Source organism: Lissotriton helveticus, chromosome 1_1 (assembly GCF_964261635.1).
Source record: "Lissotriton helveticus chromosome 1_1, aLisHel1.1, whole genome shotgun sequence".
NCBI classification, from domain to species: Eukaryota; Metazoa; Chordata; class Amphibia; order Caudata; family Salamandridae; genus Lissotriton; species Lissotriton helveticus.
The window spans coordinates 13,113,270-13,257,448 of NC_136057.1; the positions used below are offsets into that span (position 1 = coordinate 13,113,270).

Below are 144,179 nucleotides of genomic sequence, written 5' to 3' on the forward strand. Positions count from 1 at the left end.
TATATCTGTGTGGTGTCGTTTCATTTGGTATTCAAGGGGATTGTGTATGGTAAAACAGCTTGCTTCACATGCCTTTACAGAGTTTAGCCTAAGACTGCTTAGTCCATGCTACCCCTAGGATACCTTGTCTATAAGGTTGACTTACAACCATCACCATAAGGGTTGCTTGGCATGGTACAAGGTGATCACTAGAACTAGTGAGCATCATATACCAGGCCAACTTCTCACAGGGGAGGGGCAGGGTGGGGGGTTTAAATGTATGGATTATGGACTTTAACAGGTAAGTAAACATATAAATAAATAAAACTAATTTCATTGCGCGCACTGCATCGCATTTGGTGATGCAGTGCAGGCAACAAAATTAGTTTTATTTATTTATATGTTTACTTACCTGTAAAAGTCTGTAATCCATAAATTACTACCCCCCGCCCTGCCCTTCCCCATTTCACCACCTGGCCGGTACTCCCACTACCGGCCGCGGCTGGATATCACTATTATCTTTAACGGGCAGTCTCCACAAACAATCAGCCAGGGCTTTCTTCACTCCAGGAATATATTCCACCTTAAAATAAAAGTCCTGTAATTTGTATTGCCATCTGGCAATTCTGGGAGTTGCTTTCCCACAACCTTTGGTTGTAAACAATTCTACCAGTGGACGATGGTCCGTTCTAACTTTAAAAACAGTGCCATATACATATTTGCAAGAATATTCAGTGCCCCACCAGCATGCTAAAGTTTCTTTTTCAAGAGTGGAATATTTATTCTCAGCACCTCTTATTGGCTTGGATGCAAATGCAACGGTATCCTAATGTCTGTTTTGGTATTGTATGAGAACAGCACCAATACCAACATTGCTAGCTGCAGAAACAATGACTGTTTCACAAGCAGTATCAGAAGTAGCTGAAGCAGGTTGCTGAAGCTGTACATTTCTTTTTAAGATTGAACTAATGAGCACAGTTGTCATCCCATTCAAACATTTGGGGGCAGATTTATGTCGCCTGACGCATCTCTGCAAATCGGCAGAGATGCGTCAGGAAAGATACGGCACTCAAGTTCATCCCTGCGCCACCCATGATGCGCCGCATTTACAATGCGGCGCACCATGCCGCAGGAATGAACAGATGCGTGTCGCATCTAGGGCGTGAAGTTGGCGCAGTGCTGAAGTTGTGCTGCGTGCTGCACGCAACTCCAGCACTGTTCCAACTTGCCCTATCTCTAACGTGGTGCGTCAAGCCTTACGCCTGCTTCAAGCAGGCGCAGGGTTTTGACGCATCAGTGTTGGGAAAGTGACTCAGTGAAATCTTGTAGATTTCACTGAGTCATTTTTCAGGGGCGTTCCAGCGACGGAACGCCCCCCTCTGCGTGGAAACACCCACATGAAACCTGACGCAGGTTTCATGTGGCGCAGGGCCTTGCACCGTGACGCATCTCCATAGATGCGTCACGATGTAAGTATGTCGCAAGGTGGCGCAGGATTTACGCCGCCGCTGCATCACAGAAGTGACGCAACGGCGGCGCAAAAGTGCCGCAAGTCCGACATAAATCTGCCCCTTGGTTCTTTATCTCATGTGAACAGTTTTGTCAGCAAATACAGGAATACATTTTTCATTATATGCTGCCACTCCATGGAACGACCTAAGTTGATCCTTGCTTTGAGGTTCAGGAGCATCTACAATAGCTTCAATTAGATTTTGTTTAGGAGAAATGCCAATATTACTAATAGAAAGACCAAGGTACTCCACCAAGTCTACTCTAAATTTGCATTTTTCTCTAGTTAGGGTTAAACCATTGTCTTGAAGAATACATAAAACTTTCTGCAAGGTTTCAGTGTGTTCTCGAGTATTCAAACCAAAAACCAGTATGTCGTCTTGAAAATATAAAGCATTACTTATGTTCTTAAACAATTTGTGCATGACTCTCTGAAATACAGAAGATGTCAAAATTAGTCCAAAAGGCATCCTCTTACATCTAAACGCACCTTCGGATGTGATAAAAGAAGTGTACTGTTTGCTGTCATCATATAAAGCAATCTGATGATATGCATTTGATAAATCGAGGGTTGAAAACACAATCGCCCCCTTCAGTTTGATGAATATCTCCGCAATGTTAGGTAGGGGATGTCTATCCACCTGCACATTCTCATTAAGCATGGGCGCAAAATCCGTTCCGCTCGCAAATTTGCTGAAAATTCGCAAATCCGCGCGAAGCGGATTTTTTGCTTGGTCGCACTTGCCAACTAGAATACTATACAATTTTGTGGCGCGCAGCATTCACTTACCGTCATTCAGCGTTTGCAGAGTTGTTTTTCTCCATGTTTGCGTGTGCTGCGCCATTTTGGATCTTGCTGCGGGATCCCGCGGGAGTTTGTCGACGTCATCGCGGCTTGCCATCTTGCACAGCGAGAGTTTGGCAACGCGAGTACGTCATAAGGCCCATGATCACGCATCGCGGGAGTAAACACTTGTGAACACGTAGATGCGGCAGACAGCGATAATCTCGCAATTGCGAGATTGCAAAATTTTCAATTTCGCACAAGAAATCCACCAGCAGGCAGCATAAACCTTGAAAATTATGATTTTTATCAGAATAACTCCTCAGGTTGACATTTGCCTGCACTTTTTTTTTGCAAGGAGTCCATTTTGGGGGGGGGTGGGAGGAAGGAAGTGCCCCACAGTCTCCAACTTCATGTTCCTGTCCAGCAGGCTCCTCCCAGTGCTTTCTTCATGTGCTGGTCACTTTGATTTGGATCTTGACCTGGAAGGATTACTTTTTGTGGATGCTGCTGGATATTTGGACTTTTGCAAAACTGAAAGCACTAAGCAGGTGCAAAAGTTCAATCTTATCATTAGTAACCATTCCCTGTAGTGCTTCCTGAGGGGCCCCTTCAGAGTTCAGTTGCCTACTTGCAACTATTCTATGACCCTGCTCTGACCCTCACAGCAGGCTCAGAGAATAGCTACAAGTATACAACAAAGGTCCTGTTAAAAAAATTACACTGCAACAGAAAGCAATTACAGATAAGGAAGCAGGTGCCAGCCTGGAAGTTCAAATTCAGTGACACATTAATCAGCCCCTAATTCATTCATGTCAGTTGAGGCAGGGCAGGTGTGCTTTGCTCCCCATAATCTACAGTGATGAACTAGAGGGTGGCATGGGTGAGCCAGAGTGTGGCATGGGTGAGCCAGAGGGTGGCAGTGGTGAAACAGAGGGTGGCAGTGGTGAAACAGAGGGTGCTGTGATGAACCAGACGTAGAAACAACATGGTCACGACCGTTGCTACCCGACAAGTAAGTTCGCGTTTGCGAACTGGTAAAAAACCCTTGCAAAATGGCAGAAACACTTGCGAACACAAAAAAAAAAGGAATTCGCAAAATTCGCGAGAGTTCGCGGATTTTGAGGATTGCGAATCTGTAAATACTCAATTTCGCGGATTGCCAATTCGCAAAATCCGCCCATGCTAATTCTCATTCAAATTTCTCAAATCTGCACATAACCTAACTTTACCATTGGATTTGTGTACGACAACAACAGGAGAAAGCCATAAAGAAGATTCAATTTATTCTATAACTTCTAGTTGACACAATCTGTCTAATTCCTTCTTTACAGCATCTCTCAGTAGTAGCTGAATATTTCTGACTTTGTGAACCTTAGGAATGGCCCTGTGTTTTAAAATGATCTTACGCACAAAGTTTTTTCATAAACCTAACTGAGAAGAAAATACTTTAGGAAACCTTTTTTCCCATTCAGTTGCCGGACTGCTTTCAACTTGAGAAATCAAATCTGAATAGCCCAACACCTGATCAGGATGATTAGGGTTTAATGTGATCATGAGATCTATTTGCTGTAGCCAGCCTAAAAGACAAGATCCCTCTTAGGCTACATATACCTTTGCGTTAATGCTTTTACCTTTAAAACTAATAGTTGAGGAGAAAATCGCCAAAACTTCAATAGGCATTTTGCCATACCCCACTAACTTGATGTTAGGAGGAGACAACTGTTCATTAGGAAATTCTTATAGCCATGTGTCTCCAATCAAAGTGTGTCTTGCCCCAGAATCTGACATAATTCTTACTTCCTTGTTGCCTATAAGTACTGCACAAAATGGGGCATCTTTACTAATGTCAATTTCATAAACAGTTAACATATATTCAGCATCATCTGAGTCACCGTTAACTTCTTTAACATAAACACAGATTTTGCATTCTTAAACTGTGTTCCTTTGTTTCTAAACCTGTTTCTGTTTCTGCACAGCCTGGCGTAATGTCCCTTAGACTTACAATACCTGCATACTTGACTGATTGCAGGACATTTTTGGGCATTAGCTAGATGACCAGGAATGCCACATTTGAAACACACATATTTTTTTTTCAGGATTTTGGCCTGCAGGATTTGATTTGTTCAAGAATTTGTTGTCGTTGCTTACATCAGAAGTGTCTTTCTTTACTACTTGAATCTCTGCAGTATTCTTTTTTTTTCTAAAAGTTCTTTCATGCCTAATTGCATGTCTTCAAAACAATGAGCAATATCTAACGCTTTGGGAAGCGTTAAGTCGTCGGCAGATAATAATTTTTCTTGTATCTTGCCATCGGGTACTTTATGTACCTTTAGATCGTGTACCATTTGATCATGGAAAGTATGTGTGTATGTATGTATGTATACTTGTAAAGCGCACTATCACCTTTCAGGCATCCTGGCGCTGTATACCGCTGTGGAACGCTTCCTGGCTTTCCCTGTGGGATACCCTCTACTGGGCACCCCCAAGGTGAAGCCAGGCATCCTAGTGCTTTCGAGGCCGTTGTGGAGATTAAGCAAGCTATTGCCCAGAGTTGCAGAGTGGGACCCATGATTAGAGTAGGCACCGAGGCGAGAATTATCGAGTCCGTGGACATTGAGGCCCAGACCCAGCCACGTCGGGAATTGAACCCTGGTCCCGGGCCATACCTCTGCCGCAGGGACTACCGCTCTAATCGGTGAGCCACAATTCTCCACTAGATAGTAAAATAATTACACTTGGCAGCTATAATTCTCTAGTCGTCCACAAAAATGTCTGTAGGTTCAGTAGGTAATTGTCCTCTGCTTAGAAACTTGTGCCTAGCTACAACTTCATTTACTTTTTTATGTATAACTTAGAAAGGTGTTTGATGGCGTTGTCAAATACATCAATGTCATCATCACTAGAGCCGTTTGGTAGGTATGGCAGGTAAATGACTTAAAATGCACCTTCCTTCATTGCCTAAACAGTTTTTTAATATAGCTATTATACTGTTTCCATTCCAATGCAGGTTCTCCTGGCATAGCCAAAAATGGGGGGGGGAGCACCAATGCCTTCCATTAATGTATCGGTGAGTTACAGCTGTGAACAGTTTGATTAACTCAATTATACATCGAATTTGAAGCTGTGTGTGCCAGGAAGTTGCAGCCTTTTAGAGGATTGTTAGACAAATAGTATATGAAGTTGTGTGTGTCAGCAATTTGCAAAGATGACTGACACACTTGAATTACATTCCTCATTAAATTAACTGTGTGTAACTTGAAGCTGAATGTCAGCGAGGTGCAGACTTTAAGCTGATTAGTAGATTAATAATAGATGCAGCTGTGCATGTTAGCGAATTATAAAGTTGACTGATACACCTTAACTGCTTTCCTTGTTGACATAGTATTCCTCAACATTAAAGAACGCATGACATCTTTTCATTATATGTTGCGAACTGAGTATATGATTATGACAACCTCGGGAGCTAGCGTTAATGAGGCTTCTGAGAGAGTGCTAGGCAATGCCTCCTATGACGTGCCTTTCAATGCTTAGCCACATCTAGCTCGAAGAAAAGATGTTGTGGTGCGTGTACGTCACAATAAAATGGTGATTCAGGAAATGCTGCTCTACTGTACGTGAGTTGGTGCGCCCCAGTCTTTTAAACAATGCAAGCACAAGCATGTTGAGAGAGAGAGAGAGATGCAGCACGCGCAATTACAAGAAGCGCGAGGCACAGCAGCTGAACAGGGAAAAAAGCTTTAAAATACATGAAATATCACTACAGCTTGCCTCGAGGATGGGTTTTCACGGTCGCCTAAATCTAAACCACTGCGAAAATAGAGACAAGTTACGGTTTTGAAAATCTATTTCTGGCAGTCAATGGACTCACAATCTGCATGACACATGGCTCCAGGCTTTTCCAAATTCCAGGTTCGTCTTTCACTCATAGCCAGTGTAACGTCCTCTTATACAGATGACAGAATCCAGATGTATCACCGTAAGTTTATTAAGCAGGAGAGAAATATAAATTAGCTGCTACATCAAGACTGGGCCGACCGTCCTTGAGTGGAATCTGGCGCACACATTCTGTACTCCAGATTCCACCCGAGAACAGCAGGATACCACACACCACCACTCTATGGCCCAACTTTGTTTCTCCATTCTAAAAGTGGATAAGGTACATACAGATAGAGAGATGCCTAAATATTTATCTCAGCGTGATATGTTTTGGATATGTTTGCTGAACACTGTCACGCTTAAAGGTCTGAATAACAAGCTGGAATTGTCTTGCTTTTTGTGATGCTTTCACGACATCGTCTCATATATTTCCTGCTCCCTCTTGTTATGCCTAATGTTACTGGAATGAGAAAGTAATGTTCTTGTGTATTTTTTCATGTCACACTCTGCCATATTCATTTACCATTATTATTTTTGCTGTTGTGCCCAGGGACACGTACTCTGTAATGTACTCCGTTCCATGCATACTGTTTTTATTTTGATGTTTGGATGATATATTATATGCTTCACCTACCAGTATTTTAACTGTATTCACAACACTATGTTGCTGTATATTTATTGCACATTCAATTTAGCAGGCATTATTTCAGTTCATGATTCTTTGTTTTGCATTACTGTTTTTCTCCCACATGAAGTGCATTGTTTCACTCATTGTATTTACGTAATATTAGCATTTTGGTCGAAGTATATCTTTCATATTCATTCACTATCCCAACACGATCCCCGTTTCTTTCTTTCTTTCTCCTTTTCATTTTTTAACATTGGTGGCACAGTTTCTATCGGGAAACTTATAGCACTTTTGAAATTTCACTTTTTGCACATTGTACTGTTTATTTAATGAGCATTTTTTTAGGTCTTACATTCTAATTGAAATGGAGTTTATGTACGTATACGTGCAATCATAAGCCCTTGTGATGGCGTAGCTCTTTCGGAATGAGCACCGCAATACGCTTTCCCTTTCACCACTTGGATTCAGCATTGTAGTCTGCTATTGTGTTTAAGGCTTGGTGAGTTGAGGCACCTTGTGCCCTCTGTCTGTTTTTATTAGGTAATTGGTTTACCTTTATGTTTCGTAATGGCTTGTTGTTTTTCACCCACACCTCCAGTATTGCCTTACTCCTCAGGACAACGTCGATGTGGATTGAGCTTGTTACTATTATACTTGGTGTCCGTTTATTTGCTTTCATGTTGGCAAGTTATTTTTATTTTTTCACTATAGGTGAACCTGTGAGCATGATGCACCTCTTGTACATTTCACACCTATGCGTTTTCACCTTTCAGCACCAGTTTATCATGTAATCGTCTGCTACCTGATGCCTCATTGTGGTTCGTTACGTGTTACAGGTATAACTTTTTCTAGACCTCATGTAGTAGGCCGAGGTGGCACCCACAGGCGTGTTCTGTTCCTGTACCTCTTTTTGCATGTTTTTTTATCATCACACTGCACTTCGGTCTTTTGAGCTTCCACGTAGGAATGTTGTTTTTTTGTATTTGCTATGAGTCTCTACATCTTGCTACTTTTCCTCACATTGGGATACCTACCATTGGTCATTCATCTGCTATGCTCTGTGCATTTATCATCCTTTACTTTCTTGACTTTCCTCTCATTCTTTTATTATTATTCAAATGTCAGTTAATTTGAAGTACAAACTTTGAGTGCTGCACCATGTTATATTTTTCCTGTTGGCACTGCACCTCACGGATATGCATCTGATTGTTGTTTATGAACTGTTACTTCTAAATTATACTCATTGAGTCACTTTATTTGTAGATTCCCCTAATGAAGGGCAGCATTTGTGCCCGAAATGCATTGGGATTTATATATTATCTGTTGGATCTGCATGTGTGCTGTTTAACAAATCTGAAAGAAACAAATCCCTTCTGGATCCTCATCTACTTGTTTTTCAATTAAAGACTCCTTGTAATCTACTTTTTCAGTTTCTTCAGAGAACGTTTTTTCATCACATTGATTGTTTGTATAAGCTACATTTTGTTTATCTAACTGATGGTAATAATAATAATAATAATAATCCACATTTGTATAGCGCACAATCACCCGTTAGGGTCTCTAGGCGCTGGTGGCCGTCGGGAAGATTAAGCAAGCTATTGCCCAGAGTCGCATGGTGCTGGGCTAACCTGCCGCCGGAGAGCCGGGGATCGAACCCTGATCCCCAGATTCCAGTGTCAGTCGCCCTGGCCGCGGCGCCACACCTCTCCCACTAATGTGATCACTATGATGTTAAATTGGTAGAACACTCTTTTGAGAGTCGTCTGTTAGTACATTCACGGTCTAAGACTCACGTCCTTGTTAATTTTATACTTTTTGTGAGGGGGTCGGCTGAACCCCCTCTCTGGATGCACTCCACACTGATTATTGTATAATAATTCTGAATCAGTCGATTCTTTTGTACTAATTTGAGTGCAATATTGGCTGTTGGCTTTCCCTTGTTTCTAGCAGTGGCATTTTCAAAATTGTAATTTAAATTCCACTCCACCATAAATTGGAACTTTTGAATAGAATTCTAAAGACACTAAACATGAATGGGTGACCTACTCCCATTTGGAAATTACAACTTATTAAATATAATAAGGTAAATCCAATGTTATCCTATGGGAGAGGAAGGTCTTGCAGTAGTGAAAAAACTAATTTAAGGGTTGAAGTTTAACATTCTCCTGATACCCACCTTGTACATGCTGATACTCTCCCTGATACACTCCCATACATGCTCTATGACACTCCTCCTGATACTCCCCTTAATACTCTGCCAGAAACTACCTCAGGGCATGCCCCCTGATGCCAGTTCCCATAGACTTCTCTTGATGCCCGTCCAGGTGCTTTGCTCCTGACACTAAAATCGAACCTCTTTTTGATATCCCTTCTCTAATACCGCTTGTTGACACTCCCTCTGTTGCCCCCTTCTACTTAGCATCTCCCAGTTTCTATCACTGACATCCTTCCCAGGTGCTTTGCCCCAATGCTCTCCCAGATTTTCTCCATAAAATTCCTGTTGATACTTGCCTAATACTCCCCCTGATACTCTCCCTGGTGTCTTGCCTCTGATGCTCTGTTGATACTCTCCCAGATACCCCCCTTGGACCTTTCCCTGATACTCTCCCTATTACCCCCTAATACTCTTCAAACACTCCCCCGTTGCCCCTCATGACACTTCCCCTAGGTGCTCCATGCTTCATCTTCTCCACTCTCACTGATACTTATATAAAATTCCCTGGATACCATCCTTAAGGCTCCAGCAGATACTCCCCTAACACTCCCCCGACACTCTCCCCGGTGCCCAGCTTCTGACACTACCAGTAACCCCTCAGGTACTTTCCTTTATACATCATCCTGTGACCACAGCTAGGACACCATTAGACTGAAGACTAAGACGTGTAGAAAACGGAAAAAAGCAAGACAGCAGGCCTTTTCCATCTATACCACCTGGATCTGGAACAACATCCCCATATCCATCAGGATTTTGTCACTGCTGCTCCAATTTAAGAAAGAGTTAAAGACTCTCCTCTTTAAAGAACTCTACATCACAGCGCATTAACTGTGCAACTCAGCTTTGTCTTCTATTAATCACCAACCTTTTGTTTGCCTTTGACCATGTACAGCGCTCCGCAACCTTTTGGATAGGTTTGCGCTATAGAATGCACCCAGATGTTGAAAATCTTTATTATTGCAGGAGAAACTCATTGAGTTCCAACTCATAAATGAAACCCTACATCAGGATATTCCAAACATAGGTAGTGGGTGAGGCTTCACTTCCTGCCGGGAAAAGTAACTGTGGGTTAAAAGTTCAAGTGCCCAACCAGGGCCTCACTGTCATGTCAATCTTAGACCCAACAATAGTTTTTTCCAGAGCACAGAGCTAGAGTGAAAAAGGCCTTTCCTCTAAAAGATGGTCTTTTACATGGAGGTTCCTGCAAGAACTGCATCACAGAACATACCAGAGGGCGAGGGGGCGGGGAGTGAAACCTAATTTTCTTTTTATAAACTCTGGGACATCGCCTTAGATGCATTTGTGAATATTTCTCCTTGCATTTTAGGCTTGTTGTCGAGATTACCAGACTAAACATTCTCTGGGTAGCATCAGCTTCAGTTTAAAGGGGCATATTACCAAGACGGAGCTGTAAAATTATCGCGCTTTTGCAGCCATTTTCAGCTGAAAAGCGGCGATAATTTTATCGCCTTATCAGCAAAGACACGCTATCGCATGTTTTGCTGATTTAGCACCCCTTACAACAATGCCAGGCTTTGCATCTCAAAGTGAGCGTTCAGTGCCAAAATACCTGGAGAAATGTCGCTAAACAACATTTCTCCAATTATCAAGCTGCACGAAAACAAGCAGAGCGTTAAGCAAAGTAGCGCCAACCACAGTTAATGATACTTTCCTAACGCCTGCTTGTAACCTGACTTAGCCATGTAATCCAATGGGAGGTGGATTACATGGCTAAGATCACACTGCCCTATCAGCAAGGTTTCGCTGGTTGCAGTGTGATTATCGCTGGATTTCCAGCAATAATCACACTGTTTTTCAGCTAACACATGGATTCCTATCGCTTGGAGGATAAGCGTTGCTGATAGTACGCTATCTCCACAACAGAATCCAGCGTTAGCCTGCGATAATGATCCTCGCGCTAAAATAATTATCCCAGGACCTTGCTGATATGCCCCAAAATTTTTGGACCCAAAAGACAGAATCAGTTTCTCCAGGGGCAGCAGGTGGATGTGAAAGGAAGGGTCATTGGAATCCAGTATTTATGAAGTAAGAATCCACACAACCCAAGTCTTGATATCCCAGTTCTTGGACCAGCCTGGTTAATACCTCTCTTCTGAAGCCTGGGTCATCTTACAAGTTTCATGCACAACTTTGCTTCCTTTAATCCTGGCTCATCTTTTGCTATGCCATATTTCCTACCCATCCCTCTTCTGTGGACCACTCTACGGGATCAGGAAAATAAACTCAAAATCCTCTTCATCCTTGGCTCACAAGTTTACACAATCGTTCTACTTCTCTCTCATTTTGGCACTCCTACTGTTTATCCCTCTCCCTGCTAAGGCTTCATTGATGGTTGCAGCATTGAGACACTCAATGGCTGCCCTACGCTGACAGCACTAACGGAAAACTCACCTCCAGGGTGGCAGAGAAGGAGTAAGTCATCGCAGAATCAGTTTTTTTAGTCCACAGCTAGCGTAGTCTCTTCCGTCATCAGTCAGTCAGCGGTCTGTAGCTTACCGAACGTGGGTTGCGTTTTGGATATCTCCAGGTATACTTTACTGTGAAGATTTGGTTGTATAATTGGGGTACCTCTTGCCAATGATGCATACATTTTCCCTACCACAAGTAGATCAAGTTACATTTTTCAGTCCTAAAGAATTGCCCAGATCGATAGCAACACTTGAGGCAAGAAACATGGTGACCTACACTCACCCATATGTTATGAGCTGGATATAACCATTACTTCCACATTGAGTAATCCATTGCCTTTTAATCATAACAGGAGAGCCCTCCTATTAAATTTTATTTTGTATCTCTTAGCTATTTTTTAAACCACAGATTCACATCACACCAATCTCCACCTAGAGAAACTCTACCCTACAGCTCACATTGACATCTTATGCTCAAAAGACCTCCTCAAGGGGCCCATAGGTCATTGCAGCACCTGCCCAATGAGGAGCTGCCTGATGGTGAAGCATGACACCCACCCGGGTGTGTGAGGGCTCTTGCTTCTGAGATGAGATTCCTTGATCTGTTGCCTCAATTTCTGTGACCTAGATCCTCCCATCTCCTCTACCCCCAGGAACTGCGCACCTTTTTTGTATTACATAGCCTTGTATGGAGCCCGCATGCTGGACCTTTAAGTGCTCCTCGTCCCCCTCTATGTTCGAAACTTTCAAATGAGGCTGGACCTACGTGGGGAGGATTCCAGTGGCTGTGATTTCTGTTTCAGGAGGGCTCACAATGTATATGAAACCAGGAGGCCTTGGAAGAAGAAAGGAAAGCCAAGGTTGTGGTTTGGTCAGATGTGGTGATCATGTCACCAGGCACTGCACCCTGGGAACATGTTGGGTTCTTCACCCTGGGGTCCTCTGCCCACCTCACAAGAGCGAACATCAATCTTGCAGCAGGGGCACCAGAGCCATTAGATGTGAAGAGCTCAATCCACCCAAGTAACGGTTGTATCTTAGTGCCCAGTTAGCGAGCCACACTCATTCAAGATTAGTAGGTGTTTACTGGGCTTCAAAGGGACACTTACACCCACCTGCCACATTGTCACTCTTACATCTACTGTCGTACCTGCAGATCTTCACAATTACCATTTATGATGGCAGAATTGAACAAATCCCAATCTTGTGGCCAGGGAACTGGAACGTAAAGATTGCACATTGAGGTTTGACAGTTTAGAACACACATCATGGGTGAATAAAGCGCCTTGTTTATTTTTATGTTAAGTGTTACTCAAGAACAAGGCCCTGAGGGTTCCTCCCTCCCTGTCCCTGGCGACTGTGCTTCCACCTCTTCAAACTGGCACGATTGGTTGCTCCACATTTTTACATCATTTCACGCACAAGGGCTTGTCACCAGAAGGGTTGGGGGCTTTACAGATGAAGGCAAGATTACTGTCACACCTGACGTCCCCCCACAGTCCTGGGCCTACGAGAGAAGAAACAAAAACATTTAGTCTCTGTATTGTACTCATTCCAAACATGTAATGATCAGCTCAGAAGTAAATCATGTGCACCTCACATCTACTTCCAGATCTTTTGACCGGGTGTGAGTGTTTGATTGGTTCAGATGCTCCGTCCATCACCACCCCCTTTTGTACCGCTTTGGCCGCCATAAGTGTGGCAGGGTATGCTCAGACGTGAGTCCCTTGCTCACTTTGCCACTGGATTCAAGAAAGCCTGGCTGAAGACGGCTGTAATGCCAGAAACCGGTCCTCGGAAGCTTGTTTCCGGTCCAGGGAAGGCATGGCTTGGCAGTTCGGGCTGGGCTGTTCCCATGAGGCCCAGGGTCAGACTGATTTGCATATAGCCATGTCTGAACTGGGGTGGCAGAGTGGACTAAAGAACGGTGATGGATCAAACCCAGATCTTTTGACTGGGTGTGAGTGTTTGATTGGTTCAGATGCTCCGTCCATCACCACCCCCTTTTGTACCGCTCTAGAAACTCTGGCACATAGCGAAAGAACGAGGAACAGCAGCCATGCTTTTCAGAAAATACCTATTGACTATGGGTCAAGTGCCACAAATGTCCATGAATATTTTAAATAAAAGCAGAAATGTATTCACAAAATGGGTGTGAAGTACTGAACTGCTTTTGTGAGAAAAAAATTAAAGACTCACAGGAAAGGGCCTTTGAATGTGGGAGGAAAATACCTACTTTTATAGTTGGAGCATACACAGTGTTCCCGATCCCCTGCGTTGTTTGGCTCTTCCGGGTGCCAGCTCTTGTAGTCCATGAGAGTTCCATCTGTCCACACAAAGCGCTTCTTCTGCAAGAAAGAAAGCCATTGCTGTCAAGGAGCTATAACTTCTGGCCTCACTGCTCACCTCATTTGTGGATCTTAGCATCTGGACCCTCTGCTCAGAGCCCATCCTACCATCTGACCCTGGGAAGGAGGTTCGGCTTCTGAAAGGGTGTGTTTGACCACCGGTGTTTACCCCAGGAGTGGAGATCTGAGGTATGCAACTCAATGGAGCTTTGGGGGGATTGTTATGTCAATGCTGAGGACATCATTGGGAACATCAGCTAAAGATGGCATTTGACCCTTTTAAATATAGACCATAAACCAGTGCTAGGAATGGAAAAATTAAAGTGAAGGTACCCCATGCCAGAGTATCTACTTGCTTTTTGAAAGTTTCTTATTCATTTAAGATTGACATTGTATTTACAAGTTACAATAGAATATAAAACCCTAGCTCTTGCATCTTATAGGCAGTATGTGGATGGGGTTCAGCCCCCCTCCCCTACCTCTTGGTGGGCCTCAGCTCTCTCCACTTGCACTGACTGGTACAGGCCCCGCTCCTTGTTGGGCCTCATCTCACCCCCCTTCCATTGATGGGAAGCGGCCGCCACCACCTCTTGTTGAGCTTCGGCTCACCCTAATTATGTGGATGGGGTGAAGCCCCCTGTCCTCCTGTCTCTTGTTGGACCTCAGCTCCCCCAACTTTCATTGATGGGGTGAAGCCCCCCACCTCTTGTTGGGACTCAACTTACCCCACTTCCATTGATGGGGAACAGCTCCCCTACCTCATTCTGGGCCTCAGCACACAACATTTGTATTGATGGGGTACAACGCCCCCACCTCTTCTTGGGCCTCAGCTCACCTCGCTTAAGCTTATGGGGTGCAGCCCCTCTGCCTCTTGTGGCCCTTCAGCTCACCACACCTCACTTGCATTAATGGGGTCCAGCCTCCCCCAACCCGTCTCTTGTTGGGGTTCAGTTTTCTTCACTTGCACAGATGGGGTACAGTCTCCTCCCCCTTCTGGTTGGGACTCAGCTCACCCCACTTCCACTGACAGGTGCAGGCTGCCAGTGCTGTAAAATCGTGGCAGAGATTTTTGCACCCACTTTTTGCAACAGGCTTCAACATGGGACAGTTGGGCTGCCGTGGGCTTTGTCCAGGCAAGACAATTGGGACTTCCTGTCAATTTGTAGATCAGTAAAACAGAACGATATTTGATGTCTCAATGGCTCCTAAGGCCTCTAGACCTGGGTTCCACTGCACCCGATGCACTACTGATAGTTAGTCCCCCTGACCTGACTCTAAGCAATCATGTCACATTTTAATTTGTTTGGAGGTAAGTGATAAGTGGTTGGGAAACTTTCCTTTTCAATATCATGTTTCTACCCCAACTCTCAAAACCATGCCCTATTTGTAAGTTTTGCCCCTGGCATCCTTTTAGGACCATGTAAAGGAGCACACTACCTTGTAAAGGTCCGATGCCCCCATCCAGTAGGCACTATGAACGCCTGAGAGCGAGAAGGCGAAGGTCTTCAGGAACTCCATGGCCTCTTTACTGTGTGCAGACGCCAGGTGTGATCCTAGGGCGAGGAGTTGGCAGAACACCTGAAATTCAAAGAGGACAGGGTGAGTGTTGACTGAGCATCAGAGGGCTTGTCAAGGGCACATTCCTGAACTGGTCACCAGGACTCCTGTGTGCTTTTTTGTGTAATGTCCCAGGACTCCTCCCCCTGAACACTCCTAATGGGGCTAGCGCTGGTTCCACACTCATGATTTCATAGCCCCATCACTGCACACCAAGTAAGAAGAGGAGATTGTGTATCTGCACTAGGGTGACCAACTGACATGGAGGCAAATTCTGGGTAGAACTGTAAAGAATTCAGAACAAAGGGTCAAAATACAGGAGAAAGGGACAGTATTCTGGACAAAAACTCAGGATAAGGGTAAGTTTTACAGACACATCAAAGGAGAAGCCCTACCCGGCTATTTTATCAGTGCATATATTTACTATTTTCTACATAGTAAACATTCACTATGGTCTTTATGTGACTGCCTCTAGGTATGCTACATTCAGGTGGCACAATATGTCCTTGTTCAATAGTAACTTTATGACCTTGAGCACGGTGTCAAGTACATCACCCCTCTCCAGAATTACCTAAACTTTCTTGAAGAAATGCAACAGCAAAGTTGCAAACTTTGATTATGTTTCTAAACATTTTAAAACTATGGCGATCAGTTTGGGAAACGTTAAGGTAAGTGCCTCACCTCAACCTCCAGTAAAGTGAAACCTAAATCAAATTAATGTGGCCGAACAGATGGTGTGGTCGACAGTCTTACACCTAATGTCAGGATGTGAGATACCCACAGTTTGTCTGTAGTCTGACAGCACTAGAGTGTGCGTCTGGGATTCTACATTTAGCTCAGAAATGGAGGCCCAGAATAGCAGACAAAGAGAACTAAAGAGCAAGATGAAATCAAAATTAGATGGACCCGCCATGAGTATCGGAAAGTATTGTGTACCCGGGGATTTATCTCAGTAGAGAAGAGAGAAACAGAAGAGGCACTGTCAAGTGGTTGAACAAGCAGCACCCACCCTGGCAAACTCCCCTAATGCACGTTGCTGTTGATTGTATTTAAGAAGGGAGAGCAGGGGGCAGACCCCTTGGAAGGTTGTGCTGGGCAATCACCCACTCTGTCCATGTCTTTAACTGACTCTACAGTCAAGCTGAGGCCAAGCCGGTGATCTGGCACATCCTTACGTGCCACCGTACATGCAGAATCTTCAAAATATTTGGGATGTAAATTACACAAGTAAAATATAAGAACATGATAAAGATTGCACATTATAGGAAGTGTTTCTTTAACTTATGGTAGTGTTTTCACTTTTCTGTACAATTAGACCCCAGATTGAGAGGGAAATGAGTCACCTTCCAATACCTAGCTCTGTTTGCTTTTTGAACTTCTCTTTCACATTAGGCAATGAGCCACTTGGCACTGGTGGAGATGGTGGTGCTACCCCAATTATTGTTTTATTTTGAAAACCTTCACCTGCTCATCCCTTGTTTCTTTTTCAGAAACTTCAACACATACCACATCTGATTTGGGGACCAGAGAGCCACCAGGTAGTTGTTACCACTCTAAAGCGACCAGTGACTGCTGGTGGATAAGCCCTTCTGGACTTCGAATGCTAATATGTAGCTGCACAGCTCCTTTGGTGTCAGCCCGCCCCCTGCATGAGATGGGGTTGACCCGTGTAGACTTTAAGAAGAGCTTAGCACACTGCACATTGCTTCCTACTGACCATTCTACCAAATGCCACCAGGGGTTATCCTGCACAGCCTCTGCACGATGTGGGCTGGGCTAAAATATTTAAAAATCCCCATAAAGTATCCCACGGCTCCTGTGTTAAGTACATTCAATTTAATAATTGGAAATTAGCCTAACTTACACCTACCAGAATCAACAAAATATGCCAGAGAGTCACAGCAGCATGTCCTCATTGTCTTTAATTTGGTCCAAATTTGTTTCACATTCTTCGTTCTTGCCCCATACTGCGTTCACACTAGAATTGAGGTCTGGAGGTGCTGTTGACCGCAATAGGCGTGTACTAACAAATTCCCAAGAAGCCGTCCTATTGTGTGTATTCCTCCGCCTGAAGTTTGAGAAACCCTTCATCAAGTCCCTCGGCTTGGCTCTTCAGCTAGAAAAACGCAATATTACACTGCTCCTCTTAAGGCCTTGAGTGTATGTTGTAGATTGTTAAAACATATATATTCTTGCATAACGCAAAGAATTAGAAAGATAAACTGAGTGCTGTAAAAGGTTCCCACAGCTAACTTTTGGGTTATAAATGTTGGCATTCTGATTATTAGAGATCGCCACAGATTCAGACATATGTAAGAGGAGCTATAGTCATAGACAATGAACACGCGCAGAGATCTTCACATAGATAGGAAAGGCCATGTATGCAACATATTCCACCATCTGAACTGATACAGTGATCCCTGGATGCATAACACTTGGTCAGTCTTAAACGGACCATCCGTGAAGGATGTCATAATTGATCTCAAAATCCCAGCCAAGGTCATCAAATATTCTTCGAAGCCCATCTTGCTGGCCTCTGTTAGCGATGCAGGACTGGGCAAAGAGAACAGTATGTTTTTCCATACTACATGGTCCCTTTAAGAGAAGAGGATGGTGGAGTCCTGAGGTGATGCTTACGTAGTGATGGAGGCCTGCATCAGAACTCAATGTGGTGAAATTCTTGAGTACATTGCCAGGGGATTTTAGGCTTTTAGTTGCAGGGGATGTGAACTGTCAATTTGAGCCATTTTTTGGAAGTAGCGAAGGTGCCCTTTTGGGAGAGGATGACTACTGGGCGATTCCCCAATGCCAGTCCCCACGCCCCAAGGTGTGGTCCCCCTTGGCTACTCAGATTACAGCCCTGGTAGTACATGAGCCCCCTCGCAGACATCGCACGCCAGCACAACCTCAACATCATCTCCTACGCCGACGACACCCAGCTGATCCTCTCCCTCACCAACGACCCCGCCACCGCCAGAGCCAACCTTCACGAAGGGATGAAAGAGGTAGCTGAATGGATGAAGACCAGTCGCCTGAAACTGAAACTGAAACTGAACTCGGACAAGACGGAAGTCCTCATCCTGGGATCCTCACCCTCCGCCTGGGACGACTCCTGGTGGCCCCCCGCCCTAGGCAGCGCACCCCAACCAACAGACCACGCACGCAACCTGGGCTTCATCCTGGACTCCTCCCTCTCCATGACCAGACAAGTCAACGCCGTCTCCTCGTCGTGCTTCAACATCCTGCGCATGCTACGTAAGATCTTCCGGTGGATCCCCACCGAGACCAGGAAGACGGTCACCCAGGCCCTCGTCCCCAGCCGTCTGGACTACGGCAACTCCCTCTACGCCGGAACCGCCGCCAAACTCCAGAAGAGACTCCAGCGGATCCAGAACGCCTCAGCACGACTCATCCTGGACATCCCCCGTCGCAGCCACATCTCCGGACACCTGAGAGACCTGCACTGGCTCCCGGTCAACAAGAGAATCACCTTCCGTCTCCTCACCCACGCACACAAAGCCCTACACAACCAAGGCCCAGGATACCTCAACAGCTGCCTCAACTTCTACGCTCCCAAACGCCAGCTTCGATCGACCGGCCACGCCCTCGCCACCGTCCCCCGCATCCGAAGAGCCACCACAGGGGGACAGTCCTTTTCCTACCTCGCCGCCAAGACATGGAACTCCCTCCCGACCCACCTCCGCCTGACCCAGGACCACCTCGCCTTCAGGAAACAACTCAAGACCTGGCTGTTCGAGCAGTAGCGGACCCCCCTCCCCTAGCGCCTTGAGACCCTCTGGGTGAGTAGTGCGCTATATAAATGCCCTGATTGATTGATTGATTGGTATTAAACAACTCCCTTAGGGCTTGTAATGGACGCTCAGCGTCCGATAGCCCGTCAGTGTGTACCTACAACAAAAAGGGGCAAGAGTCCTGAATCGACTACATCATGGTGGAAACCCGGATGTGGTCGAAGGTCATTGATTTCAGGGTAGTCGAGAGAGCTGACAGTGACCACAACGCGTTACGCCTGGAGTTGGTATATCCAGGGCAACAAGAAGTAGACTCAGCTAACACAGGAGAAGATGATCAGGGTACTGATTTGACCCTATCCAACAACAGGCGCAGGGTAAAATGGGGTAGAATAGTAGGTTCACAAGAGAACCTAGCTAAAGTTTATAATATAGTTCTACCATGACTCCTGGAGGTCGAAACCCTAATCTCCCAAGATTCTCACAGGGACATCAATGAAGAACTTAGCTTAATTCATTCAGAATTGGCCAACCACCTGGCTGAAGTTTTCTACCCTCAGACACCCACAAGAAGGCACAGACAACCTGCTTCTTCCTGGTATAACTCAGCATGCAGGAAGGCAAAGTGCAATCTTGTTACAGCAATCAAGGCAGGACACAGTAAAATGGTGATCCGAGATTGTAGATTGAAGTACAAAGAGGTAATGGGGTATGCAAAAAAAAGAATGGGATATGGAAAGGTGGTTGGACTTAAAGTTAGCCCTGGACACAAAAGATGCGCGCAGATTTTGGTCGCTTGTTAATCATGGTTCGGGTGAACCAAAATCTGCTATAGAACCGAATATTGCAGCATCAGCATGGGAGGCCCACTTTAAAGGTCTATATGGGGGGGAAGCTGTGTTATCTAGTTTGCCCAACCTACAAGTCTCAGAAGATCAGCAGGAGCCCCTGGAGTTCACCTTGGGGGAGGTGATAAGTGCAATATGCAAACAATCAGCGGGAAAGGCCCGGGGGCTTGATAAATTACCGGGGGATCTCTTTAGACATCAACCTGAAATCTGGGGCCCCTATCTCCTTGTGGTATTTAACGCCATCTCGAGAGGCATGGAAGTTCCTAGTACTTGGCTGGGGGCAGGGATAGTCCCGATATTTAAGAAGGGGTCACCTCTGCTCCCAGTCAACTACAGGCCAATTAGCTTGAAAGACGTACAACAAATAATATTTGCGAGACTGGTCCTGGACCAATTGCTGACTTGGATGGAGGAACACGATGTATTGAGCCCCTTCCAGGCGGGATTCAGAAGGAATACGTCCACCATGGACCAAATTTTCAGACTGATCCTATTGTACTGGAAGACGGTAAAGGTAGAGGGTGGCAGCCTCTACATGGTCTTCGTGGACCTTCGGTCCGCGTTTGACCTAGTTCCTAGGGGGAAATTGTGGGCTGTCCTTCATGATCTGGGCCTTCCACATCAGATTCTAGCACTGCTCATGAGATTACATGAGGGGAACTTTGCCCAGGTCCGTTGTGGCAAGAACGGTATGCTGTCACCAAGGTTCCCCGTTGACAGGGGGGTGAGACAGGGCTGTGTCTTAGCACCGACCCTGTTCTGCCTTTATGTCAACGTGGTAATCTCACATCTGGACAGCGTCCCCAACAATGACGCCCCAAGGCTGGCTGGTAGGAGGGTGCCGGCGATTATGTTCGCGGACGACACCCTCCTACTATCCAAATCCCCCATGGGAATCCAGAGGATACTGAATGGCTTTGGGGACTTTTGTCGCAGTAGAGGCCTTGAGATTAACGCCGACAAGACAAAATTCATGATTTTTAACCCGCCAGTGTCGACTCGCACTTGAGCGATGTATGCCTGGAAAGGGTCACGACTTTTTAGTACCTGGGTGTTACACTTCATGAAAATTTGTCATGGGGACCGCAAAAGGCGAAATCCCATATGAAACTTTCACAGCTGTCGGGTGCCATCTCAAAGGTTTCCAACTCTTCAAGCTTTAGGCCAGTGAGTCCTGCCCTGGAGATTTATAAGACGCAAGCAAGGGCAGCTGCTCTATATGGAGGTGAGTTGTGGGGCCACTGTGCTGCCCCGGAAATCACAAAAGTTGAGTCTAAATTTGTAAGGCGATTATTATCGCTTTCCCAGAGTACCCCACTAACACCACTGAGGTTAGACTTGGGACTGACGCCCATTGCAGACGAGTTAACAGTAAAACCTCTAAGGTTCTGGCACAGACTATGGACCACTCCAGATCTCATAAATTACAGGGATGAACTCAAACAGATCCTGAGCCTCAACTGGGTGGGCAAAATTCCCTGGCTCGCGTTCATCAAGCGTGAACTTTTAAGTTTAGGACTACAGCCCATGTGGGTAGAGCCAGACTGGGCTTGTGGCAGGATTTCACGGAAAATGTTCACTAAAATCTACAAAGGGCAAAAGCTAGAACTTTTATCTACGGCCCCTAATGCAGGCCTCCTCACCAATTCCTTCTTTGAATTCAAAAATTCTTATTATTTCGAGGACTTCATGGATGTTGTCTTCCCGATTTTAGCTCGGAAACTTTTTATCCAATGGCGACATGGCACTTTACCCCTTAAGGCCGTCACATCCAAGTGGACGGCCTCCTCTAATAAGTCTTGCCCGGGCTGCAGCTGGGACTTTGAAGATGCACTCCATGTTCTCTTCTTTTGTCCAGCATACACAAAACCAAGAAAATATTGGCTGATACCATTGTGCAGAAACCTGGGTTTTAAACATTGCTTGGATGCTTTTAGAATTTTTAAAACCAGTACACTGAACCCTATTGTTTTTGCACTTTCTAAATTTCTGCTAGCTATGTGGTGTAAGAGACGTACATTAATAGAAATTGATTGCTAGCCTTAAAGCTTTTAAACAAGTGTGCTGAATTTGATGCCATTTTTAATTAATTTTAATGTGGCATAGTTGAGTGGGTATTTTTGCCTGTATGAAAATATTGTCATGTGTATATAAATGAATTTAAAATGTTACCTGCCCTCCCTTCCCCCTTTCTTCCCTTTTTTCTTTTATTGTGTACTCTTTTATGGCCAAATTGGCCAAAATAAAGAATTTTTTCAATTTGAATTTGAAAAGTGACATTCCTCCATTGAAAGAGCAACGCACCTGCACTTTAATTCAACAACACCTGTAATGGACACCATTTACTCCTCAGGGAACTCAGGTAACCCGGCATTCGACCATCACAAAGGCTGTTTTGCAAGATTACTCTCAGGTGTTGTAACCCTACAGACCTCGCCACTAGGAGCTAATGAAGGAAAGCTCGATTAAGCAAAAAGCAGGTGTGTGCGGGGGTTAGGCAAAGTGGATGATGACTGTTTCTCTATCATGCACTGACGCCGTATTCTTTAAAATAATAACACCCTACACAAAAAACTCCTGAAAGGTCTGTTACCTACGGCATTCTGTCTGCCCCTCCATCCACCATGCAGCACAGGAGACTCCCTCCCTTCAGCTGGAGAATCACAATTTTGGAAATAAACTTTTGTATTTTAGTGGAGAGGCTAAAATTACAGACACGTTGTATTGTATAGTAATTCCATCATAAAGAGTCAAAGCACTTTTTTGACGAGTACCACACTACTGCGGAACCCATAAATGATTAGTGGTGAATTAGTATAGCAAAAATATAACAGTCATTTGAGTGGTGGATATGTAAGTCAGTCAATTATTTGCTTTGAGAAGGATAGTGGAGGAATAGTAGAGGGAAAAAAGTTTTCATTTATATAGGGCTTGCCACCTCTGATTAGTTGAGGTGCACGCTACTCCAGATCCCATAAAGGATTAGTGGTGAATTAGTATAGTGAAATCTGAAAGTAATTTGAGTGGTGAATTTGATAGTCGGTTATTTGGATTGAGAAGGATAGCAAAGGGATGGAAGCTGGGAAAAAGTTTCATTAATGTAGCTCTTGCTACCTGTTAGATATGGGGTTCTCTAGTTGACACAGGTAGGTACCTTTGACAAAATGGGGACCCTGGCATCTAGTCAGGGTAAGGGAGTAAACTCCTAAAATAACCCCAGCTAACCCTCTTGGTATCTTGGCACAAGCAGGCAGGCTTATCTCAGAGGCAGTGTGTAAAGCATTTGTGAAAACATACAGTAATCAAGTTGTGGAAAAGTAAATTTTGCCATGTTATATGTGCCTACGTGTTCCCCATGTTATGTCATATGTGCATGATCGATATGCATGTATTCCCCTCTGATCGATTAAAGACGCAATTACAGTTGTGTCCATCTCTAGTATGTCAGTTTCCAGTCCTCGTGAATACAACGAATATCAGGCCTATGTAAAGCTACGTTGCCATGTTTTTCAGTGTGCACGTTAATTCACTGAATTATCCCCGTTTCTAGGCCTCAAAAGGGCCCGGACTCAGATTCAGCTCCTGTTTCCTGAACCCTCTCCGAGGAGCGATACAGCCCCCACCTGTATCCCTGACCCTTAGCTTACTTTCATGCCTCGCAGTGCCCGGCTCGGCCTGGCTCTGCCTGCCAGTCTGCCAAGAGTATGTTATGTTTCTAGTTATCAGTCCAGCCCTCCTTCTCTGCATTCCTAAGCTACTGAATCGCATCAATAGTTTCCGTCATGGTCTAGCCTTTATGTCTCCATGTAAGAGAAATACTGTATTAATATTCATAGAATATTCCTCGCACACACACTACATGTAGAATTATGCATGCACCAGTCTTAGTGTCTGTTAGCCTTTGCCCTGATAACTTTTGGATTCTATCAACATGTTCTCTAAACACGAGATACTAGATAGGCTTTAGGTACATGTCGCTCTGACACTCCAGACTTTCGTCTCCTCTTCTAGCGCAGAAGTCATAGCCCCCCAGTTCTCCCTAGTAACACGTCATTGCCAGTTTGCGCGCACCACTAGGTTAAAGGTCCCAGCTGCTCAGGTAGCCCCCTCCATGTTTCCGCCCCATTTATGACATATTCTGTTACGTTTGCATCACATGTCTATGTATACGCCCTGTACACACCTCTTGTTACACCCACTTTATGCCTTATCTTTCGCGACTGCTACAAACTCCGCCTACTGCTACGCCTACTGTACTGAATACAATGTATTTGTTTAACTATAAATATTGTGCACTGTTATTAAAGTTTGCTAGCCATTCCCAGATCCTGCCCCGGCAGCTGCCGGGCCCTGCCATCCCATTCCCATGCAGGCTGTCCTGTTCCAGTCCTTTTATGCCTGATTAAAGCCTGTACACTCTAGCTACCTCGTATCTTGACTCTTATTTATTGAGCTATCTGTTTATATTGTATCCAGTCAAAAATAGAACCGGTAATTAATTATTTATTTACCACATAATGGCGCCCGAACAGGGTCTTGCCCTTTCCCCACGCGCCGGAGAAGCCACGCAGGCCCCCTGATCCTCTGCAGCCGTGACGGAACCATACAGTGCACGTGCAGATATTTCTGCTTCAAGTATCCCTCAGGCCCACGGAGGAGACGGAGGTTGCGGTCCAGCGTCCAGACGAGGCGGTGGAGGAACGCGGCGAGTCCCGACCAGAGCCCAAGCCGAGAGTCCAAGGTCTGAGGTATCCGGAGGCCCACCTGTAACTGAAGTCCGAAGTTCGTAGTCCGTCGTCGTAGCAGTCCAGTCCAGTCCGAGGCCTTCCGTTCTTGCTGCCCGGTGAGTACCGTTGCTGGGGTAGTATCTAGACAGGGTCAATTGATTTGTCTCTGGTCCGTGGGTTTGGGTACACAGATCCAACACGAAGTGTTCACCTAGGTGGATGCGGGTCCTGACGTGTCTCTTTATGAGACCGGTAAGTTTTGTACTGTTTTAGCAGTGCATCTAGTCAGTCCAGTAAGTTCTGTTCTCGAGAAATTCATGTGTTCTGTTCTCAGTATTTCAGGTAGTATTCTGTCCGAACTGTTATTTTAAATGTTATTTCATGTGTTTTCAATGTCGTGGTATGAGTGATTTGTTTTCTTAAAGTTATTATTGTGTTTATCGTGTATTGTACTGTGTCCAGACTCTAGCCTAGTTATGCCTCTGTTCTCGAAGTTACGTCAGTTAAAAACTAGAAAAGGTCTGCTCGAGGAAGCAGTTCCTGTCCCGCTTAGGGACAGTCCAGGTCATTTTATGTATCATAAACATGGCATAAGTGCCATATTATATCTAGATTTATGGGTAGAGTACACCAAGGAATTAGAAGAGAAATATAGATGGCCTGTATCAGGTACATGGGATGCCGAGTGCATCATGCGAGTAGAAGAAGCATTATGGAAAAAGAAATCCAGACAGTCCCAGAAAGATGCCATCGAGTTATGGCGCAAAGAATCTCACAAAAGAACCGAAAAAGAAATCAGAAAGTCAGAATTAAGTAGAGAATCCTCAGAAAGAGCCCAAGAAAGGGAATTAATCGAAATAGGTGAACGAGTAAAAGCCGAACAGTCAGACAGACAGAGAAATGCCCTCATTAAGGGTATGTATCCTCTTCTTGCTGAGGGCTTGCCGAAAGCAACCCCGGAAGCACCATGTAATTTTCCGCCGCCATTAGTTCCGATTAAGCTACGTCACAAACCGACCGCAGCTGATATTTTTCTCTCGTCCTATTTGGACGACACAGTCCCAGAATATGCAAATCCTGCTCCGCCAGCTCCTGTAAATAATGTAATTCCTGTTCCTCCAGCCACCGGGGCACCTGTTACAGCACCTGTTACGGTACCCCCGGTCCAGCCCATAGTACAAGTTCCCGCTACATCGGTCACTCTGCCAGCACGAAGAGTATCAGTCGACGATTCCAGTTTAGGGGCCGCGGGGGAGGTCCTCCTGGTACCCCGCCGCCACACAAACGTGTAACGTTAGTCGAGTTACATGAACGTGCGTTACAGCGTACGCCCAAATATCAGTCCGTTGCAGATATCAAGCGAGCTCTTACCGAATGCCGTTATGATCCAGTCCCAGGCGATGATAATATGGTTATATATTCATTGCGCGTAAGACGGGTGACCGAGTATTTGGACACCCTACCGAATATGAAAGAAGATCTAGACAGAATATATCGTTTCATCCGTACAGGAGTAGATCCAGAAAGTATTGGCGAGGCCATGTCTCAAAGAAAAGTCGAGATCCAGCTCATGCTTTTAAAGTTTCTAATTAATTGTTTGATAAGAGAACAAGATTATCCGGATAAAGATCCGGAAGAAATGAAAGTCCTGACCAGGTGGAGTGACCACATAGCCGAGGGAAGACACAAGACACAGAACTGTATAGACAGTATGTACAAGAAAATCCGTAGGGAAATAATAAAGTTTCACGAGAAACGCAAAGCAGCACAAGTAAGCGAGAAAGAAAACGACTCTTCTACTGAAGAGGTAGACGACGAGAATCCTTCCAGAATAGCGTATGTAGGTAGAATTAGACTTCCCGACCGACATTCACGCCTAGAACACAAGAAAGTTTTTCCTCCTCCAGCACCAGAACAAGGTTCTCTTGAACAAGTATTTCAAGCTACCGATCACATTCTGAAATCACGAATCGGTTATAGTGAACTTAGTACCATGCATGAACAAGAACTAGCCCGATCAGCAGTCCGATGGGTTACTGATTCTACCACTTTTCCAAACGAAATAGTGGCACAAATGTTTCTGAAACTGCCCCCAGCCGAGCAGCGACTGGTGGGTATGTATATGATCCAGCACCTCATCACACTGTATGAGGGACAACATTCTGATCCAGGTCCGTTACATGATGTCCTGAACGAGTTACTCCAGTATAAATGGAAAGGTTTAGGTACTGATTTAATTAGTGTCATTCTAGAACAGCGCCACAAATATAGAACGTTTCTGAATCCGCATTTTGTTCACGTCTCACCTCCAGAAAGTAAACCATTCTACATAGATAGACAGCATCCGTTACGAGAAGTACACCCAGTTAGGACAGCGGGTGGTGAAATGCAACGAGTATTTGTTTACACTCCTATCACAAAGATGGAACTCTTAGAGATGAAAAAATTAATTCCCTGTCACGACAAAGATCCAGCAGGGTTCCATCGAGAATTAAAAGACATGCTCAGAATGGGAGAATACACGTATCCAGATATCATTAAAATGTTAAAGGTCCTGTTGCCTGCGGGGGTATATGAAAAACTCAAGGAAAAAGAATGGGAGGTGGGAGAGAAAAAGATAGATTGGACAGCTCTAGAAGCTGAAGATAATTCCCGAGTACCAGGTACCGGTCTTGGGGACAAATGTAAAGAATTGCCCGAGTTATTGATACAAGTTTTGCCAAGATTACTAGCCACGAAAAAGGAAGATTGGGATGCAATCTCAGCTTGTAAACAGAAACAGGATGAAGACACTAGTGATTTTTATTCTAGATTCGAGAAATGTTTTATCATTAACAGTGGTTTGAAGACAGGTAGCGAGTCTTACCCTCATCTTTTTGTTACTAAACTAGTCGAGAATTCAAGCCCACAAGTTAAAAATCGAGTTTTGAAAGTCGAAAGTACTTGGCAAGCTAATACCCCGTCACAAATGCTCCAGATGCTCCAGTATCACCAGAATAGAATCAGGGAAGAGCAAGAACACGAAAGGAAACGTATGAAAGATACGAAAATGAAAGTATTAGTTGCACAATCTGTTCCACAAGACAGTCAGAAGAGGGGTCCGAATCAAGCCAGTCATCCTGCAGCTCCCGTTAAAGGGACATGCAATTATTGTAAACAGCCAGGTCATTTTATAAACGAGTGTGCAGTTCTGAAACACAACATAGCCACTGGTAAGACTAAAGAAAGACCACGTCCGCCTAGACAAGAACAAGTTTCACAGACTTCACCGTCATCACAGAATGCACAACAGACAGTTCCAGCATCGCAGCCCATCGCTGCAACACAGCATGTTACACAGCAGATGTACCAGTATGCCCAGACAGAGTATCCAGAGTATCAACAGTATTCATGAAACAGCCTAGAGAGGGAGGTAGGCTTGCCTCTCATCGAGATACCTGTAGATCAAGAGGGTCCCTATGTACACAGTCAAGTATTAGGGAAAGACAGAAAGTTTCTGATTGATACAGGGGCAAGTAGGACTACTATCAGTCATGACGAGGTTCCAGGGGCTCCGCTCTCAGGCTCTAAAAATGTTTCCCTTGGATTTTCAGGAAAGCCTATTATTAACGAAATTTCAAAGCCAGTTTCCCTAGAAGTTGGTCCATTGTCCCGAACTACTGATTTGTTACTTACGAAATCATGTCCAGAAAATTTGTTAGGCATTAAAACATTGAAAGAATTAGGTGCAGTTATTTGCTGTTCCCCAGAAGGAATCCGATTGTTTTTAAGGGACTTTAAAGGTCACTATGTATTACGTGATTTTGATCCAAGATTGTCAAATGTACCGCAGCATTTATGGGCGCAAGGTCCAACTGATGTAGGTTTTATGCAAATCACACCCCATTGTGTGACTCTCAAGCGAGGTATAGTTTTGCCACGAATCAGACAGTACAGATTGCCACCTGAGGCTGTAACAGCCTTATCCAAAATTATTGACGAGCTTATTGCTCAAGGAGTGGTCGTAGAAACTGACTCCAATGTATGTAATTCTCCTATCATTCCAGTCATGAAACGTACTGATCCAAATGCACCTCCAGTATATCGATTAGTGATTGACCTTCGAGAACTTAATAAATGTATCATACCTCAGTATCCAGTAGTCCCAGATATTTCATCCCTATTAACAGCCATTGATTCCGAAGCTACATTTTTTACTGTAATCGACCTCAAGAATGCATTTTTCAGTGTTCCCATTCATCCAGACAGCCAGTACCTTTTCGGTTTTTGTTTAAATGGAAGGAGCTATAAATTCACACGAGCTCCTCAAGGTTTCACAGAAAGTCCTAGTATTTACAGTCAAGCACTTAAAAGACAACTAGACAATATTCACATGCCAGCTGACACTGCCCTGCTCCAGTATGTCGATGATCTACTGATCACAGCCCGTTCTGAACGTGACTGCGAGCGTGCGTCACTTACGGTTCTGTATTTCCTAGCCGAGATGGGGCACAAGGTGTCCCCTTCGAAGCTCCAGTTCTGTGTCCAGCAAGTGATCTACTTAGGCCACTTACTGTCCAAGTGGGGTAGGCAGTTGACACCAGACCGTATCCAGTTAATAGCGAGTCTTCCACAGCCCAAGACACAGAAGGAGGTACGTGCTTTTATTGGCCTCACTTCTTATTGCAGACAATGGATTCCTCAGTATGCATTTCTAGCAAAGCCACTGATACAGTTAATGACACAGGAGGCAGCCGTATCGACTGTCCTCCCTTGGACATCTGAACATACGCTTAGTTTTAATGAATTAAAGAAAGCCTTATGCCAAGCACTTGTTCTAGCTACACCGAACTACAGTAAGCCTTTTACACTTTTTGTCACAGAACGTGATGGTACTGCATTATCTGTTCTCACACAAGATCAAGCAGGACAGTACAAGCCTTGTGCTTATTTTTCGAGCACATTAGATCCAGTAGCCCAGGCTTTGCCTGCGTGCCTCAAGTCAGTTGCAGCCACAGCTCTAGCTATCAGACAAAGTGATTCCATAGTATTAGGACACTCCCTGACAGTACAAGTTCCACATTCCGTGGAAGTTCTTTTAAACCGAACACAGACTCAGCACTTGACAATTGCACGTTTAACAGGTTATGAACTGACACTGTTCCAGCCACACATAGAAATCAGACGCTGCAACGTTTTAAATCCTGCTACACTGTTACCGTCAGTTACTTCAAATCCTGCCACACATGACTGCGTGGAAGTAGTTAACACTATGACTAAGCCAAGACAAGACCTGACAGACATTGCATTACCTAATCCCGACCTGACACTTTATGTGGACGGTTCATGTATGAGAACTAGTACAGGAGAACTAGTAGCCGCGTATGCAGTGACTACTGACACAGAAGTTATTGAAACACATCGTATTGACATCCTGTCTGCTCAAGCAGCAGAGCTAGTTGCTCTGACCCAAGCCTGCATACGTGCCAAGAACCTGAAAGTAAACATATATACAGATTCACGTTACGCATTCGGAGTTGTACACGACTTCGGAGTGCTCTGGCAGGAGAGAGGTTTCATGACTTCTCATGGAACCAAGATTCAGCATGGTCTCCTCATTCAAGCTCTGTTAGATGCAATACATTTACCGACATCTATCGCTATTATGAAGTGCAAGGCACATACGAAAGTTACTGACATCATTTCCCAAGGTAATGATCTAGCAGATCGAACAGCCAAGCTTACAGCTCAGACACCAGACATTCCAGTTAACAAGACACAGACATCCATTCCAGAACAGACTACATGTATGACAGTTAAGGACCCTACACAAGATGTCATAGACATACAGTTACATGCTACTCCCGAAGAAATCAAGAAATGGTCCGAACAAGGAGGGGTCCAGACAGATCAGGGATGGGTGACGAAGGGAAAAGCCACATGGTTTCTCCCCGACTCTATGGTTCAAGTCATTATCAATACCGCACATAGTCCAGCACATTTAGGAGAAAAAGCCATGTTAGACAGTATTCAGAACCTTTGGTTTAACAAGCATTTACGAGCTGCAGCCAAGCAGAAAGTCCGTACCTGTATGATATGTTGTCAATTCAATCCAGGTAAAAGTGTCCCGGTGGAACAAGGTGGATTCCAACCTCCTGACCACCCTTTTGAAGTCCTCCAGATGGATTATATTCAGATGGAGCGATGTCGAGGGTTCAAGTATGTCCTTGTAGTTGTATGCGCTTTGTCCAGGTGGACAGAAGCATATCCAGTTTCAGATTACACAGCAGCGACCACTGCCAAGCAGTTGGTTCGTGAATTCTTTCCCCGTTATGGACTCCCTAGGGTCATATATTCTGATAACGGCCAGCCATTCTCCTCTGAGCTCATGAAACATGTTTCCCTCTTGTTAGGGTACCAGTGGAAGTTCCATTGTGTACGCCATCCTGAAGCAGCCGGTCTCGTAGAGAGACATAATCAAACCCTGAAAATCCGTATCGCCAAGACATGTAAAGAGAAAGGTGTAGACTGGCTAGTTGCCCTGCCAGTTGCTTTATTCTTTATGCGCATGGTCGCACATTCCAGGTCAGGTTTGTCCCCGTATGAGGTCGTATTCGGCCGCCCCCCAAATATGTGGGGTACACCTAGACCTCGCAGTATTACAGATGTTTCCAGTAATATGCTGACAGATTACCTAGCTTCCTTGATGTCTGCCCTACACTCTTGTCGTTCACAGGTTGCCGCTGCATTTCCAGACAATACTGAAGTGAAACCGCATGAGGTCATCCCAGGTGACCTAGTACTGGTCAGGAACTTTGATCGTTCAAGTCCGCTGGAGCCTCGCTGGAAGGAGCCGAAACTAGTCCTTCTGACCACCCGCACGGCCGTGAAGTTGGAAGGCCGCAAGGGTTGGGTCCATCTGTCGCATATCAAGAAATTCCATGGACTCCGTGATAAAACTTTTGCCAAGAACATTTCTAAAGACTGTTCCATTTCTAAGGACTGCCTAAAAATTGACTCTGAACTCAAGCCTCCCCTGTTAGAGGAAACTCCGCAACAGGAGTATAAAAAGAAACTCCGGTCTAGTAAAATAAGTCAGCCAGTTTAATTGTCTAAGTCCCTCTCGGGTGAAACGGTTAGACAGGTATCTGACATGTATGAGATAGACCCCCATAGTGAGAGAGTTAGTCAAAACTCTATAAGATGTATCGTTTTTCTATGTTTTCTATTGTTTCTAAGTTTGATGGTTACCTGCACAAGTTATGCATTGCATTTATGTTTTCCAATTTCTCATGTAAATATGTTTTCTAATGCTACAGTAGAGCACACATTTAGTGATCTGCCTCCTCACGAGTTATCCTATCGTCTTGCTATGCGTAATAACACATTCATCAGAATGTTACACTATTCACACCAGACCAGCAATGCCACTAATTGTTGGGTGTGTGGTCGACTCCCCCCTTTCCAGACACCGAAGGGAGTTCTGCCACTCTTTCCTTATCCGTTTTCACATAATGGTTCGTGTGGAGCATGGTCCACGTTAACGTCATCTTCGAATGATATGTCCCTTCTGAATAGAACATGTTTTCCAGACAAGCAAGGTCTCTCCCATAGAACAGGGTTAGATCTAGAAAATGAAGTTTATAATTTAGGTAATTATTCTTCGAATTTTATGGTATTAAATATTCAGTCTGATACTACTCCAGACTTACCTGCTATTTCAGTACTACCAGTCAAAGGCGAATTATGTGTCAGAAAGAATGGTTCCGCACATGTAGGACATAGTGATTGTACTACTACTGTCAAGTATAGTGACAGTGGGAAATCTATTTTTAAAGCTTCACGTCATTCTTATTTTGTTTGTGGTCAGACCGCATATGTTCGTCTGCCCCTCGATTGGGATGGAACATGTTACATTGCCTTCCTACTGCCACCAGTTTTTCTAGCCCCATCTGATTATCATAGAAACACACATCTAGTACACATTAGACATAGAAGGGAGATCGAGTCCCCAATTGTCGATCAAACTGAAACTACTCTCGAACAATATCAAGATTTCAATAAAGGTTTCTTCTTCTTTATAGGACCTATCCAGAATAGTAAGTTAATACGTAGACTAACCAGAACCCTTGAAGCAGTAGTGAATGAGACTACTTCTGCTCTAGGTAATTTAACCGAAGAGCAATCTGCTATGAGATTTGTCGTGCTCCAAAATCGTCTTGTTCTTGACGTCATACTGGCCGATAGAGGAGGAGCATGTAGAGTCATCGGATCTAGTTGCTGCATTTTCATTCCTAATAACGCGCCGTCTGTTTATTCAGCTATAACCAGACTTCACAAAATTGCCCATCAGTTACACCAGAATCCAGGCACCTGGACATGGTCCAGTTGGCTCTGGAGTATTATATCTGCCTGGGGATGGAAAGTATTGTCATTTCTAGGTATTGCAGTAACGATCATATTCAGTTGCTGCCTCTGTATACAATGTGGCCCTGCGATTTGCGGCATGTGTGCTACCTCTTGTATTCCTAGTCCTAAGTCCCGTTCCAAAGCAATTTGAGACGAGCAAATGATGCTATATGAAATAATAGATGGTATCATGAATATTGATGTTTCCTGATGGAAACGTAGGGCACAAGGAGGGAATATGGAAAAGTAAATTTTGCCATGTTATATGTGCCTACGTGTTCCCCATGTTATGTCATATGTGCATGATCGATATGCATGTATTCCCCTCTGATCGATTAAAGACGCAATTACAGTTGTGTCCATCTCTAGTATGTCAGTTTCCAGTCCTCGTGAATACAACGAATATCAGGCCTATGTAAAGCTACGTTGCCACGTTTTTCAGTGTGCACGTTAATTCACTGAATTATCCCCGTTTCTAGGCCTCAAAAGGGCCCGGACTCAGATTCAGCTCCTGTTTCCTGAACCCTCTCCGAGGAGCGATACAGCCCCCACCTGTATCCCTGACCCTTAGCTTACTTTCATGCCTCGCAGTGCCCGGCTCGGCCTGGCTCTGCCTGCCAGTCTGCCAAGAGTATGTTATGTTTCTAGTTATCAGTCCAGCCCTCCTTCTCTGCATTCCTAAGCTACTGAATCGCATCAATAGTTTCCGTCATGGTCTAGCCTTTATGTCTCCATGTAAGAGAAATACTGTATTAATATTCATAGAATATTCCTCGCACACACACTACATGTAGAATTATGCATGCACCAGTCTTAGTGTCTGTTAGCCTTTGCCCTGATAACTTTTGGATTCTATCAACATGTTCTCTAAACACGAGATACTAGATAGGCTTTAGGTACATGTCGCTCTGACACTCCAGACTTTCGTCTCCTCTTCTAGCGCAGAAGTCATAGCCCCCCAGTTCTCCCTAGTAACACGTCATTGCCAGTTTGCGCGCACCACTAGGTTAAAGGTCCCAGCTGCTCAGGTAGCCCCCTCCATGTTTCCGCCCCATTTATGACATATTCTGTTACGTTTGCATCACATGTCTATGTATACGCCCTGTACACACCTCTTGTTACACCCACTTTATGCCTTATCTTTCGCGACTGCTACAAACTCCGCCTACTGCTACGCCTACTGTACTGAATACAATGTATTTGTTTAACTATAAATATTGTGCACTGTTATTAAAGTTTGCTAGCCATTCCCAGATCCTGCCCCGGCAGCTGCCGGGCCCTGCCATCCCATTCCCATGCAGGCTGTCCTGTTCCAGTCCTTTTATGCCTGATTAAAGCCTGTACACTCTAGCTACCTCGTATCTTGACTCTTATTTATTGAGCTATCTGTTTATATTGTATCCAGTCAAAAATAGAACCGGTAATTAATTATTTATTTACCACAAAGTGACAAAACTACAGATCGACACCACACAAGTTGTATATTAAAAAATAAGTATCTTTTACATAGATTTAACACAAGACCATAAACAACAAAAATCCACAATACTGTACTTAAAATGGTAGAATTAGATTAGTTCTCATAAGATGGTAAATGCAACACTTTGAGTTCAATGTACCTAAAGATTCGTAATGCAAAACAATGAATGGGTTGGAAGGAAGGTGATGGATTGAAGATTTGGTGCAAAGAAACAAAGATGGTGCTTTACTCTTGATGTGACACACTTCCCGGTGATGCGGCGGCACCTGCTGCGATGTCGATCCTCTTCTCTGGTGGTGTGACATGCTTCACACGATGCGAGCCACGACAGACTCTACAACACACTTCCCAGTGATGCGGCGGCATCTACTGCGACGTCGATCCTATCTCCTGGCGATGCGAGTTGCTTCCACAAAGATGCGAGCTGCGACAGGCCCTGTGACACTCTTCCAGGTGATGCGGCGGTGTATGCTGTGACTTTGATCCTCTACTCCGCCGATGAGCTGCGACAGGCCCTGCAACACACTTCCCAGAGATGCAGCAGCATCTGATGCAGCGTCGATCCTCGTCTCTGGCGATGAGCCGCAACAGGCCCTGCAACACACTTTCCAGTGATGCAGCAGCATGTGCTGCGAAGTCGATCCTCTCCCCTGGCGATATGAGGCGCATCAGTGGCCCTGCGATGCCTCAATGATTCTTCTGCGACACGCTTCTTGGTGATGCAGCAGCGTCTGCTGCGACATCGATCCTCTTCTCCGGCGATGCAAGGCGATTCGTGTTGTGAAGCTGCAGGGGCAGTTCGGCGACCTGCTTCCTGTTCTTGAGTCGCGCTTCCAGCTTCTTGCGACACGCAGTTCCTCTGAAAGTCCAGCACAACTGCAGGCACTTTCAAAGAACTCTTGTGGAGCTGGTGGGTGAAGTCTGTTGTCCCTGAGACTTCAGCAGTAGGCAAGCTCTTTTCCCAAGCCCTTGGAGATCCTTACAAGTTGAAATGAAGTACACAAGGTTCCTCTCTCCTTTCTTTGGCAGTTAGGTAACCACTGCAGGCCAATCTCCCAAGCAGCACTTCAGCTTAGGGATAGGCTCTGCTCAGTATCCCTGGTTCCACACCTCAACAAAGGTTTCTTCTTATTGTCCAAAGTGATCTAAAGTTCTGGGGTTTGGGTCCCCTCTTTTGTACACAGTGTCTATTTGTTCTCTGAAGGCACAGAGGCCTTTGCCTAATCTAAACCAGTTCTGGTCAGTCCTGGAGCACTCTGTTTACATGACTCCTTCTTTTCTTTCACCGTGCAGGGCAGGGACATCAGACGCACCACAGGAGGTGGAGCTAGCACTGTGGGGGGAAGGCACAGCCCTATTCAGGTCTGAGTGCAACTCCTCCCCCATCTACATGTAGATCTCTCTATTCAGCCCTGTGCTGACTCACCCTGTCTCCTGGAATCCCCCAGCCCCTATCACTCAAACTCCAGACAAGGAATACAGAACCTAGCAGAGGCAGGCTTGGATAGTTAGACAAGAAAATACCTACATTCTAAAAGGGGTATTTTCAAACACAGAATGTTAAAACCGACTTCACTAAAAGACGTATTTTATAATTCTGAGTACAGGCATTCTAAACTCGAATTTCTACCTAGTTCTCTGAGTCAGTTAGGATTATATATTTTATGTTAGGATGAAATAATCTATCTGCCCAGTCTGGCCCATGGGGAATAGGTAGCCTTGAAGTAGCGAAAAACAAAAATGTCTGTAATTCACTATTAGGGCATGCCACACACATCAGGGCTTGTCCTACCCTATACTTACAATGCACCCAGCCCATGGGCCTACAATAGGGGTGTCCGACATGAAGAAAAGGGAAGGTTTAGGTACTGGCAAGTGGGTGCACTTGCTCAGTCAGCATGGCAGTACCAGACTGCACACCAGCTCTGCAATGGCAGACCTGAGACACACGTTTACCAGCTGCTTCTGTGGGTGGCACAACCAGTGCAGCAAGCTCATTAGCAGCATTTGGTTTACAAGCCCAGGGCACAATCAGTGGACTGTACTAGGGGCTGGCCAGTAAACCAATTCAGCCAATCATGGAATCACTAATCCATATGTCAATTTACAATGGGGAGAGCATATGCACTTTAGCACTGAACAGCAGTGGTAAAGTGAACAGAGTCATAGAACAGCAAACAACAGGTCAGAAGAAATACAGGAGGTAGACAAAAAGTTCAGGGATGACCCTGCAAAAAGAGCCAAGTCCAACACTACCCCTGAAAAAGTGCTGACGCGCTTTTCAGCGAGTAGCGTGCTATTCTGGAATCCATCAAGGATTGGTGCTGAATTAATATGGTGCAAATATGAAAGTAATTTGAGTGGTGGGCATGCTAGTCTGTTATTTGGATTGAGAAATATAGTGGAGGGAGAGAAGAAGGGAAAAGGTTTGCATTTATATAGTGCTTGCTACCTCTGATGAGGTGTTTAAGTGCTTCTTCAGTGAGTAGCAGTGAGTAGCACACTACCCTGGAACCCATAATGGATTAGTTGTGAATTAGTATAGTGAAATATGAAAGTAATATGAGTGGTGTATATGTTAGTTATTTGGATTGAGAATGATAGTGGAGGGATAGAGGGAAAAAGGTTTGCATTTATAGAGCGCTTGCTACCTCGAATGAGGTGTTGAAACGCCTTATCGGCGAGTAGCACAACAATCCAGAACCCATAAAGGATAAGTGGTGAATTAGTATAGAGAAATATGAAAGTAATTTGAGTGGTAGACATATTAGTCTGTCATTTGGATTAAAAAGGATAGTGGAGGGATTTAAGGGGGAATTAGGTTTGCATTCATATAGCGCTTGTTACCCCTGATGGAATGTTTAGGCGCTTTTTTGGTGAGAAGCACGCTACTAGGATTAGTAGGTGAATTAGTATAATGAAATATGAAAGTAATTAGAGTGGTGGATATGTATTCAGTTATTTGGATTGAAAAGAACAGTGGAGGAATTTAAGAGGGAAGGATTTATATATATTTTGTGGGTGCTCATTGCAGTAGGAGGAAGCTTGGGGTGATTAAAAAGGAGGGGTAAAAGTCAGAGGGAAGGCTTTAGTAAGGCTTGTTTTGAAGGATTGGAATAATTAAAGAGTTATGAGATGATGGAAGGAGAGGTAGAGCGGGGAAGATTCTAGAAAATGTTATTTTGGGGATCACAGTAGTGGTATGGGGTTTGGGATGAATAAGAGAGTGGAGGTACAGGATGTATTGATAGAGGTATAGGGTGGGCAATAGGGTAGTGCAGTGTAAAGAGTATTAGATTGAGGTTTGAGATGAGCCAGAGAGTGGAGGTAGAGGAAATATTGAGAGTGGTATAGGGTGTGAAATGTGGTAATGCATTGGATAAGCTAAATTAGAAGAAAAGTAAATCATTTATTGATCCTTAATTTAGGGAGGTAGAATATGTAGATTGAAAATGCATTCAATAAACTCCGTCTTTCAAATATTGTTTTACTTTAAATTAATGTAATTGATTTTTTTGTTTTGTTTGTAATGCAATAGTGAAGTAATGGTAAATAAATAGTTTTGATAAATGATATTTCACTTTTATACATGTTAAAAACATGGAATAATGTAACCTTCAGTAATATGTACATTTGTTAAGCAGAATTAACTGAAGTCTTTATTTTTATAAACATAAATATTATACACATTAAAAGCTCTAATTATTTGTTCTAACTCTTCTAGCTAGAAGAGAACTCTGTATTAAGTGGATTCTCCCTATTCCTCCCCTAGACCATAAACGGTAAAATTCGATTCCTAGATTTGCAAAAATGGATAGAGCAATTCACTTTAACAAGAGAATAACATTCTGGAGTATCTGGGATAACTGGGTCAAAAATTATCGTCCTCCTTAAATCTTCCTATTTCTGTTGCCTAAATAGTCTCATAATATATGTATTTTCGATGCATTTAACTATGTATATTCTTTTTGTTTAAATATCCTCTCTCTATTTGTTATTCTTTGGTTTTATTAATCCACTGATTAAGCATCAGTACATACAGAATTCTTTCACATAACTAGTGTCTTCACCAAGATGTATTGGCGATACTAGTTTGAAAATCAAATAAGAACCTGTAACTAAAAAGGAGGAAAAGAGCCAACGCTATACAGAAGAGGACCCCGTGATGGTTTCCATCCCCTCCCAAGTGGAGAGTCTGGGTTTCATCTTGGCTGGAAAGTGAGAATACACATAGCTATCTCTTCTTTCTCCATTTATATACTGATCAAACATATTAGGATAAAAAAATGAGTATACATGTTTCTATAAAGCAATACACATACATAGGCACATATCTATAGTACAAGTACATGTGTATACACAGAAAGATATGCTGTATATTTCTATCTGTTTGTGAATGGTGGTCATGAGGGGAAGAGCCAATTCTTGAGTAGTTTTCTGAAGATAAGATGGTTATCCGTGGATCATATGTTGGAAGGTAAAGGGTTTTATAGTTTGGCTGCTTGAATAGAGAAGGATGTGCCAGCCGTGGGTATTTTATTGTACTTTGGGATTTTGAGGTGAAGTGCCACTCTACGGCGGAGGTTCCTTTGTCAAATGGGTTTCATTATTTTATTCCTGATGAAGAGCGGTTCCTGTTTCATGTATCACTTTGTGGTTGATGCAGAGCAGCATGAACGTGGATATTCAGGCAACCCGTAACCAATGCAGGGCTTTCAAGGCAGGGCACAAGTGGTCTTACAGCTTTATAAGTAAGAGTAGTCTCGCAGCCGAGTTCTGAATCGGTTGTAGTCTTTTCATGGTCGTTAAAGGTGATCCATGGTAGAGGATAATTGGCGTAATCAAGTTTGGACAGAACAAGAGAGATGGTGGCCTGCATCTTGTCTGGAAATCCCAAATGGGGGTAGATTTGTCTCAGAGTTTTTATAGTAACAAAGCTTGATCTTGCTAGTTTGTCCTCTAGGGCCTTTATTGATAGCTTGGAGTCCATGGTCATTCTGAGATTTTTTACACATTTCGATACTTTAAGCCATGTTGGCATATCATCAGGCCAAGCGAAGAGCGGGTCATCATTTTTATAATCGCTACACATGAGTATTTCCATTTTGGAAGCATTCAATTTGAGATGGCTCTACGTCATCCATTGATCCACGGCTCAGAGACAACTGGAAATAGGCGACTTTCCAATGTCTTTGGGGCATTTCAGTTAAAGGAGTATTTGCATGTCATCTGCATATTATAGCACATGAGGTGAAATTGATTGATCAGTGCTGTTAATGATTTTATGTAGAAGTTGAAAAGTATGGACGAGATGATAGAGCCTTGAGGGACCACTGCTTTTGTGAAGTATGGTTTGGATGAGAAAGTGTTGTTATGGATGTCATTAGTTCTGTTGTGAAGGTGGGGTGTGATCCAGTCGGGTGCAGACCCCTCTATGCCGGCTTCGTTGAGTGTTTGTATCAGACTGTCATGGCCAACAGTGTCAAAGGTGGCTGACGGGGCCAAGAGAAGTAGCGCAGCAACCCCGTTGTGGTCAACTGTGTTCTTCATGTCATCCCAGATGGCAAGGATGGCAGATTAGAGTGCCTCTTTCTGGACTGAATCTCATTTGGAAGTCTAAAAGTATGGTTTTAACTTCAATGAATTGTGATATCTGGGCCTCTTTCTATCAATTTGGCCAGGAAAGTTTGTTGGAAGAATTTTTTTGAAGGCTTGCGGTGGGCATGATTCAGAAGGGCTGCCGGCAGGCCTGCTTGATTTGACCAGGCCCATATAAATTCATTGTGTGAATTTGTTTGCAGGAACAAAGAGGCTGGGTTAGAGTATTCTTGGATTGTTGTTCTGGAAACGGGTCAGAGCTGGTGCTTTGTCTTTGTTTTAAGTATGAGTCCAATATGTCTTTTTTGGCCGTGTAACTATTTGCCAGTTTATCTGTGGAATCTTGAGTAATGGGATGAGTTCCTTCTAGGCAATTTGGTTTACAAAATTCATTGAGAAGTTTATAGAATTCTTTATTTGCACATTTAGCATTTTGAATTCTTAGCTTTTTTGATAGCTGACTTGTATAATCTGTTAATTTTCTGTAGGCAAAGTTGGTCTTGATTGGTGTTTGTTTTTAGCCAGGCACGTTGCAGCTTTCTAATTTGTTGTTTTAGCTCCTTTATCTCTGGATTTCTCCATAGTACTTGTTTTCTTTGGTTCTGTTGTGTCATTTCTAGTGCTTTTAGGATATCAAAAACTTCTTGTAGTCACTCATATTGTATACTAACCAAATCTATTGTGTCTGTACTGGATGTTAGTTGTTCTTTTAAGTGTTCAAAATTGAATTAGTCCATAGTTAATAGCTGGATGCACGTACGGTCAGTGGCGGCTCCCTCATTGAGGCAATGGGGCACTGCGAGGTATGCTGTATTCAGGTAGGGACATAAAGCCCCGCCCACTCTCTGCTCATATTTTTCATTGGATTGTGTCATTATCCACTGTAAACTGTGACTGTTCATTGGTCTAAAGGCTTCATAGTCCCTTTTTAGTACCCCCGTGCCTGATTTTGTATCCTCCCATGCCAAAACCCCCTGTTAAGTGGGTTGTTACTCAGTAGGCTTTAATTACTGCCTCCGAGCACTATTTTATCAAATACGTATTGGCAATGCTATAGGTCTTGCATTTGGTGGAGTTTAAGCTATTATCATAGTAAATGACAATGCCATTTATTTATGTGTTTTAAAAACAACACATAAATAAAACACATTGGGCCATATGTAGGAAGCTTAATACCGGTCGGTAGAGCCGAAAATCGGTAAATTTCCCGTTACCGACCGGTATTTTGCTTTTTCTACTGTAGGTGGCTGGATTTAAGGATTCAGTAAATTACCCTAATCTAATGAATCGGTAAATTACTGAAGCCTTAAAATAACGAATTATTAAATTACCAAATCCTTAAATACTATGTAGGGAGCACTCAAGTGAGTCCATTTTTGATTTAAGCATTTGTTATTTACCACCAACTACAAGTTGGTGGTAAATATCGAATACCTTTAAAAAAGCAATTTTGTGCTCTTTTAAAAGTGCCATGCCGCAGACATACATGCCACATGTGCACACATGCATGATTCAGGGGTGCAACAGGGTGTCAATGTCACACCCTGCCACCCTTGAATATGTTCCCCCCTATTACCGATTCAGTATTTACCGAATCAGTAATAGTGAATGACTCCCCATTCATTCCTATGGGCCTGAGGCCCAAAGGAATGAATGGGAAGGTATTCCTTACCAAATCGGTAATAACGAAAATTACCGAATCAGTAAAAATTACCGATTTTTTACGTACATACTATTTACCGATTCATAAATACCGAATCGGTACAATTCGTTATTTAGGAATCAGTAAATAGAAATTATCTACATATGGCCCATTGTCATTTACAAAGTCAATAGCTAAACCTCTCACAAATGAGAGATCTATTACATTGTAAATGCTTGCTCCTGCCAGCAGCTGGGGGGTGGGGCATGGATTGGGAGACTTGAAAAGAAGTGTGTCTTGCTTATGTAGAAGTTTTGGAAGGCGATGATTGTGGACCTGGAGAAGTGTGGCTCACTGGTTAGAAGAGGCAGACCCGGACGCTGAGATCAGACCCGGGACCAGGGTTCAATTCCCGACGCGGCAGGGTCTTGAGCCCAAAATGTCCACGGACTCGGTAATTCTCGCTCCGGTGCCTACTCGAATCACAGGTTCACACTCTGCAACTCTGGGCAATAGCTTGCTTAATCTCCACTACGGCCCCCTGCGGCGGGATGCCTGGCTTTCACCTTGGGGATACCCAGTAGGAGCTATCTCACAGGGAAAAACCAGGACGGGTTTCCAATGGAAAGCGCTTTGAGACCTGGCGGTGATATTGCGCTATATAAAAACCCATCCATCCATCCACCTGAAAGAAAGGACAGTTAGTAACCTTTACAGATAATCTGCATACTTTACTACTTGTTGTATGTGGTATCCTGTTTCTCCCCTGCGTCTGGCATTGTAAAGAACCCACTGTTTCCCTTTCATTGCATGTGCTGTGGAACATTCCCTGCCAAAGCTCCAGGAGAATGTATAGGTTTCAAAGAAGAGGGGGCTAGGGAGAGAGCTGCAGCTGGAGGAATCACATTGAAGTGTGTGACCCATCTTCAAGTCAAGTCAAGTCAAGTCAAAAGATTTATATAGCGCGCTACATACCCAGAGGGTCTCAAGGCGCTTGTAGAAGGGTGGGGAGTTACTTGTCGAATATCCACGTTTTGAGTTGCTTTCTGAATGCTAGGTGGTTCTGAGTAAGGCGAAGGTGAGTGGGAAGTGAGTTCCAAGTTTTAGCTGCTAGGTAAGAGAAGGATCTACCTCCCATGGTGGTTTTGTTGATGCGAGGTACAGTGGCAAGGGCTTGGTTGGAGGATCGTAGCTGGCGGGAGGGGGTGTAGAAGGATAGTCGTGTGTTGAGGCATTCGGGTCCGATTTCGTAGAGTGCTTTGTGTGCGTGGGTTAGGAGCCGGAAAGTGATCCTCTTATTGACGGGGAGCCAGTGGAGGTTTTTCAGGTGATCAGAGATGTGTTCTTTACGCGGGATGTCTAATATGAGCCTGGCTGAGGCGTTCTGGATGCGTTGTAGTTTTTTCTGGAGTTTTGCGGTGGTGCCGGCGTAGAGGGTGTTTCCGTAGTCCAGTCGGCTCGTGACCAGGGCGTGGGTGACTGTTTTTCTAGTTTCGGTAGGGATCCAGCGAAATGTTTTTTTGAGCATGCGAAGAATGTTGAAGCAAGATGAAGAAACGGCGTTGACTTGTCTGTTCATCGAGAGTGAGGAATCCAGGATGACGCCCAGGTTCCGTGCGTGGTCCGTCGGGATGGGTGCTTTTCCAAGGGCCTCTGGCCACCAAGAGTCGTCCCAGGCGGAGGGGGAGGTACCTAAGATGAGGACTTCTGTTTTGTCTGAGTTCAGTTTCAGACGGCTGTGCTTCATCCATTCGGCTACTTCTTTCATTCCTTCGTGTAGGTTGGTTTTGGCCGTGTTAGGGTCTTTGGTGAGTGATAGGATCAGTTGAGTGTCGTCGGCATAGGAGATGATGTTGTGGTTGTGTTGGCGTGCGATGGCCGTGAGGGGGCTCATGTAAACGTTGAAGAGGGTGGGACTGAGTGAGGACCCTTGAGGTACGCCGCAGATGACTTCAGTGGCCTCTGACTTGAATGGTGGAAGGCGGACTCTCTGGGTTCTTCCGGAAAGGAACGAGGTGATCCATTCCAGTGCTTTTCCTTGGATTCCGATGTTTTTGAGGCGCTGTAGAAGGGTGCTATGGCAGACTGTGTCGAAGGCAGCGGAGAAGTCGAGGAGGATGAGGGCGACTGTGTCTCCATTGTCCAGTAGAGTTCGAATGTCGTCTGTTGCTGCGATGAGGGCGGTTTCGGTGCTGTGCTTGGCTCGGAAGCCGGACTGTGAGGAGTCGAGGGATTTGTTGGTTTCGAGGAATGTGGCGAGCTGGTTGTTGACAGCTTTCTCTATGACTTTGGCCGGGAATGGAAGGAGTGAGATAGGGCGATAGTTTTTGAGTTCGGTGGGGTCAGCTGTGGGTTTCTTCAGGAGGGCGCTGAGTTCGGCATGTTTCCAGCTTTCCGGGAAGGTTGCGGAGTTGAGGGAGCAGTTGATGACGTCTCGGAGGTGCGGTGCAATAATGGAGTCTGCTTTGTTAAAGATGTGGTGAGGGCAAGGGTCTGTGGGGGATCCTGAGTGGATAGAGTTCATCAGACGGACGGTGTCCTCAGTGGAGATTGGCTTCCAGTCATTGAGGATGTTCAGGGGGGGTGGGGGTTCTGCAGGGGATTGGGTGGGTTGGTCTTCAGGTTGGTTGTCGAAGCTGTTGTGGATGTCTGCAATTTTGTTGTGGAAGAATGAGGCTAGGGAGTCGCAGAGGGCTTGGGAGGGGGTGATGTCGTTGGAGTTGGCTGAGGGGTTGGTAAATTCCTTAACGATGTTGAATAATTCCTTGCTGTTGTGGGCGTTGTTATCTAGACGGTCCTTGAAGGCTGCTTTCTTGGCATTTCGGATTAGTTGGTGGTGTATGCGGGTGGCGTTTTTGAAGGTGTCCTTGGTGCTGGTGGTTGGGTCTTTTTTCCAGGCCTTCTCCAGGGAGCGACAGAGTTTCTTGAATTTCTTGAGATCATCGTTGAACCAGGAGGCCTTCTTGCTGCCTAGTTTGATTTGTCGTTTTTTCAGTGGTGCTAGGGTGTCGGCGCTATTGGATAACCATTGGGTGAGGTTGGTGGCTGCTTGGTCTGGGTTTGAGGAGTGGGCGGGGGGCTTTTGAAGAAGCGATGAGGAGATCTGGTCGATGGTGATTTTGTTCCAGTTTCTTTGCAGAGTGGGTTGGGGGTGGTTGTTGGGTGTGGGCTTGTTGTAGGTGAAGTGAACGCTGCTGTGGTCAGTCCAAAGGAGAGCTGTGGTGTGGCTGAAGGAAACATGCTTGCTGGAGGTGAAGATAGGGTCGAGTGTGTGACCTGCGAAGTGGGTGGGGGTAGTGACAAGTTGTTTAAGTCCGAGGTTTGCGAGGTTGTCCAAAAGGGTGGTGGTGTTGCGGTCGTTGTTCTTTTCGAGGTGGAAGTTGAGGTCTCCCAAAAGGATGTAGTCCTCGGAGGGGAGCGCGTGTGGAGTGATGAAGTCCGTGATGTCTTCACTAAATTGTGCGCGGGGTCCTGGTGGCCTGTAAAGTAGGGTGCCTCTGAGTGTGGTCTTGGGGTCGATGTGGATCTGGAAGTGAAGGTGTTCAGAGTTGGCGAGATTGACGTCTGAGCTGGTTGAGATGCGGATGGATTTCTTATGGACGATAGCGATGCCTCCTCCTGTGTGGCCGGTACGGTCTTTGCGAATGATCTTATAGCCTTCCGGGATGGCAATGGTGATGTCTGGGGCTGAAGAGGCATTCATCCATGTTTCTGTTAGGAAGGCGACGTCCGGAGAGATGGTGTCGAGTAGATTCCAGAGGTCAATGGCGTGTCTGTGGACCGAGCGGGTGTTGAGCAGGATGCATTGAAGGTGGTTGGGATCGGATATCTGTTGTGTGTTCGTAGATGAAGAGTTGTTCTTGGTGCCGTCGAACTTGCAGGAGTAGCAGGAAAAGGGTCCGTGGGTGTGTCCAGGAGCGGTTTGGACGCAGATGGGGGAGCGGCCAGGGTTAAGGGCTAGGAGGGTGGTGGTATCGTAAGTAATGCGGGAGGGGTGGGCATTACGAGGATCAGGGGCTCTGGCGCTGGGCGCGGTCCCGGCACGGACGGGCGTAGACGGGCTTACCTTTGGCGCACCTTCGGCGCGACTGGGGCGCGAACGCTGCGCGTGGACGCTGCGCGTGAAAGCTTCTGTCATATATAGATAGTGGAGGGGGGCGGAGCGTGGGAGGGGCTGCTGGGAGGCGGGGAGGAGACACGGTCCACGAGTGACCAAACCCAAAATGGACGGGCGGAAACGAAACAGGGACTCCAATCAGAGCGTCAATAAAGTAAATAAATACACATTCAATGCAGCGCAATATACAATGAGATGCTTCACATAGAAAAACGATACCAGGCGCTATGTTCCCCTCTAGGCACTCAGGGAATGCAGGCTACGTCGGAGCGCGATCACCCAGGCAGGCAAAGGGTGTTAGGAGCAGCAGCTGGGGCAGGCAGTCGTCAGAACCAGCAAACGGAGCAGGAGGAGTGGAGCAATCAGCCAGGAGATCGTGGCTGGGAGCGTGGGGGAGCGACCACAATGGAGCTAGTCCAGGTGGTCACAGAGGGGTTTGGGCAGGGTCGGGCTGCTTTGCTTGTGGGTGGGAGGGGCTGCTGGGAGGCGGGGAGTGGGGAGAAGACACGGTCCACGAGTGACCAAACCCAAAATGGACGGGCGGAAACGAAACAGGGACTCCAATCAGAGCGTCAATAAAGTAAATAAATACACATTCAATGCAGCGCAATATACAATGAGATGCTTCACATAGAAAAACAATACCAGGCGCTATGTTCCCCTCTAGGCACTCAGGGAATGCAGGCTACGTCGGAGCGCGATCACCCAGGCAGGCAAAGGGTGTTAGGAGCAGCAGCTGGGGCAGGCAGTCGTCAGAACCAGCAAACGGAGCAGGAGGAGTGGAGCAATCAGCCAGGAGATCGTGGCTGGGAGCGTGGGGGAGCGACCACAATGGAGCTAGTCCAGGTGGTCACAGAGGGGTTTGGGCAGGGTCGGCTGCTTTGCTTGTGGGTGGGAGGGGCTGCTGGGAGGCGGGGAGCGGGGAGAAGACACGGTCCACGAGTGACCAAACCCAAAATGGACGGGCGGAAACGAAACAGGGACTCCAATCAGAGCGTCAATAAAGTAAATAAATACACATTCAATGCAGCGCAATATACAATGAGATGCTTCACATAGAAAAACAATACCAGGCGCTATGTTCCCCTCTAGGCACTCAGGGAATGCAGGCTACGTCGGAGCGCGATCACCCAGGCAGGCAAAGGGTGTTAGGAGCAGCAGCTGGGGCAGGCAGTCGTCAGAACCAGCAAACGGAGCAGGAGGAGTGGAGCAATCAGCCAGGAGATCGTGGCTGGGAGCGTGGGGGAGCGACCACAATGGAGCTAGTCCAGGTGGTCACCAAATAAATGGAGCTAGTCCAGGTGGTCTTCAAATAAAGAGGTTTCCTTTGTACTTCATCGGTGTTTGGTGCAGCTTTAAATTCTACATCCACTATTGACATCAGATCTTCCTGAGGGAAATGGATTAGTTGGTATACTCAAGAATGGTGTGACGCCCTATATTGTTTCCAAATCTACATGCAATGTTTGACAAATCACAAAATATTATCACTTTCTCTACTTCACACTTAATCCTCCCCTTGTCTTCCTTCTTCCTCTATTTACCCTTTAAATAGGGAAAGACAATTAAGATTCCACACTGCTCTATCGCCTACACAAACAGCATTTTAAACACTGCCACAACTTTCACCACCTGAAACTGCCTCTACGTCATTACTAACCAATGGCGTAAATCCATTCTCCCGATTTATTTTTCAAACTCTCCAACTTACCTATTCTAAAATGTTGGTCTGTGTGTATTTCCATATGCATAAGGCAAACTACTGAGCTGTTTATTAGGGTGGGAACTCATGAAAGCAGTTACCCCGCAGAAGGCTCACACCACAGAGACTAGACATGCGCCGAAACATTGCTCCATACCTCAGCTTCTCCCCAAGTCATCTGGACACTGAAATATCGATAACAGTAATCTTTTCGCAGCTGCCAGTCGTTCTTCTTCCTCACGCGCTGAACTCCATCAGGGGGATTTTTGTTGTTCGCGGTGTTTCTCAAGGGTCCGGGGGTCACTCCAGAGTCCACTAGGGAGACAAGCAATGGAAGAAAATTTAAAGCTGATTCTAATTATATGAACATCTTGTGGTCACAATATATGATGGAAATAGAACAATTGAATGGACTTTGCCACATTTATATATAAACAGCATAAATAAGTATTATGAATGTTGCTAAGGGAAGCAGTGTTTTATATTTTCATAGTCTGGGGGAGGGGGCAGCAGTACAGATAAAAAAATAATATTAATAGGTTCTACTCCTTTCAGTTGCATCATTGTTCTCTATGAACAGTACAAGCAGTGCAAAAATACAGTAGGAAGGCTCGTCTACTGTGCTTCAGGGCTGTACTTGTATTAAAACACTCCTATGCACTACCAGGTGGAAGAGCAAGAGTCTTTTTAGTAAGTATACACTGATGTTGACTTAGTAAAAAAACTTGTCTGGGTCCATATAGTAGTTGCTACACTTTTAAGGCACATATTACACTGTCAATATAAGGTAAATAAAAGCGGTGTTTGTGAAATATTTCCAAGGCATCATTGCATTCAGAGCTCATGTGTTGCTGAGCCTACAGCGCTGAAGGATTATGTGCAGGCTTCGGGGAGCTCTTGTTCAGCCTTCTGAATGCCTGCAGTGCTGAAGGCTTCAGTCTGCCGGCTGTACTGAGGCCTCCTTTCCATTTATGACAGTAGGGGTGTCTTGTCTACCCAGCAATGCTGAGGGCTCTTCTCTTCCCAGCAATGCTGAGGGCTCTTCTCTTCCCAGCAATGCTGAGGGCTCTTGTCTTCCCAGCAATGCTGAGGGCTCTTGTCTTCCCAGCAATGCTGAGGGCTCTTCTCTTCCCAGCAATGCTGAGGGGTCTTGTCGACCCTACAATGCAGAGGGCTCTTGTCTCCCCTGCAATGCTGAGGGCTCTTCTCTTCCCAGAAATGCTGAGGGCTCTTGTCTACCCTGCAATGCTGAGGGCTCTTGTCTTCCCAGCAATGCTGAGGGCTCTTGTCGACCCTACAATGCTGAGGGCTCTTGTCTACCCTGCAGTGCCGAGGGCTCTTGTCTACCCTGCAATGCTGAGGGCTCTTGTCTACCCTGCAATGCACATCGGGGTAGTCGTATTTTAGAAACACCAGTTGAGTACTTTAAGTCTTTGTTATTTAGGGGGGGGGCTAGAGGGCGCATACGCGGAATGGCTGCCTAACCAAGCAGCTCCCGCTCCTTGGCACTTTATCCTGTAATTATCCTTTACCACAGGTGAGAAAAACAGTAATTTCACTCACCATTAGGTGCGGCAGGTCGCCCTCTCCACTCGACCAGAGGCTTGGGCTGCAGATGGCATCGGTGCTGGCGTAAGCGCCGCCTGAATATTGACCGACGACACTCTCGGAGGATACGAGCTAAGAAGGTCGGCTGTGCTGGACTACGCGGGACCGGGGCTTGCCGCGGGGTGGAGGGCCCGGATCGCGGTTGCGATCTCTGAATCCATGCGGCTCCTGCCCGGAATCTTGTGCCTGGCGTGCGATGCGGACACTGTCGCCGTCTACTCGCCCTCGACTGCGGGATTGACCCGTTCGTGCACGGCCCGGGAGGCGTTCTGACCATCAAGGAGGTGCTGGGACTGCCGCTGGGGCTCCTGCCGTCACCGCGTGGTGTCGGAAAATTGCTGCACCTAACTCGGAGCTGTAAGAGGTGAGCGGCGCCCCGTCCCTGGCGGAAATCGCTACCCTTACTATCGCCTGCAGGCGGTGGGAGGCCGGGTGTGGACGTGTCTCCCCGAGATCCCGGCTGCGGCTGCTTCCTCTGCCGATCTTAGGCCTGCATGCACCCTGGCCTTCCGCATACGTGGTGGCCCCTGGACTCCTGGGGCTTCACTGCCTGCCCTACGCCCACTGCTGTGGCTTGCTAGAACTGGGATTGACTCCCGTAGGGGCTGCACTGTTGATGTGTCACATGCGACTGCAGAGCTAGCTACTGGTCAGTTCCTATCCCACGAACTCGTGTGCTCTACCCTTGTTTCCACGCGGTGGTGCTGACTTCGGACCCGCTCTTATACAGTGTGGCTATAGGCACACCACCACTGCTCATGATTATTGTTGCCTATCTTCTGTGAGAGTCTTGGCGGCGCGGAGAGCGACTGGTGACCTGTGTCCCCCCATGGAGCGGCTCTCGGTTGCTGGAGGTGCTGCATCAGACATCGGTTGGCACTGAGTACACAGGCGGAGGGCTACCTGCACGAGGGTGTGTCCACTGTTGAGGCCATACTATCCCTCGGTCGAGACTCGGCTACGCAGCGGCAGTGGAACACGAGGTGGCGGAGAGACCGCGACTGGACGCCAGCATGGTGCGCCCCGAGCACCGTCAAACGAAACTGAGCTTCGACGGCGCCAAAAAAGGCACGAAATCAGTGCCTGCTGATCCTGGATCGAGCGATGCCAACTCGAAAGAAGTCCCCTCTCCCACTAAAGAACTTGACCTACACAGTCTGTTCCAAGAGATGAGGCAAGGATTCGCCACAGTGGTGGAAAAGGTAGACAGCGTGACCTCTAGACTTGCCGCCCCGGTCCACAAGGTAGACCGTCATGAGGAACGGATAATGGCTACGGAGCAGCGCATCTCTGATAATGACGATATCACCTCGTCCCACACCACGCAACTGGCCCGAATGGACAACCTGCTCAGAGTCATAGCGTCCAAGAATGAGGATTTGGAGGCCCGTAGCCGACGCAACAACATACGCGTCACGGGCATTCCGGAATCCACAGACACGGGCAGAATGGAACTCTATGTTGAGAAGCTCCTCAAAAGCTCGATAGGAGAGGATGCATTTTCGCCTCAATTTATCATCGAGAGGGTGCACCGATCATTAGCGCCTGTTCCCAAGCCAGGACTGCCGCCTAGACCAATCATTGCTAAACTATTGAATTATCATGATCGCGACACCGCGCTGAGGGCGGCCCGGACCCAGCGCACCCTGCAATACAATGGTGTTACTTTCTCCATATATCCGGACTTCACCCCCCTGGTGCAGGAAGAGAGACGCAAGTTCATCCCTGTGAAGAAGAAACTGCGGGAAGCTCAATTGGACTATGCCTTACTCTACCCGGCGAAGCTGCGGATCACACATCCGGGTAAACAGCGCTTCTTTACAAATCCTCAAAAAGTGGAAGATTTCCTAAAAACGATCCATAAGGCCCGAAGGGGAGAATGCACCATTGGGGCAGACCTGGAGGACGATGACCCATCCTTGGCTGCGGATGAACACTGATCACTTGAACTCACTGGAATTCCTGTGACTTTGCATTGCTACTCTCTCGTCCGTGCTTCGGGGGTGCGAGAGGCGGTGTACCTACACGGCAGACCTGCGCTGAATCATCTCTCCTGTGGTAATGTACTCCAAGGACCACTTTCCTGGCCCTGGCCTCCACCAAGGGCGGTACAGGTTCGGAGGCCATTGACGGGTGTAGTGGCTGTGCAACCTTGATGTTGTTTTCCTTTCGGGTGTCCCCCATACAAAATGTTATGTTGTTGAAGTTGAGGGGAGGGGGGTTGGAGGGAGGAGATGAGGGTGGGAACTGATGGCTGCTGGCATGTTTGGGATGCTGTAGTGGGAGGGGGGCCGGGTCGTGTTGGGGAGGTAGGATATACACGTGGAATGTTTGCTCGAGACACTCAATGCTATATTATACTGATTCGTATGAATGGCCCGGTCATTGCAGCTTTACGACTGACAGGGGGGGATGCCTCAAAACTCCATTATCTATGGCGGTCTTAGGGACTGATGCTCAATTAAAATGCATAAACAAAACAAAAACAACTGCCAGTGCTGAGAACCTATTTTTTAGGATTTCAATCTGAAACGGAAGTGGTTATTATGAATGTAACAAACAACCTGCTTTATAAGTTGCAACTGAGTTTTTTAATAATTCTTTTTCAGTGCTTCAATGTTTAGACCATATACTTCTTTTGTGCATGGAAATACAAAAATGCCAATCAATCATACTCCATTCAAACAAACAAACATACTATGATCTCGGTGTCAATGTCCCTTTCAACATGTCATATAGAAAATATTTCTTGTTGTAATACAATATGCGATTCTTTTGTAGTCAGCAAAGTCGTAAATGAAATTTGGAGAAGAAATAGTCTCTCAATTTTTACAAAAGCTCTGTTTAGAAATAGATGCTTAAATGACCCGAGGTCAGGTTGGTCTACGCGTTTCAAACCCCGTGAGTAACCGGGGTTCTCCTCAGGACCAAAATTGTCACTTGCCTTGTGAGCCAGGGCTCCCCTTATCACTGAGGTTGGAGTGCCACTTGGAAATGCCATTGAATGGACGAGGGAGAAGCATCCAGCCTCCTTGAGTGAAGCACACCAAACCGAGGACCCGCCACACCCAAATATCGAAATTTACCGCCGGCAAGAGGGTCGCCACTACAGACTAAAGGAGACTGAGCCCCCTGCAGCAACAGCGGCCCCGCCGCGCATTTCCACCCACAATTAAGTCTAATATGTTCGATAGAGACCTAGTCGACCTAAGTCCAACGTCACATCAATAGGATATATTATTCCAATGCACAGAGCCTATTGGGAATATAGGAACTACACTACATGGCGCCCAGTGTTTGGTAAGGCACTAATTTAATGCTAGATACTGGAGTAACTCAGTCATGCTTTTCACAGAGACCCCTTTTTCCCGTAACATACTCCAATAGACATCTGGAGTGGGTTAAAGGATAAAATATCCGCCATAACTGAGTAGGACGAAAATCCTATGTATTAGTTTTCGGTTTGATTCAATGTTGAAGGATACAGTGTTCCAAAATATTGTGCACCTTATCTTTGTTTCCTTGAAACTCTCTCTGTAAACTTTCAGTTAACGAAATGAGTGATCCCGAGAATGGTGGAGATGCAGTAAATGCAAACCAACCAGGTTTAGACGTTACAGGTTTGCAAGAAACTGATGCGGATGCTATAATCATCCCGGAAAACATTTGGAAAACCATTACTATGAAGCTCATAACAAATGGCCTATAATCAAGAGGTGGTAGGGTTATTTTTCTCATAGAGGTACATGAATATTGGCAGACAGAGGTATTCTAATTCATGGATTGTCTTCCCTGAAGCAAATCCAAGAGCAAATGTGTTTCACTTCAACAAAGAAGAGGAAACTCCAACGGAATACACTCCTTTCGAGGATATTGAAATTCCATTAACATACCAAGAGCATGCGCTCTGGTTTAAAGACGCCCTACAACATCAAAATCACATTACCAGGCTCGGTCCACTAGGTAGACCAGGAGCAACATGGCTGGTACTAGCCAGCTATACACCACATTCTGCCATTGAAGAAATGTTAGGTCCAGAACTATTAGTTCAACTAAAACTATTAATCAAAATACATAGACAATTGGTCCAATATGTCATGCGGACTCTAACAGCCCAAAATGCTATCAAGATTCCACAGCAAACCCCTTACCAGGGGAACACAAATAAAATTATACCACAGACTATACAATCAGTCATTGGTAAATTCACTGCAAAACGGGAACAAATTCCATTCTGGTTAGCTCAAAAGATTACTCAAATAGAGGCAGTATTTTCAGATAGTACACCGCATGAGAAACACAGAATTTTAACAATCAGTTTGCCAATGGGGATCACACCACACCTGGAGGACTGTGACCCTTGGGGTACAGTCTTTGCTGCAATCTACACAAAAACTCATGGTGTTCTGTCTATGGCAGTAATACCAGACGTCCTGAAACAAATTCAAAATGAATACGAGGCAGAGCCTGCTTTAAATCTGGGTATGCAATTACTTAAAGATTTCAAACAGGTCTCAGCTATAATATTTGCTAATATTAAAGGTGAAAATTGCAAAAAACACAGTTGATGGACAGAATGTAGAACAATGTCATACATTCATCCCAGTACAAGGATCTGGGCCTAAATCCATCGTTTTTTGCACTCCATACCACCCTGGGTTAGACACTGGCTATATGCAAATCAGCTCTGACCCTGTGACTCATGGGAAGAGTCCAGTCCGAACTACCAAGCCATGTCTTTCCCAGACCGGAATCAAGCATCCAAGGACCGGTTTCTGGCTATCAGACTTCATCAGCCTGGATAGCTTGACTCCAGTGGTGTGGAGAGCCTGGGACTCACGTCTGAGCATACCCAGCCCACTCGGGGTGAAAATTGCAAAAAACACAGTTGATGGACAGAATGTAGAACAATGTCATACATTCACCCCAGTACAAGGATCTGGGCCTAAATCCATCGTTTTTTGCACTCCACACCACCCTGGGTTAGACACTGGCTATATGCAAATCAGCTCTGACCCTGTGCCTCATGGGAACAGTCCAGTCCGAACTACCAAGCCATGTCTTTCCCAGACCAGAATCAAGCATCCAAGGGCCGGTTTCTGGCTATCAGCCTTCATCAGCCTGGATAGCTTGACTCCAGTGGTGTGGAGAGCCTGGGACTCACGTCTGAGCATACCCAGCCCACTCGGGGTGAAAATTGCAAAAAACACAGTTGATGGACAGAATGTAGAACAATGTCATACATTCACCCCGGTACAAGGATCTGGGCCTAAATCCATCGTTTTTTGCACTCCACACCACACCACCCTGGGTTAGACACTGGCTATATGCAAATCAGCTCTGACCCTGTGCCTCATGGGAACAGTCCAGTCCGAACTACCAAGCCATGTCTTTCCCAGACCGGAATCAAGCATCCAAGGACCGGTTTCTGGCTATCAGCCTTCATCAGCCTGGATAGCTTGACTCCAGTGGTGTGGAGAGCCTGGGACTCACGTCTGAGCATACCCAACCCACTCGGGGTGAAAATTGCAAAAAACACAGTTGATGGACAGAATGTAGAACAATGTCATACATTCACCCCAGTACAAGGATCTGGGCCTAAATCCATCGTTTTTTGCACTCCACACCACCCTGGGTTAGACACTGGCTATATGCAAATCAGCTCTGACCCTGTGCCTCATGGGAACAGTCCAGTCCGAACTACCAAGCCATGTCTTTCCCAGACCGGAATCAAGCATCCAAGGACCGGTTTCTGGCTATCAGCCTTCATCAGCCTGGATAGCTTGACTCCAGTGGTGTGGAGAGCCTGGGACTGACGTCTGAGCATACCCAGCCCACTCGGGGTGAAAATTGCAAAAAACACAGTTGATGGACAGAATGTAGAACAATGTCGTACATTCACCCCAGTACAAGGATCTGGGCCTAAATCCATCGTTTTTTGCACTCCACACCACCCTGGGTTAGACACTGGCTATATGCAAATCATCTCTGACCCTGTGCCTCATGGGAACAGTCCAGTCCGAACTACCATGCCATGTCTTTCCCAGACCGGAATCAAGCATCCAAGGGCCGGTTTCTGGCTATCAGCCTTCATCAGCCTGGATAGCTTGACTCCAGTGGTGTGGAGAGCCTGGGACTCACGTCTGAGCATACCCAGCCCACTCGGGGTGAAAATTGCAAAAAACACAGTTGATGGACAGAATGTAGAACAATGTCATACATTCACCCAAGTACAAGGTTCTGGGCCTAAATCCATAGTTTTTTGCACTACACACCACCCTGGGTTAGACACTGGCTATATGCAAATCAGCTCTGACCCTGTGCCTCATGGGAACAGTCCAGTCCGAACTACCAAGCCATGTCTTTCCCAGACCGGAATCAAGCATCCAAGGACCGGTTTCTGGCTATCAGCCTTCATCAGCCTGGATAGCTTGACTCCAGTGGTGTGGAGAGCCTGGAACTCACGTCTGAGCATACCCAGCCCACTCGGGGTGAAAATTGCAAAAAACACAGTTGATGGACAGAATGTAGAACAATGTCATACATTCACCCCAGTACAAGGATCTGGGCCTAAATCCATCGTTTTTTGCACTCCACACCACCCTGGGTTAGACACTGGCTATATGCAAATCAGCTCTGACCCTGTGCCTCATGGGAACAGTCCAGTCCGAACTACCAAGCCATGTCTTTCCCAGACCGGAATCAAGCATCCAAGGACCGGTTTCTGGCTATCAGCCTTCATCAGCCTGGATATCTTGACTCCAGTGGTGTGGAGAGCCTGGGACTCACGTCTGAGCATACCCAGCCCACTCGGGGTGAAAATTGCAAAAAACACAGTTGATGGACAGAATGTAGAACAATGTCATACATTCACCCCAGTACAAGGATCTGGGCCTAAATCCATCGTTTTTTGCACTCCACACCACCCTGGGTTAGACACTGGCTATATGCAAATCAGCTCTGACCCTGTGCCTCATGGGAACAGTCCAGTCCGAACTACCAAGCCATGTCTTTCCCAGACCGGAATCAAGCATCCAAGGACCGGTTTCTGGCTATCAGCCTTCATCAGCCTGGATAGCTTGACTCCAGTGGTGTGGAGAGCCTGGGACTCACGTCTGAGCATACCCAACCCACTCGGGGTGAAAATTGCAAAAAACACAGTTGATGGACAGAATGTAGAACAATGTCATACATTCACCCCAGTACAAGGATCTGGGCCTAAATCCATCGTTTTTTGCACTCCACACCACCCTGGGTTAGACACTGGCTATATGCAAATCAGCTCTGACCCTGTGCCTCATGGGAACAGTCCAGTCCGAACTACCAAGCCATGTCTTTCCCAGACCGGAATCAAGCATCCAAGGGCCGGTTTCTGGCTATCAGCCTTCATCAGCCTGGATAGCTTGACTCCAGTGGTGTGGAGAGCCTGGGACTCACGTCTGAGCATACCCAGTCCACTCGGGGTGAAAATTGCAAAAAACACAGTTGATGGACAGAATGTAGAACAATGTCATACATTCACCCCAGTACAAGGTTCTGGGCCTAAATCCATAGTTTTTTGCACTACACACCACTCTGGGTTAGACACTGGCTATATGCAAATCAGCTCTGACCCTGTGCCTCATGGGAACAGTCCAGTCCGAACTACCAAGCCATGTCTTTCCCAGACCGGAATCAAGCATCCAAGGACCGGTTTCTGGCTATCAGCCTTCATCAGCCTGGATAGCTTGACTCCAGTGGTGTGGAGAGCCTGGGACTCACGTCTGAGCATACCCAGCCCACTCGGGGTGAAAATTGCAAAAAACACAGTTGATGGACAGAATGTAGAACAATGTCATACATTCACCCCAGTACAAGGATCTGGGCCTAAATCCATCGTTTTTTGCACTCCACACCACCCTGGGTTAGACACTGGCTATATGCAAATCAGCTCTGACCCTGTGCCTCATGGGAACAGTCCAGTCCGAACTACCAAGCCATGTCTTTCCCAGACCGGAATCAAGCATCCAAGGACCGGTTTCTGGCTATCAGCCTTCATCAGCCTGGATAGCTTGACTCCAGTGGTGTGGAGAGCCTGGGACTCACGTCTGAGCATACCCAGCCCACTCGGGGTGAAAATTGCAAAAAACACAGTTGATGGACAGAATGTAGAACAATGTCATACATTCACCCCAGTACAAGGATCTGGGCCTAAATCCATCGTTTTTTGCACTCCACACCACCCTGGGTTAGACACTGGCTATATGCAAATCAGCTCTGACCCTGTGCCTCATGGGAACAGTCCAGTCCGAACTACCAAGCCATGTCTTTCCCAGACTGGAATCAAGCATCCAAGGACCGGTTTCTGGCTATCAGCCTTCATCAGCCTGGATAGCTTGACTCCAGTGGTGTGGAGAGCCTGGGACTCACGTCTGAGCATACCCAGCCCACTCGGGGTGAAAATTGCAAAAAACACAGTTGATGGACAGAATGTAGAACAATGTCATACATTCACCCCAGTACAAGGATCTGGGCCTAAATCCATCGTTTTTTGCACTCCACACCACCCTGGGTTAGACACTGGCTATATGCAAATCAGCTCTGACCCTGTGCCTCATGGGAACAGTCCAGTCCGAACTACCAAGCCATGTCTTTCCCAGACCGGAATCAAGCATCCAAGGACCGGTTTCTGGCTATCAGCCTTCAACAGCCTGGATAGCTTGACTCCAGTGGTGTGGAGAGCCTGGGACTCACGTCTGAGCATAGCCAGCCCACTCGGGGTGAAAACTGCAAAAAACACAGTTGATGGACAGAATGTAGAACAATGTCGTACATTCACCCCAGTACAAGGATCTGGGCCTAAATCCATCGTTTTTTGCACTCCACACCACCCTGGGTTAGACACTGGCTAAATGCAAATCAGCTCTGACCCTGTGCCTCATGGGAACAGTCTAGTCCGAACTACCAAGCCATGTCTTTCCCAGACCTGAATCAAGCATCCAAGGGCCGGTTTCTAGCTATCAGCCTTCATCAGCCTGGATAGCTTGACTCCAGTGGTGTGGAGAGCCTGGGACTCACGTCTGAGCATACCCAGCGCACTCGGGGTGAAAATTGCAAAAAACACAGTTGATGGACAGAATGTAGAACAATGTCATACATTCACCCCAGTACAAGGATCTGGGTCTAAATCCATCGTTTTTTGCACTCCACACCACCCTGGGTTAGACACTGGCTATATGCAAATCAGCTCTGACCCTGTGCCTCATGGGAACAGTCCAGCCGAACTACCAAGCCATGTCTTTCCCAGACCGGAATCAAGCATCCAAGGACCGGTTTCTGGCTATCAGCCTTCATCAGCCTGGATAGCTTGACTCCAGTGGTGTCCATCACCACCCCCTTTTGTACCAATATTAAAGGTGAAGCAACATCCATGGCGATCCACCAAAAATTAAAAGAACTTGATGTAACTGAGCAACCATATGAACTGGCCAGAATAATAGACAAATCCTATGAAGAACTAGGTAGAGATAGTTTGGGTGGGAAACCAGTTAAGCCCCAACTAACAGAAAGTCCTGAAAAGGTCTTTATTAAAAACACTCTCACTACTCCTAAAAAGAAGTGGGAAAATACTAGACAGACACTTCCTAAAGAGAAGCGTTCTCAATCCAGAGGTAGGTCTCCTCAAAAGGAGTCCTCTGAAAAGAGGTATAACCTCAGGAATAGGGATAATTTGAGAAAACCTGATAGATATCAAGATACTGATACACGTTCCTCTTGTACCTCTCAGACTTCCTCACAGAAATCGGAAAGAAGAGGACGGTCAGAGCACACGGAAGAACGTGTGAAGTCCAAAGACGTTCAACATGTTCCGAAAAATAAGAAAACCCATTCCTCCAAGAAGAAGGTAGCAGGTCTAAAAAGTCAGACATGCCGAGGATCTTGAGGACACAATTTAAGAACGGGGAGTGGGCCCTGACAATGCTGGACAGCGCAGCAGCAGTTACCATAGCTCACGAGATCTTGAAGGATCATCTGGAGACTGTGGACTTGAATGAGTACATTCAAGTTGAAACAGCTGATACCAGGGTTAGTGTACCCCAGAAGTTATATGAAGTAACACTCCAGATGGAGGGGGACATAACTAGGAAAATAAGAGCACTCTTTTGGGACAAGCTCTCTAAGGGTTATGACATTCTTCTAGCTGAAAAAGACTGTCCACCAAAATGTGTCAGGGAGTGCCCACATGGTGAAGACATCATTATGCCATCCTTCTCTAATCATATTCCAATTCACTTAAAATACACCTATGCCAGAAAATGGGCAGTAACCCAGGCTCTAGCATTATATAACAATCATGTAGGATGGGATGAGGATTCCTCTCACCATAAACTCCAGTTAAAAAATCAACCAACTGCTCAGATGCAGTATCCAGTTAAGCAAGAAGCTAAAAAACAGGTCAGGGAGATCTTAGATCAACTTGAATACTAGGTGGTGATTGAAACATGCACCTCGTCCATGAAAAATCCGTTGTTTCCTGACTCCAAACCAGACAATACATATCGTCTAGTTAAGGACTACAGACATTTAAACTCTTGTTGGAAAATTCATAATGCACACAGTGCAGCATTAATGAATAACATTGTGCGTAAAAAATATAAAACAACATTAGATATTTAAAACGGTTTCTTCTGTCAGAATATCGCACCTGAAAGCAGGTACGTGACCGCTTTCTCAATTATGTGGACACAATGTCACTTCTGTCATCTCCGCCAGGGATTCAAGAATTGTCCAGAGTTATGTTCAGCCAGAGTAACAGAGTTACTACAAATGTATGATGATGAGGTATTATCTTTTTCGATGACATCTATCTAACAGACGATGACTTGAACAGGCACTTGAACAGAGTGAACACCTTAATACTTGGTTTTGCATCTGAAGGGTACAAATTCAACTTTAAAAAATAAAGAATTGCCCACCTCAACGTCCTTTTCTTAGGATACAAACTTTCAAGTGAAGGCAAAAACCTGGCAGCAAAATGTTTAGAGAAATGTGCACTGCTCCAACCTCCAAAAACACGGTTCAAACTGCAGTAGCAAAGGAGAGACCTCTCGCACAGGGAAAACGCATAATGGTTGTTACTCCTGTATGTGCCCTAGATGCAGTGACAAAAGCAAGCATTCCTAATGCAAAGGCTTTATATTCGAGATGGATATAATGGGTTAACTCTCTTGCTGCAACAGATGTTGAATACGTGTTTGACCCCTACTTGAAAAAACAAGAATTTTTACAATACGAACAAGAATGTCCTCTGCCCACTGAGATTCTGCCTCTAGAATAGTAATAATGTATGATTTATACAGACGGTTCAGCAGAGCCCGCAATTGGGGGTAAACAAGCTTATAGTGCTGTTTGAGCGATTGTCAAAGGTTGCTGGCGCGAAGGTAAATTTAGACATATGGTCACAAAAACTCAATCCATGGAGATTGTACAGCTCAGCGAGCTGAACTACACACTTTCAAAATGGCGCTGGAAAATACCGATCGCGAATTCCCCACACTCATAGTGTGCGATTCGTATTACTGCATTCAATATTACAATGAATACTTGAAGAACTGGATTCAAAACAGTTTCAAAGATGCAAAAGGTGGCACAATCAAGCACAAGTTGCATTGGGAAGAAGTAGTTCTATTACAGAAAGAACTACAAAAGACTCACGTGATCCATACACTGAGTCATCAGTGTGATGGCGTTCATGTTGCAGGAAATTCTTTGGCTGATGAAGCCACGAAGGCAGCTGTGCAAACGGCTTCCGTAACTGCAATCACTCGTTTAAAAATGAAAATAGACAGTGAAATAATACTGGCTGTCAATACTTCAAGCAAAGGCAGCGGTGCAGCGTTACTCAAATACTCATATATAATAGAAAAGAACAATGTTCCATTTGCTCGAATCCCTGGAGTGGGGGATAGGGTACTTCCAAACATGGAACATAGATTAGGACTAATCTTAGCAGCACATGAAGGGCTTGCCCCTGCAAATGCAGTTGTTTCAGCCACAGTGTCATTATTAAAATAAAGATACTGGTGGTCACGCATGAGGAAACAGACCAGAAACTATGTTTTGGAATGTGAAATCTGCCAAAAGATGAAGGTTTCAACCGTGAAATGCCCGGCGCAGACACCCCTTCTAATTTCAGATAAACCATTAGCATGTGTTTACCTGGACCACTGTGGTCCCGTACAAAGGGATGGCAACTATAAATATATCATGGTTGCAGTGGATTCATGCTCAAAATTCATTTGGATGTGGCATCAGCGCTCGGCTGACGCCCAAACTGTTATAAAAGATTTGCGAGTCTATATCAGCACATACGCACTCTGCACGCTACATTCTGACCAGGGTCCTGCGTTTAGCTCTCGATCTTACAAAGAACCCATGGTCAATCTGGGCGTTGCATTGTGGCACTCAAGTCCATTCCATCCTGAGGGAAATTCTGTAGTGGAAAGACAAAACAGGGACATAAAGCAATCTATAAAGCTAGGGTATTAGGCTCGGTGACGGGTGGGTCAAACGTAGTTTAAACAAACTGCCAAGATAAGAAGGAATTTGAAGGAATAGGAAGGAATTTGGGCCTTCATACAGAAAACCAGTACCTGTGCTAGCAATCCATGGATCAAGAACAGTGTTACTGCCGCCCCTTGCTGGAAGAAAGGAGAACCGGTTTGTATCAATCGAACTGGTAAAACTACACCATGTGACTGATAATAAGTAGTAGGCCCAGTGGACTCCAAAGATGAAGCAGATGACCAATCTTGCTGCTATCCAAGAGGTTCAAACTGAGAGACTCATCATCTTTGAAGAATCTGCAGTAAGAAAAGAAGGACTAAGCAACAAAGCAATGGAACTTGTGCCTCTTGAAACACAAAAACCAGTTCAAGACACTCCTGTCTACAATGTTATAGCCTCGGACTATACTAATATGACAAGGGACCAACAAACTCCAGCGATTTCGAGTAATCCGGATGCAATACCAACAACTGACAGAACTGCCTTTGGCTATTTTATCAACTTTTAATCTTTTTCTGAGGATCCCAGTGAACCCGAAACAGCAAATAAAACTTTCAAAGACCAAGTAACAGAACTTTTTCAGCAACTAGAAAAGACTCATCTGGTTTCACCATGGGTTGAATTTTGGATTGTGTTAGGCGTACTTTTTCTCCTACTTTGGCTCATTCTTGTATTAAGTTTGGTAAAACTGATAGATGGGAAATATAGCAAAATGGACACAGCAAGTAAGAACATCAACTTGCCCCTGAAGCCACACAAATCATCTCATCGTCAACAAAGAGACCTGTCATCAGTGAACATCACGGCCGTTCCTATCAATTAATCATTCAATCAATCATTTCATTTGTAAAGTGCGCTACCTACCCGTGAGGGTCTCAAGGGGCTGGTGGGGGGGCTGCTACTGATCAAAAAGCCAGGTCTTGTGAAGTCTTCTGAAGGCCAGCAGGTCCTGGGTTTGTCGTAGGCCTGTAGGGAGAGTGTTCCAGGTGTTGGAGGCGAGGTCGGAGAAGGATATGCTGCCGGCGGTGGTTTTCCGGATGCGAGGGACTGTGGCCAGGGAGAGGTTGGTAGAGCGGAGGCTGTGGGTGTAGAAGCTGAGTCGGTCGTTGAGGTATGTTGGTTCGTCGTTGTGTAGAGCTTTGTGTGCATTGATGAGGAGTTTGAAGGTGATCCTGTTGTTGACGGGGAGCCAATGCAGGCCTCTCAGGTGTGGTGTGATGAGGCCCCGTCGGGGATATCAAGGATCAGTTGTGCCGAGGTGTTCTGGATGCGTTGCAGCCGTCTCAGGAGCTTGGTTGTTGTTCCTGCGTAGAGGGCGTTCCCGTAATCCAATCTGCTGGTGACGAGGGCCTGGGGGACTGTTGTCCTCATGTCGGAGGGGATCCATTTGAAGATCCTGTGGAGCATTCGGAGGGTGTTGAAGCTGGAAGCGGAGACGGCGTTGACTTGCTTGGTCATGGAGAGGGTGGAGTCGAGGGTGACCCCTAGATTGCGTGCATGGTCGGTGGGTTCTGGGGCTGTTCCTAGCGATGTTGGCCACCAGGAGTCGTCCCAGGCAGAGTGGGTGGGGCCGAGGATGAGGACCTCCTTCTTGTCAAAATTCTGCTTCAGTCTGCTGTCCTTCATCCATTCGGCGACAGCCTTCATTCCTCGGTGGAGGTTGGTTTTGGCGGTGTGGGGGTCTTCGGTGAGGGATATGATCAGCTGGGTGTCATCGGCGTAGGAGATGATGTTGAGGCTATGTTGTCATGCGACGTGGGCGAGTGGTGCCATGTAGATATTGAACAGTGTCAGAATGAGGGATGATCCCTGTGGAACGCCGCAGATGATCACGGTGGTCTTGGAGCAGAAGGGTTCTTCCAGAGAGGAAGGATGTGGTCCAGGCCAGGGCCTTCTCTTGGATTCCGGCGTCTTGGAGGCATGCTGTTAGGGTGCGGTGGCAGAATGTGTCGAAGGCTGCTGATGGGTCCAGAGGGATGATGGCGGCTGTTTCTCCTTTGTCCATAAGGACCCTGATGGCGGCGATGGTGGCGACGAGGGTGGTCTCGGTGCTGTGGTTGCTGCGGAAACCGGACTGGGATGGGTCCAGGATGTTGTTGTCTTCGAGGTAGCGGGTCAGCTGTCTGTTGAAGATCTTCTCCTTGACTTTCGCCGGGAAGGGGAGCAGGAAGTACTTGAGGTCGCTGGGGTCTGCCTTGGGTTTCTTCAGAAGGCATTGATCTAGGTGTGTTTCCAGCTCTCTGGGAAACTTGCTGTCTTGAAGGAGATGTTGATTGTTTTCCGGAGATGGAGTGCGATGGCTGTGCTGGCGTTGTTGAAAAAGTGGTGAGGACATGGGTCAGATGGGGATCCGGAGTGGATGGAGTTCATGGTCTTGATGGTGTCTTTGTTGCTGACGTTGGACCAGGCAGTCAGGCGACTGGTGAGGGTGTTGGTCGCAGGAGGATGGTCTCGGTGGTGAATGTGGGGGTGGCGGAGTCGAAGCTGTCATGAATGTCGGTAATCTTTCAGTGAAAGAAGGTGTCCAGTGAGTCGCACAGTTACGGTGGAATGTCGTTGGTGTTGGAGGTGGGGTTGGAGAGTTCTTTCACGATGTTGAAGAGCTCTTTGCTGTTGTGTGCATTGCTGTCTAGGTGGTCCTTGAAGGCGGTCCTCTTGGGGGTCCTGATGAGTTGGTGGTGTCTGCGGGTGGCGTTCTTGTGGACAGTGTAGCTGTCTGGTGTTCGGTCGCGGAGCCAGCTCCTCTCCAGCTTCCGACAGGTGCGCTTGGAGGTCCGCAGGTCTTCGGTGAACCATGCGGCTTTCTTGTTGGTTTGATTGGTGGTGAAGGTCTTGAGCGGGGCGACGGTGTCGGCGCATACCTGGTGGTATAGCATGGGAGAGAACTGATTATGACATTTATGGTCCTGCCAAGCTGTTGAACATTCCACTTCAATTTAAGGTTTCCTTGAGTGACTTTGTTTCACCCAGCACATTTTCTGATGATTGGGACTTTGACACTGTTAATAATATGATGTCAGATTCAGAGATGTCTGCAAAATTTACAAACCATGAATATTTAGAAGGTTCATCAGATTATGAACAAATGTATTGTTACAATCACTATGGTCATCAATACTTGCACAAATCTACAAACACTAGAAATGTGTATACTTATAATCAATGGTAACATTGTCCAACGCCAACAAAGGGTAGCTCAAAAACATTTAATGAAAAATTTCCATACTTCTCAGGTTTTAATACCACAAATCCGGAAACATTTTATTTAAAAAATGTTAATAAGACAGGAATGAAAAGTATGTCCAGCTGGCCTCGTTAGTTTCGACTTCTGGAGTGACAACATAGAAAGAAAAACTGTCTGGGTCTCAAAAGACTGGCAAGTACATGGAATAGAAGCTTTATTTCGAGCCTGTATTATTCCTGAACAAATAATGTTTTTGAATGTCACTGTTCAACAAACATCCTGTCTTGGCCTAGCCAAGATAAAATATTTAAACAAACCGTCCATACCTGTACCTACAGCTGATAGTAAAAACACTTCAGAGGGAGGGGTCGATGTAACATCGATTTTACTCAAAAACAGAACTGATCCTGATTAGAAAAATGGTTAATCTGGCCCACAGATAAGAATAACTGTCACAACAGATTCCTGAACAAGACACAAGGGTTTACAGTAACTGGCCAGCCCCAAGATATGTCCAGAGACAACATCCAGGGATAGTAACAACATACAGTGTAGGAAAACTATGCTTCGAATGGCTACAAAAATCTACACTTACAGAGGTTAAACAACACTTAACTTTACTTAAAGATGACGTTGATTTGAGAGACTTTGTTACTAGGGCCTCATAAACCACTTCATAAACATTTCAGATACGCTGGTATTTATGCTGCTTATAATGAAGCATGGAAAGTCACGCAAATGGAAACTGTAGAACGAATACGAGAAATTGATTGTATTAATTTAGAGAAAACTCTCTCTGTAGTTGATAATGGGTTAACAACTCTGTCATCCAGAGTTTATTCTTCGGACAGCATTGTATCCTCTGGCATAGACATAAAGGAACAGGACTTGCTCATGTTACAACATGGACAGTCTCAAACGCGTTCTATAATGCTGCTAGGCTGGACGTTACAAAATCTTCATTCAGGCTATGTGCCTTGGCGTCTAATCTACACCACGTCATTGTTTACTGGTTTAACCTTACAGATAAATAAATCTCTTTGGCACAAAGGGGAGCAGACTATACAGTGCTGAGCATAGAAAAACTGAAAAGATTGCCATTGACTGTTTCTGAGAAACCAGCCATAAAATGGATAATACATGGCACCATTACCTTGCCAGTGATGATTTTCCAGTTTCAGTATTGCTTGAAACACATACCTGCAGGCCTGTATGAAAGGTTGGTTAAGAATACATAAAGTCAACCTGGGATTTACCATACACACACAAATGTTGGGGTGGGGGAAAAGAAGTATTTCTTAGTGGTACATAATGTATGTAACAGCGCACTAAGCAGTACACTTTTATGTCAGGGTATTAATTTATATGGAGCCTGTGATGGTTCTTCAACCAACTTATCTGCCACCTGCACGGTTCCCCGGCAGCAGTGGTAGATTCAATGTTTAGGCAGCTTTGCAATGGGAGCTACATAATGTTGAATGATCACGGCTGTTGTGGAATGATGCCAGGAATTGCCTAACTCGTAAATGTGTCAGCCAGGGTCACTTGTTGTATGCAAGTATTTTTTCCTAAAGCTAAGACAGACGGGGAGTCGCCGTTGTGGCCTTCACTGAACATCTCTTCTATTCAGTCCAGTCTCTTCTATTCAGTTCAGTCCACAGGCACGCCATTGACCTATGGAATCTACTTGACACCACCTCCCCGGACGTCGCCTTCCTAACGGAAACATGGATGAACGCTTCCTCCGCCCCTGACATCGCCATTGCTATCCCTGAGGACTATAAGATCACACGCAAGGACCGCACCGACCATACAGGAGGCGGAATCGCCATCGTCCATAAGAAATCAATCCGCATCTCAACCAGCTCTGACGCCAACCTCGCTAACTCCGAACACCTTCACTTCCAGATCCACATCGACCCCAAGACCACACTCAGAGGCACCCTCCTCTACAGACCACCAGGACCCCGCGCAAAATTCAGTGAAGACATCACGGACTTCATCACCCCACACGCGCTCCCCTCCAAAGACTACATCCTTCTGGGGGACCTCAACTTCCACCTTGAAAAGACCAACGACCACAACACCGCCACCCTCTTGGACAACCTAGCCAACCTCGGACTTAAACAACTGGTCACTTCCCCCACCCACATCGCAGGTCACACACTGGACCCCATCCTCACCTCCAGCAACCATGTCTCCTTCAGCCACACTACGGATCTCCTCTGGACTGACCACATCTGCGTTCACTTCACCTACAACAAGCCGAAACCCATCATCCACCTCCAACCAACTCTACAAAGAAACTGGAACAAAATCACCACGGAGCAGATCTCCACATCGCTCCTTCAAACCTCCCCAGCCCTCTCTTCTAACGCCAACGAAGCCGCCTCTAACCTCACCCTTTGGTTATCCAACACCGCCGACACCTTAGCACCACTGAAAATACGTCAACACAAACTTGGCAGCAAGAAGTCCTCATGGTTCAACGATGACCTCAAGAAGTCCAAGAAACTGTGCCGCTCCCTTGAAAAGGCCTGGAAAAAAGACCCATCCACCAGCAGCAAGGACGCCTTCAAAAGCGCCATCCGTACTCACCATCAACTGATCCGAAAAGCCAAGAAAACAGCATTCAAGGATCGACTTGACAACAACGCCCACAACAGCAAGGAACTTTTCAACATCGTCAAGGAATTTTCCAACCCATCAGCCAACTCGAACGACATCACCCCCTCTCAAACCCTCTGCGATTCCCTAGCCTCTTTTTTCCACAACAAGATTGCGGACATCCACAACAGCTTTGATAACCAACCCGGAAGCCAACCCACCCTACCATCAGATGACCATCCTTCCCCCGTTAACACCCTTAACGCCTGGAACCCAATCTCCACTGAGGACACCATCCGCCTGATGAATTCCATCCACTCTGGATCCCCCACAGACCCATGCCCTCACCACATCTTCAACAAAGCAGACTCCGTCATAGCTCCGCACCTCCGAGACGTCATCAACTGCTCCTTCAACTCCGCTACCTTCCCAGAAGACTGGAAACACGCTGAACTCACCGCCCTTCTGAAAAAACCAACAGCAGACCCCACCGAACTCAAAAACTACCGCCCCATCTCGCTTCTTCCTTTCCCGGCCAAAGTCATCGAGAAAGCTATCAACAACCAGCTCGCCGCCTTCCTCGAAGCCAACAATTCACTCGACCCCTCACAATCTGGCTTCCGAGCCAAACACAGCACTGAGACCGCCCTCATCGCAGCAACAGACGACATTCGAACTCTACTGGACAATGGAGACACAGTCGCCCTCATCCTCCTCGACCTCTCCGCAGCCTTCGACACAGTCTGCCACAGCACCCTTTTACAACGCCTCAGAAACATCGGAATCCAAGGAAAGGCACTGGAATGGATCACCTCGTTCCTCACCGGAAGAACCCAGAGAGTCCGCCTCCCACCATTCAAGTCCGAGGCCTCTGAAATCATCTGCGGCGTACCACAAGGATCCTCACTCAGTCCCACCCTCTTCAACGTATACATGAGCCCCCTCGCAGCCATCGCCCGCCAACACAACCTCAACATCATCTCTTACGCGGATGACACGCAGCTGATCCTATCTCTCACCAAGGACCCCAGCACCGCCAAAACTAACCTTCACGAAGGAATGAAAGAAGTCGCCGAATGGATGAAACAAAGCCGTCTGAAACTGAACTCAGACAAAACAGAAGTCCTCATCTTGGGTACATCCCCCTCTGCATGGGACAACTCCTGGTGGCCGGAAGCCCTCGGAAAAGCACCCACCCCGACTGACCACGCACGGAACCTAGGTGTCATCCTGGACTCCTCACTCTCAATGAACAGACAAGTCAACGCCGTATCCTCTTCCTGCTTCAACATTCTTCGCATGCTCAGAAAAACATTTCGCTGGATCCCCACCGAAACAAGGAAAACAGTCACCCACGCTCTAGTCACGAGCCGTCTGGACTACGGAAACACCCTCTACGCAGGTACCACCGCTAAACTCCAGAAGAAACTACAACGAATCCAAAACGCCTCAGCCAGGCTCATATTAGACATCCCACGCAACGAACACATCTCTGGTCACCTTAAAAACCTCCACTGGCTACCCGTCAATAAGAGGATTACGTTCCGACTGCTCACCCACGCACACAAATCACTCTACGACATCGGACCAAATTGCCTCAACTCTCGACTGTCCTTCTACACCCCCTCCCGCCAACTTCGCTCTTCCAGCCAAGCCTTCGCCACTGTACCTCGCATCAACAAGACCACCATGGGAGGCAGATCCTTCTCATACCTGGCTGCCAAAACATGGAACTCACTCCCCTCTTACCTTCGCCTCACCCAGAATCACCTAGCGTTCCGAAAGCAGCTTAAAACGTGGATATTTGACAAATAATCCTCCTCCCCTTCCTAAGCGCCTTGAAACCCTCTGGGTATGTAGTGCGCTATATAAATTTTATGACTTGACTTGACTTGACATTCAAATTGATACTTTAAGCAGAATGAAAGCCATTCTTTTACAAAAAACTGTGCCACTGACATTGTCTAAATAGACGTATGATCTGCAAGTTGCAAGGTCCTCTGCAGAGATACATGCCCTTTTATCCACAAACTGTCCAACACATTTTGTAGAAATGTTAGGTTGTATCTTGGTCTTTGATACCAGTGGTATTGTACATGTATTTAAGTCAGTTTTTTTCGGGACTGTTTGCACCTTTTGAACTTCGCACTCTCGGTGTTTGGCGGACTGCCTCTCATTTTGGGACTTGCAGCAGGAATATTATTTTTGCTACTTCTGCTTTGATATGGCAAGCCAATCCACTAACAAAGCCCAGATCACCATGGAGAATACCCTTCTGGCAATGAGGTGTCGTGAACACATAATCCAAATTTTGGGCTTTGCTCGTTTAAGAGATCTGAATACCACATGGTTTCTATCATTCAGACCAATCTGGCAAGATTGCATCCTACCTGTTCTACAATGCCTGCTATGTGGAGAAGAAAGTGTGCTAGACATTTGTCTAACACTTCCATCAGCACTGCCAACGGACGTTGACGCTTTGCTTGGTTCGGTAATGGTTAATGAATTGTGTTGTCTCCAGCGGCTACCAATCCTGATGACGGCATTCATGGAGGTCTCACCAGAACAACCAGATAACAGTGAGATACGTGGACCAACAGGCACACAGATACAATCTACTACGAACATTGCTACTGATGCTGACTGTGATGCTTCTCATCTGTGTACAATTGATCTGCTTAACGAGGTAGTCCAACTTTCACCTACAGTAGTAGACAAATTCTTTTCAAACTTAGAAGATTTGATGTTTTCTCCAAACAATGACACTGACGTTTGAAATTGGGACACAGCGTTCTGATGAACTCTGAATTCGACCTTCGTTTTTCAAAACAAAAAATCTGACTTTGGAACTCTATTTTTCTACGGTTTGACTTTTTTCCAAAATTGAATTTTTTTTTGGTACAAAGTAGTCTGCTTAAAGTAGAACTATCCTTAGAGAACAAGAATTCTTTGAACACTTCCAAGTGACAATATTTGACCTCGTTCACAACCAAAACAGTTTATATATTCTGTCATGGAATGGTCTCAACCTTTCTTCTGTATTTCAGAGCCATTTCATAAATGTTATTTAATGACTCATTCTGATAAGCATTTTTCCAATGTCACACTACATGCTTTTGAATGAAAATATTGTTTTTTTAAAATGCATAGAGCACTAATGCTCATTTTCATGTACAACCATTTCGAATGCATTTTATGTATTTTGGGTGGGATTGTAAACACATGCTTTAGTATTTAGTAATATAGACCATAATAAAGTGGAGTGGGTGTTCTATAGCGTTTTCGGACCCTAGTGTAATTTACTGATCCATGCCCTAATATAGGTATAATTCACCTTGCCCTTATATAGGCATAGAAATCATAACCATATTTAGACATAACCCATCCAGTCCAAATACAGCCATGGCTACTTCCACTAGTTCCAAAAAGCCACAATGATTTCTTGAAAAACTCGGCTTCAGCAGTCAGGGACATCCCCTTTCTTGAATATTGATTTGTCCTACAAATCATGGCGTTTTCAAAGAACTACCATTCCCTTGGGGTTCTTTGGGGACATTACTATGTCTGACTTTATGTCAAACCAGGTGTTATGGTGGTCCAACCACTCACCTGAAATCCAGGCAGTTGGCAGGGGCGATTGTGAAGACTGATCCCTAACCCTTCCAGACTATATTCCACTCTCACTGATGATTACAGTGGTTCTGGCAGATACTCTGAAGGGGAAAGGGTTTTGGGATAACGAACAACACAAAAAGAAAAAGAGAAAAAACACCGCAACTTCACTTCTGGACCAGCCGGGTTCTTATATATCAAGTTGCTTAAGGGTGTCTGAGCTGAAAAGAAACAAGCTTCCTATTAAACCTGTAATGAACTCAGTTAGCATATATTATTGAACTAAAAATAGCAATTAACCTTCTGTACGAAAAGCAAACTCTCTAGGATGATGTATCTTTTTCTTTGAGTGTCTTTTAGAGATGTTATTCTAGAAATCTTTTTCTAGACCACATTGGAAGCTTAGGAAGGAAACAGACAGAATGTCATAAGAGCAACAATGCTTTCAAAAGGTCATTCATATAATCATTCAAATACTTCTCTCACCTTTTTTATCTCAAACACCGGGAAATTCCACTGAGAAGGTTAACACTGCATTTTTCTTCTTAGCAGAAGGACCGAAAAGTTATTCACTACAGAAAAGGAAGCACTTAACTAGCTAATGAATCACCATAGTGAACTTTCTTCAATTAGGCCCAAACTGAGTAGAATAGGTAGTCTAATGAAACATTTTCGTATAATTCAATAAACACCATGAATTCTATGAAAGGCACAGCAAAAATATAATGTCTCTTTTTAAATCAAGCACAGTAAAATATAGTGTCTCTTCTTACTTAAACACTGCCAAACTTAGGGGTCGATTATGATCTTGGACGGACTTGAGTCCGTCCGCGACCCATGAGGAGGAGGGAACGTCCGCAAGGGCTGCGGCGTTCCCTCGGAGCAGATTAGGATGTGACCGCCAGGGTGGCCAGCGGTTTTTCCGCATCCTCCGGGCCGGCGGTGACTTTCGCCGGCCCGGAGGATGCGGAAAAACCGCAATCATAAACGGCCCCATAGTGTCTAAAATCAAACACTGTCTAATATCGTGTCTCTATTACCCAACTACTATGAGCCCAGAGTTCAATTAAATAAATGTTTAACTAGAGTCTTTTTAGCGCTGAACAATTACAGAGGAAGAACTCGATAAATCAAAGCCATCAAATGTCATTTAAAAGTCATCAATGTCAATGAAGCTAAGCGCTGAAAAGCAAACAGGAAATGCTTTAAGAAATACTGGTCCATGAATGTTTAGAAACCCGGGAACTCGGGACTTAGCTCTCTGTTGCTTGTTCTGAGGTCGCGTTGGAGCTGGCTCTGAAATCCAGGGCCATATGTATCAAGCAACTTCGCATTCGCAATGGCCGAAATTCTGCGAATTTCGGCCTTTGCAAATGCGAATTTGCTAAATGGAATGTATTAAGCAAAATGTGGTTCATAATAAGGAATCGCAAAATTTGCGATTCCTTATTTTGCGATTGCATTTAAGTAATCGCAAAATTTGCGATTCCTTAAATGCAATGTATGATGCAAAAAAAATTGCTAATTGTCCCTAAGGAATCGCAAATTACCACCAACTTCAAGTTGCTAATCGCAATTAAGGAATTTTAAGGAATCGCTAAAAAATAGCGATTTTCTACATACATACCATTTTGCGATTTCTAAATAGCGATTCCTTAAAAATCGCTATTAAGAAATCGCATAAGGGTATGTTGATACATATGGCCCGCAGTGTCCTCGAGAAGCTTCCTACTTCCCTTGTTGCCTGACGGAGTTACGTCCTCCCACGGGGACAATAGGAACGAAGTCAAGCACAAGGAAATGTACATGCGGTTATTTATAGCTGCGGTAGGGTGTTGCTGAGAGCTGTCTCAATCAGCTGAGAGACACGCTTTCTCGGCTGGCGTCTTTATTGCATATTATATTCCAGCACGTGCAGGAATTAGGAGCAGAGGAATACCTGCATAGAGCGCCATAACACATTTAAATAAAAGCTAAGGAAAGAACATCAGAGTAAAACAATAATAAAATGTGCAATTTAAGCGTATGCAAGATTGGCCTCATATTTAAACGTTTCACCTTATTAGCATTTCGTGGAAGACTAACATGGTTTACAGATTTTAATTGTGTAGAAAAGCAAAAAACACAATTAGAGGAGCCAGCTGCATGCTGATTCCTGACACCAGGCACCTTCAAGGTATAACTATGCCCACACTTGCCCTAGCAAACACACGGTGGATTGAAGCAGTTTGACTATCTACTTCCCCGATGCAGCTTGCTACAGCAAGGGCCGAAGAAGCCGTCTCTCCAGCTAACGCACTGACAGAGAGGCTAACTTTCTCTCGCTGAGAATCCAGCTCCAGTGTTTCAAAGCTCCCCTTGCGTGTTGTTGGGAAATCGAGTCCCGAGACAGATATACCAGACCTCCGACATTCTAAAACCAAGGTTACGGAGCTAATTAGACTCTAAAATAAATCTTGGATAGATTCTTGGCAAAGAAACTAAACCTATGCTACACCTCACTTACTTCTTCCCTCGTACTAGACTTAGGTTAGGTACATCGGGGTAGGCGTATTTTAGAAGCACCAGTTGATTACTTATGTCTTTGTTATTTATGTATGTATTTTATGGGTTAGAAACCATACCATGCTTTTACAGTATTATTTTTATAATACTCTTCTTGCTGCACGCATTATACTTTACAGCCAGTATTAAGATTGTAGCAGTTCATTTCTTCTGCAAGAGAAAGAAGACTGTTCAATAAATACCTTTATTGAAAACGCCCGTCTCTTTTTCTCTGCACCTCTGATGAAACAAAGCATGCACGATTAACTCAGTGAAATCTCTATCTATTGTTTCCACGACTCTGAAGATACGTTTTTTCTTGGGGAAACAAAATTGTCATGTTTATGCGGTTGTCAGAAACTAATCCCTTCTTGTTTATTCGTGAAAGTTTCTAGTTTCCTCTGAGCTAGCTGGCACTCACAATTAAGTCTAATATATTCGATAGAGACCTAGTAGACTTAAGTCCTACGTCAATTCTATAGGATATATTATTCCAATGCACAGAGCCTATTGGGAATATAGGAACTACACTACAGTACTGTGTCTATGCTGCAGGGCAGAGGGATATTGTCTATTTTGCAGTGCTGGGGGCTCTTTTTTAATTGGAAGCGCTGAGGACTCCTTGGTACCCTAGATTGCAGAGAGTTCTTTTCTACCATACAATACCAATGGCTCCAGGCTACTTTATAGTACAGAGGGCTCGTGTCTACCCTGAAGTACTGAGGGCTATTGTTTACCCAGGAGTGCTGTGGGCTCATGTGTGTCCTGGAATGCTGAGGGGTCATGTCTACCATGCAGTACCATGGCCTCTTGTCTACCTGACAGCGTTGAGATCTTTTGTCTATCCTCCAGTGTTGAGGACTCGTGTCTACCCTGCAGTGCTGATGACACTTGTCTATCCTGGAGCAAATTGAGCTCTTGTCTACCCTAGAGCACTGTGTGCTCTTGTCTTCCCTGCTGGCCGTAATTTACCAATTCATGCCCTTATATAGGTATAATTCACCTTGCCCTTATATAGGCATAGAAATCATAACCATATTTTGACATAACCCATCCAGTCCAAATACAGGCATGGCTACTTCCACTAGATCCTAAAAGCCACAACGATTTCTTGGAAAACTTGGCTTCAGCAGTCAGGGACATCCCCTTTCTTGAATATTGATTTGTCCTAGAAATCATGGCGTTTTCAAAGAACTACAATTCCCTTGGAGTTCTTTGGTGACGTTACTATGTCTGACTTTATGTCTACCAGAAAACACAAAGGGCTCTTGTGTACTCTTGAATAGCAAAGTCTCTTGTCTATACTGCACTGTTGAAGGCTCTTGTTTACCCTGCATTGTTGAAGGATCTTGTCTAACCTGCAGCACTGAGGGTTGTTGTCTGTCCTCTAATTCTGAGGGCTCTGTTCTACCTTGCAGTGCCGAGGGCTCTTGTCTACCCAGGAGTAGTGAGGGCTCTTGTCTACCCAGGAGTAGTGAGGGCTCTTGTCTACCCAGGAGTGGTGAGGGCTCTTGTCCACTCTAGAATGCAATGGGCTCTTGTCCTCCCTGCAGCGCTGAGGGCTCTTGTCCACTCTAGATTGCTCAGGCTCCTTTCTACCTTACAGTTCTGAGGTCTCTTGTCTACCCTGGAGAACTGTGGGTTCCTGCCTACCTTGAAGGGCTGAAGGCTCTTGTCTACTCTGAGGCACTAAGGACTCATCTACCCTGGAGTGCTGTGTGCTCTTCTCTACTCTGCTGTCTTGAGAGCTCTTGTCTATGGCAGCATGCAGAGGTCTCTCATCCACCTTGCACTGCTGTGGACTCTTGTCTACCATGAAGCATTGAGGGCTCTTGATCAGAGTCTTATTTACCAGTGAACATCTGCAAAGTTACTCATTTTTGCTCAGTTTGAAGTTTCTCAGTTTTCTTCACCTTTACATGTCGTTTTTTGGTGGGCATTTTCTAGGCACAAAGGGCCTCATTTATGAGGCCCCTTGCACCATCTGAACGTCACTTTTTATGAAGTTCCGTGGTGCAGAAGCCTGCGTGATATTTATCCGGCAGCACTAAGCCACTTTTTAATGCTGCCTGATAAATATCAGTCCCTTTAACGCAGTGTTCTACGTTAAAAGGGGGTGCAATGGGTGTTGCTGGGGGCGTTACCACCAACATCCATGGCCTTTTGATACTGCCCCAGATTTACGAGAAATTGTTAATCTGAGGCAGCGCCAAAAGCTTACGCCTCACTTTTCCTTTTCCTATATATGCTGCATTCTGCAGCACACATAGAAAGAGGAAAAGCCTCTTGTGATTCCTGCACAAAAATAATCATCCCCACAATGCAGGCACCATGGGGCAAAGGTACCTGCATTGGCGCAGGAGCAAAGGACAGGAATGCGCAGTATCTTTTTTTTGTCATAGCAATCTTTGTTAGGATTTTGAAAGAGAGCATGTTAGCAGCTCCCCATGTGGAAAAGCAATGCTGGTTCCCGAAGGACGTGGGGAGCCAGCTGGTACCGTGGGGGTATTGGGGCTCCCCCCACTATCTCCAATGTTGTATATAGGCTCAGGAGGATGGGGTCCCCACGGAGAATAGAAATTAGTGGCAGGTGCTGATTTTTTTTACAGTAAAATTAGGAGTCATGCACCCAGCGCGGAGCTCAGAGCGGCCCCTTGGTGTGCATGAGCTGGGTGCACGACTTCTAACTATCTTGGTGCAAGACTCCTAAGGCGTTGGGTGCGCGACTCCTAACATGTTGGGTGCGCGACTCCAAGAAAAAAAAGTAATATTTTTCAGATATATATCAAGCTTATGTGTTTAGATCTTGGGTGGCTCTAAAAAGAGCCGTTGTGTTTATTGGAAGATGTTGGTACCTACAAGTAAATACCGATGCAGAGTCTAAAGTTGTTGAGGAACACTCTGTTACCCTCATCTGTAAAATGTACACCATCTCTCCTATAAATGCTGTCCATATTAAAACGCAGATTGTTGTAGTTAATGGACCCCATCCTACGACATGTTTCCTTGCTTTCTCAATCTGTGGACAAAATTGATTGGACCAGTTCCATTTCTGTCTTTGCCATATGTTAGAATAGACAAAGGCAGTTTGGGGGAAAGTGACATCAACTCTGCAAAGGTGTTCTTCATAGGCGTTTCCAAACCTACCCCCGTGCCTAGGTCATTGCCACCACAGTGCACTATTATGAGGTAAGTGTGTTGGAGATGCAAAAAGGATTTAACCAATGGCATCAATGGCCCTTTTCTTTTTCCGTAGGGAAGCCCAGCAGGAAGGCCTGCTGCGCTTCCCTATGGCAAGACCTCCTAAATGAGGCCCAAAGGCTTTAGGAGAAGTATATAGGAAGGGATAGGATCGAATTTATGGAGTGCACAAGAACACAGAGGTGCCAAAGCGCTATACATATCACATGCCGAACCGTTTGTTGGTCTAAAACATGGGTCCATGAAACATAGATGAATGCTCCTGGTTACCCTGCTGTGCCATCTGGTCTTAAAGCCTCTGCAGGTCCATGGGTTCTTATCAACCCTGTAGCTGCATCAGTGAGATTACAATATTATGTCCTTATTTCTACCCTTACAGCGTGAGACCTCCTAAGATGTCTAGATGGGTAATATATCACGGAATACTATTTCTTGCAATCCCAAGTGTGTTTTTGAGGGTGCGTGATCTCAGTTCCACTACCGGCATGTTTTTTTTAAATATTTCTTTCACATTTGATATATATTGGCCATATTTTGTTGTGAGCAAAATCCCAATTAAGCTGGTCAATACGAAAAAGTCTGAGGCATCACAGTCTTCTATACACATGAATCTTTGCGAAGTTACACATTTTTGACCTTTGCGAAGGTTGTCAGTTTTCTTTGCCTTTACATGCCATCAGTTTTTGGTGGATATGTTGCTAGACCTGATGAATAGCCGGTCAGAGAGGCTGCAGTTCTGGCATCATCCAGGTGTGGACGAGCGCAGACGGGCACGGACGGACTTGCCTTTGGTGCTCCTACTGCACGTATCTGCTGTGATTTATTAGGCGCCTCTAGAGCAGATACGCCTGGATCGCCAGCCTGCCTAAAATGTCAGCGGAGCTGTGGCAAACCAGGAAAGGACTTCTCTGACTCTCTCCGCACAATCAGCCGAGTGCCATGGCGGACCGGAGAGCCATAAAGCCTTTAACAAGAAGAAACGGGCCTCCCTTTATTAAAATGCGGCCCAGATCATAAAAGACAAAGCAAGTGTTTATAATATAAAGAATTCCGAGCACATGCCCTGTAGTAGCTGCGTGTTCGTTTCCTGTTGTGATTTTTCCACTACGCTGGAGTCTTGATTTTCAAACCAAAGTGACAATGCCACCAAATTCACAGTCTTTGTAAAGTTCATGGACTTCTGTGAAGGTAAAGGTTTAGTTCCTCTCCACATTACACAGCAGGAAAGGAGGACTGGGGATGCTTCAGAGAGATCACTGAGGCCTCGGTTTAAAGATCTTTGGGGTGGGCAGGCACACACGTTTCAATCTTTCCTGTTTTTAAATTGGATTTTTAAATTGCCTGTTTCAAAGAAGTGTTAATTTCTATAGCAAAATCCTGTCTACTATTGGGAGTATTTTCAGAATGTGTTTATTTATGTGTGTTTAATAGAATCATTACATGTTGGGAAATGGAGGAACACCGTTTCCCATAATTACCAATTGTCAACCAATCATTAAAAACTTCTAAAAACTGTTACATACATTCATTAAAATGAAGAGGGTTTTTTTCTCGTTTTTTCCAAAAGAATAAGACAGACAGTGTAAGCACAGCTTGGGCAGTCCATGTAGGATGGTGAAGGTCATCAGGTTTAGCTGGAGGTAAGTCGTAAAAAGCATCTCGTAAATACTTGGGGGCAGATTTACAATAACTGGCGCATCCCTGCATATCAGCAGAGATGCGCCAGTTATTGTGCGTCATGGCAGACACCTCTTGCGCCACCATGGATGCACTGCATTTACAATGCGGGGCACCATGGGGCAAGAATAAACAGATGCCTGACGCATCTGCTGCCGTAAAGGTGACGCATTGCTGGAGTCGCGTCGCTAGCCCGACACAGCTCCAGCAAGGCTCGGGGTGCCCCTATGCCGAACATGCTGCGTCAATCCTTATGCCTGATTCAAGCAGGCGCAGGGTGTTGACGCAGCATGGCCTTAAAAGTGACTGAGTGAAATCTTGTAGATTTCAAGAAGCTACCTTTAGGAGGCGTTCCTGCGCCGGAACGCCCCCCCCCCTGTGCCAGAAAGACCACATGTGGTGCAGGGCTTTACAACATGACGCATCTCCCTAGATGCGTCACATTCTAAATACCCCACAGCATGGCGCTGGCTTTGCGCCCGATGCTGCGTCACAAAAGTCACACAACGGCGGCGCAAATATAGAGTACGAGGTTGTACATCTGCCCAAGGATTGTGCTCCCCAGAGGTGGCAATCCTCTGGCCTTTATCAGTGTCCGTAGAGCTGGGCTGGGTGCAGCGCAGCTTAGATGTTGTTAGTGAGTTCCCCTAACCTTGCTAAGGTTTGAGCAGTGTTATTGGTGCAGCCCAGATTTGATGCTTCCCTGCATGGTCTGTAGGAGTTGCCCCGCAGAGTGGGGCCAAATGAGATGTCAATCATTGGGAAGGTGAGGGCAGCAGCACAGCAGGTGCAGCCAAGACTCGAGGTGGTAACTGCAAAGTCTGCACAATACCTGACTGTCCCTCCGTGCCTAGAGAAGGGAAAATTGTGAATTGGGAGAGCCAGCAGCCTCTTGTAGGTAGTTTTGTTAGGAGACTGGGGTTGGAGGGGGTATTTGAAGTATGGTTGGGCTTTCCCCTTCAAATATGTGGAGTCCACAGCTATAAAGAGGGATTGTGTTGAAGCCTTTCAAAATCTCTTTCATATCATCAACACAGGCTGATAAGACAGTACCAAGAATCACTAATTGCGGACATATACCACTGAGCCTCAAAAGGCTTACAGAAAAAGGATCTTATTTTCCACACCCAGAATACAATGGGATGCAACTCCATTCTCAGATCCCACCTCCACATATCTAAAACGACTAGCACCCCTCTCAGCTGTAAACTAATGTTCCTAATACCCAACCACCACACATGCAGTGGCAACACCTTTTCGAATATATACAGCAATGGCACAATCCTGATCTAAGCCAAGAATGACAACCTGGAGGCTTTCGACTCACTTCTCCCCATGCTACGTCTTGCCGCCACCCATCAATCCCAGACTAACGTGAAAGCAACCCTATCCACTAGCCATACTTTTGGGGAAAACCATCTAATCAATCTATCCACTCAATCCCTACCCGCCAACCTACCGCCCCCCCCAGCCCCACTAACCCCCTTAACTCCCCCCTAACCTGCGAAATTCATCTCGTTTTGACACTCCCAACACAAGGCTCACCCAAGATGATACACTACAACCCTTCTCCAGTGTCCCCCTCTCCCTTTACCCCCAACCAGCAACTAAGGAAACCGACCCGCAGATAATGGCCCCAAACTCCCCATCTGCACTAACCCAGTGAACTTGCCACACAATCTCCAAAACACTCCACCACAACCCACATCTGTGATTTCCCCCATATACCACACATATACTAGAAGCACAGGGAACTGCACCCACACAGTTATGCTATCATTCCCGAACACAATCAAACACCCCACAACCACTAATGGCCTGACAATGGTCACACAGGGCCCAAACTCCCCCACCCCTCGCTCCTTGAACACAACCCGAAGATTGGCTCAACTAGAATACCAGCTAGAAATAGTTACACAGGGCATTAACAAAATCTTATCCAACCGCAATACTTCCACCACCCAACGCCCACCCCCACACTATCTGGCACTCCCAATAAACACAGATACCACCACAAAAATCAACGACTCAGATGAAAGACAACCCCCCTTAGAAACCAGCCACATAGACCCAAAAGGACGAGCACTGTAATGTCCGTGCAAGAGGCGTGGGATCTCGCTTAATCCTACAAAGCAGCTCCAATGGTCGCCCCCAGCTCTGTGATCCCAGTAATCACTGGATTTGGTAGAGAACCTACCTCTACAGAAATAGCGAGACCTCCAGCGCACCTCACTCATATCCCTTTGGCTCCCCCAAACAAGGAACTCAACAACAAGAAGGTGGCTAACTGCATGCCCATAAACTGCGGATCTGCGAACAATCACGCAACCGAACTGCCAGAAACCATCCTAACTCACGACATAGACATCACGTTCATCACAGAAACATGATTGAACGAAACCTCTCCCCCTATCTTCAATATGCTCTTACCCCCAGGGTTCTCTACCATTAACAAGGACAGGAAAAACCAGCGTGGTGGAGGGACCGTAGTCAAACATAAAAGGAATATCTCAATAACAGAAATTGACTCCTTCAAATACCACACACTGGAGTACCTGAACGCCACCATTAAAACCTCTGATAACAAAATGCTTCACTGTCACCTCATCTACCGCCCACCAGGTAACAATTCCGTATTTGGTGAAAAGCTGGCTGACCTGATCTCACACTGCTCACTCTCAAACGCTAACAACCTAATACAGGAGACCTAAACCTTCACTGGAATGAGACCAATAACCCTCTGATACAAACCTTAAATGAGCTCCTTCACAATAACAGCTTGACCCAACACTGCACCGAACAAACCCACAACAGAGCCTTAATCCTGGATGCCATCATAGCCCACGAAGATGAAATCACCATCGACAGTACCCTCCCTGTCGATGGTCAGACCACCACCTCATCCTCTTCCACATCAATCAAAAGACACATCGACCGCCTTGCTCGAATGATCACTTTCACTTGACCAGAAACCTGAGACAGATCCCCCTGGAAGAACTAGAAGTAAGTCTTAGTACACTCTTCCTCTCCAACAAAGGAGACAGGTCCACAGCAGAGCTTACCTCACAATACATTAAGGCTTTAACTGACAAGCTGGACAAAATAGCCCCCCCCCCCGAAACAGAAAAAAACAAGACCCTACCATTGAGATCGTGGTTCAACACTGACCTAAACCTGGAAAGAAGGCAACTAAGAGCGGCAGAAAGACTTTGGCACAACAACCCCTTGACAACCCACCTCGAGCTACTCAGAAAGGAACGTAGGAAATATAATAAGCACATCGCACATGCAAAACCTTCCATCTTTTGCGACACACTTAATAATGCAAAAAAACGACCCAAAGAACTCTTCAATATCATCAGACAGCAAACATCCAAACCATCACCTTCTGCAATTCCGGTCTCCAAATACCTATGTAACAAATTTGCCAATTTCTTCAATGAAAAAATACTAAAGATTGAGCTCTCACTTATAGACCACTCTTGTCCCCCAAAGGAAGGCCTGCTACTTATCAAAGAAGACATGTACCCACCCAGCCAATCCACCAACAACTGGCTAACCTTTGAACCCAAAAATCAAATGGGTAATGAATCACTCGACCTGAGTAACCAGGGCTAGCAACTTTGGAATGAGAAGCCCTCAATCATGTATGGTAAGGTCGTGTGGCGGTATATCTTGGTTCTCCGCCAAAATCTAGAACCTTGTAAGCGTCATCATTGGGCTCCCTTTTTGCAGTTCGCTTACCTCCACCAGGTGGAATACCACTGGGTATTGCAGTAGTGATTAGGGATATAGTGAAGGTGCTCAAGTGAGGTGCAGTTTTTAAAAGGCTTGTATGTCCTTGACAACATTTTTTTAATGAGTCAGGAATAAAGTATTAATAAAAAACAAAGTGGTGCATGTATTGACAAGTTACTAGTCCTCCGCAATACTGATGTCCGGTGAAAAGGTCGACATGTTTTAGCCCTGCGTGTACGCCTGAATGGTTGATGGGGCTTTCTTCAGGACCTCAAAGAAAGTGTTAAAGTATCTTGCGAACTACCCAAGTTACTAATAGGAACTATACTTGTTCCATTCTGTGTGGAGAGTAAATTATTGCTAAGGAAATAGAAATAAAATAAAAATAAAAAGGGAGGGGAGAAAAAGGGATCACATGGTACTGTCATGTTATCTCTAAAATATCTCAAATTGTAGCGTTCAGCTGTTATTCAATGAGAAAATTCATGCTTCGAAAATGTGGTGAACAGATAAGGTACTAGAAAATTGCAATTCTTGTCCTCAGTGGCGTGACACACACAAGCATTATCATTCACAAAATGGCCCGTGGTGAGGTGAATACACATGAGGTGTAGCATTGTTACGTTTCATTTGTTCAAAAGTCCATCCATGCATCACACCGTTCACAGTGAGTTGTAGTATCGGGCACTGCCTTTACAAAGGGTATGGGTAATCCCAAAAAGAATAGGAATGTGGGTATAATGACAACTGTTTAAAGATGTTCATCTCGTATTCAATATCGCGTGCATACTTGGCAGTTAGCTTGTCATAGTTAGTTTCATGAGTGCATAGCGGTAATATCACTCTATAGGTACAAAGTGCCCGCAGCCCCCCTGATGATGCGTGCAATGTCGAGCTTGAAGGTATGTGATACGATGAGGCTCAATAGGCGATACCACAACTGTAGCACGCGTACTGGATTAATTTATCCCACTAACCCACTACCCAACCCCATATTGAGTATTACCGATATGCACCCATGAAACTAGCTATGACAAGCTAATTGCCGAGTATGCAAATGATATTGAATATGAGATGAACACCTTTAAACGATTTTTATTTAGGCGACTTAATTTTTTTAACCTACCAGCTGCTGCAAAATAACTTGCAATATTAAAAATATTCCAGGGGTTATCCAGCAATTGTAAATACAGTAAAGCAGGCTTTGCCTGTAGGAACCCCTTTCCCTTTAATAGCGGTATTATATAAATTTGACTCTAATGTCACAGTAGTAATCGCAAAAAAGTGTAAAGTGCACTGTGTCTTGTATTGAACTATCGTCACAGTTACAGGGTACATTATCCTCAGGGATGCCCTATCCTTCAAAGGATCCCAGAAAAAAATCAATCAGGTTAAAGAGAAATTTAGTTAGCAACCAGCGATGATATGGCCTTGTTACTAGCTTTAAGTAGGGCTCAAAATAATTTCCATTTTCTAGTTCCTTATCTGGTCACCACATTTTCGAAGCATGAATTTGCTCATTGAATAACAGCTGAACGTTACAATGTGAGATATTTTAGAGCTAACATGACAGTAACATGTGATCCCTTTTTCTCCCCTCCCCTCCCTTTTTATTTTTATTTGTATTTTATTTCAATTTCCTTAGCAATAATTTACTCTCCACACAGAATGGAACAAGTATAGTTCCTATTAGTAACTTGGTTAATTCGCAAGATACTTTCACACTTTCTTTGAGGTCCTGAAGAAAGGCCCATCGACCATTCAGGCGTAGACGCAGGGCTGAAACATGTCGATCTTTTCTCCGGACATCAGTATTGCATAGGACTCATAACTCGTCCATTCACGCACCACTTTGGTTTTTATTAATACTTGATTCCTGACTCTTAATAAAAATGTTGTCAAGGACATACAAGCCTTTTAAAAACTTCACCTCACTTGAGCACCTTCACTATATCCCTAATCACTACTGCAATAACCAGTGGTAATCCTCCTGGTGGAGGTAAGCAAACTACAAAAAGGGAGCCCAATGATGACGCTTACACGTTTCTAGATTTTGGCAGAGAACCAAGATATACCGCCACACGACCTTACCATACATGATTGAGGGCTTCTCATTACAAAGTTGCTAGCCCTGGTTACTCAGGTCAAGTGATTCATTCCCCATTTGATTTTTGAATTCTATGACAAGGAAGCTGAATGAATCGCATATCCTTTCTTCTCCCCCTTATTGATTTATGATACTAAAGCAGCACACAGCTGTGGGAGCTCTACAACTATACAATATCTGAGCTACTCAGACTGAACTGATTTCTTCTAGCCTCCAACTCGGCTGAGCGAAGACTAATGGCTGAAAATGTAGGCCTCAGCTATTCAGCCGAATAAATTAATGCAATTTTATCCTTACCATCGCTGTTGCAGGACAGTGACATAACACAAACATTGACACAAACAAACGATTGGGATGAACTGACCGAGATGAAAATAGTGCAAATAAGAACTGCCAACCATGGGATCATGATTACTGAATATCTCAGGGCAAAGGTGGCACCAAGAGGACTGTGGGCTCATACTGCCCGCGCATCTTCCTACAGGACCTGACCTTTCGTAAAGATTAATCAGGGATATCATGGAAATGAACAAGAGACTACCTTGTCCTTATTATCAAAACAGCAACGATACTCACTGAAGCCCTTACGATTAAGATGCTAGTAAGTGAAACCAAGTTAAAAAATATGGTACACATTTCGGTGTACAAAAAAAGACTAGAAGAGATCAATAAGGAAATGAACTAAACAAAAGAGTAGATAACACAAAATAAAATACAAAAACTCGGAAAAGATTTGAAGAAATTTTCAATTGAAAGAATGCACCTATACACCAAAGACGACTGCAAGGTACCAGATCATCAATCTGACAATGAGTCTAGCGGAGGCTCTTCAGTCGAAGGCTCAGATTGGAGTGAGAATGAAAATACAACTGCAGGATACTACAGAGGCCAAAACAGACGACAACAACGACAAAGACCGAATAGATGGCACGCCCCTAACTTCAGCAATCACCCACCACCACTATTCCAACAATTCAATCCCATCTTCTAAGGATGAATGAATCCTTGTTATCCAGGCCCTCCCCCATTAGGACCTCATATGGGAGCAAACTACACACAAGGACCACCGCCTTTTTTAGGGAGAGGCCAAACTACACAAAGAACGAGAAGAAAAGGTGTAACTTGGACAGATCAACAATGACAGGTCCAGACCAGGAGCAGAAACGGAGCCAAACGGAGCATGGGCACAACCAGCTCATTGTCAATCTAACAGACATTACATTTACAGAAGAACAAGGAAGGATATTGATTAAAGGTCTGAGTTATGTTCCAACTCCTCCACTCGACACATTTAAACTTCAGTGTGAGGTAGCCGAATTCAGTCGGAAACTCAAACTTAGAGCTTTCTTCAGCGGTAAGGAAGAGACCCCATTGGAAGGTGATACCAGACTCAGAGAAAAATCAACTTTCTGTCCCTTGAACCATCAAGTACCAGTCGAGATACAAGCCTTTGAACAAGCTGTGATGAAAGAAGTAGAGGACCTAAAAGATCATGCCAAAAAACCCTTTGTCAACATCTCAAGGGTGGAACAACAAGCATTGAATGAACTTAGAAATCAAAAGGATCTCATAATCAAACCAGCTGATAAAGGAGGGGGCATAGTCCTACTATCCTGAGAAGGTTACGATCAACAGTGCCTCTAACTCTTAAAAGATAAAAATTTTTATGAAGAGATCAATGTTGATCCTACACCAAGACTACAACGGACCATTGAACTGACGGTCGAAGAGGCTGAACTAAATCATTGGATCTCTAGGAATGAAGCAGAATACCTCAGAACAAAAACCCCCAGGATACCTTATTTTTATTCCCTACCGAAGACACACAAGGCCTGCCAACCACCACCAGGGCGCCCAGTAGTCTCAGGCATTGGCTCAGTCCTAGAACCTCTTTCGCAATTTGCCGACCAATACCTGAGACCATTAGTTCATAAAATACCTACATATCTCAAAGATACTAGAGATCTACTCATCCAACTCAAAGATCAATCATATCGAGACAAAGACATGCTACTTGTTTATGCACGATTCTACTGCAACAGAAAACTTTGGACACCCTAGAAGCTATACTCTTCAATGAACAGTGGGATTTTAAAACCCCAAGACACTTTGTATTGGAACGTTGTTGACTGGCTCTCACTGAGAACTATTTTGAATACAATAACTCCCTATACCTTCAATGCCACTGTACATCAATGGGCAGTACATTTGCTCCAAGCGTGGCAGGTTTATATGTAAGTCAATTCGAGAACACCTTCATTCACGGTGACAACAATCCTTTTCTGCCCAGGATACGCTTTTTGAAGCGTTACATAGACAATATTATCGTCATCTGGGAAGGAGGCACGGAAAACCTTGAGGAATTCCACAGGTCGATTAATACAAGAGATGAATGTCTTAAGTTCACCTAAACTGCACATAAGACTAAACTGGACTTTCTAGATATTACCATCTATGCTGACAACAATGAACTGAAAACCAAGACTGTCATTAAATCCACCTCGAAGAACAGCTTACTATCATTTGGTAGTTTTCATCCGGGGCCGTTGAGAGAAAACCTCCCATATAGCCAATTCCTACGTCTTAGACAAAACTGTACAGATGTAGGGATATACAAGGCACAAGCTAAAGATCTCAGCCAAAAATTGAACACACAAACCCGAAGACAACACCAACTGCCTACATTGTCCAACTGACCAAATAGGGAAACCCCAAGATGACAGTAACTGTCTACATCCTCAAAGTGACAAAAACACACAAACCCCAGAAGACACTAGCTGCCGTCATCCTCCCTCAGCCCAAATACACAAACCCCCCAGACAAATCTATCTACCTACATCCTCCCATTGCCCGAATGCACAAACCCCCAGACAACTCTAACTGCCTACATCCCCGCACTGCTTGAATACACAAACCTCAGACTATACTTATTGACTACATCCTCCCCCTGTCTGAATACACAAACCCTGAAGCAACACTAACTTGGGACCTCTTCCCACTGCCCGATCCCACAACCCACAGATGACACTAACCGCTGATATCCTTGCACTTCCCGAATAAACAAACGCCCAGATGACATTAACTGCCTACATTCTCTCACTGCCCGAATACTCTGACTCCAAGATTACACTAACTGCCAACATTCTGTGACTGCAAAAATATAAACACAAACCTCCAGACTGCCTACATACTCCCGCTGCCCAAATACAGAAAGTCCCTGATGACACTAGCTGACAACCTCTTCCCACTTCCCAAATACAGAAACCCCTAGATGACACTAACTGTCTACATTCTCCTACTGCCTGAACACACAAATCCCCAGACTACACTAACTGCCTACATCCTTCCACTGTTCAAACACACAAACATCAAAAATACACTAAGAGCCACCATACTTCTACTGCCCGAACACAAAAAAATCACAGATTACACTAATTGTCCACATCCGCCCATTGCCTAAATACACAAATCCTCAGATGATATCAGCTGCCCCCATCCTCCCACTAACCAATACAAAATAAAACCAGATAATACAAGCTGCTACATCCTCGTACTTCCCGAACACACAAACCCCCAGATGACAATAACTGCCTCCATGCTCCCAGTGACCAAATACAGAAAACCCCAGATGACACGAACTGCGTACATCCTCCCACTGCCCAAATGCAAAAACCCCAAACACCACTAACTACCTACTTACACCCACTGCCCAAATAAACAAACTCCCAGATGACATTTACTGCTGACATCCTGCGACTGCCAAAACACACAATCCACCAGACAACACTGCTTACAAGGTCCCTCTGCCAAAATACAGAAAACCTAAGATGACACTAACTGTTTATAACCTCCCAATACTCAAATACAGAACCCCCCAAATGAAACTAACTGTTTGCATCCTCCCACTGGCTAAATACACAAATCCCCAGAGAATACTAACTGCCAACACCTTCTCACTGCACAAACACAGAAACACCCAGAGGACACTATGGGGCCTATTAGGATGTAGGGTGGATTGCCACTGCCCGCGTGGCGGTGGCGATCAGCCCTACATCCTAGCCCACCAGCCACCCATTTCCCCCTGCCACATTAGTATGGCGGAGGGGACCGTGGCGGACGGGAAGATCGTCTGCCGCTTTTCCGCCCGGTCAATGAGTTGACCGGGCGGAAAAGGGTTTCATATGGTGGCGGTGTCTGCTAGACACCGCCATCCATATCAGGATGCAGGTGGGAGGGTGCCTTTCCGTGGCAGAAAGGCATGCGGTGTATGTGTTTGGGGGCCCATTGCGGGCCCTCAGGATGTTGGGGTGGCACATGGGGGTACCTGTGGTACCCCCCAGTAGTTCCCTACACAACATGGCAGGCACCGCGCGGTACCTGCCATGTTGTGCATGGAAGCGCACAACACGCTTTCCTGGCATTGTGGCGGGTGGTGCTGAGTGCACCGCCCGCCACAATGCCAGGAATGCATGATGCGCCTACCACTATGGCGGGGGCATCATAATTGCCCGCACAGCAGCCCCGCCCTTATGGCGGGCGGTCCCAATCCCCGAAAGGATGGTGGGTGGACCAAGTCCGCCCGCCATCCTAATGACCCCTAACTGTCTAGATCCTGCAACTGCCTGAATACACAAACCCCTGAACGAAACTAACTGCCTATATCCTCCACCTTTCTGAATACACAAACTCCTGTATGACACCACCTGCTGGCATCCTGCAACTGCCCAAACACTCAAACCCCCAAACAATACTAGCTGCCTACATTCTCCCACTGTCCAAACACAGAAAACCCCAGATTACAATAGCTGTTTACATCCTCCCACTGCCCAAATACATAATTCTCCAGACTACACAAACTGCCTAAATCCACCCACTGCTCAACTACACTAACCTCAGACTACACTGACTGCCTACATCCGCCCATTGCGTTAATAAACAAACCCCAGATGACACTAACTGCAGACATCTTTGTACTTCCCGAATATACAAACCTTAGATGACTCTAATTGTCTACATCCTCCCACTGCCCAAATACAGAAACCCCAGATAACGCTACCTACCTACATCCTCCATGTGTCCAAATATACAAACTCTCTTATGAAACTAACTGCCAACATCATGTGATTGCCCAAACACGCAAACCTCCAGACAACTATAACTGTTTACGTCCTCCCACTGCCCGAAAACACAAACCTCCAGACTACACTAACTTTCAACATCCTCATACTTCCTGAATATACAATCCCCCGGATGACATTAACTCTCTCCATCCTCCCAGTGACCAAATACAGAAACCCCCAGATGACACTAACTGCCTACAAACACCCACTGCTGAACACACAATCCACCAGACGACACTGCCTACATTGTCCCTCTGCCAAAATACAGAAACCTAAGACAACACTAACTGTTTATAACCTCCTAATACCCAAATACAGAAACACCCAGAGGACACTAACTGTCTACATCCTCCCACTGCCCAAATACAGAAACCCCTAGATACCGCTAACTACATACATCCTCCCACTGGGTGACTACACAAACGTCAGACTACACTGACTGCTAAATCCTCCCACTGCCTTAATACACAGGCCCCTACATGAAACTAAATGCGGACATCTTTCCACTGTTCGAATAAACCACCCCAGATGAAACTAACTGGGGCAATCCTTGCTCTTCCAAAATACACCAACCCCCAGATGACACTCGCTGCCTACATCCTCCCAATGATCAAATACACAAACTTCCAGACTACACTAAGTGCCACCATCCTCCCACTGCCCGAACACAAAACCACCCAGATTACACAAATTGTCTACATCCTCCGACTGCCTAAATACACAAATCCCCAGATGATACCAGCTGCCTACATCCTTCCACTGCCAAAATACAGAAACCAACCATAGAATTTAACCAGTCTCACAGTGAGAAGCTTCTTCTGAGTCAAATAGCGTATTGAGGTGCACACACAGCACCAGTGTCAAACTCCACAAACACAAACTAGTTTTTGAGTGAGCCTGAAACTGTGGATGTACAGAGCAGCAAGGTGTCTTGGCATAGATTTACAAAGAGGAGGCTAGGTTGTGGGACAGTCTTGTCGCTGTTTATTGAGTCCACCAACGGTACAGGCAACAACCACGACAGCAGAACTCTATCTCAATGAAAACTTCCATGTATATTTAAAACTCCCAATAATTGAGGTTTTTGCTGTATGAGCATATGTTAATGGTGTGTGATTAGCGTTCCACACACTGTAGGTACTTCGCATGGCAGCTCCTCTGTCATGGGAGCATCGCCCCACTGCCTGGCGCAGAGCCAGCTTGTGCATGGAGGGGCCGTAAACCACCCCTGAGCAGCACCAAAGCCAACTCAAGGGGCGATGAGTCAGTTCAGTCAGTTAGTAAGGGACTCTTTTACCTGTCCGGCTGGTGTTCCTCTGTTCTAAGGCGGAAGCAGAGTGAAGAGGCTGGAATGCCGTCAATCACATTGTCAGTAGCCAATGGATGAAGTGGGCTGAACCAGTGACTCATGTTCCATGCTGTTGTGGGCGGATCTAAGATGTAATTGGCACTACAATAGACCAATGGATGAAGAAAACTGACTAAGGGCCACTCCATGTATGTACCATGTATCTGTGGGTGTTTTACTTAATGACATTTTTTAGGCAAAAAAAGGTGTTTGCTAATGCCTAAAAAAATAGCAAATAAGCAAAACAAACCATGTCATCGAACAGCAAAAAAACAGAAAAATCTAAATGCATCCCGTATCTGGGCAGCCAGGCACTTTACAAGAAACGGCACATTTGGAGGCCACGCAGCCCCCTCAGGGTGATAACCCGATTGTCGCTGATGCGAATTTCCATACCTGGCTCGTGGACTCTTTGGACACTCTTCTACCCAAAAAGAAACAACTTATGAGGGGGAAGAGAGTGGGTTCTGCACCTTGGTATTCTTCAGAATTAAGAACCTTGAGGAAAGGTTGCAAGAGACTGGAGCGGTCCTGGAGGAGAGACTGGAGTGAGGCGTGTCGTAAAGAATATCGCGTAGCGCTGAGTAGGTATAAATCCGCTATTCGGGTGGCAAAATCAGGATTCTTTGAAGAGCGCATTGGCTCTGCGGCCAACTCTTCTAAAGAGTCATTCAGGGTCATTAAGGAGTTACTTAGTGTCCCTGATCCTCTGGTTTTCCACGAGGACCCCCGCAAAAAATGCACAGAACTGGCCTCGTTCTTTAAAAGTAAAATCGACAATATATTAGCCTCCCTTCCCCGGCTAGGTGAGGTCTCCTCTTTGGAGGACAACTCCAGCTCTCAACTTAAGTTGCAAGCGGTGGAGCTGGCCTCCCTTGGTCCGGTTACTAAGGAGGAAGTCTTGGCAGTTCTGAGGTCTATGAAGAGTGGCTCCCCGAAAGACCCAGCACCTATTAAATATCTTAAACAGGTGTCATCTACCATCGTCGGCCCTGTGACGGATTTGATAAACCTGTCTCTCGCCCATGGGGTAGTTCCCCCTAGTTGGAAAGGGGCGGTGGTTAAGGCTCTTTTGAAAAAGCCTAACCTCGACCCCGCCGATCTCGCCAACTTTCGGCCAATCTCCTTGCTGCCGGGTATCAGTAAGGTGGCGGAGAAGCTGGTGAACAGCCGCCTTTCGAACTTCTTGGAAGCCAATTCCCTTCTGGGCGATTCCCAAACGGGTTTTCGCCCTGGTCAGGGGACTGACACCGCCCTACTGGCGGTCGTGGAGAATGCGAGGAGCATGCTGGATTCGGGGGGATCAGTGGCAGTGATCCTCCTGGACCTCAGCGCTGCTTTTGATACCGTGGACCATCTGGTGCTTCTCCAACGGCTGTCGGGGGTGGGGGTCACGGGTCTGGCCCTCAAATGGTTCGCTTCCTTCTTGGATGGTCGTACTTTTGAGGTGTGGGAAGGCCAGGAAAAATCATCGTCAACCCCTCTCCAGTGCGGTGTGCCACAGGGCTCTTCAGTGAGCCCTACCTTATTCAACGTTTACATGGCCCCCCTGGAGAGTGTGGTTCGGCCGCTGGGTATTAAAATCATCAGTTATGCTGATGATACTCAGCTGGTGGTCGGCCTTTCCCAGTCGGCGCACCATCCCGACCGGCTGCACTCATGTCTTGAAAAGATCTACACGTGGATGTGCAGCTCAGCCCTAAAGTTAAATGGCTCCAAGACGGAACTGATGCTGCTGGGGAACTCTTCCCCATCTTTGTCCCCCAGCAGCTGGCCAGACTGTCTGGGTCCGATGCCTCCCCCCAAGCAGGAGATCAAGAGCTTGGGGGTATGGCTGGAGCAGGACCTATCGTTTAAAACCCACGCCAAAAAGACTGCTGGCGTGTGCTTTGGCCTGCTCCGCTCAGCCCAGAAGATCTTGCCCTTGCTCCCAGTGGCCACTCGAAGGCTCCTCATCCAGGGACTTATCATCTCGCGGCTGGATTTCAGCATTGCGCTATTCCTGGGCGCACCCGAGTCTACCCTGAACAGACTGCAGCATGTGCAGAACGCGGCTGCTAGGCTTTTGACGGGTCTCCCTAGGCGTCAATCTGCCCGTCCAGCGTTGAGGGCATTGCACTGGCTCCCTGTGAGGGACAGGGTGAAATTCAAGTCACTCTGCATTGCCCACAAAGTTCTGCACGGAGTCGGTCCACCCATTCTGGATGAGATGGTCCAGCCCTACAAGGCCTCTCGTTCACTTCGCTCTGACCACCAACATCTTCTTCAGGTTGGCAGGGTGAAAAAGGCAAGAACTGGTGGCAGAAGGTTCTCAATAAATGTGGCTTCCTTGTGGAACTCATTGCCCTTACATCTGCGCTCGGAGGCTAGTCTTCTTCGCTTCCGTAAGCTTTTAAAAACTTTTTTGTTTTCCGTTTAATCCTTGCATCTTTTTAGTAGTGTTATGTTCTGGTAAGCGCTGGGATGCCTATTGGTAACCAGGCGCTATACAAAACTCAGAATAATAATAATAATAATAATAAAAATATGAATGTACAACAGTGTTGGTAATAGGAGTGTAAAAATGATCAAACCTAAGAACTATAAATTCGGCACTAAACCTACACCAGAAATAAAAAGATGCAAAACTATAGTATGGTTTTAGGGCCTCTTTTTGCGTGCATGTTATGTTAGCATGGCTTATTACAAGTTTAAACGTCATTTTACCTTTTGCTGTTTTTTGCTGTTTTTTTAACATAACACTGCATAGTTGTTTTTGCAAGTTAGCTTTCACGAAGGTCTATACATGTGGAAAGGTTTGTTTTTGGACATCTCTAGACATACATCGTGCCCCCAGTATGTACGTTGAGAGCTGAGCCGTCAAGGTTATCATAACATGTGAGCCTGTTTATCGGCGTATCCGCGTAACACATTCTAGACACAACATTTTGGCAGCTGCGAGCCAAGCAAGATTCTGGCACCTTTATCATAGCACACTTGCCATAATTTCACACACTTGGAAGATTCAGAGAGACTTGCTCATCCAGATGTAATTTACACTTACTGAGCGGAAAGGTAATGGGGTCCTCCAAAACAAGCTCAAGAGACCTTCTATAGCGTATAATACATAGTTCCTTTATAGGGAGGGTGTTTAAAGTAGGCGCTGTATCACTTGTTTGCACTATCTTTATAATATGATTCTTCCTTTTGCATTTTATGGAGTTGTAACCATGCTGACCATATTATTTTTAATCATATGTCTGCTTATGTTGACTAAAATACTGCGCATGATATCACATCGTTAAAATAAATATTTTAACCTTACCGTGTCTCATTTTTTATCCTGTTGTGGACTGGTATGAGAGTATAACCGAAGAGTGCTCTCACTTCCCACCATTCCTGAGATGGTCCTAAGTTCAAGTTCTAGGTTGTCTAATCATTGGTTACTTTGCTATAGGACGAAGAGCTAATGTGACACTGATTGCTAGCTGGTTGGGGTTTCTAGGTACTGAGGTGAGTTTCTGGTACACCACAATTCACTAATGTCCTAGGTCTCTGTGCACAGTTCTGTGTATGAGCAGAAATCCTTGCAACTTGGCGCCGCCAACGAGTGTGGTCTTATTGTGAGACACTTGAGTAGTGCTTATATCAGTCTACGACCCCCTCATTATTGTTTCCGATTGACAATAGTGACGGATAAAACCTACCTATAGTTACATAGGTTTCTTCAAGCTTGATAATTTAAAAAGGTTTTCTGTTTGAATTTCTACCCATTTGTGCCTTTTTTGTATTGCATTGCACTTCTCTATTACTGTTTCGATATGGCTGCGGTTGATATCCCAGCACGCAGTAGTGTGGCTGTGCGGAATCATTTGCAGGAATGCCTCATTTCTTTAGAGGGACAGGCAGTGGTTTTAGTTGTTTCAGCTGACGTGGTGTACCTGTTTGAGTTGTATTTCTCATGGGTTACTTTCCCCCGGTAGATGCTGGTACTGGTGTATTTTACACTTACACACCTGCCGATGCTCCTGCGTGGGCTCCGTATCAGACAGTGGAAATTCCGATTTCTGCTTGGCAGCATGCTGTTTGGTTTAATGGCCCCCTCCCACACGTTATTACAGTGGTCAGACAAGGGCCGTTGTCAATCCCAGGCGTGACTTGGCCTGTTTTAGCTGCTTACACCCGCATCCTCAGGCGGGGCAGTTAACAGCTCAGCAACTAAGACCCCTATATCCCTCTGCAGTATCAGTTATTAGGAGTCTGGTTCATTACATTATCCGCAACCTCCCGCGTGGTGCAGCGCATCCAGTTGGCGGTGGCGGGCTAAAACTTAGGGGGTCATTATGATGACGGGCGGACTATGTCCGCCCGTCACCATAGTGGGGAATGGGACCACCCGCCATAAGGGCGGGGGTCCCGGGGGTGAGATTAGGATGTGCCCGCCACAGTGGCAGGCACATCCTGTATTTACAGCATTGTGGCGGGCGGTGCTCTCTGCACCGCCCGCCACTATGCTGAAAATGCTTCTCACCATTCGCATAATGAAAGCAGCAGGCACCGCGCGGTGCCTGCCGCTTTCATTATGCAAATGCAGGGGGGTACCACAGGTACCCCCCCTTGTGCACCCCCCTACTGTCCTTCACTCTGGGGTCCCCCAGGGAGCCCCCAGAGTGAAGACCGCCTGCCTTTCCATGGCGGCATTGCCGCCACGGAAAGGCTTGCCTCACAGCCCATTGTAATATGGCGGGCGGTGTCTTACAGACACCGCCACCATGTTACAGGTTTTCCGCCCCGGCCGCAAGGTGACCGTGGCGGAAAACAGGCGGGCGGTGTTTTTCACCGCCGCCTTCCCCTCCGCCATCCTAATCTGGCGGAGGGGATTTGGGCTTGCGATGTTGGGCGGTTTGCCTCCGCCAGGCCGGCGGTGGCCACTACCAGCCTGGTGGAGGCAAACCACACGACATCGTAATGGACCCACAAGTCTCATCATGGTTAATGTGGTCATGGGCAAGCATCCCCAGGATAAAGAGGAGATGCCTTTTTTACTTGCCGAGAAATTTGACCAACTGGAAGCAGTATTCCCAAATACTAGTCCTGTGGAGAAACACAGGATCCTCACGGTTAGTTTGCTAAAAGACTTAGTGCCAGACGTAAATGAATGTGCAACTTGGGGTGTGATTTTTGCGGCAGTCTATACTAGGTGTTTTGGAACCCCGTCAATGACTGTCCTGCCCTCTGTGATCAACACGGACCAGAGGCGGCTGTGGAGTTCGGAATGCAACTTCTGGGAGCGTTTGATATGGTACGCGATCTCGTCCTTGCTAATGTCAAGGGGGATGCGGTAAGTTTCCAAGTCTCTAATGCTCTGCGCGAAGTCCCCGACGCTGATAAACCCTGTCAGTAACCGAAAATTATTACACCCAAACTATTACGGAGGCTGTAATAGTTTGGGTGTTAAGCCTTTCGCTGAAAAAGAAAAAGAGCAGCAAACTCAACAAGCGCCATCTGATAAAGATGACCGCCCAAAAGTTCAGAAACAAAATTGGAGTAAGAACAAAAAACAGGGGAAACAGCAAAGGAAACAAGGGTCCCGTCCTGCTTCACCTACACCTGCCCCTGCTGAGCGTATATATGAGTTGCGCGACTGCAGTAACTATTAAGTCACCTGTTTGATTTCAGGTTCCTGAACAACGGTCTCCTCGCTGTTTGCAGGAAACATCAGTAACAGCCACTGGTGGAGGAGGCGGCGGCAGAGGTCAAGGTGCCCAACAGAGCCGTGAGCAGCCTCGTAAGAAGAAAAAAGGCAAGCAGGACGAGACACCACGTCAAAGGCCCCAGTTTCAGAAGAAGAAAGTTGCTGCGGTAACAGCGAGATATGCCACAGATAGTGAGAACACAGCTTAGGAATCTGACATTATTAGAGAGGAGTTGTGTCCACTATTGAAGGTGAAAGTGACTGATACCTTTGTTGTAGTTGAGACAGCTGACACTAGAGTGGCTCCCCCTGATAGGCTTTATGAAATAACTGAAGATGACATAGAACGTACTATAAAAGGGGTCTTTTGGGAAAATCTAACAATTACTTATGATATTTTGTTGGCATATGTTGACTGGTCCCCACCCTTTGTCTTGGCTGCTCCGCAGGGGGAGGAGGTGATCCTCCCCGCTTTCGCACACACAGTGCCAAAGGAGATGGCTCTGCAGTTTGCAGAAGATTGGGCTAAGGCGCTTGCCGTACTCACTGTGGGTGGGACAAATTTTCCCCTCGACATGAGATTCCTTAGCGGTCGATGCCACAGCCTCAACCCCAATACCCCATGCGACGTGAAGCAAAAGCCTCTGTAGCAGAAATCCTTGAACAATTTGAGTATCAGGGTGTAATTGAAACATCTGTGTCTCCCGTGAATAACCCACTTTTTACTGTGACCAAGCCAGATGGCTGATACCGTTTGGTATTGGATTACCGCCACTTAAACTCACATTGTCGTACGTGCGCGGTGCAGAATACTCACAGTTCTGCTCTTGTGGATAGTCTCGTGCGTAAAAGGTTCAAAACCAGACTTGACGTAGCCAATGTTTTTTTTGCCCACAATCTATCCTCTCATAGTAGTCAATGGATGGCTTTTACAAATGGTGGCAAACAGCGCCAATTCCTTCATTTGGCTATGGGCTACAAGAATAGTCCAAGCGTTTTTGCCGCTTGCATTGTCTCTCTCCTGGAGAGGCTCGACGCAGATGCATGTTCGTATGTGGATGACATTTATCTTACAGATGATGAGTTATGGCCTCATCTGTGCTGTGTTGACCGCATAATTTTCCATTTTGCGGACACAGGCTATTAGTTTAACTTTGCAAAATCGCACATTGCAGAGTACACAGTGTTGTTCCTGGGCTGCGAGCTCAACAATGAAGGTCGAGGTTTGGCTCCTCACTTCCTGGAGAAATGCGTACTTTTGCGAGCTCCCACAACACTGAAAAAGCTACAATCTTTACTGGGCTTTTTGAATTTCGTTGGTACATACATTCCGGAATATGCCCAGCATATCAAGCCACTTTATGTGTTGATGCAACCTACTTTTTCCAAATCGTGCTTGCTGCCAGAACATTCAGCCATCTTGCAATCTTTGCAGGCTGATTTTCTTGAATCTAAATTCTTGTCGACTCATGATAACCACAATCTGGTGATAAGAATCGTGCCTGGGGAAGTGGGTTTCACGTACCTCACTTTTAATGAGGGTAACACAGTCCCTATCGCTTACAAGTCACACTTGTACGCTTCGGCTGAGTTGCGGATGTCCACTGTGGAAAAAGGTTTGACAGCAGTGCAAATGGTGATTCTTAAGGAACGTGCACTGTCGCAGGGAAAATGCATTTTGGTTGTTACTCCGTATCCTGCCTTGGAGGCAGTGAGGAAAGCCAGTGAACCAAATTCCAAAGCTTTGAACCCTCGGTGGATACAATGGGGCACGTCTTTGACATCTCCGGATGTCGTGTTCATTTTTGATTCCTCTGTGCAGACTCAGGAGTACTTGCAGTATGAATTTGTTGATCCTGCTCCTCTGACTATGCGCCCACTTGAGGATTTCCGCGGTAACATTTACACTGATGGAAGTGCGCAAGCAGCTACGGGTTAAAAAAACGTGTATTCTTCGGCCTGAGCAACTGTGGTTGGTACTATGGTGGATGGTGAAGTGAAGTCCGATGTCGTGCATACACAGACATTAGGGGACTGTACCACCCAGTTGGCAGAGCTTCGTGCTCTAATGCTTGCGTTGGAGTACGCCGATCCCAGTGTGACTACTCTTATTGTGAGTGACTCTTACTACTGTGTTCAGTCTTACAATGACAATCTTCCCTTTTGGACTCAAAATGATTATCTTGACTCCAAAGGTCGCACAATAAACCATAAAATGATCTGGGTTTGAGTGGCTGAGCTCAAAGAACGACTCCCACTCGCTTTAGGAATTCATACTCTGGGTCATCAGTGTGTTGGTGATCACGGTGTTGGCAACTGTCTCGCGGATGAGTCTACGAAGGCAGCAGTTGCAACATTTGCAGTGGCAGCGGTTACACGTTATAAAAGTAAGATTGATGATGACATCTTGGCAGCTATTGCCGCAACAGAGAAGGGAGGTAATTACCCTAAGTGTTTCCCCTCTAAATACTCTTATCATTTAAGTCCTGATAAAGTTCCTAATGTGAGAATAAATGACGTTGGTGACAGGTTGATTCCCAACGCGGACAGCAGACAGGCTTTGATTACAGCAGCCCACGCCAGGATCGCTTTGGCGCATGCCGGCCTGTCAGCTACTGTGTCTCTTCTCCAGCAACAATACTGGTGGCGGGGTTTGTACAAACAGACACGTGATTTTGTCCTTCAATGTGGCATTTGTCAGCAAATTAAACCTTCCTCTGCTGCACGCCCACCCTCCACTTGCGTGTGCTTATATAGATCACTGCGGTCCTTTCTCCTCTGATACTGCGTATAAGTAATTCTTAGTAGCAGTTGACGCTTTGTCTGGGTGTGGCCTCAAAGGAGCACTGATTCTAGAATAGTCGTAAAGGATTTGAGTGTCTTTGTGGGGAATTTTTGCGTCTGGTACCTTCCATTCGGACCAGGGTCCAGCGTTCGCCTCTAAGGCGTACAAGGATGCTATGGCTTCATTGGGGGTCAAGGTCAAATTTTCATCTCCATACCGGCGTGAGGGGAATAGTGTTGTGTAGCGGATGAACCGTGACTTAAAGCAGTCCTTGACAGCGAAGTTTTAGTTGCTGGCAGAGACTGGCTAACCCATCTAAATAGAGTTCAACGTCCACTAAATAATCTCTGGGTGGGCGGACCCCATATGAAATGCCCTTTGGCATCAAGATGTTTGTCCCGGACCTTGGTGGTCTAGACATGGCGGTGGGAGCCGCATACTTTGACGTAGATGAACATTCTAATGTTTTGCAGAACCTACAGAAGACCAGAGACAGTCTTGCAAAGGAACACTTGCCCTCCACATCTGCAGCTGCGTTGCAGATTCCGGTAGTCGGCTGGCTACCTCAGGATGGAGAACTGGTCAGAGAGAAGATCGACAACAAGAAAGAATTTGGTCCTTCCTATCGAGCTCCAGTGGCCGTGCTTGGTGTGCAGGGTACAAGAACAGTAATTTTACCTCCTCTTCCTGGGCGTAAGGGGAACAGGTACATTTTCATTGACAATGTCAAACCACACACGGTGGCCGATTCTCTTTAGTATGACGCCTGCGCTCTCGAGTCCAGCAAAGGTGTGATACTCTGTTTTGGACCCGGAGCCTGCCATCGGGCCTGATGTTGTCGTTGAAATGAGTCCACTTACGAATCCTTTAATGAATTTACCTGCTGGTGATCCTCTTAATGACACTAAATATACATACCCCACTGACTTGTCTATGCCTGATTTGGAGACCCGTGTGGCTAATCAATCCCATTTTTCATTTGACACTGGCTCTTCCACATCCAAATCCCCTTCAAAAGTTTCGATTTTTGCTACCTGCTTTAAAAAAACATTTTTTGATTCCTCCTTGGACTTACATTTGGCTGGTGCTTTATTGCAGTTTTTTTATTCATGTCCATAGGATTTGTGGTATATTTTTCCCGTTTCATCAATGGACACGACATTCAAGAAAGAACTTCAATTAGAATGATTGATGGTTTCTCTGGGGGATGTGGTTAAATAAAATATTCACTCTGATGATTGGGATGTTAAAGCTGTAGAAGCTTTATTTTCTGATTTGAAATAATATGCTGCTTTCGATGCTGAAGATTTATATTTGGAATCTGCAAATTATGGTGATTTGTATTGTTTCCAGCATTTTGGCAGTCACTTTCTGCATAAGACTGATACATTTAGAAATGTGGTTAACTACACATAGTAGGAGCACTGTGGAAGGCAGCTCGAAAACATTTTGGAAAAGGTTTTCCTATTTTACTGGTTTTGATCAATCAAACCCTAATGCATTTTATTTTAAGTTGACTGAGAAGTCCTCTTCCAAGGTTAGACTAGCCCACACACATTACTGTATTCAAAGTCCTTTATAGACTGTTGGGGGCTATGAACTGTGGAAAGATACTATTGATCTTAAATCTGTTTGGGGTTCTAAAAATTGGCAAGTGCAAGGCACTGAGGCTTTGCATCGTGCATGTCTCATCCCAAACCATATGTTGTTTCTGAATGACACTATTTCACAAACCACCTGCTTTGGATTGGCCAATGGGGTGAATTTCCCCATTGGAATAACCATACCAGTACCTCCCTGAGTGATTTTCAAGCCCTGTTAAGAATTTTTTCTTTTAATGTTTCCAGCATTAATCCTGAAGGCTGGTTGCTGTGGCAAAAAAGTGCAGATTCCTGCTAGCACCGTTTTCTGGGTCTGACCCCTGGCTATACAGAGGTTATCGTTGATCCCCACTTTCAAACTCAACATTCAGTCACCACCTATTCTGTAGGCAAATTGTGCCAGAGTTGGCTCAGACATGCATCCTTGGCGTCAGTTAAGCTACATTTATCCAAGCTCACTGACACTTTCCACTTAAATGATTTTGTTAAAGGACCTGCAGCAGGCAGATCGAAAAGATGGATATATGCGGCTTACAACGAGGTTTGGAAACTGTCCCAAATTGAAGCTGCTTCAAGACTTAGAGCTATTGATCAGGCCAATTTAGCAAAAGTGCTTGCCATTGTAGATAATAGCATTAACACCCTTTCTTACCGAATTTACACTTTGGATAATATTGTTTCTTCTGTGGTTGATATTGTGCAAGAAGAGGTTGCTGTACTGTATCATGGGCAAAATCAATTGTGTTCTGTTATGCAGTTTGCATGGACCCTACAAACATTGAAAAATGGCAGAGTTCCATGGGATTACATGAACACGAGTTTATTATTTCTGCCTTTCAATTTGACTGTTAAACAACAATGTATGCCAATGAAGGATGCCACGTTTTCACTGTTGCATATTGAAAAGTTAGCACCTTTACCCTTTTCGGTAGCAGAATCCAATTCAGTAGTTTTGCTCATTCATGGGTTGATAACTCTACCTTTTCCCCTTTTCAAGTTTGAGAACTGCTTGAAACACTATGCAATAGGCAGGTTTGAGCCCCTGGGTGGTGCTTATCTTCATGAAGTCTGGAATCTCCCGTTCACATACAGGTATTTAAGGGAAGGAAAGGAAGTTTATTTAAAGGGTGAAGATTGCACCACAACGCCAGATCATTCAATAGTATGCAGAAATCTTCAATTGCACGGTTCTTGTAATATGCTTGCACCGAACCTTGCCTGTGTTTTAAAGGGCACTCCGGTCCCGGCCATTACACCGAAATTCACATTGCTTGCAAACGGTAGTTATTTATTATTAAATAATGAAGATTGTTGTGGGATACATGCTGGAATTCCTTATATCGTTACATTTTCCCAGCGTGTAGTTTGCTGTAAGAATGTGTTGTTCCCTCCTCCACATGGCAGGCTCGATGTTTCCATCCTACTTCTATTCCGACCTTGAAAGCAGAGTTCAACAAGATGAGTCGTATATTAGCACTTTTGTCCCAGAAGGAAGTCTCCTTTACATCTGCGCATGAGACATTCGTCCTTCACATTGCAAATACTCATACTGAGGTAAATGCCTTATTAAACACAGACCTGCCCCTGCATTTCGGTGCTTTGATTCACACAATCTGAAATGCCTCGTCGACTACTGGCCTGGCAAATTTTTTTTAAAGTAGTATGTTCTGGCCTTGTGACCTCATTTCAAACTATATTTGGTGTGATCCCTGCATTTTTTCATTCGATTTTTTTGAGTGTCTTTGGCAGTTTCCCTTTGCTCCTGGCTTTAGGCGCGGGCATACTGCTATTAATTTGTTTGTCACAAAATGGATGCACAGTCTGTGCCCCACGACGATCTGTCCCGGCTGCTTCGCCTTCGTAACCGTATGCTAGAATACTATGGATCGCTGTCTCTGGTGACTCTGAGTGTGGCGTATGGTTTATCTTTCCGGTTCTCATTTTTCACTTGCGTGCAGCCTGTTTTCCAATGCCTTGATTGTGGATTTGAATGGGCCCTAGATTTGTGTCTCTGCAACACGGTGTCTCTGGATTTTAATCTACTAATGAGTCCCTTAGTTGCTCATGAACTAGATTGTTCTAGTGCGGAGAATATGGCCTGCGCAGCGGCTCATGGGGTTCTAGGCAATTGGAACATTTGGACTGCGGCCAATGACTTTATGGCGCGCAGTTATCTTGTAGTAAGCCCGTGTTGTCCTCTGATGGTACTAGGGGCTCCGGCAATCGAGTAACATGTTTGTTCTTTCCCTTTACTTAATTGGATGGCTGAAATGTTCATGGATGATAGCAACGAGTTCCTATTGGAGGCAGTTGCAGCGTATGGTACTTATACGCTGTTGGATTGAAGTACGGATTTTTTCCTGCTTCATAAACACGTACTGAACCCGTGATTATTTTTTCTTCATTTTTTGCCTTAATTTTTCCTTAAATGTTTGAGGTATTTTTCACACTGTGACTGCCCATGAATGGTTTCACTGACTTGGTTATTTTAATTTGGATCTTTACTCCCAATTCTCAAGTTTGGCAAAATTCCTGAACTTGGTTCTGTCTCATTCGAACTTGAACTCTGCGTTCTATAAAGCTTTCCCCAGTTATTGTGCGTTCCCCAACCAAGGGAGGGTGTAGTATGGTTTTAGGGCCTCTTTTTGCATGCATGTTATGTTAACATGGCTTATTACAAGTTTAAACGCCATTTTACCTTTCACTGCTTTTTGCACACGACACTGCCAAGTTGTTTTTGCAAGTTAGCTTTCACGAAGGTCTATACATGAGAAAAGGTTGGTTTTTCGACATCTCTAGACATACATTGTGCCCCCAGTTTGTACAGTGAGTGCTGAGTCGTCAAGGTAATCATAACACGTGAGCCTGTTTATTGGCATGTCCGTGTAACCCATTCTAGACACAACATTTTGGCAAAACAAAACAAGCTCAAGAGACCTTCTATAGCGTATAATACATAGTTCCTATATAGGGAGGGTGTTTACACTAGGCGCTGTATCACCTGTTTGCACTATCATTGTAATATGATTCCTCCTTTTCTATTTTACAGAGTTGTAACCATGCTGACCATATTATTTTTAATCATATGTCTGCTTATGTTGACTGAAATACTGCGCATGAGATCACGTCGTTAAAACAAATATTTTAACCTTACTGTTTCTCTTTTTTACTCCTGTTGTGGACTGGCATAAGAGTGTAACGGAAGAGTGTTCTCACTTCCCACCATTCCTGAGATTGTCCTAAGTCGCATGTTCTAAGTTGTCTAATCATTGGTTACTTTGCTATACGACGAAGAGATAATGTGACACTGATTGCTAGCCGGTTGGGGTTTCTAGGTACTGAGGTGAGTTTCTGGTACACCACAATTAACTAATGTCCTATGTTTCTGTGCGCAGTTCTGTGTATGAGCAGATATGCATGCAACAAAACCTCAGGCCTCTATTTTATATTCACCCAAACAAAATGTGCGTGAATCAATGTGGAGTGTGGTCAGTGCACAATGGCCAGTCACAAACCATCTAGAAGGAGATCGGCGTAGTCAGGGCGCTGTCTTTTACTTACCCCATCCTACAGTGAAGAAGAGGGTGATAGAGAGCAGCAGTACCCTGGACCTGGCACCGCCCCTCATCCTGGACTCTTCCATCCTCTGGGCCTGTAAGAATGTGATAGGGCACACTTTATGAGTAGTAGTACACTCTGCAAATCAATATCACATGTCATTCAATATCCCCTTCTAACAGATCATTCTGACATGTTCTTTAAAACACAGAACCACTCATGTCCAAATATTCCAAAATTACAAATAAATGGGTGAACGGAAAATTGAGGAAATCCTAAGAAATCTACAGACACAACAGTCAATATATGCATTAATGTTTCTAAAAATAAACTGCATTCATTCTGCTATTTACTTTTGGTGTTCCTGACCTGTTAGAAAACAAGTTAATTCAGACATGTAAAACGTCTATTTTCCTCCCACATGTCTCCTAACTCCCCTGTGAGTGTCTTTTTGTTAATGTCTCTTATCCTCTAACATCTCTCGTCATTGCCCTGAGTGTGTCCTTATGTTTATTTTTATTTATTTTTTATTTATTTTTAGAGTTTTCTATAGCGCGAACCAGACCCAAAGTAGGGTATCAGAGCGCTTTACATAAAGAGCACAGTGAAAAAATAATAGCAAAAACAGTGTATACAGAAAACATAACATAAAAGTAGTAGCATATAGGAAATGGGTCCGGGTGCATAGAAGCAGTGGGAATTGATCTGAAACAATAAAAACAGGCTCAAGTTTTTGTTGGACTTCGCTTCACGGTCTCATTAACTCGAGAGTAGAGGAATTTGGGAGGTTGTATGGCTGTGGTCGTAATTGAGTAGGTTTAAGGTAGGAATTTGCTCATCAAGAATGATTTTGCTTCCATTTTGAAGAGAGGCGTAGAGGAGATTTTTCTGATGAATGGCAGAAGCGAATTCCATATTCTTGGTGCCGCTCCGGAAAATGCTCTGTTAGAGGTTTTAGTTTTGTTGAAACATGAGGGTTTCAGAAGTAGACTGTTTGCGCTTCTAGAGGGTCTGTTTCCACCTGATTTGGTACGTTTCTGGGCTAGGTACTGGGGGTGTTGTGGTGTAGCACCTTGTGAGTGATACAAGCCATCTTTAGGTGGATTCGAGCTTCATAGGGTAGCCAGTTGAGTGCCTTCAGATGTGGTGATATGTGGTCAAATTTACTAGATCCTGTTATTAGTCTTGCAGCTGCATTGAGACAGGCTTTTAGAGGGGCGGTAGAGATTTTGGGAAGCCCTGAGAGGGTTGTGCAGCCGTATTCCAGCCTCAAGATGACTAAGGACTGAACTGTGGTTTTGAGGTCCGATTTCTCAATAAATGGCTTAATTTTTCTGAAATTGCTGAGGTGGAACTTAGTCAACAGGTTGATATGACTATGCATGTTAAGGTTCATATCCAGTGTGATTCCAAGTGATAAGGTGGAGTCTACCAGAGTCGGCCTACAGTTCAGAGCAGTGAACATTTTGATCCACTCCTTTGTCACTGTGGTGTTATTAGGTAGGGAGATTAGAAGAAATTCAGTTTTTATTTTAGTTTAGCTTGTGGAAATTGGTCATTAGCCATTGGACGGTCTTTTCAAGAGCTAGATTCATTGTCTTTATTCTTCAATGGAGGAGATCTTGATGTACAATTGGGTGTCGTCCGCCTGCATGTGGAAGGAGATGTTCGCCTGCTGTAGTAGATTGGTAAGTGGTTCGACATATATTTTGAATATCGTAGGGGATAGGGTAGAGCCTTGTGGTACTCCTAGTAGGTTAGGTGAGGAAGCGGAAAGATGTTTGTTGATCATGTACGTCTGTGTTCTGTTTTCCAGGAAGGATTTGAACCATTGAAGGACGGTCCCAGGTACACCCATCCTGTATTCTAGACTTCTTAGTAGTTTGTCGTGATTGACTGTGTCAAAAGCTGAGAGGTCGAGTAGGACTAGTGGGCAGGTTTCACTACGGTCCAGAGCTTGAAGGGCGTCATCTGCTATGCATAGCTGTTTCTGTGCTATGGCCAGGTCTGAAGCCTGATTGGTGGATGTTCAGTAGATTGAAATTTGTGATATGTTGGTTTAGTTGTTGCTGAACACATTTTTGTAAGACTTGAGCAAGCATGGGAATGTTGGTTATTGGTCAGAAGTTGTTGGGGTTTGAGGTGTTGCCTGTGTGTTTTTTTAGGACCGGTGTGACTTGTCCTGTTTTTAGGCAATCTGGGATGTGACCCTGTGCTAGCGAGGCATTGATGATTTTGTTCCAGAGCGGAGCAATGATATGGTTGAGGTGTGGTAGGCACTTTGAGGGGACAGGGTTATTGAAGTGGTTGTTGAGTTTTGTGGTCATTAGGATGTTGGTGATGTCATTCAGGTCGCATAGTTTAAAAGTAGCCCAGTGAGAGTTATTTTTGGGCAGCAGTAGCTCAAGTGGTACAGAGTTATTGGCTTGAATGATCATTGGGGTGACTGAGTTAATAGCTGCCGCACTAAGCTGGAGTTGGAGAGAGTTCATTTTTGTTGAGAAAAATGAAGACAATTCTTCACAGCTCAGCTGTGAATTAGTTTTTGGAACTGAGGATTTGGCAAATTTGCTGGATTGTTGTTTCAGTATTTCGAAAAGTCTTTTTGATCTATTTTTAGCCTTGTCTACTTCTGATATAAACAAGTCTTTTAATGATTGAAGAATGCTTTTATTGTAGGAGTTTCTAGATTTCCGGAGAAGTTTAAGATGGTGGGGTGGAGGGTGTTGTCTCCATTTCCGTTCCGATGATCTAAGTGAGCGTCTCTCTTCATTCAGGGCTCCGCTGAACCATGGACTAACATCGCTGAGGAGAGGCCCTCTGAATCGTGGGCTGCAGATCTCGCTAGTTTTTTTACTAGCAAGATCCAACTCATTCAGGACTCTTTTCCGGTCGTTACACCCACGGAGCGGAGTGATTTTGAGGCCAATCGCGCACCCCCGGCTTCGCCAGGCTTGACATTGGGCGCATTTCCACCGTTATTGGCGCCCGCCTCTTTAGCACTGATGGGCAATTTGAAATCGGGTTCTCCTTTGGATCCCTGCCCTGCTAAAATTCTGGCGAAATTGGCAGAGGTGATTAACCCATTGGCCAACCCGCTAATGAATCTCTCGTTGAGTCAGGGAGTGGTCCCGCAGGCTTGGAAGCAGGCGATGGTCATCCCGCTGCTCAAGAAGCCTGGTCTGGACCCTAAGGCCCCTGTGAACTATCGGCCGATCTCTCTGCTGCCGGCTCTTACGAACATTGTTGAAAATCACGTGCAGACGGTGCTTTCCAATTTCCTAGAGTCGAACGAGATTCTTCACGCCACTCAGTCGGGTTTCCGCCCTAACCTCAGCACGGAGACGGCGCTCCTCGAGGTCTCCGAAACAATCAAGGAGATCTTGGATTCAGGGGGTAAAGTCATGCTGGTGCTGCTGGATTTGTTGGCGGCTTTTGACACCGTCCCCCATGATGGTCTTCTCACAATACTCTATGAGATAGGACTACGGGGGACGGTGCTCAGCTGGTTTTCCTCCTTTCTAGCTGGCCGCCGGCAAACGGTCTGGGCCTCGCCAGACTCCGCCGTGATGCCTCCTCTGGGAGTCGGGGTCCCTCAGGGCTCTATTTTGAGCCCGACCCTCTTTAATATCTTCATGACCCCACTGGCGGCGCTGGCGGAGTCGTTTGGGGCCCGGATCGTATCGTATGCTGACGACACCCAGCTCCTCTTCTTGTGTAAGAGAGGAGGAGATTTTGAGGGGGAGAGTATCCGGGATTGCCTTGGGGCTGTGTTCCAATGGTTCCAACTGCACAGCCTCAAGTGCAATTCCGATAAATCTGAGGTACTCTTCTTTGGGTGCGATACGGAGCCAGACTGGCGGGTTTGGTGGCCTACCAACATGTTTCCCCCAACGCGTTCCTCCCAAATGGCCAAGAACCTGGGTGTTAAGATGGACAAGGAATTGTCTATGAAGGCCCAGATCCTGGGGGTGACGGGCATGTGTTTTGGCCTCCTCAGGATGCTACGGAGGTTTCTTCCCCTACTATCGGAGGAGCACAGGAAGCTGACTGTGCAGGCCCTGATAGGCTCCAGGTTGGATTATTCCAACGTTCTTTACCTGGGCCTGCCAGAGTACCTGCTACAGCGGCTCCAAGTTGTGCAGAACGCTGCAGCGAGGGCGATTTACGGATTGAACAGACGCACCAGTGCCACTGGTCTGCTTCAGACCTTGCACTGGCTCCCAATCCGCAAGCGGATCGCCTTTAAGACCTTGACTCTGACGTACAAGGCCCTCCATGCGATGGGAGCCAAGTACCTCCAAAGGAGACTTGCTTTTTATCGACCGGCCCGTTCTCTGAGGTCAGAGTCTCTATTTTTGGCGATGGTCCCGCGAGTGAAGAGAGCGCGCCTGGGAGGCCGGTCTTTTGGGCTTTTGGCCCCCCAGTTATGGAACTCTCTGCCTCTTACCCTTCGGGGAGCCACCAGTTTATTAGTTTTTAGAAAGGATCTTAAAACTTGGTTGGTCACCCAGTAGGCCTTTTGTTCGAGTTTTCTTTGATCTGGTATCCTTTCTTTTTAATGTGTTATGTTAGCAGCCTACCTTAAATAAAAGCGCCGGGACACTCTTTTTGAGTAGCCGTGCGCTCTACAAAAACCAATTTAACATAACATAACATAACATAACATTTTTGTCTGTGTTCAGGACTCTTTTTAGTCTTGGACGAGCAGCTTGGTCGAAGACTTTGGTCATCAAGGAGTTATAGAGAGCAGTGAGGTCATTGATGTCTGACATGTTATTAGGGGGAGTGAGAGCCTTCTCACAATGGGAGGCTAGGTTGTTTCAATCAATGTTTTCTGTGTCTCTTGTCCATTGTTTCGGTTTAAGTTGTTTGGCAAAGTTTTCTTGTGAGCTGCGGGAATGTGGAAGTTGATAATGTGATGGTCAGACCAGTCACAAGGGGTAACTGAGAGTGATACAATCGTATTTTGTTTAGGGATGATCCAGTCGAGCGTAGCACCCTTTGTGTGAGTCGGCTTTGAGATGGCTTGGATCGGGGAGTGGGAGGTTTTGAGGGTGTTAACCTGATTGTCCAAGGGGTTTTCCCAATGGAGATTGAAATCACCCAGGAATTTGTCATTGGAGTGAGGGGAAGAGTTAGAGGTGATGATTTCCATTAGGTGTTCTATGAACTCTGCGTTCGAACCTGGAGGGTAGTAAAGTATATATGTAGTTTGTGGGGGTGGATGCTTGCGTATTTAATAGAAATCCCCAAGTATTTACAGGTGTCCAGGGGTTCCGAGTGAAACTTCGAGATGGTGATGTCAGAACGATGTATGCAGGCTAAGCCTCCCCCAATTTTGTGAGTTCTGTCTAGTCTAGTGATGTTGTAGTCTGGCGGGACTGGAAGGTCTAAGCATGGTTAGTATGAGTCATTGAGCCAGGTTTCTTTGAGGATGATTAACTCGTGTCAAGGACGAGGTCCGCGATGTCGGATGCGTGTTTTAGTGCTGATCGGCAGTTCAGTAGAAGGCAGGAGATCGAATTTGAGCGGTTCTTTAAGGTAGGCTCAAGAATCTCAATGGTAGAGGTTAACGATTGAAGGTTATTCAGGTTTATTCCTCTGTGTATTAGATGGGATGTTCTGCTTGGGTTGATGGGGACTGGGAGAATAGCGTATTCTTCTTTATTTTCGGTGGTCCAGGGAGGACTTTTGTATTGCATTAGTAGTGTTTGAATTTCGTGGTCCATTATTTTGATAGTGAGTATGCTAGTGCACAGGAGTCGATTGGTTAGGGGTAGGGGGATAGTTTCAATCACCTTGTCAACTGTTGCTAGAGAATTTTGAAGATGTTTATGTCAGGTTCCTTGCCTTGCTGTACAAACTACATCTCCCAGGAGCCTTCGGGAGAGGGGAGGTATTTCTGTCCTGAGAACGCGCTTCCTGTTGCGCGTAATTATGACTGGGTTTCCGGTGTTTCCTGCGTGAGGACTGGAGGTCACTGCACGCTATCTTGGTCAGGATCCTCTGAGAGTAAGAGCGCTGTCCGGCTTATGTTGAAGGTAGGAGTTGCATGCGGCGGAGCACACGGTGTGCAGTGCTTCTTACTCGCTGCTGATTCTTACTGATCTGGCCCGTCATTATCCTCTTCTTTGTTTCTTCAACGGAGCGTGTTGGTATACTTACTACGCGCTGCCGTGTTTCAGACTTTCTCGACTACAAAGAATGCATAGCATTTCACAAAAAACTTGATAATCCGCTATTGATTGAAGTATAGTTTTGAAGCTTTACCTTATTTTCGTTGCACATCAGGCGGAGCGCTGTGGTGGATCCAACTACGCGCTACCGTGGGGAAGTGCTGGCATAGGATTACATGGGGAGCGGAGCGTCGTTTTGGGGTAACCACACGTTCCCGTGTTCCACAGGATATTAGTGGTGCTTGCCCTCATTGGGTTCTATGGATGCTTTTGTTGTTCTACATATAACTGGCCAATGACTAATTGTTACTTTTCCAGTTTTCTATACTACTTAACAGAGCGGAGTGTTGTGGTTTTTGCTTCCTATACTCTACCGTGTCTGTGGATTACAGTGGTAAAAAAGGAAAATAGTTTCTTACTATTGGATGGGAGGCACATGATAAACTTTTGTTTCACTTTGGAGCTGATTACCAGAACCCTTTATTTTGCACTGTCAAGCTGCTTACTTCATGGTATGTTTAGGGGTTGTTTCAAACGTTTACATAGAACCAAGGAATGAGTGGAATATTGTCCTATAATTGTGTTCTGTGTTTTCATGAGGCAAAAGAATCTGCGGGTGAAGTATCCTGGATATACATCGGATGGATGTTGTGTTTTAGTTCAAAGCAGGTATATGACAAACTAGTGAGACCATATGAGTGTAGATGGAAGGTATATGCAGTGATTATAATTGTGTCCTTTGTTGTTTCAGGATCCCTTCCCTGCTGCCCCTTCCCTGCTGCCCCTTCCCTTCCCTCGCCCAATGGCTCGAACACTCTGTGTATTACAGATAGAGTGTTGGTGACGTTGGGAGGTGGACCACTATCTGCAACAACTGGATTCTGTGGAGCACGTTGTGACAGTTTAAGTGTAGAAAGCGATTTTTCAGCGAGTTGTAAGATGTTTTTGACTTCTAGGATAACAATTGTAAATTACGGGAGGTAATGTACAACTGAGCTTTGGGTGAGTCCTGTTGCATTTGCTGATAGGGCGGGGGAGAGAAGATGTAGGGTGATGAGGGAGGTACATTATCGTTGTTTCTCCTGACCGATATAGGTGAGGATTTCACTGTGGTGCGTGTTAGGGGAGGAGAGTTGATGATGCTTTTTTACCCGGTTCTAGGTGCGGATGATGCTGAGGCTAGGGTGGTGGGAGTAGTTGGGTCCTGAGTTGCACTGGGTGGGGTGATGGTGTGTTTTTTTGTGCAGCGATGATGAGAGCTATTAATACTTCTTTCATCGGTTCTGGATGATGTAGGAGGTCTTTGATCGTCAGGAGATGAAGGGATGGTGGGAGTAGTTAGGTCCTGAACGACCCTGGGAGATGTGATGTTGTGGGTTTTTAGGGTGAGGAAGTATTTGTTGAATAGTTCTAGGTCTTTGTTAGCTGCTTGAATGGGAACGGTGCCATTTTTGTAGGATGTTATATTCAATGTAGCTCTAAGGTATTGTCTGGGTGTCGTTGTATTCCTGGTTCCATTAGGGAATGGTTTTATGGTCCTGGATGGTTATTAGCTTGGAGAAGGCCGTTCGCCATCTGGCTATTTTCCTTGTGAAAAATATGAGATTAATGATTATAGTGCCTTTTTTGACATTGAAGAAGGGGTCTAGGAATAAGGTATCAGGGTTTTTTCTGAGCAGATTGTGTTTTAGAGGCACTTTTTGATAGATTATGAGGATACTGAATGGAGGTTGCACTGTTTCCTTCTGGTATCTTGTTCGGCCCAGCCATGCTGTGAAGTACTATAGGATGAGTTTTAGTTGTTACAAGATCTCTGCCGTTTTAGTTACAAGCTGGAAGCTGTTTTGGTGCTGGTTAAATTAGATTTCGCCGTGACAAGATGGCTGCCATTTTTAGTTGGATAACCATTACAAGGTGGCTACTGTTATGGTGTCAGTCATTACAAGTTGTCTGCCAAATTTGGGGTATTTTATAGGTAGACTATTTTGTGCAATGCTTTGGGAGCAGTTACAAGATGGCCTCTACTGTGGTGGTAGCCAGTCCAAGATGTCAGCCACATTTATGGAGTCTTCAACAGGCAGCCTGAAATTAACTAGCTGGGTTGTCATAGTTCGGCCATTTCAAACTCCTGATAGGGAAGTAATGTCTAGGAGAAAGTGCAAGCAATATACAGTGAACCTTGTGAGAGGGGCAGGAGTCACCCATGTAATGTGGCTGCAAACAGTCCTATGACTCCCCGATCCCCACAACAGTGTTCTATTACTCATATATTGGACTGGGGACACTCCTCACTTCAGGGGTCAGGTGCTGAGTCAGGAGGCGAGGGAGACACTGGGGAGGCGGGCAGATGAGCGCAGTTATGCTCTGCCGATGACAGGACTTTCCGCGCACCAATTAGTAGCAGTAGAATTGTCCCAGCTACTGCTCATTACCCACACTGCACGGGCCAAGACTGGAAGCGGATGGAGATGTGCGGTGACCATGTAGAGCCTGAGAGGGTCCGCTGGCAACCTCGGGCCAGGAATCCGCTTCCCAGGGCCAAATCCGATGTCACGGCACACTCTCCACTTCCCGTGGTCAGATATCACAGCAGGCAGATTCACTCCTTTGGCGGTTGCAAGTTTTCTGTATCGATACCGGGGGGCTTGGAGACCACAACAGCATAGAGGTCCCAGTGGGGTTGTTAGCGTCCTCTGGAGAAAGTCCGCTTTCAGGGGCTGGATCCAAAGGGCACAGTTACTGCTTTCTGGGGTCCACCAGTGCCAAAAGCTAGAAGTCTTAGCGTTGGTAGCTGCAAGGTTTCAGGAGCGAGCTAGTAAGGCGCACTGAGATAGAAATTAAATCAGATGTCGGCTCAGGGTTGTTTGCTTCTTTCCGCTTCCTCCTGGGATCGGCTTCAATGGATCTGAAGCCAAAGACCGCCACCGTGCCGTGGATCACTGCGGTGGGAGGTAGCACCCAATTGCAGGAATCAGGGTTGGCTTACCCCGGGTGCCGTGGTGGGTCCCTTGGTGGTTCCGAAGCGCTGATGCTATGCTATGCTATGCTATATGCTCTTATATAGCGCGCTGCTGCCCCAGCTTAGGGGCGTCCCGGCGCTAGATGTAGAGCAGAAAGCAGCTGCCGCAAGGATGGAATAGCGTGAATAACATAACAACTTTCTATCGAAAGAGGTGGGTCTTAACGGCCCTTCGGAACATCAAAAGGTCATTTAAGCCACGTATATGGAGCGGTAAGGCATTCCACAATTTCGCCGCTAGATAGCGAAAAGAGCGTCCTCCCATGCGAGAGCTCTTAATTCTGGGAACTACTGCCAAGTGCTGGCCTTCCAACCGGAGGGTTCGCCGCGGGGCACACGGGGTCAGCAGGGGACAAGGCACAGGAAGAGAGGCAGATTTCAGGATTTTAAATGACTTGCAGAGGGCTTTAAATGTAATCCTTTTGTCCGCTGGTATCCAATGAAGTTTGACCAACGTGCCTGCTACCGAGTGAAAACGGGGGAGCCCTATCAAGGCTCTAGCTGCCGCATTTTGGACTCGTTGCAGTCTACCCACCTCAGCCTGGTTAGCCCCGAGCAGTAGAGAGCTCGCGTAATCCAGGCGAGAAAGGATGGCAGACTGCACCATAAGCTGCCGAGTAGATGGATCAAAGAATTTTAGAATCGGTTTAAGGTTCCGGAGGATCCCAAAACACGTAGCGGCAACTTTTTTTGTATGGTAGAAAAAATTGAGGGAGGAGTCTACCCAAACTCCAAGGTTTTTTACCTCACTCTTTGGCTCGGGAGGATTACCTAGAATCTCAGGCCACCAGTTGTCTCCCCAGGCGAAGACATCTTTTCCAACCATTAAGCTGTAAGTAGTTAGATGTCATCTAGTTAGTTACTGCTGTTAAAACCTGTTTGAACTTGGATGAGCTCAGCCCGGAATCTTCACTCAGCATCACCACCAAGTGAGTGTCATCCGCGTATGAGGTTATGGATATCTCCCATTGTTTGGCAACCTCAGCTAGTGGCTGGATGTAAAGATTAAATAACGTCGGGCTGAGTGCAGACCCCTGGGGGACACCCTGCTTAATAACTCATTCCTTAGAAAGGAACGGGGTGGTGGAGACCTGGAAAGATCTTCCGGTCAGGAATGCTCTGAACCACTCCAGTGCCTGTCCCCTAATCCCCGCCGCTTCCAGTCTGTACAGCAAAACCTCGTGTGATACCGTGTCGAAGGCCGCGCTGAGATCTAATAAAATCAGCGCAGCTGTCTGACCGGAATCCAAAATGGTCCACAGATGTTCCGTCACACTTAGTAGAGCGGTTTCCGTGCTATGCCCCGCACGAAAACCATGCTGAGTGGAGTCCAGAATGTTATTGGCATAGAGAAATTTCATCAGAGTAGTATTGACGTAAGACTCGGCCACCTTAGCTGGCCAGGGGAGCAGCGAAATAGGCCTAAAATTCTCTGGCCTAGTGGGATCTAACATAGGTTTTTTAATAATGGGGGAGACCCAGGCCTGCTTCCATCTGGTGGGTATAGTGGCAGTTTTAAATGACGAGTTAATAATCTGCCAAAGAGGATCAAGCACAAGCATGGATGCCTCTCTGAAGTGGGCGGGTTTTAGAGGGTCCGCGGGGAGCCTGATTAAGGGGCATATTATCAAGGGGTTTATCTCCGCTTTTTTGGCTTTAAAAGCCAAGAAAGCGGAGATAAAATTATCTCCCTATTACCTAGCTGTCGCTAACACCAGTTAGCGACAGCTAGTAGGAGATAGCGACCATCTTGGGCCCCGCTTTGCATGTCTGAGACATTTACCACTAATGACATGCAAAGTGGGCGTGCCAAGATGTTAGCGACTGGAAACAGTCGCTAACATCGCTATCTCCTATTACCAACTTTTGGAGATATTCGCGCTAGGAGGTGCTGACCCTATTTTCCAAACAGTTCAAGGTTTCTGTAACTGGCCGACAATTAATGGGCGGACAGGGATTAAGTGTGACGCTTGATAACAGGGAAGAACAGGTGTACGGAGACAAGGGTACTGCAAATAATGGCGCACAACCAAGGGCGCAGGGTACACAGAAGAGTGGCACGTGGAGGGGTAGGAGCTTTTGAACAAATGATACCCTATTGGGTACTTTGGATATCCGACTCTGAGTGCCCACCTTGAAACAACATGGCAAGGCTCAAAGTGCCTAGTTTTCACTATCATCCAGTAAACCCCCATGTAAGCAGTCATTATCACCCAATGAGGACTAGAGGAGTGCTTATCCAATTAATTCTCAGTTGTGAGTCGGAGTGTTTTAGGACGTTTGCACTGAGGATGAACAGTACAGAGGTTCCGGATGGGGATCCGATGATGGCAGACCAGACCTGTCACGCCTACCCAGGTTGCAGGCCCCGGGGGAGGTAATGACGCAGTGTCTTGGGTGGGGTTTTCTGAGGTGGATTCTGAGGCTGAACTGTATCTTCACGGATGCCGGGAGGAAGTGAGCAAGGACATGAGGCGCAGAGCCTTCGACTGGTGCCGAGAATACTTGTCTGGAGCCCGGCTACTCCTAGAGAAAAAGGAGGACATGTCGGTGAGCATCGTTAGGTAACATGGGTTGGGAAGAGGGCATGGACGTTAAGAATTCTGGACCCGATTCACAGAATGAACTTAAGACTCAATCCTAAACTTACTACTATTTTGGTATTCACATAATGCACTTACTACTTTTGGTATTCACAGAATGAACTTACTACTTTTGGTATTCACAGAAGTTAGGATTTTGTCTTAAGACAGACTTAAGACAAAATCCTAACTTCTTTGAATGCCAAAAGTAGTAAGTGCATTCTGTGAATACCAAAATAGTAGTAAGTTTAGGATTGAGTCTTAAGTTCATTCTGTGAATCAGGCCCACCGTATGCATATAAGCCCTTTCTTTATTTTTTAAAACATCACACCATACTGGAGAAAAACATCTTTAGAAGTCATCCTGAATAGTGTTTTTTATCTGTAGGGAAAACGTGGTAAGTTTCTTCTGAAATAACAAGCTTGGTTGAACTAATTCTTGGAAGTCAGGCAAGTCTTAGAATGAATTCTGGCAAATCACTTAATCTCCTTGTGTCTTAAAATAAACAAATACATGGGACCTAGAGTAACGTATTCTGGTGCTTAATAAAGTCCTCCAAAGCCCTCTGGCCGAGCTTCGCTATATAAAACTTAAAAAATTGTACTTCTGAAACCCAGCACTATAACACCAAAATAAACAGGTTGAAGATTTGCTACAGGTCTCGCTTGGATCATGAAATTAACATTTCCATTCATTATTGCCAAGTTCACTTTACTCGCTGGCTTCACAGTTTCAAAAACCACAAAAGCATGGCCCTTTTTAGAATCCCAAATCGTTTTCATTGCAGTTTATCTTTAACCCCTTGCCGTCCGACGCAGCGGTGGGCTTGTGCGTCGGACGGCCGGGAGTCGTCCGATCTGCGAACACCACACTGCGGCAAAATTCCGGCAGCGTCCAAGGGGTTAAACACCTATGGGCCGCTTCACAATGCTATTGTTTAACCTATTTAACGCTTGTGTTGGCAAAAATCTTTGTTTGGAGGTGGGGATTCACGGATGCGACTCATAGAACATACATTCGCACTTATATGTGGAAAATTACACTAGTTTAGGATAATTTTAAGTGTGTGTAAGTTTATAGCTGGTTCAGGGTGGAGCCACCTGCACCAGGTGATAACAAGCATTGGCATAGCCAATAGGTCTCGCCTTTGGGACCTTATAAGTATTTAATTATGCAGCACAATATCCTTGGTGCAACATCAACTGTTGCATGGCCAAACACTAATAATATCCCAAAGGCAAGACCTATTGGCTATGCCAATGCTTGCTTAGTCTTGGAGGGTCCGAACCCCAGTGTCTGCGCTGGCTCACACTGGTACAGACTGGCACGAGGGAGGGCATGGTCTGACTAGACAGCAATGCAAACAAGCATTGGTAAATGCATTAGGTTTCTTAGTCTCAGAGAGTCTATACTGCAGTGTCAGTGCTGGTTCAGGCAGGCACTTCAGGCACAGACTGGCATGAGGGTTAGCGGGGTCGGCCTGGGCAGCAATGCAAACAAGCATTGGTAAATGCATTAGGTTTCTTAGTCTCAGAGAGTCTATACTGCAGTGTCAGTGCTGGTTCAGGCAGGCACTTCAGGCACAGACTGGCATGAGGGTTAGCGGGGTCGGCCTGGGCAGCAATGCAAACAAGCATTGGTAAATGCATTAGGTTTCTTAGTCTCCGAGAGTCCGTACTGCATTTCCAGCGCTGGCTCAGGCTGGCACTTCTGGTATAGACTGGCATTAGGAATAGTGGGATAGACCTGGGCAGCAATGCAAACAAGCATTGGTAAATGCATTAGGTTTCTTAGTCTCTTAGCGTCCAAATTTCAGTGTCAGTGCTGGTTCAGGCAGGCACTTCAGGTACAGACTGGCATGAGGGCGAGCAGGGTCGGCGTGGGCAACAATGAAAACAAGCATTGGTAAATGCATTAGGTTTCTTAGTCTCAGAGAGTCTATACTGCAGTGTCAGCGCCAGCTCGGTCTAGCACTTCAGGTACAGACTGGCATGAGGGCGAGCAGGGTCGGCCTGGGCAGCAATGCAAACAAGCATTGGTAAATGCATTAGGTTTCTTAGTCGCTGAGAGTCCATACTGCATTTCCAGCGCTGGCTCAGGCTGGCACTTCTGGTATAGACTGGCATTAGGGAGAGTTGGGACGGCCCGGGCAGCAATGCAAACAAGCATTGGTAAATGTATTAGTTTTCTTAGTCTCTTAGCGTCCATACTTCAGTGTCAGTGCTGATTCAGGCTGGCACTTCAGGTACAGACTGGCATGAGGGAGAGTGAGGTCGGCATGGGCTAAAATCAAAACAAGCATTGGTAAATGCCTTACATTTCTTATGCTTGGGGGTCTATACTGCAGTCGTTCAGGCTGCTCATATCTTTAGTGGCATGTTCACCACAGGGATCTTCCTAATATGGGGAAAAAGACTTCTATTCTTCCACTTCTTATGAAGCCTAACCTGGACTCAGATAACCCGGCGAGTACCGTCCTATCTCTAGACTGCATTTCTCTGGCAAAATCATAGAAAAAATAATAAATACGCAACTGACACAATTCATTCAGTCAACTCATTTATTGGACCCCACACAATTTGGCTTCAGATCCGAACATAGCACAGGCTGGAAGGAGGGAGAGTGGGGTCGGCCAGGGAAACACTGCAAACAAGCATTAGTAAATGCAATAGATTTCTTAGGCTCGGAGGGTCCATACAACAGTGCCAGCCCTGGCTCAGGCAGGCTGGCACTTTAGGTACAGACTAGCATGAGGGAGAGCGGGGTCAGCCTGCGCAACAATGCAAACAAGCAAAGGTAAAGGCATTAGGTTTCTTAGTCTCGGAGGGTCTGTACTGCAGTGTCAGCGCCGGCTCGGTCTAGCACTTCAGGTACAGTCTGGCATGAGGGAGAGCGTGGTCGGCCTTGGCAACAATGCAAAAAAGCATTGGTAAATGCACTAGGTCTCTACGCCGGAATAAACAAAAACCTCATCCGCAAGCTACAGAACATCCAGAACGCCGCCGCAAGACTGGTCCTCAACCTGCCAAAACACTGCCACATCTCCCAGCACCTGCACACACTCCACTGGCTCCCCGTCGAGGCGAGAATCACCTTTAAGATGCTCACCCAGGCACACAAGGCCCTCCACGGCACCGGACCAGCATACCTGAACAGTCGACTCAAATTCCACGCACCCCAAAGGACCCTACGATCAGCCCAGCTTTCCTACGCTGTGGTCCCCCGCACCAGAAAGACCAGATCGGGAGGCCGCTCCTTCTCCTTCCTCGCTGCCAAAGCATGGAACGCCCTTCCGCTCCACCTCAGACAGACAACATCGCTCCCCATCTTCGCAAGAAACCTCAAAACCTGGCTCTTCGACAGACCCCCTCCTTGATGGAATGGAACCTGCACCCCCGCCCAACCCCCCCCCACCCCTAGCGCCTTGAGACCCTTACGGGTGAGTAGTCGCGCTTTAACAAACTCCTGATTGATTGATTGATTGATTGAGTCTGGGAGGTTCTGTACTGCAATGTCAGACCTGGCTCAGGCTGGCACTTCAGGTACAGACTGGCATGAGGGAGAGCGGGGTCGGCCTGGGCAACAATGCAAACAAGCATTGGTAAATGCCTTAGGTTTCTCAATCTCTGAGGGTCTGTACCACAGTGTCAGCGATGGCTCAGGCTGGCACTTTAGGTGCAGACTGGCATGAGGGAGAGCAGAGTCAGCCTGAGCAACAATGCAAAAAGATCAGAATTTAAATTGAGCTCACTTACTTGCTGTTCCGTCAGGCAACAAAAATGTCTCCTAGTTTCTCCTCCTCCAGGTGCATTCAACTCTGATCCCCTACCAGTCCCGAGTGCACACAGCAGCACACAGCACACTCCAATACGTTTTCTACTCCTGGTGGGAGGGACAGAGGGTAGGACTGGGAAGCTTTGCCAAGATTAATGACTTCTCATTTAAAACCTAGCTGACATGCTGCTCTTTTGACTCGGGTAATGTATTGCTGTCAACTCTCATTTCGTTTGCCCAAGAGCACACTGCAAACTCAGTCACTTCTTACTTGGAAAACAAAACTGGACTCAAGCGGGAGTAGAATAAATAAAAGTAAAACACTCAACATGCTCCAGCCTGGCTGCCTGACCTGGAAGGAGGCTATACTGTGGCCAGGTCCTGCCATTCAAGATGACCAACAGCAGTTTCTGACTGAATGCAGAGGTCAGTGACACACCTCAGTCTTTCATCGCCTCGATAAGCCTGCCCTGACTCTGGACATTTAGGCGAAAGGCCCAGCACTATGGATGATTACAATAACACCTAAAAAATAAACTATACTTCAAAATTAACACCCACCACACCCACTACTAAGTCGGCAAGACCTCGACCGTCCACCACATGAGCCCTGTCAAGTGTCACTCATCCGGGGTCAAACTAACGCAAATGCGTCATCGTCGCCGCCTTACGTCACTAGGATCATTTGTCACGCAATTTCAATTTCCATCAGATGACCTCTGGAATCGCGTGGACTGCATATTTGAAAGGACACGCTGTCAGCACAAACTTTGCTCATGCACATTGATAGTGCACTTAGAAACTGCTGCCCCTCTTGTATCATTCTTGGGGTCAAGTAGGTCAGGCTTTGTCAGGTTATCATTGTGGGCTGTAGTCCCAGAAAGGTTTTTTGTGGATTTGGCTGCAGAGACTTGATGGTTGCATTGACACTGTGCGTGAGTCACGTCATTCTCCAGCACTTTCGTTTCACTTTAGTCCCTTGCACAAGCAGTCTCCTGAACCCCACTACTATGGGTATTCTGGCACCCTGGCATCTCCTAGGAACAAAGGGTGTGCCATGGAATGGTGCACCCACCTGCACAGTGCTGGACTTTAAAAGACCCCATTTTGAATTTGTCCGGTAGGACACGAGCTCGGCAGCAACCGTAAGCATCTACGGCCTTGCAAGTTTCTTGACTGTTGTCACACATGAGCCTGCTGAACACATGAAAATGTCACACATATTCAGATTGGGAATTTGCAATAAAACAAAAGGCCTCAGTCCATTCCTCCAAACCCTCTCCTCTCCCACCTAACATAAAAAGTACAGAAACAAAGAGGTTTGGGGGAGAGGAGCATGCAGTATTTTGGGGGAAATGACCCTCTCTACTGGGTCGCCCCAAATGTTTTTCCTTCCTCCTTCACTTTTATTATCTTGTTTTGTCAGCCGAAGGACTCTGGGCACTTTATCAATCTAACCAGTGCTAACGTGCTTGTGGTCTCTTGTGATATTGGCACATACCCAACTGGTATATTTATTGTACTTATACGTCCCTAGTACAGTGGCACTTTACATCCCCAGGGCATGTACATTAAATGCTACGAGTAGGCCTACAGCACACAATGTGCCACCCACTTAAGTAGCCCTCTGACCTTGTCTCAGTCCTGCCGTTGCAGATCCTGTATGTGTGGTTGAACTGCTATTTCAACCTGGCAAATTAAACCTTTGGCAAGGCACCACCCTGACTTTTTAATACATAGAAGTCAGCCCTGGGGTAGGCCCTGGACAGCCCAGAGTTTAGGGTCCAATGTACTTTCACTTTTTAATGTCCTGTTTGTGAAAAACTCTTAGATTTGTTTTTCACTACTGCAAAGTTTATAATATCTCCCTTAGGATAACATTGGGATTGCCGCATTACATTTGATGAGCATAATCTCCAAATAGGAAGGTATCTCGATTCACTTTACACACAATGGAAGCCTAGGTGTGACTTGATGGGCCATCCTGACAGGATGGAATGGAGGCTAGGTCCTGTCCCCACATAAAGGGCTACGTGCCCCGTGCAGTGGGTATGGACTTTGGACAGGGAGGGCAGGACCTCTGTGCACCTTAAAGCCCTGTTTTTGAAGTTTTCACCACTTCAAAGGCCAAACTGGATATAAATACTGGACCTCTGACACCCCAGCTTCAGTATACCTCGGGACCTGTTAAGACCCTGCCAGGAAGGACTACCTTGCTGCTGAAAGGATTTCCACTGTGGAGAAGTGTGGCTCAGGGGTTAGAGGCAGCAGACCCGGAAGCTGAGATCGGTCCTGGACCAGGGTTCAATTCCCCGTCCCGGGCGGGGTCTTGGGCTAAAAATTCCACGGACTCGATAATTCTCGCCCCGGTGCCTCCTCGACTCACGGGTTCACACTCTGCGACTCTGGGCAATAGCTTGCTTAATCTCCACAACGGCCCCTCGCGGCGGGATGCCTGACTTTCACCTTGTGGATACCCTGCCGGGGTATCTCACAGGGGAATACCAGGAAGGGTTCCCTAAGCAAGCGCCGGGACACCCACTGCGGGTAGCTGTGCGCTATATAAGCTCAACTACATTTACATTACTCCGCTGGACTTCTGTTTTGCAGCACTCTTGTCTTGCTCTCCCGAAAACCACTACATGGTGCTCTCTTGCCTGCGTAAGGGTACTGGACCCCAGGCATACAAGAGTTCCAACCAATCTGCTTTTGCACCTTTATTTTGCAATCTCTGAGTTTTCCATGCCAATTGGTGCCACCCCAGTCCTTTACCCTTGGAAGGAGGCCTATGGTGTTTCTCCAGTGGATACAAAGCATCCTCTGCTGAGCGATGCATTCCCAAGCAGAACCGCCACATCACCTTGGCTGATCGGGACATCTTTGAGCAGAACAGATGCATCTCCACTGTTGCGTGGATTTGACCCATCGCCAAAGATTCACATCTCCGCTGCATCCTTCATCTTGGAAGTGATGCATCGCCTTCGGAACCGCCACTACGTGATGCCTTTTGTGGTGCAAGGTCCTCTCCTCCCACGTCAACGGCCGTCTCGGCGACAATGCCAAACCTCTGCATAGCAACTTCGTTGCTCATGGGAACCTATGCATCGTCTCAGTTGTGCCTCACATCCTCTACATTGGCATTTATATCACAAGCCCCATCAACTGGATCCATGATGTCAATGTCGGAACAGATGCTTTGCCTCTGCTGCGCGACGCATGTTTTGAGACAGATCCACACAATGCTCCTTCAACGAGTAATTCAGGTACTTTGGTTCAGCAGGCCTAACTGGGTCTATGTAGCCAGTCTACGTGGCAAGTTTAAGATTAGACTGCACTACAGAACTACAGAACTAATAACATTTGACTCTGGAATTATCCTGGGAGTTCTACTATTGTTTGCCCATCATGCCAAGGTGTTAATAATCAATATTCATTATTCACCTTCTTCCAAGATAGCACTGGACATGATGCTTAGAAGATTTTGTGAAAAAACATTGTCAGAGTAGTCCTTCTTGCCAATAGTCCTGCTAGCTGGATTTTGCAATCTACATCCCTGTAAAACTTGTGCCAGGCCAGGGTCAGAACTAAACCTTATTAATCTTTTATCGGAAGAAGGGTTTGACTCACCCATGGCCATCCCGACTTTCAAGGGAAAATTTAATGACACAGCTATTGATTATATTTTGGTATCTGCATGCCTGCTTCATTTATTGATAGATTTTACAATAGTATGGAGTTCTTGTAATGATCAAAACCTGATTACGCAAAGTTTAGTTGGAGATATCCTGTAGCCAAGACTTCCATCAGTTGTAAATACCCCCTAACACTTAAACTCAAGGAAGGGGTATTGGTTGGGGGAAAGTCACTCTGGAGGACTTTCTAAGGAATTTGGTCCAGAAGGGCAGTCGTGAATTTGAAGTGTGTCGGAATATTGATACGTATGATCATGCGATTTTAGATTCTATATCCATTATTTGCAAAAAGGCCCAGTGAGCCCTAACTAGACATCTAGCCTAGGCCTAAATGGTTAGATAAGAATTGTTGAAGGGCCCATAAAGATCAAAAGTTAGACCTTAAAACAAAACCCAGGCAGGTATGTGCTGTGAAAGAGGCAAGGAGGGCGTAAGCATTAGCTCCCAGGAATAGATTAAGTGCCCTGAAGAGGGAAGCCTGGAGGCCTTCAATAAAAGGAATACGGCAGTCGTCTGGAGAGTAGTAAATCAGCCTCTTTATAATGAGCAATAAACAACTAAGGGTTGGCTCTAATCAGTATGGCTGAGCCTTCATAGAACATAACAAAAGAGAAATTGCCAGTACTGATGATACCGCAGTAACATAAATTCAAAAACAGTACTTGAAAAAATATTCAAAACTGAGTGCTAGTTGATAGCTTTTATTCTTATTTATGATTTCATCAAAAGATACTTTTTCATTTTACAAAAACCAACATGTAAAAAACAATTTACTACCCACAATCAAAAATAGGAATGAACATTCATCATAACAATCATATCACAACCATACAGTCAACAATCAATCAAGGAGAGAAGGAAAGCACTAAATCAGAAAACTACGACAAGTAATAAAACATACAATATTTACAATATAATACAATACAGTACTAACAAAAACAAGAGAAGCCAATGTCTGCAAAAGCACTTAGAAAATACTTTTTTTCTGATATACAATCAATTTTGGCGTACATTCCTATAGTTAAGTATAAAGAATACTTCTCAGTTCTTTTGGGAAAAGGGGATAATGTACGAAAATAATAAGTGATAAGCAACAATTATCATAACATTCACGCTTATCACTGCAGCAGACAGTCGAGTGGCTTGGGCCTACGCGTTTCGAATCCCAATGACTTGCAGGGATTCTCTTCAGGGCCTTTTGAATTTTATTTTTTATTTGGGAGCATTAATGGTCTCAAGGTGGAGATGGGTAGAAACCCTTGAAAGGAGGTAGACCTAGTAAGATGGTGAAGGAGAACGCGTCTCAACAGGCTGTTCATTAATTGTCACTGGACGTGTCGAAAAACGTAGTTGTACGAAGTATTGAAGTAGCACTTGTTCGCGGAAACCGTCTAAACACGAGGAGGCTTTCAACGCGTAGCTCGTCAGCACAACAAGTCAGCTACGAGTGGCCACGATAATTCGGCACACGGTTGTTTGGAGATCAAGACGCCTAAGGGCGGCACATTTTCGCGATCAGCGTTAATTTTTAAATAGTTTTAAAATGAATCCGGTTTTCAAAAAAACGGCAACGTCCAAGACAGCACAAGCTCGCGTCTCCTCCGCAGTGAAGAGGAGACGCGAGCTTGTGCTGTCTTGGACGTTGCCGTTTTTTTGAAAACCGGATTCATTTTAAAACTATTTAAAAATTAACGCTGATCGCGAAAATGTGCCGCCCTTAGGCGTCTTGATCTCCAAACAACCGTGTGCCGAATTATCGTGGCCACTCGTAGCTGACTTGTTGTGCTGACGAGCTACGCGTTGAAAGCCTCCTCGTGTTTAGACGGTTTCCGCGAACAAGTGCTACTTCAATACTTCGTACAACTACGTTTTTCGACACGTCCAGTGACAATTAATGAACAGCCTGTTGAGACGCGTTCTCCTTCACCATCTTACTAGGTCTACCTCCTTTCAAGGGTTTCTACCCATCTCCACCTTGAGACCATTAATGCTCCCAAATAAAAAATAAAATTCAAAAGGCCCTGAAGAGAATCCCTGCAAGTCATTGGGATTCGAAACGCGTAGGCCCAAGCCACTCGACTGTCTGCTGCAGTGATAAGCGTGAATGTTATGATAATTGTTGCTTATCACTTATTATTTTCGTACATTATCCCCTTTTCCCAAAAGAACTGAGAAGTATTCTTTATACTTAACTATAGGAATGTACGCCAAAATTGATTGTATATCAGAAAAAAAGTATTTTCTAAGTGCTTTTGCAGACATTGGCTTCTCTTGTTTTTGTTAGTACTGTATTGTATTATATTGTAAATATTGTATGTTTTATTACTTGTCGTAGTTTTCTGATTTAGTGCTTTCCTTCTCTCCTTGATTGATTGTTGACTGTATGGTTGTGATATGATTGTTATGATGAATGTTCATTCCTATTTTTGATTGTGGGTAGTAAATTGTTTTTTACATGTTGGTTTTTGTAAAATGAAAAAGTATCTTTTGATGAAATCATAAATAAGAATAAAAGCTATCAACTAGCACTCAGTTTTGAATATTTTTTCAAGTACTGTTTTTGAATTTATGTTACTGCGGTATCATCAGTACTGGCAATTTCTCTTTTGTTATGTTCTTTATAATGAGGGCACAGTACCAGACTTAAGTGTTACTATACCTGTGCAGAAATGGGGTGATCATTTTGGTCGTATATATGCAGTTGTTAATATACATTTTCCTGTTAAAGGAAGAACGGTCTATTTTGAAATGGAAGAGGTGAGGGAACGCATAATGGAACTGTCATCGGGGAAGGCACCGGGCCCAGATGGGGTTCTAGTTGACCTTTTTAAATCGTGAACAGATCTGTGGGCACCATTGATCACCCAACATCTGAATGTAGAAGCATGTGGTCGCATTAACTTTTCGTGGAAGCAATCAGTCATACTACCCATTTTCAAAAAAGGGAACCAAGATGATCCAGCTTGCTACCGTCCGATATTCCTGATAGATACGGAAGTAAAAGTACTGGGTAGGGTCTTGTTGAAGCGTCTAAGAGATTGGGCTAATATTAACAATATCTTGTCAAAAATTCAATATGGGTTCAGGTCGGAACAAAGCACTACAGACCAGAATCTGAATTTATTTGTTTTACCTAATAAATATACTGTGGTTAAACAAGAAAGTATACATTTAGCCTTTATGGACTTCGGCACTGCCTTTGACACAGTGGTGAGATCTAAGCTGTGGGCTGTGCTGAGGGACAGGGGAATGGATGATGCTTAGTGGCGTTTTTGCATAATTTGTACACAGGCTTAAAGCTTCGGTAAGATATAGTCTGTTAGGAGAATGCACTTAACACTTTCAGTTAGGGTAAGGGGTCCGGGAGTGCTGTATTTTAGCCCATTTTCTTTTTATCTTATATATAAATCAATTAGATCCATGTTTAATGTAATATTGTAAAGATGTTGGTTCCCACTTTGTTGTACATGGATAATTCTGTTCCTATCTCCCATACGACCAATAACCTCAACTTTTTTATGTAGTTTAAAAAAAACTTATGGAAAATCTGGGACTAAAAATGTGTTATTCTAAATCACATACCATGACCGTAGGACCCAGAAGCACCAAGAGAAAATCCATTGTGCTAAGGTACAACAACATAGGTAATGTGGACAATTGTAGTTATTTAGGCATACAGTTGGACGATAAATTATCCTGGGACCTGTTATTGAAATCACATGCCCAATCCTCTAATACAGGTGACTTTAGCATTGATGCCTTTTCCAGGCATCTAGGCTACAAACATTGAGGGCCCCATTAGGATGACGGGCGGAAAACCACCCCGACTGCCATGGAGGCGGGAAACAACCGCCCGCCGTGACCGTGGAGAAACCGGCGGTCAAATTAGAAACAACCGCCCCAAAAAAATGACCGGAGCGGTAGCGGTCTAACAGAAAACACCCGTTGCGGGCGGTAATGTCCAAAAACCGACCACGGCGGTCGGCAACGCAGCGGAAAAGCTACATCCCCCCGCAAGCATAGCGGAGAGTCGGCAAGGGAAATTAGTATGTCCCCGATGGTCCCGCGGTATGATCCGCTGTTTCTGAATGCCGCGGTCGCATACAGGAATGAATGTGAGAGACAGAAGAAGAGCTACATCATAGCCACCGCAGCTGACAATACATGAAAAACATGGGGGACAATGCAAAAACACCGCCGCAATGCCAAACATTGCACAAACCAAAGTAGCCATGCCCCCCAAATACATAAAACACAACCAAATGAAAAGGAAATATGCCAAACAGAAACATACAAATCCCAGGACAACCCCCACAACACACCTGACAGCAACATCCCATGTGAACACACCCACACAGCAGTTTATAAAACCAGCCCCTTCATTGACCACAATCCTTTGCAACACTCCAGAAATGAAGGGCATACACCAGATCTAGCAGGGGAGGCAAGAGAGGACAACACACCCACTACCACCACCACCACCATTACACCGGCACCAACAATCCCCATCACATAAAACACCTCACACAAAAACACCACACCCACCACCCACACCCCTGCGCCCACAAACACTTCAAACACCACATGGCATCACAGAAAATGCCTAAATTCACAGAGAGTGAGTGGACAGTCATGGTAAATGAGATAGTCTGAGTGGAACCACAACTATTTGGTAGCCTGGTCCAACAGACACCATTTGCCACAAGGACTCAAACGTGGGAAAGGTTAGTACAAAGGGTCAATGCAGTAGGGTCCACCGCACAATCCAAGAAGGAGATCATGAAGCACTGGCATGATCTCAAGAGGGTTGTCAAAGAGAGGAGGAGCAAGAACTGGGAGCTGGCTAACCGGACTGGCAGTGGCCCTCCCATACTACACAAAACATTCACACCATGGGAGGAGAAGGTGCTTGCCATACTGCATCCTGAGAGTCTCACAGGAGTATCCAGGGGAGTGGAGGCAGGTAAGTACAAACAAATGTCAACCAACACACTGATATGTACTGTTTTACACATCCAAAAACACACACCACACCAGACAAATCACATCCATCTGCACCACACACCCACAAAAACCTGTCTCACAGATCCAACAGACACAGACATGTATCGTAAACGTAGCTAGCCATATAACCATGGGAGCATGAGCACAGTCAGCCTGCACTACTACTCCCACCATACCCCCTGTCCCATACCCCAGCAGGATGGGGCCCTCTCCCACACCACCCAGAAGCACCTGGAAGCCATTGCATTGTTCACCCTCATCTTATAGGTAGGTAGCCATCTTGCTGAAGAGGCCTGTATGTGGGAGGGAGGCCTGTACTCCAACTCCCACCATGTTCCCTGTCCCACACCCCAGCAGCATGGAGCACTCCCTCCCACCCATGAAGCCATTGCATCGTTCACCAAACAAACTTACAGGTAGGTAGCCATTTTCACTGGGAGGTTTGTCTCTGGGAGGGAGGCTTGCACTTCTACTTCCACCATGCCCCCTGTCCCACACCCCAGCAGCATGGAGCACTCCCCCCACACCACCCAGAAACACCTGGAAGTCATTGCATTCATCACCCTCACCATACAGGTAGGTAGCCATCTTCCCTGGGCTGGCTGTTTGTGGGTGGGAGACCTGCATCACTACACACAGCACCAATTGCATGCAATGCATTGATACCTGACACCTACGAGTAATTTATGTACCTCTGCATCATATAATGAGGCAAAGTATTGGACTTACAAAAATAGTGAAGATCAGTCAATTGTGTAGTGTACAGACAGTGGATGACACACAGCTAACAGAATTGTTGCACAGTGCACAACACTGACCATTCCCCATCTAATCCACAGGTGACCAAGAACTCACACCTGAGGACGACAACAACGTCCAGCAGAGCCAGTCTCCACCCCCGGTACATGGACTCTCGGATGTAAACTCCCAGAATTCTCTGGATGATGAGCTCCAAACCGGCCCATCTGGTGTGCCCGGGAGCAACAGGTCCCAGGCCCCCATCCTCCTCACCACCACGTCTGCTGCAACAACAACTGCACAGCAGACCCCTGCAGTTGCAGCCTGTGCCTCCACCACCACCACCACCACCACCACCAGTGCCACCTGCAGCACCTTCCCTGTCCCAAGGGATGACCACCCCACACCAACAACTGTGGACGGCAGGGAGAGTGTGCGTGGACCCATAGTGGTGAGGCGACAGGTCCATGGCAGCAGGGCAGTTGGGAGGGCCAGGATCAGCCCCAGACCTGAGGAGGTTCGGACACCATCCCTGGACCACTTCTCCAGAGTCATCGGGGCCTACGAACAGGTCCAGGGACATAGTAGCCGGTCTGAAGAACTATTACCCGAGCTCATACTGCTGATGAGGTCCATCGACGCCCACCTTGGACAAATGGTGGACCTCATGGGCCAGCAAGGTACATTACTAAGGGACAGGCCTGTGTCCCAAACAACACCTCCACCCCCCTCTATTGTGCTGCAGGATGACAGTGCACCATCCTCCCCTGCGGCCACAGAGAGGGGTGAGTCTTCAGATGCCGCTGGCCATGCAGCAGGAGCCCTCGGCCAAGCGACCAAGGGGGCATCCAAAGAAGAGCCTGGGAGTCTCTGGAGGCAAAGCACCAGCCAAATGCCAGTCACTGAGCCAGCCCTGATGGCAACCCTCTTCCCCACTGCAAGACTGTTTGGACTGTCCTTTCCCACACTTCCCTGTGAATGGCACATGTCTGTTGGACTGGGTCACCACATCAATGTGGTGTCTATTCTTTCATCACATTTACCATGACTGTCAACTCACTGCTCCATTACCACCTTCATGTAAATCTGCCCACACCCCTCACATGTCAACTTTGTAAATAAAATACCTTACACACTGCAATTGGTTCAGCTTTGTCTTTAGTGTAATATTTACAGTGTTCAAAATGTCCATAATGTATCCAAAATATGTACAGTATGTAGGCCTGGATAATTTCAACTTTTTGGAAAACAAGGGGGACCCATAAAATGGCAAAGGACCATGGGTATATACTACTTCAAGAAACAAAGGTCCTGAGCAAACTCAACAAATTACAAACACAAACGATATATAGAACACAATGGTACCTATATAGTTCTCCTGTCCAGCCGGACCAGGAATTTATTGTTAATGAATAACACAATAAAGTGAGATATAAAACAGTGATCATGAAAGGTAGGGCACAGTCCTGTGCCGTACTGGAAAGTTAGGGACAGAGTGATAAGAAAGGTAAAAAGGAGAAATTAAACAGGCAAAGAAACAGAGCAGCCTGGACACTTGTTATATCAGTGCAAATAGTGTTCTCAAGAGTAGAACATACACAGTATCTACACAGTGGTTTACATGTATGTCTACTTGTAAAAGTCGACGACATTTCGATCCATTTGCTCTAATTTGAAAGGATCATCTTCAGGACTACAAATCACATTAATTTGCCTCAGTTACATAATACGACCTGTTTGGAAGGAAACAGGAGGAAGGAAGAAGAAAAACCGTTTTCTTTAGAGAGTCATAAAGTAGTCAGCATTTTAGTCGCTTTAACACACGGTAACAGTATTCGGAACCGCAGTGACAGTTTTAGCCCTGTGCAGTGGTACGAGTGTTAATTCGTAATATCCAGTTTGATTCAAGTTTGTGAGGGCAGTGTCAGTGGGAGGCAGTGTTGGCGAGGTGAGGGTTCACCGTGCGTCTAAGTGGCCGAGCTAGGCAGAAAGCTGTCGTATTTGTTATAGTGTGATCATAAAAGCAGGGATGTGGGATAGTCATATTGTGAAAATATAGTGCTCATCGGAATAAAGTTGCTGGTCGAAATAAGCCGTTGCGAGTAACGATGTGAAGCTTACCTCGCTTTGGAGATGGAAAAACGTTGATGCACGCATTTTCCGGTTTAGGGCAGTCACGGGTTATACTGCAGAGTAAGTAGGAACGGAGTGTTTGATTGCACAATTACGCTGTAGGGGCGAAAAGGAGTTTTAGCCACGAGGCAGTTACTGGCATGCAGCTATGTGGGACATGTGAATATGAATATCTTACCAGGTGAAATTTCAGTCTGCAGTTACTGAGTTAAGAGTTAAATGTCCTCTCGGACGATTTCCTGGATGGGAGACTCCGCTGTACAATTGGGAGAGATAAAGGTTTGTTACAACCAACGGACCACAGGCGGGGCGGTGTGTGGGCAGTCTGGGCCATAACATCGGGGGTGAGGAGCTTACCAATTATGTTGATTTAGGAGTTTGAAGCAAGGTCCGTGGCAATCCGACGGGATGCACTTGCCAGTTGATCCGCTTGTGGACTTACTCGGCAGCCATCTTAAAAAGCCTCGAGTTCGTGGTCAGGTGACCCTGAACCTTGGTCACGTGCTGGGGATAGGAACATGTCTATCCATCGCGACACCGAACCGCGGCGGACATCTTGGAGTGGTGAGGCTATGCCCGAACGGCAGTGAGAAGTGAGGAGGTGATTGTTAAAATACGGCGCAAGTGCGTGAGAAAGAGTTAGTGACATAAAACTATTTTACAGATTGCAACCCAGATTAAAAATTTACATATTCATAATCTCGAGGGCCAAATTGTGGTGGGACGGGGCAGGCATGTTACATTGTTGGTTTTCGGATCACAATAAGGTAGTCCAGTCCTCGCTCCTATTGAGACCTGTCCGTATAGTATCAAATTGAATTATACTCTTGAGTTCTTCCCGATTAAGGAGTTGGGCAGGTTGCCACCTCTCTGTGGCAGTTTGACGACTTTCAGAATTGTCCACCTGATATCATCCTCATTGTGGTTCTGTTCTGTAAAATGTTCCACCAAGGGTGCAATGGGAGTCCTGCATCTGATCCGACTCCTATGTTGGCAGATGCGGGTCTTTGCTTTCTGCGTGGTCTGTCCCACATACATTTTAGGACAGGGGCACAGTATGGCATAAATAACATTGTGAGAGTTACAGTTGGAAAAAGATTTTAACTCAACATTGACGCCATTGTGATCAAAATTTCGTGTCTCAATTGTGTACCCACAAACATTGCATCCACCACATTTCACATGACCCAGCAGCGGAGGGAGATTCCAATTTGCGTCAATCGTTGTTCTAGTGGCAGGGAGCGCTGCTCTGACCAGGTGGTCCTTGAGGTTCTTACTTTTACGGAAAGCAAAGATTGGTTTCTCTAAACTGATGGGGCCTGCATTGGTCGTCGGCCAGTGCCTCAGGATAGATTTTCTGATCTTGTTTGATACAGGTGAGAAGGTAGTGACACAGGCTATTCTTTCTGTTTGGTCACGTACCTTCGGGGTTAATAAGGCCTCCCTTGGACAGTACCAACCCCTTTTGAGTGCATTTTTGACTAGTCTCCTAGGGTACCCACGGTTTTTAGGTTTATTTGATAGAATGGTGGTTTCCCTGGAGTAGTCAGTTTTACAAGAACAGTTACGTCTGATCCGTAAAAATTGCGAATAGGGTAGAGAATCTTTTAATGCCCTGGGGTGATTGCTGTCATAGCTAAGGAGCGTATTACGCTCCGTGGGTTTTCTGAAAAGTCGTGTGAGTAATTCACCCTCTTTATGATAGATTGTGAGGTCCAAAAATGCAATCTCTGATTCATCATGCAAGAGTGTGAAATGAAGATCAGCACAGTTGTTATCCAGCCAGTGCACGAACTGCTGCAGCGCCGCGATGTCCATGTTCCATATGAGGAAAATGTCATCGATATAGCGCCGCCACAGTCCGATGCCTGAGTGGAAAGGGTTAGAGTCTGACAAAATTGCGCTAGTTTCTAGTTCGTCCATGACGAGGATAGCCAGGTTGGGGGCAAAAATAGCCCCCATGGATGTCCCCTTTATCTGTTGGTAAAAGACACTGTCAAAGGTGAAAAAAATTCCTTGTTAGACATAGCTCCAACAGTTGGAGGATGAAAAGAGTGGGGATTTTTTGTGGCCGTGGGCGTGAGTCAAGTTTTTTCTGAATCACTAGTAGAGCTGCTGTTTGAGGGATGTTGGTATATAGCGACTCTACATCTAGAGTGCACAATGTGCTAACCAGTGGATCAAAGGGGTAATGCTCAACAAGGTTTACCATAGACATGGTGTCCCTGACGTAGCAAGCGGTACCTGGCACAAAATCTTTTATAAAAAAGTCAACAAAGGCCCCTAATGGCTCTAAAACTGAGCCGCAGGCAGACACAATGGGTCTGCCCGGGGGGTTAGTAGTACTTTTGTGCACTTTTGGGAGAGTGTATATGACAGGTAGGCGTGGAGATTTTACATTTAGGAAATTAAATTCCTTCTTACTCAAGTAACCTTCAGTGCATGCCTCGGATGTAATTCTGAGTATAGTCTCCTGAAGGTCCTTGGTGGGGTTCCCTGCCAGTCTTTGGTAATGGTCGGTGTTGGCTAGTTGTCGTAGTATTTCGCCTTTGTAAGAGTTAATGTTTTGAAGGACAATTCCCCCGCCCTTGTCTGCACTTTTTATTATTAGTGAAGGATTGTTCTTTAGTGTGCTCATGGCATCCTTCTCTTGGCGGGAAATATTGTAGGGAATGAATAATTTTTTCTTTTCTAGCGCTTGAAGGTCATTTTGAACTAGTTTTTCGAAGGTTACAATCTCGGAAGGGACCATGCTCGCAGAAGGTAGGAATGTAGATGGAGGACGAAATGGTGTATTGGGATGGCTAGTCGGTGGAGGATGGAGCTGAAAAAAGGCCTTTAGGCGGACTAACCTGAAGAATCTTAATAGCTCCGTCTGGAGGTCCATAAAATTGGGGCGGATTGTGGAGACAAAAGAAAGCCCTTTCTTTAGGAGTTCGAGCTCGGAGTTTACCAGGTTGTGAGTTGAGAGGTTGAAGATTGGAATGATTTCAGGTGTAGGAGTGATAGGAACCAACGTGGAAAATACCTACCCCTACCTTAAAAAGGATTTTTATACCAATAGAGCATACTCCAATCCCCAGCATAACAGACCTTGGGGTCGTTACAACAAACGCCAAACCTTAGTAGGATTCTCTGACAAATCTGCGGAATCCTCGGAGAACTCAGACCCCGACGAGGGGGCCAGTAACTCAAGAGGTGGCGGCAGAGGACAACACAATTTTTTAGGCAGAGGCCAGCAGCACACTCCACAGAGAGGCAGGGTAAAAAAGCCCCAGAGATGGGTCAATCCACCTGGAGAGCGCAGGACGAGGAACAATTTTTACCAATGGTAATCCCCACTGAAATACCAGATCCAATGGGGTTGGTTCCTATCACTCCTACACCTGAAATCATTCCAATCTTCAACCTCTCAACTCACAACCTGGTAAACTCCGAGCTCGAACTCCTAAAGAAAGGGCTTTCTTTTGTCTCCACAATCCGCCCCAATTTTATGGACCTCCAGACGGAGCTATTAAGATTCTTCAGGTTAGTCCGCCTAAAGGCCTTTTTTCAGCTCCATCCTCCACTGACTAGCCATCCCAATACACCATTTCATCCTCCATCTACATTCCTACCTTCTGCGAGCATGGTCCCTTCCGAGATTGTAACCTTCGAAAAACTAGTTCAAAATGACCTTCAAGGGCTAGAAAAGAAAAAATTATTCATTCCCTACAATATTTCCCGCCAAGAGAAGGATGCCATGAGCACACTAAAGAACAATCCTTCACTAATAATAAAAAGTGCAGACAAGGGCGGGGGAATTGTCCTTCAAAACATTAACTCTTACAAAGGCGAAATCCTACGACAACTAGCCAACACCGACCATTACCAAAGACTGGCAGGGAACCCCACCAAGGACCTTCAGGAGACTATACTCAGAATTACATCTGAGGCATGCACTGAAGGTTACTTGAGTAAGAAGGAATTTAATGTCCTAAATGTAAAATCTCCACGCCTACCTGTCATATACACTCTCCCAAAAGTGCACAAAAGTACTACTAACCCCCCGGGCAGACCCATTGTGTCTGCCTGCGGCTCAGTTTTAGAGCCATTAGGGGCCTTTGTTGACTTTTTTATAAAAGATTTTGTGCCAGGTACCGCTTGCTACATCAGGGACACCATGTCTATGGTAAACCTTGTTGAGCATTACCCCTTTGATCCACTGTTAGCACATTGTGCACTCTAGATGTAGAGTCGCTATATACCAACATCCCTCAAACAGCAGCTCTACTAGTGATTCAGAAAAAACTTGACTCACGCCCACGGCAACAAAAAATCCCCACTCTTTTCATCCTCCAACTGTTGGAGCTATGTCTAACAAGGAATTTTTTCACCTTTGACAGTGTCTTTTACCAACATATAAAGGGGACATCCATGGGGGCTATTTTTGCCCCCAACCTGGCTATCCTCTTCATGGACGAACTAGAAACTAGCGCAATTTTGTCAGACTCTAACCCTTTCCACTCAGGCATCGGACTGTGGCGGCGCTATATCGATGACATTTTCCTCATATGGGACATGGACATCGCGGCGCTGCAGCAGTTCGTGCACTGGCTGGATAACAACTGTGCTGATCTTCATTTCACACTCTCGCATGATGAATCAGAGATTGCATTTTTGGACCTCACAATCTATCATAAAGAGGGTGAATTACTCACACGACTTTTCAGAAAACCCACGGAGCGTAATACGCTCCTTAGCTATGACAGCAATCACCCCAGGCCATTAAAAGATTCTCTACCCTATTCGCAATTTTTTACGGATCAGACGTAACTGTTCTTGTAAAACTGACTACTTCAGGGAAGCCACCATTCTATCAAATAAACCTAAAAACCGTGGGTACCCTAGGAGACTAGTCAAAAATGCACTCAAAAGGGGATGGTACTGTCCAAGGGAGGCCTTATTAACCCCGAAGGTACGTGACCAAACAGAAAGAATAGCCTGTGTCACTACCTTCTCACCTGTATCAAACAAGATCAGAAAATCTATCCTGAGGCACTGGCCGACGATCAATGCAGGCCCTATCAGTTTAGAGAAACCAATCTTTGATTTCCGCAAAAGTAAGAACCTCAAGGACCACCTGGTCAGAGCAGCGCTCCCTGCCCCTGCCACTAGAACAACGATTGACGCAAATTGGAATCTCCCTCCGCTGCTGGGTCATGTGAAATGTGGTGGATGCAATGTTTGTGGGTACACAATTGAGACACGAAATTTTTATCACAATGGCGTCAATGTTGAGTTAAAATCTTTTTCCAACTGTAACTCTCACAATGTTATTCATGCCATACTGTGCCCCTGTCCTAAAATGTATGTGGGACAGACCACGCAGAAAGCAAAGACCCGCATCTGCCAACATAGGAGTCGGATCAGATGCAGGACTACCATTGCACCCTTGGTGGAACATTTTACAGAACAGAACCACAATGAGGATGATATCAGGTGGACAATTCTGAAAGTCGTCAAACTGCCACAGAGAGGTGGCAACCTGGCCCAACTCCTTAATCGGGAAGAACTCAAGAGTATAATTCAATTTGATACTATACGGACAGGTCTCAATAGGAGCGAGGGCTGCACTACCTTATTGTGATCCGAAAACCAACAATGTAACATGCCTGCCCCGTCCCACCACAATTTGGCCCTCGAGATTATGAATATGTAATTTTTTAATCTGGGTTGCAATCTGTAAAATAGTTTTATGTCACTAACTCTTTCTCACGCACTTGCGCCGTATTTTAACAATCACCTCCTCACTTCTCACTGCCGTTCGGGCATAGCCTCACCACTCCAAGATGTCCGCCGCAGTTCGGTGTCGCGATGGATAGACATGTTCCTATCCCCAGCACGTGACCAAGGTTCAGGGTCACCTGACCACGAACTCGAGGCTTTTTAAGATGGCTGCCGAGTAAGTAACGGCTCGAAGACGGAACTGATGCTGCTGGGGAACTCATCACCTTCTTTATCTCCCAGCAGCTGGCTCAGTTGTTTGGGACCCGCGCCCACCCCTAAGCAGGATATCAAGAGCCTCGGGTGTGGCTTGAGCAGGACCTCTCCTTTAAAACTCACGCGAAAAAGACCTCAGGCGTGTGTTTTGGCCTGCTCCGCTCAGCCCGTAAAATCTTGCCTCTACTGCCAGCAGCCTCTAGGAGGTTACTTATTCAGGGGCTTATCATCTCGCGGTTGGACTTTAGTAATGCCTTGTTTCTGGGTGCCCCGGAAGGTACACTAAATAAACTGCAGCAGGTGCAGAATGCGGCCGCTAGGCTTCTGTTGGACGTCCCGAGGCGTCTGTCTGCTCGCCCTGCACTGAAGGCGCTACATTGACTTCCCGTTAGGGAGAGGGTTAAATTTAAGTCACTTTGTATAGCCCACAAACTTTTACAGGGGAAAGGGCCACCTATCCTTGAGGATATGGTCCAATCCTATAAGGCCCCCTGCTCTCTCCGCTCCGACCATCAACACCTGCTGCAGGTTCTGAGGGTGAGGAAAGAAAGATCTGGTGGACGTAGATTCTCCATAAAGGTGGCCACCCTGTGGAATTCCCTCCCTCTGTACCTGCGTTCGGAAGCAAGTTTTTTACGTTTTCGTAAACTTCTGAAAACTTTTTTGTTCCCCGCCTGATTTCTGGTGCTGATGTGACGCTGCTATTCTCTGGATAAGCGCGGGGATGCCTTATGGTAACCAGGCGCTATATTAAAACTCGTAATAATAATAATAATAATAATAATAAGTCCACAAGCGGATCAACTGGCAAGTGCATCCCGTCGGATTGCCACGGACCTTGCTTCAAACTCCTAAATCAACATAATTGGTAAGCTCCTCACCCCCGATGTTATGGCCCAGACTGCCCACACACCGCCCCACCTGTGGTCCGTTGGTTGTAACAAACCTTTATCTCTCCCAATTGTACAGCGTAGTCTCCCATCCAGGAAATCGTCCGAGAGGACATTTAACTCTTAACTCAGTAACTGCAGACTGAAATTTCACCTGGTAAGATATTCATATTCACATGTCCCACATAGCTGCATGCCAGTAACTGCCTTGTGGCTAAAACTCCTTTTCGCCCCTACAGCGTAATTGTGCAATCAAACACTCCGTTCCTACTTACTCTGCAGTATAACCCGTGACTGCCCTAAACCGGAAATTGCGTGCATCAAAGTTTTTCCGCCTCCAAAGCGAGGTAAGCTTCACATCGTTACTCGCAACGGCTTATTTCGACCAGCAACTTTATTCCGATGAGCAATATATTTTCACAATATGACTATCCCACATCCCTGCTTTTATGATCACACTATAACAAATACGACAGCTTTCTGCCTAGCTCGGCCACTTTGACGCACGGTGAAACCTCACCTCGCCAACACTGCCTCCCACTGACACTGCCCTCACAAACTTGAATCAAACGGGATATTACAAATTAACACTCGTACCACTGCACAGGGCTAAAACTGTCACTGCGGTTCCGAATACTGTTACCGTGTGTTAAAGCGACTAAAATGCTGACTACTTTATGACTCTCTAAAGAAAACGGTTTTTCTTCTTCCTTCCTCCTGTTTCCTTCCAAACAGGCGTATTATGTAACTGAGGCAAATTAATGTGATTTGTAGTCCTGAAGATGATCCTTTCAAATTAGAGCAAATGGATCGAAACGTCGTCGACTTTTACAAGTAGACATACATGTAAACCACTGTGTAGATACTGTGTATGTTCTACTCTGGAGAACACTATTTGCACTGATATAACAAGTGTCCAGGCTGCTCTGTTTCTTTGCCTGTTTAATTTCTCCTTTTTACCTTTCTTATCACTCTGTCCCTAACTTTCCAGTGCGGCACAGGACTGTGCCCTACCTTTCATGATCACTTTTTTATATCTCACTTTATTGAGTTATTCATTTTCAATACATTCCTGGTCCGGCTGGACAGGAGAACTATATAGGTACCATTGTGTTCTATATATCGTATGTGTTTGTAATTTGTTGAGTTTGCTCAGGACCTTTGTTTCTTGAAGCTGCATAATTTCAAGGCACCTAGGGAGACACATCAGAACAACAGTCACTGCTGTGAGTGTGGCAACACAGACATTACACTACACCAACCATCTACATAAGACAACAGGCAGACAACACAATGTGCAACAAGTGCCCACACACAGGTGACTTTACATGTGACTGTCTGTACCATCCGCACATAGCCCTTCACGACAACAGTAATCATACCAGGCAATGTACAAGTTGTATCTCGTCACCCACCTTCAAGTGAAGTAGAGGGTGATGAGCTGTTGACGCATGTCAACTCCTTCCTCCTCTCCACTGCCCTCATCACTGGACTCAGGTCCTTGGGCAGGCGGGGGCCTTCGGTCCTCATCATCATCCAGGAGCAGGGGAATACCCTTGTGAATGACCATGTTGTGGAACATACAGCATGCCACAAAGATCTTACAGACCTTCCCAGGCAAGAATGACAGTGCACCTCCAGTTTTGTCAAGGCAGCAGAATCTTGACTTGAGCAGGCCAAAAGTCCGCTCAATGACACGACGGGTCCTGCCATGGGCCTCATTGTACCTGATATCAGCCGGGGTCCTGGGATTACGTAGTGGGCTCTACAGCCATGGACGGCTGGGATATGCAGTGTCACCTAAGAATGACAAACACACATTGTAATGTTGCACAGGCAGAGGGCAGCAGGTCACACACACAGCATGCCATATTACTAGGCATACTCACCCACAATCCAAACACGCTCGGGAAACAGATTTGCCATCATTCAGGGCACAATGCTGTTCCTCAGGATGTACGAGTCATGGGCCGAGCCGGGGAATATGGCACACACATGTCAAATGGTCATGTCTGCCAGGCACACCACCTGCAGATTGATCGAGTGATAATGTTTTCGATTGCGAAAAATGTGCTCACTCGCCTGTGGTGGCACCAGACCGACATGTGTGCAATCAATGGCACCAACAACATGGGGATGTTTCCAAGCGGATAGAAGTCTCCCTTCACACTGGCCAACTCTGCTCCCCTGGGGAAATGTATGTATCTGTCCTTATAGATCATCATGGCTGCAAGAACATCCCTCAGCACCAGGCTAAACATGGGTTGAGACATCCCAGCAGCACTGGCCACGGTCTCCTGGAAGGAACCAGTTGCACAAAAATAGAGGGCTGCCATCACTTTGTACATTGGTGTGAAAGCTGTTGGGTAGTGGCGACGAGGCTGCAGGTGGGGCACCAACAGATCACAAAGGGTCTTCAGGGTAGGTCTGTCGAGGCCGAATTTGCGAATGATCACAACATCCTCCATGTCCTCCAGCAGTGTCAAGTGACGTATGAGATTAAGCCTCCTCCTATTTGAGATGAAAATGGACACATGTCAATGACAACCATCATGAGATGGCCACTGCACATCCTGGTAAGTATGTCACGGAAAACAAAGACTGCCCTGAGAAATGCGTGACACACCAGGTTACATGGGTGGACGTTTGAGCCACACAGAGGGCACACCTCTCTATTTACCATACACAAGTGCCTCAAACAACACATAGGTCAATGTGAAGGCACACATACTAAACCCCACATTTCACATATGCACTCCTTGCAGCGTACCACCAGCCAATGTGTGTAAAATGAACATGATTGTATCATACTCATCTGCTGTACTTGTACTCAATGCATCATGAAAACTTGGCACACATCCACAACGCAATAATCACAGTAGTGGGCGAACTGTCAATTGTGTGCATGAGCAGATATAAAAGCACAAGTAAGTAATAACATCATACAGTGAGACAAGCCTTGCCACGTTCATCACTGACCCACAACACATTGATTAGTGTACACATTGTTGAGTCCACTTCAACACTGCCATGCATCATCAGCCATCAAATGCATAATTGACATGGTAGGGACTACAGACCAATGTACGTCGCACATACGCAACCATGGCACGTGCGGGCACCTGTGGATTCAATGGAATAATGGCATTGTGTACATAATGATATGCCCTTCACCATGTTGCTATTGTGTACTGTTGAACTGTTCCCGATGGACATTGCCATTGCATGCCACCCTACTTGTGGTAGCTACCGCCTGGCCCCGGTGGTGTGTGGCCAGCACCACCCCTTACACAAGTGCGGTAGTCATTGGCATGGAGACATGAGAAGATGGCGGTGGGCATGCTCCGCCACCCTACTCGGGGTAGCTACCGCCTGGCCCCGGCGGTGTGTCACCAGCACCACCCCTTACACAATTGTGGTAGTCATTGCCATGGAGACATGAGAAGATGGCGGTGGGCATGCTCAGCCACCCTACTCGCAGAAGCTACCGCCTGGCCCCAGCGGTGGTTCCATGTTTAAATATCGATTACAAAAATATAGTTTACAAAAATATAGATCTAAAAATATCGATTACAAAAATATCGACTCCCTATACTTAAACAGGTAAGTACAATAATATCGACTCAAAAATATAGATGTAAAAAATATCGACTTTAAAAAATGTTATAACTTAAATTAAATAATTAAATATTTTAATATTATTAACAAAATAAATTACATTACATTTATATTTTAACTATTTATAACAAATAAACTTAATTTAATCAATATAAACTTAATAAATGTGTACATATACATATATTTTCTTAAATACATTTTATTATTATCTTTATTTAATTTATAAACTTTAATAATTATATAAAAATAAAATAAATACATATATAAACATTTTGAATAAAATAAAATGTTATATATTTAATTAACACATAAAAGTATTTAAAAAATATTAATACATACATTTAATAACAAAATTAAAACATTAGTAGTTAAAACATTTGATAGCGAAGGGGTAAAAATTACTATTCCCACTCCAAAGGGTGCAACAGTAGGGAAAGCGCTGGATAGCGTAGGGGTAAAAATTACTATTCCCACTCCAGAGGGTGCAACAGTAGGGAAAGCGTTGGATAGCGTTAGGGTAAAAAATACTATTTCCACTCCAAAGGGTGCAACAGTAGGGAAAGCGCTGGATAGCGTAGGGGTAAAAATTACTATTCCCACACCAGAGGGTGCAACAGTAGGGAAAGCATTGGATAGCGTAGGGGTAAAAATTACTATTCCCACTCCAGAGTGTGCAACAGTAGGGAAAGCGTTGGATAGCGTAGGGGTAAAAATTACTATTCCAACTCCAGTGAGTGCAACAGTAGGGAAAGCGTTGGATAGCGTATGGGTACAAATTACTATTCCCACTCCAGAGTGTGCAACAGTAGGGAAAACGTTGGATAGCGTAGGGGTAAAAATTACTATTCCAACTCCAGTGAGTGCAACAGTAGGGTAAGTGTTGGATAGCGTAGAGGTAAAAATTACTATTCCCACTCCAAAGGGTGCAACAGTAGGGAAAGCGCTGGATAGCGTAGGGGTAAAAATTACTATTCCCACTCCAAAGGTACCAACAGTAGGGAAAGCGTTGGATAGCGTAGGAGTAAAAATTACTATTCCCACTCCAGAGGGTGCAACAGTAGGGAAAGCATTGGATAGCGTAGGGGTAAAAATTACTATTCCCACTCCAAAGGGTGCAACAGTAGGGAAAGCGTTGGATAGCGTAGGGGTAAAAATTACTATTCCCACACCAGTGAGTGCAACAGTAGGGAAAGCGTTGGATAGCGTAGGGGTAAAAATTACTATTCCCACTCCAGAGAGTGCAACATCAGGGAAAGCGTTGGATAGAGTAGGGGTGAAAATTACTATTCCCACTCCACAGGGTACAACAGTAGGGAAAGCGCTGGAACCCAAAACAATAAAAAACACAAACTATCAATTTTTTTATTAAATTTAATTTCCAATATAAACATAATTAATATATACATTTAAATATATTATTATTAACAAAGATAATAAAAAGATATTTAATTACACATTATTTAACACTATAATATCCACCGCACACCTAAAATTAATTACACAATTACATTTAATATTTACTAATTAATTAATGAAAATTAAAGTATTTTTAAATGAATTAATTAATTATTTAATTGACAGCTTTCAGACCATATACACTTATAAACACCACAACACATACCTAAAATTAATTAAACATTTACAATTAATAATTACAAATTAATTAATGGTAATTAATTTATAAAATATTTAATAATTAATCAATAATATTTTAATTACTTCACACCATTTACACATATAAACTTCACTACACACGCCTAACATTAATTAAACAATTAACATAATTAATTAACATAATTAATTAATTAACATAATTAATTAATAATTGGCTAATTGAAATTAATTAACAAATAATTATTAAACAATTATTAATAAATTAACATATTAATTAATGAATTAATTTTATATATTTAAATTACTTCCCACCCTATTCCCCTATAAACCCACAACCCGCTACGGAACTAATAACACAAAATTCAACATAATATACATTAATAACTAATATAATCCTACAACATATAATAAAATGACAAACAATTCTCATTAAAAACACTAAAATACATAACATTTAT

The 144,179-nt window shown here is 45.6% G+C and overlaps 1 protein-coding gene across 1 annotated transcript; it reads right to left on the reverse strand.

The window, feature by feature from the left end:
- Positions 1-12,691: 12,691 nt before the first annotated feature.
- Positions 12,692-120,107, reverse strand: LOC144766856 (lectin-like). Its single transcript, XM_078650572.1, has 6 exons — positions 120,032-120,107; positions 104,499-104,589; positions 47,743-47,900; positions 15,209-15,349; positions 13,660-13,771; positions 12,692-12,930 (listed from the first exon to the last, which is right to left on the reverse strand). The coding sequence occupies exons 2-6, from the start codon at positions 104,578-104,580 to the stop codon at positions 12,833-12,835; spliced, it is 591 nt and encodes a 196-aa protein (XP_078506698.1). The 5' UTR covers positions 104,581-104,589; positions 120,032-120,107; the 3' UTR covers positions 12,692-12,832.
- Positions 120,108-144,179: the final 24,072 nt, after the last annotated feature.

What these genes read in the sequence shown, in the direction of transcription:
- LOC144766856 (XM_078650572.1), bottom strand. Translation starts at nt 104,580, where the DNA reads ATGGAAGAGTCCAGGATGAGGGGCGGTGCCAGGTCCAGGGTACTGCTG. An exon ending in CTTCTTCACTGTAGGATGGG is followed by an intron (nt 47,901 to 104,498) that starts GTAAGTAAAAGA and finishes TTGTCTCCCTAG; the next exon opens with TGGACTCTGGAGTGACCCCC. An exon ending in GGGCATCGGACCTTTACAAG is followed by an intron (nt 13,772 to 15,208) that starts GTAGTGTGCTCC and finishes TCTTTCTTGCAG; the next exon opens with AAGAAGCGCTTTGTGTGGAC.